The following is a 121,896-nucleotide window of genomic DNA, read 5'->3' on the forward strand; positions in this document are numbered from 1 at the left end:
CGACACATAGGGGCATATTTACTAAGGAACATAAGTTGAAATTTAGTTGAATATAAATTTTGGCCAATTATCAATACATTTTCATCAAGAAAAATCTCTCCAGATCTGTCATTATAAAGATAGAGCAGACACTTTTGCATCTTATTATCCACATTCTCCATGCTAATTGCCCATATACGTCCCTTCTATGTGGAATAAATTCACCAGGGAACTTTACCTACTACAATTATATGGGGAAACACAATGACCAATACTCATAGAAAGTGTTCTCAATTCTCTTTTTATTTTCTCTCAAAAATAGTTTATGATTTTTATTACATATGCTGGGAGAATTGAGGCGACCTTTGGTGAAATTAGACAAGGAGAAAATTCACAAATTAGTGTACAGTATATGTCCCATAATCCACAGAAATCTGGAAGCACAGGCATCTGCTATATTTTTGAAGGAACAATTTTTTTTGTAATCGCATAATCCCTGACATTCCTGAGGGAATAAATAATTGTTATGCCACATAATAATTAAAGTATTTCCGTAGACACATACGGGCAAATTTACTAAAGGGCGAAGTGACTAACGCTGGCAAAAATTCGCCAGTGTGACATCATTTCAGTAGTTCAGAACGGTCGCTGGAGTAACTTCGCTAGAGAAGGAGATAGACTCTTGCGGTACTTCACTCCCTAATGCCTGGCAAATTTGCACTCTGGCAAATGGACGGGACTACGCAAATTCACTAAGGATTTTACTGAACGTTACCTCTTGCGCCAGACTTCGCCACCTCAGACCAGGAGAAGTGCAATAGAGTAGATAGGACTTGCTCACAATTTAGTTGAAAAATTTGTTAAGTCCCAAAAAACGCTGGGTATTCCCATTTTTTCAGGGTGATGGGTTGCAAAAGATTAAGAAATTTTTGTGGGGTAATCCGCTTTCCCCCTACATTTCCTAACATATGGCACATAAACTATACACTGGGATCATGTGTAGGGCATTATAACAACTTTATTTTCTTTTATTAAGGTTCCCTGGACTTGTGTAGTGTAATGTATTTGCTGCAACATATACGTCCATTGAACTTTAACTTCCTGCCTTATGCAAATTAGCCTACGCTAGCGCAACTTCACTTTGCTTGGCGCAGTAATGCTAGCGCAACTTCGTCAGCGTTCGATGCCCTGGACGCAACTTCAGATTTTAGTGAATTAGCGTTGTCCTGGTGAAAATACGCCTGGTGAAGTGCGATGTGAGTGAAGCCGTCACTGGCGAATTTTCAGAGGTTAGTAAATTTGCCCCATAATCCCTAGTATTATTTACAAACCTTAAAGGAGAAGCAAGGGTGTTAATAAAGTCCAGTGCGCAACGATTGTCCCGGTTCTTGTCTCTCAAACCTCTGTAATGGTTTTCTGGAAGAAAAAAAAAAGCAACACTGTACCTGGAGTTCACAGGTGTATTTTAGTTTGCACAGACGTCATTCCTGTACACACTAAAGGGGTTGTTCACCTTCCAAACACTTCTTTCAGTTCAGATGGTTTCAGATTGTTCCCCAGAAATAAAGACTTTATTACTTTCCATTATTTATTTTTTTATAAACTGTTACAATTTTGTAACATTTAGTTGATACATTTCTCAGCAGCATCTCTGGAGTATTAGCAACTATTGTATCAATTCTAACAGCTGCCTGTAATGATACCCAGAGATTCTGCTCAGCAGGGAAAAAGATAAGAAATGTATCAAGTAAGTCCATGAGACAAAATCTACACTTCAGAAGTGGGCTAGTTACTCTATATCTTGGATGGGTAAGATAGCCTCTCTCAAGATGTCTATCCTCCCTAAATTTCTTTACCTCTTTGAGACCCTGCCCATCCCTGTCCCCCAGGCGATGTTAAAGGAGGTCCAGGCATTATTCCATGTCTTTATATGGGGAAAGAAAAGACACCGCATCAATAGACACACCTTAACAACCCCGGTTCAGATGGGTGGTATGGGGGTGCCCCGGCTTAGGCTTTACTATGAGGCAGCCCAACTCCGTCAGGTCTTGGCATGGTCCTCAGACATTGTTTGGGCTAATATTGAGACACACCACTTCCGACCCTATCACCCTAATGCATGGCTTTGGTCCAGCCCTGGCAAAGGTAGACCCCCAGTGCCGATGCTTAAGTCTACAGAGCTTACTTTGAAACTTTGGTGGAAGTTGAGATTTAAACATCGGCTGGCCTCCAATCCCTCCCTCTTACTTTCCCATTTGGGTAACCCTCAGTTCCAACCGGCTTTGACCCCACAATATTGCAACGCTGGAAAGATGCCCCTTTTTTTCACTCTACGGGATCTAACCTCACAAGCCATTGGCACCTTCCCTACGAGAGAGGCGATATTGGGTAGGGCGCCAGATCTCTCACTTTCATGGTATGAGTATTTCCAGTTGAGACACTACTGTACCCCATTACTGGTACCGCAGAGGGAAGAACAGCTCTCCTTCTTTGAACGTCTAGCAGTTCAGGGATTACCCCAAAAAGGTCTAATCTCTTCCATTTATAAGTTACTGATTAGCCCTTCCCCGGGTACGGAAAATAGGCACAGCTATATGCCCAAATGGGACGACTATGTAGGGCGGACGATTGATACCAAGGAATGGGAAGCGATTTGGGATAATACTAAACGTGGGATTACATGTGTCAGGCAACAAGAAAATATCTTTAAAATTTTGATGTTCTGGTACCACACACCGGTCAAGCTCCACCGGTTATTCCCGGATACTTCCCCTAACTGCTGGAGGGAATGCGGGCACAGGGGGACCTTGCCCCCACATTTTCTGGTTTTGTCCTCATATTTTGTCATTCTGGGATGACGTTTTACTCCTGTTGAATCAGGTGACCCGCCTTACCTTAGATAAATGCATACTGCATGTACTCTTGGGGAAACCTTATAAGCGTCTCCCGAAACACACTCAGAAATTGGCTAATCAGATACTTTCAGCGGCTCGCATTTCCATTGCGGCCAAATGGAGAACCTCCTCTATTCCCTCCATACAAGAAGTCAAAGGCCGGGTTAATACTATCAAGCAATATGAATATAACTTGGCTAGACTGCACAATAAAGTCCCTCTATATCTTAAGATCTGGTCTCCATGGGAACTATTCTCGAAATCCACTCTGCCTGGAACTTGACTCGCAAACAGTTTAGCAATATCACTTGCAATTAGCGAACTAGGACCCCCCCCCTCCCCCCTACTGGCCTCTGACCCTTTTCTCTAGTTGGTCTCTTTCTGTATTTTCTTCTTTTTCTTTCTACTGTATTGTTTTGTACAATTGCTTTACTGAATGTATCAAGTAAATGTATCAATTTAGAACAGTTTACAGGGTCGGCGACCCCCCTCCCAGAGCTGCTTAACAAGGTGAAAAAAGACACTTTACACTCATTATTTCTAGTGATCTATCTGAAAACAACTAGTTTGAAGGTAAACAACCCGTTTAAGCTGGTTCTGCACACGCACCATTTTACTGGTTTTACTGACCCACATGTCACCACAGAAATAGAAAACACAGCGGATGTGCAGTAAGTTTAACAACGATATTTTAATAAGGCCTTATAAACGCAGTTCACTGTTTTGTTTACATTTTCTTCTTGTTTAAACATTATTTGACATCACTTCCCTACACCTTAGGGTGTCAATTCTGCACTTGCACCATTTTACTGGTTTTGCCGACCCTCATGTCACCATTGAAACAAAACAAAAAAAAAAACAGCTCATACACAGTAAATTTTAAAAGGATATTTGAATAAGACCTTGGTAGCATGTCCTGCTGCTAAATATTAGACTTGTCTTAGAACGTTCCTCTTCCAAGCCCCACACAATTCTGATTTTTATCTACCACAGCCTTAATACCACTGACCCAAATCAAACCACTTGGACCCACTACCCACTACTACAGCACAAAAACTAGTATCCCTGGTTGCTGCACAGCTGGAAACATTCTCAAGGGGTGACCACCTAAATGGTGCCAGATCCCCATCAAGTGCTCCCTCCTCACCCATACCAGTAGTGTCTACCACTGAGTCCAAGCTCCAAGACATCCTACTGGAGATACGACCGTCAAAAGAATCCTAATCCACACTGATAAATACCAAGACTGATGAAATAAAGCTAGATAGCCAAATACAAGAAGTCCTCTGCACTCAACCCATTATCAATATATTTAGGACATTGAGAAATGTTGTGCCTTAAGCTACTAAAAATGCCTTACCCTTTAAACAAAACAGGGATTGTTTGTCCATATATTGCAATATATCTAAGCTGGCCAACGACGTCAAAGTCATCCCCGATATGGCCAGTCCTACACTCAACTTTTATCTGATTCATTTCAATTTGCTTCATTGTACATTTTACAAAGGGATTAAGTTTCACCAGCAACTTACTTACTGATTTCGAAGTAAAACTCCCAAACTTGGTTGCCCTTTTATTGGCAAAACCTATTTTTATAGAATTCAACAGTTAACGTTTCATACCACCGGCCACAGCGGGATAACTTTGCTTTAACATATTGTGCTCTTAGGCACAGGATTATCTACAAACCAAATGTTCATCTCCCAATGACTTGCCACATACAGACAGTATATGAGTAGGTGCACTGCCTGGTATCCTATGACTAAGTGTAGTGAGAACAAAAAACACTTATGGCTGTTACTGCCTCTTGTACTTCAGTTACCATGCTGGTTTTTACAAGTTTGTCTGGAGGACTGCTCTTTGAGTCCTTGCTCTACAAACTATATGGTGGTTACAGAACAATCTATGTGTAATCAATCTGAAAGGGTGCCACACATACCAAATGTTGATACACTCACCAATTTGAAACAGTGGTCCAGATGCACCATCCCCAGATTCAAAAACGGAATACCGGCAGCAATACGATAGAAGAGTGCTTCAGGCACACTATAAAATACACAGGCCACAAGATGAATTTAAAAAAAAATGGTTTATTAGTTTACACCAAGAACTAGGCACAGAATAATCTACGACCACCACATTACTGCTACTAATAAAGACAGAACAACTAATGCATCTGACAGCAATCTTGCTGTGAATGTCTAACTGTGGGCCCCAAGTGGAAGAGGTATAAGCCCAGACTCTTTAAATGGCATTTTATTGCTCATGGCCAAAACACTGGGTCCTGCTAAAGAGTCTCCACCCACAGGCCCGGATTTAGGGAAAGGCCCCCTAGGCACGGGCCTAGGGCGGCAAGATGTTAGGGGCGGCAAGAAGGCGCCCCCTAACATCTTGTGTAAGGCGGCTGCTCCTGATAGATCCGGCTGGCTTTAGGACCGCTCCTCCAGCCTATCTCCCGCTGTGGCTCCGCCCCCTCCCACTCCTCTCTGTGCTCGTGCTGCTGCTGCCTCTGCTGTGCTGCGTGTGTCCCAGCAAGCTGATCTGTTCCTTAGCTGGTATGTACAATTAACATTTCCCCTGCAGATCTGCTGTATATCGGCCATGTAGAGAAATATGTCATAGTCAACTTGCAGATTTGCTGGAGGTGCAGAATCACAAGTGATCTAAACCTGTTACAGATGTTTTTATGGCCCTTTCCTGCTTCCTACAAAATGAAAACCATTTCAGTTCTATTACACAATTAGTCTATTTTTAATATAGAACTTTTTATGCTTTAAGTTACTGCTACGATAATCAAGATGAAATAAATATTTATAAACAAACTAATAATATGAATTTAATGCTATAAATTAATGCCTACATATGAAATTTGATAAATGAATTTTGTACATGATTTTATATATATTGTGTGATGAAATTAAAAACCTCAATTAATTTAAATCCATTTACTCCATTTAATTAATTAATGATTATTATATTTCATTAAGAAGAAATTTACAAGAGTGCGACATAAGGGACCTTTTTCATTTCAACCTATTACAGAATTAGGTTTCCTTCCTTACACTTTTCCCTTGTTTACAAAATGTGATTGACTTGCATCTTAGCTGCAGGGTTCAGCAGAACATATTGGTTTTCTGTCATCTGACATACAGACTTGTGCAGCAGCAGATACGGCCAGAAACTGCTTCTTATAAGAACAGCTGCGCTGCAGTACCAAGTGCAACATCAGACACAGTTTGTTCTATTTGTAAATTATAAAACTGGAAACAGGGTACTCTGAGAATTACTCATGTATAATAAGAGATAATGTACCCCCTACTGTAAATGATAAGGATATTAGAAGTCACTGAGGGGTTCTATGGCCATATAAAGGCACAAGGCTGCAGGCTGAGTTATACAGGGAACTCTGAGTATCACTCATGTATTATAAGGGATAATGTCTGCTGAGAAATAGGACCTACAAAGATTATGCTGCTGCCAAGATTTGACTTTTTTATTTTATAATAAATATTTAACTGATGCTGCGGCTGCCCACTGGAGCACAATTGACAAACTTATCAAAACAAGGGACACATCTCTCTCTGAATCTATGTATAAAAAGATGTCTATATATAGAGAATATATATAGATATATCTCAAACAAGCCTAACTGCTAGTTGATCCATCTGATCCACTTTTGCACAGTAGCTGGGCCTAGGGGGGCAAGGAGGGTAAATCCGGCCCTGTCCACCCACATGCACCCTAATTTTGAACTAAGTTTAATTCTATCTATGTTTAAGGTAGAAGGGGAGGGATGTTGGGTATGCTTTGTTAATGTATTTTATGTTGAATGGCTTATGCTCAGGGTACATAGTAATGTACATAGTACATAAAGTGATATACATAATGGCAGACACAAGTGACACATATCCAATAGATAAGACATGAGTGTAAAAATCCTTAGCTGAAACACGATGGGGCTAAATTGCCCAATCAAAAGACTACTAGCCTTTGACTTTTTCAAACAGGAGACCCACGTGACTGGCAGTACACTGCTAGCATTGAAAAAGTTATGGGTGGGGTTGGCACATTATTCAACTTACTCCACCTACTCCTCTGGCGTGTCCATACTGAGCCACAAAAGCATTCCATTTAAACTAGGCAACATATAAACAGATGGCAAGGGAAGGTTTGTCTTTTTCCATGCAATATTAGCAATGAAATAATATTAGCCAACTTATATATCCTCCACCATATAAAATAGAGTGTGTGTTGTAGCAATATGTGGCTCAATTTCCCCACACACTGGTGTTGGTCATGAGAGACTACATTGCTACCCTAAATCTTGTATGAGACAGAATTCAAAGGAAAGGGGGAACCGCATCCCCTCCCCCTAATCACTTGTTATAGGTAACAACTGGACTGAGGTTGGTTAGTAAATCCAAATTGATGTTTATATATGTATGATGTGTTATGTATGTAATGTTCCTCTTGATTTAAAAACCACTAAGGGATAGAGAAAATCACAGTAGAAAATCGCATAAAAACATCCATAACAAATGGAACATGTCTTTGCATTTAGGACCTGGTGGCATCAGCCTGATGTAGCTGACTGAGTAACACCAAAATGTGCCAGGCTTACCATTGTATAGTGTAAAGCTCCCCATAGACGCTACGATTCTTCTTGCTGAACAACCGATTTTAGGGAAGTCCGACCAATCCTGCGAAATTCTCGTGCGGTTAGTGGGATTCGAACGATCGTACATCTTACGATTTTTCGGCCGACATCTGTCAGGAAATTGATCGGCCAGGTTAAAAAATCTTTGTCGGTCCCAGTGCAATCTATCTATGTTTGCAGGGCCAAGCAGGCAGCTCCCCTTTGTTTTCCTGGCAAATGTCTTTTTAGTTGATTGTCAATTCGTACGATCGTACAATCGTTCCGAGAAAATCGTGGTCTCACGATGAGGATCGGATCTTTTAAAAATCTCAACATCTATGGCCAGCTTTAATCAAGGTCCGTTCCTCTTGCGCCTCTGAAGATAGAATTAATCTCTGAGGATACCCTCCTGAGGCCCCACAACAGAAGATGGGTGTTCAGAATCTCAGATACAGACATCAGGATGTGGTTAAGGCTGCCAGAAGATCAGATTTGAAGTCAAAATTAGAAGAGATGAGAGCAGAAGTCAAGCAGGGAGGTGGCAAACTGTTCAAGGTCTGTAACAGAAGTCCAATTAGGAAAAGCAAATTAACAAGGTACTGGGGCTATAATGAAAATCAAGAAATTAATTACTTTCACCGGCAATGGGCACATGTTTGCACTATGCTCTGCCCCTCGCATCAAATTTTTAATTCTGAATATGAGGCAAAACACAGCAAGATCATGGATGCAAGTGCTTAGTGAATGAGCATTAAGGGGAGCAATTTTGAGACACTTAATAATCTAGTACTTGTTTCCAGGACCTTTGTAGTCTGTAGTCATTGTTACTGACTGTTATAAGGGCCAAGCTATAAGTTTGTACACTTGAACACACAGAAAAAGCTTGAGAACAACGACAGAGAGGGTGTTCCATTGCCTGTGCAAAAACATGCTCATGAGTGGGCAAAAAATGCCCAGAAATACCTCTCCCTTGAATAGCACTATCATTTCTATATCTCTGCCAGTGAACTTGTGTTACTGCTTATGCTCACTGCTGCAAAGATTGAACCAGCAATTATACATAGACTAATATGCTATTCAATAGAAAGGTATTGCTGGTTGTTTTGTAGTACACAGGGGGTATTTCAAGCAGGCAACTAGCTGTGCTATTGCCCTTACTCCTGCCATATGAGAACCTTCCTGGTAGTTATCTTTCTAGGAACTATCCACTGGAAATGATGGTGGAGCTTCACTGAAGTCATTTGCCAATGGCTGCAAGAAAAAAGAAACAAACTGAAAATACATTTATTATGGCCTAAATGATTAGGATCAATTGTGTAATACATACACCTGAAAACTCTGCTAACATCAACAGAAAAGGATTTTGGCTCATATGCACCTGTCCTTTATTAAATATGTACCTACAGGGATGTACAGATTCACCCAATCTGGAGTCTCCTATTGATTAGTGTAGATCATGTGGCTAACTTCCCTATGCCAAAGGAACTGATATGTATGGCAAGGAGAAAAAGTACAGACATAGAGGCTTAGCATTTCCAGTGGTTACAAGCATCGTTATTGCAGTGTGAGGAACTACCCGTGCCAACTTTATTCTGACTTTCATGGGACTGGCTGACATTGCTAGTGCAAGAGGTTATCTACCTGAAACTGAACTAAGTACATGAGACTTAAGTTGGCCCCCTAACTAATAGACTAAATTGGATATGTATTAGAATAAAGCAAACAAATTGTAATGATTAAAGCACTTCAGCCCTGTCCTATTTTATATCATGGCCATGTTTTATCTCTGTGCAACTGCAGCTGTACACAGCCCTCTAGTGTCACAAAACAAAACCTGCAACCACCTCAGGCTGAGACCAGCACCAAATACAGCACCACATTTTTCCTTTTTAACTGTAATTCTTATGCTGATGTTTATAAACCATTCCTTCTCATTTCCATTCACACTTACACACTCTTCACACCTGTCCAGACCAGTTCAAATCCTTAAAGAAGATTTTTGCCTGAAAAGTATTTTTTTGCAAAATAAAAAAAATGTTTCCAATAAACAGATATTTTTAAAGGTTTTAAAGGTTTAAATTGCTCCTGAAAATTGTATTTTTTTAGGGTACCCGGCTTCCCCCCTACATTTCCTACCATATGGCACATAAACTATACACTGGGCACATGTGTAGGGCAATATAACAACTCTATTTTATTTTATTAACGTTCCCTGGGCTTGTGTAGTGTAATGTATTTGCTGCAACATATACGTCTATTCAACTTTATCTTCCCGGCGTATGCAAATTAGCCAACGCTAGGGCTTTGCTTGCTGAATTAACGCTAGGGAAACTTCGCCATCGTTCAGTGCCATGGACGCACCTTCGCATTTTAGTGAATAAGCGTTGTCCTAGTGAATCTTTCCCTGGCAAAGTATGGCGATTTGAGCGAAGACATATGTGTGCCAAACCTAGAAATTTATACTTTATCCATCAAGATATTAACGTTGCTACTGCAAATTATACCCTCTTTGTTGGTTGAATTGGCACATGATATACATGTGAGCAGTAACGCCACGTCAAGGCTTCAACCACGTTACTGTCCATTCACACACCTATTGCAGCAAATGGCTCACCCCATGACTTGCTGCAATAGTTCCCTATCTGGCCAGATACTGGCTGATATAAGCCGCCATGGGAGAGGAGTAGGGAACTAACGTTCCCCATTGGGATTTTTGTACTAATAAACACACACACAATCTTTTAAATCCATACACTCACATTCATTCACACACTATTATCTATATTTCTATAGCTAACAGGTAGCTGGGAATTGAATCCTCTCCGCTTTGGATATAAACTATTTTCTAGGTAAAATTACATTAACAGGTTTGGATTCTATGACTGGATTAAGGACACTGTTATATATTAATTAAGGGTGAGCGTGTCCATCATATTAAATTTACCTAACTTCTAGATGATCCAGAGGAAGGCAAAAAACCCCATCTGTAGCAATTTGCTTTAGATGGGGGGAAAATTCCTTCCTGACTCCTTAACGGCAATCGGACGAATCCCTGGATCAACATTGTACTAAATCTAATCCAGTATCCTTTTATTATCTAAAAGGACTGGATAAGAGATTATTATGATTCTACTTTGTCATTAACTATTGGACTCTGGGTTGGGTGTGAAAGGAGGAGGGTGAGACTGAGCAGCATTTTGGGCCATACAGCTTTCCTAGTCTGTTAATATCACTTTATTCCTAAACCATAAACTTCCCTTAACCATTCACCAACACATTCATGGAACTAATGGGCTTATTGTTAAAAATGGGCCTATATATGCTGCATTATAACTTACTATTGGGTCTAACTAACAAAAAGGAAAGCAACCTCCTCATATAGGTTATTTTACATTTTAAAAGTGATTTCAAATTATTGTGCAGCCAACTACAAGGTGAACTGTGCTCATCTTGTAAATTGTTGCACTAGGGGTCCCCTATTTACATTCACACACATTTCCATTCATATTTATTGCAGAGAATCATACAGTAAGTAAACTGCAAATAATCTTTTACCTTCATATTTTACTATTATGATTTGCTGCAATACTCTCCTAGGATATGGCACATTTCTTAACCCACATTTCTAATTCTATGTCCTTTTAAGTACCCATATTCCATAATTTTAACTTAATACCCATTAACCCATCTTCAGTTTCCATATCTATTATTTTATCCCAAAGCCCACATCTCTACTCATTAATCTTTTGTGCCACATTATTGATCCCTATGTCCCTGTTTCCACATCCCTTACTGCCTTATTTATTACACCATTCCACTAGTCCTATATCCCTCATACCATATCCCATATCTCACATCCCTTATACCCCAAATCCCATATAACAGATCCATCATATTTTATTACATATCCCTTTCCCTTTAGTTTTTATATTTTCACATATTATCTTATATCCCATTTGCCATATTCCACATTACTTTCACCACATCCCCTATACCACATATTAAATGTGCTATTAAATTATTTAATATCCCACTGCTTTACCCATTTCCTATATATACCACATTTTTAAACTTGTATACATACATATCAATCAATCAACCAACCAACCAATCAGTCTATTTATCTATAATTTTATTTTAAACATAATCTACCCAAAATGTATTACCTATACCCCTAGTTATGGATAAATTAAACAAAATTTCTCCCATATATCCCACCCTCATCCCAAACACATAAGACTCTATATTGTACTGTATAATTATACTTATATATCCCACTCATACCCTAAATGTATACATTATATAAACTCTTATATGACTCTATACATCTATACATATATTTTGTAACATAATCTATAATATATTCTATATAATCTAATTTTTTTGTTTTTTTTTTTTTTTCTATATTAACTTATATATAGCTTCTATTACATGAATTGAGAAAAACTTTATAAACTTTCATAAACATTCAAAAACATATAAAATCCATAACACATTTAAAAAAAAACCCAGATTATACCTACCTGGCACCCTATAATCGGATGGGTGAAGCTGAATATAAAATTGGAGGATGGAGGGCCTTGTTGAGGTGGGGAACATACCTGTCTAAAGAATAAAAAAACAAAAGACAGGAGAGGTCAGATAGAAAAGTTGCTATTTTGCTGGACAAACAGGGCAATCTCTACACTAAGGAGCCTATTTATTATGCTGTTTAAAATTAAATTAGCAGAAAAAAGTATAAGGATCGAAAAAGGTGAATTAATCAACGTGTGCTTTATTTTATATCATGCGAATGCCAGTTTTGCCGCTGTTATTTGGCACTGCTCAAGTTCTGGCAGAAGTTGCTCAAAGAAAAAGACAGTTTTTTACATGGTGATGCCTGGCGATGTTATACTCTTTTACACCACATAATAAATCTACCCCTAAGTGGGTTGTGATTATTCCTTATAATCAATTTTTTGGATTACGATAAAACTGCATGTTGTACTCAGAATATAACCTAGAAGAATCTCGCTTATAAATGAAATTACTTACGAGATGTTATGGAGTTTTTAAAAGTTTAACATTCTAAAAAAGTCTTAAGGCATGTCGCTCTAAATTAAAGAAAGATCCCTTATCCAGAATATAATTTTATCATCTACTATTCTGTAAGTGCAATTAGGTTTAAAATTAAAAAAGTGTATTTCATTTATACAATATACCTTACCCATGCTATATATTTTATACAGACCATTTGTCTTTAATCCTTAAATAGCCTTAATCTGATCATATTTAATCCTAGATTTACTTTTTGGCTTTTATTTACTTTCACTTACCACTGTGCCTCCTGTTGTTTGAGGAGGTTACTGGTGGATACAATGGGCTGCAGCAGTAGGTGGTTGGACACTGTAGATTGTTGCAGATTTATAATGCAGGCAGACCTGATGTTAGGGGCTGAAGTTTGCCATAGATGGTATGTTGGCTTGGTCACTGGCTATCCAGGCAATACTGATGTTGTGTTACATGAGCACAGAAGAATGCATTACTCCTGCCAATGCCAGGTGGGGTCCACGTAGGACAGTTCTTCTACCCTCTCTCTCCTGGAGGTATCAACAGGGACTTCTGGTGAAATCTCATTAAAATCATCTGCTGATTTCTACAGACAAACAACAAAACATTTTGTTACTTTATAATATATTATGAGAATTTTAAAGATAAGAAATATACAAAAATATGGCACATTCACTTGTATATTTATTTGTGAAGCTGAATCCTGCATTTCTGCATGGCATGTTGCAGAAGAGGTCCAGGTCATATGGTATTGATTGGTGCAGTGGAGTCATGATTTGTTTCAACATCTACATTTCAACTTATCAGCTGCCATGTCCCAACCTCTGACTACTGACAATAAAATAGAGAATGTATGTGGCTGTAGAGTATTTAGCATACTGCATGAAGGCCAGGGATTATTATGAATCCCAGACCTGGTCACAGACACAGATATGGCTAGAGACAACCACCTTACAGCTAAACATGAAAGCCAATGATTTGTGAACAGAAGACAAACAGCTGCAGAGCATTAGAAATGTAAAACTGCCACTGACTAGAAATTTAAAGCTAATGCAGGACATTGGAACTGATTTACAAAATAGTTTATTATAATGATACAATGGATTAATGCTTTAAGTATTTATGCTCTTTCATCTTATCATTTAAAATAAAGGTCCGAACAAACAGGCAGTTGGTTTTTGGCATGTGTCCCATAACCAATTTACTGGCCACATATAGATGTGTGAATCTAGAAGAGGTCCCTTGTCTAATGTCACCAACAGCCTGATGGGTAAAAAAAGAACTAAAAGGCTCTGCCTCTGCAAACCTCAACTGCATATTGATATTCAGAGAAAATTTCCCATATAAAACCAGCCTATTTACCTTTACAAATAAAAATGTAACTTCCTTCATTTTTAGTGGAAAGTACACACTAATCTTAAAGGGAATAAAATATGGATCTCATGGAAGGATGGCAAAACCCACATGAAACAGGTCACCGAGTGGACTTTAAAAGGGTTATAAAGTCATAAACTTCCCCTACTCCTTTCCTTTTCCCAGAGAAACTTCTGTAAAACTGGCACACTCTCCATCCTAAGTCTGACTCTCCCTACTAATGCTGGATGAGTAAAAAGGATTAGTTATGACACTGATGTGTGAATGTGAGTGAAGTACCCTATTGCATGGCCATCCATATACTTACCATTTCTGGCTGAAAAGGGGGCATCATTCTTTTCTCTTCCAGTTCATTCCACTTGATTGTAGCGTAGAGGGGGTGCTCCCTGATTTTGCCTTTCACTCCTAAACGCTTCTTCTTGTTCTTCTCCAGAAGCTAAAAAAGAAATATTTTTAATATCAGAGATGTTATGTTAGGCACCTTCCAACAAGTGCTGGACCTGGATATGACTGTCTCAGTAATTCTAAAGGCTGGTTACAGTGGTTACATTAGTGTTCCAGCCTAAACTAATCATTACTAATAAACATTTTTAAATTATGTCACTCATTTATGTTTTAATCACAGAAACAGATGGGATGCTATTGACTGAGCCAAGACATTCTCATTGAGGTTAGCAGCATTAGTGGCATTTATATTGTGTCTGTGTTTGCACAAAGTTTTATTCTCCCTACTAACCCAGACAATGCCACTGATAGGGTGTAGGATGGGGTTAAAGGGCTTTAATTGGCAGATTTGTACTATGGTCAGAGACTCAACTATTATCATCCAAGTCACCATGTATGAAAACAAGGCAAAATATTAACAATAAGTCTGTCTGGGACACTCCAAACTGATACCCAAATTCAATAAATAGTGTAAGCAGATAACACCCCTTTTTAGTACAACAGACATTAAAGATATAAGTTGTGGAACATAACAAAGCTTTGAATGTAAAAGTATTCTTTCCATTTGTTTAATACTTCATACTGACCTTTGACAGGAGGTCCTGCATTTCCTTGCTCATGTAACTTGGATATTCGGGAGTCTTGATTAAGAAATACTCCCTCAAAGCACAGCCGGATGGGCTAAATGGCTGTTCACCTGTGGCTATTTCGTACATTATCACACCAAAGGACCACCAGTCAGCCCCTGCATTATACTCGTTCAGTAACAAAACCTACAGAAGAAACAGAAAACAAGTTATTAAACAAAAATAAATCCGTATATATACTCCTATAATATTTTCATGGCCCATGAATGACAAACGCTTAAATATGTAAGTGAGCAACATTTTAAATTATATTTGGCAAAGAACCAAATCTAGCCAAATGTATACCGGAGAACAAATAAAATTTCTCCCAAAATGTCCACCAAAATAACCTTCAAGCTGTATTTTCTGCTGACATGGCTTTCTGCCCCCAGAGGAGTAATCACAACAGTATTGCTAAAAACTAAATGCACCCAAGGCCTGTCCCTCCCTCACATGATTCCCAGTCATTCATTACGGCTGTCTCCTGCTCCTTAGTGATTCCCATAATATATTCTCCCCCTGGTCTATACAATACATTGATGCTAAGCATTACAGTATGTTCAAGAACTTAAAAGAGGCAGGCAGAGGAGGTACATGCCCAGTGCCCTCCCACCAGTCCACCATAGGCTTGTGCATCTTCTGCTTACTCCTATTTCAGGCCTTTGCCTTTATGTAAAGCATTCAGGTGTAGCAACAAGAAAGTGTAAGCATCCCGACAAATGTTCACCAAAGTAAATTTAAAGCTGGGCCTCCCCTGCAAGTTCTACATTCCCCTCCGATGAGAAATCCGCACAATCTGGAAACCATTATCTTAAAGAACATGGCATAGTTAAAGTGTATCTGAAAAAGGAGCAATGTTTACTTCTGGCTTTATACAGTGACTTGAGATAATCTCTCTCTCTCTGTATCCAATGAATATAAACAAAAATAAAATGTGACTGAACACTAATCAAGTATTTAAGTTAGAAGGTGCTCAAAGTCCCTAACACATTTTATTAATTTTATCAAAAAAGGAAATGACCCTGATTTTTAGCACATTCATTTATGTCCCCAGATCTGAGAGTGAGAATGTCAAAAAGTGTAATAGAAAGTTACCAAGTCTGTCTTTAGTTATTACTATCTTCCAGCTGTTCAACTGGGAAAGTTGATTTTATACATGCCTAGGTATTTACACATCCTTTATGAGCACAATCCCTTGCTAAATAGTTGATGCTATTATGTATACATTGTAAATGCATTAAGAAGAGTTCAGACCTCCGGGGCCCGGTAGCCAGGGGTTCCTGCCAATCCACAGATCATCTTTCTGCCGAACAGCCCTTCAGCGGATATGCCGAAATCACAGATTTTAATGTGTCCATCCTTATCCACCAAGATATTATCAGGCTTCAGATCACTACAAGATATGCAAAAGGGAGAATTAATATTGGTTATACCTGAATAAAGTTTTGAGAAGGGCAGGAGTTGCTTGAATAGTAAAGCACATGTTATTACCAGATCTGTCCTTTACATGTAGAACTTTAGGGGCAGATTTATCAAAATGTGAGTTTAGAGCTTAATAAATAAAAACTCACCCGCGTTCTATTCATTCCTAAGGGATTTTTCTAACTTTCACCCATTGATAAATACACTTCTCAAAATTACATGGGAATTAATAGAACATGAGTGAGTTTTTTTTTAATAAGCTCTAAACTCACATTTTGATAAATCTGCCGCTTAATGTATCAATACAGTGACTATTAGGGGCATAATTTATCAAGGGTCGAATTTTGAATTGAAAAAACATCGAAATTCAAATTCAAAAAGACCAACCGAAATTAAGTATTTTTGTCTTAAGTTTTTTTGGACGAATAGGTCCTTTTTTGACCGAGTAGGTCCGTATTCAGCTGAATTCGAATCATACGAATCAAAGTAATATCCCATTCGATCAAATTCGATTCTAAGTTTTTCCCCAAAAAAACTTTGATTTTTCAAAGTCCACCAATTGACTTCAAATAGGTCAGAGGAGGACCCCCATAGGCTAAAACAGCAATTCAGCAGGTTTTAGATGGCGAATGGTCGAAGTCGAATACATGATAAATGTCGATATTCAAATTTTTAAATTTTTTTCATATTGGAATAGAATTTGGACTATTCCCTAGTCAAAGTACACAATAAAAATATCATGAATATTTTTCATTAGAAAATTCACCTTGACCTTTGACAAATCTGTCCCTAAATGTAAGTCAGACATAACACAATATTGTAGAGAAAAGAACTGAGATTTTACTGACCGATGAACAATGCCATTCGAGTGGAGAAACTGGAGGCCAATCACAATCTCTGCAGTGTAGAACCTTTAAAACAAAATAAACACTATTTGACACACATCTCACACTTATTTAACATAATATCTGTAATGAAAAATCTTTAAACTGTATATTTAATAATACCTTCTTGGGACCAAGAGCTGACATTAAAGGACAAGGAAAGGTAATCGCTGGTGTGGTGGAGACTTTAATCATTAACCTCATGCCCTGGGCTCCTGATCATCTAAAATGACAACAGCCTGGGATAGCTTATGGCAGACAGACACCATGTTTCTAGGAATACTCATATGGTAGGCAGTAAGTAGGAGTAGGAAATGGGATGTCTATGTACCCACTCTGTCCGACCCTCATGAATAAAACACTTGCACTTTGCCTTAGGTGCAAAAGTGAAAAATATACTTTTTTACACCTTGTAAATTAGACCTAATGTGCTGCTAGACACAAAATTCACAGTCTCTATACTGTATGTCAGATGGCATCATACACTTTCCCTGTTACCTCATGATATTGTTCCTACTTAAAGGATATTAGGACTTACTTGATTCTCTCCACTGGTAGTTTTCCTTCTTTGCAAATCATGCTGTATAATGATCCCCCACTGGCATACTCAAGCACAAAGAAAGCTTCAACCTGTTTATAGTGATAAATAAAGAACAGATCAAACACAGAACAGCACAGCAGGAATTTAAGTATGAGAACTAATGACAGAATAGTTACTATTTTTGAGTGTCGCTAGGCTCTGCTCTTTCTACTATTTCTTTTCTCAAGTCACTTATAGTGGATTAAAGCCCAATATGGTTTAACAGGGCTCACCATAAACACACTGCATGTCTCACTTTCAGACTAGTGATGAACATGGCGCCCAAAAATAATATTAATCTAATGTTACATGATTCATTTTTACTGCAGAAATGTAGATGTCACCCCATGTGTGTAGTAGTAGTTGTGAATGTATTCTACCTGTTGATATGTACATGAGATACATGGTTCAAGGCATAGCTCCCATGTATCTGTGCAACCTTTACCTTGCACCATATATAGCAAAGATTGAAACCTGCATTTTAGTGAAAGGTCCTGATATGCAGCAGCCTGTTTAGATACTATTTTTTTCTAAACAGTGTGCTAATAGATTATGCTTTTCAATGAATTTGGGATAAGCTGCATAACTACTCCCCATCTAAATAGAAATATCCAGTTCAAAATGAATAGAATAGTAAAGAGTCACACGTAGGGTGCAAGTCTGCAAAAAATAAGGCTGTTTGCACCCTGCCCTGGACTTTATTAATAACTCCTTATATATCATGGAATGTGTAAGACTGAGCATTAAATGTATGTGTATTAGGCTGACTAAGGAAGAGAGAATTCTAATGAAACATTTAGTAGCAACATAAACAGTATTCTTTACCTCTGATTGGAAGGCTGCATATGGATGACATACAAAGGGGCAACTTCTGGCCATCTTCAAGATCCGAGCTTCTTTCCTGATGTTCTCGTAATTGCTCTCATTGATTTTTTTGGAAACCTTCTTAATTGCCACAAGTTGTTTGGTTGGTTTAAACGATGCTAACATCACCTAAAACAGAAAGAAAAACATTAAATATTACACGTCCCATTGAAAACTTCAAATGAAGTGGCGGGATGCTAATTCAAGTATATTGTATGGCCTTGAATGCTGCTAGCATGATGAATGACAAAGAGTACTATCCAGAAGGGGCCTTGTTTGTAGTTTAAGGAAGGGTTTACTAGGGGTATTGTATTTCATACAATTGTTTTTATCATCATTAATATTGTTAAAATTGTCTTTTTCAGACTATTTACATACATTGAGTATATTAATTAGAAGGTGAAATAGAAATCCCATGGTCGTATCTCAAGTCATATTTAACAAATGGTGTCAGTGAGAGTTCACCCGTAGATAAGTGGAACCAATAATAATCCCATGCAAGTGAAGAACATTTGGAAGAATATCTCTCAACCTGTGGTGAGCTGGTTTCCACCTCTTCATAAATATGCCCATGTAATATACCAATATACCTTGATTCTCTCTCAAATTTGCTGGAATTTTTTCTATTGCAATACAAATAGAATTTTTCCTAATGCAGACCCCCACTCACCTGGCCAAAGCTGCCTCTTCCTATTACTTTGTAGAATGTGTAGCTCTGTATATCCAGGGGGGCTGGTCTTTTGACATCCAGGTGGGCTGGTTCTCTGACCTCTAGGCAGGACTTCTTACCTCCACTTCCACCTTTTAGGATAAAATAAATGTAATCAATGGCTCAAAAATACACTAGACAGGGCACAATTTCATAAAGATATCTGTATATGCACATAAGAAAAGTAATGTTAGCTACGCTTTTAACACAAATTCATAGCATTTCTAAATAATCTTTTTGGTTACACATAAAATCTTTTATGCAGATTGCCTCTTTTAGTTGGACTATTGTCTCTTGTCAGAAAGAAGCAACCAGTTTCACATTGGGGTTATAGGGTAGTATTAGGATTTTAGGCATTTTTCCCAAATTTCATCTGAAGAATGTACATTTTATTTTTAGGTAAAAGTAAACATTTTATATTTTATTGGCAGTTTCCTACTTCCCCTAATACAATCTGACTGAGCCTAACAAGTAACTATAAGGCCCTTCTGGAAACCTTTACAAAAAGTAGTTTGGGATGTCTCATCACCCTGCAGTGAGAGAGTGCAAAGTGAAAATCCACACAACAGAAGCAAAGTTTGGAACATTATTTCCCATGCAAGATTTCCATGGAATGATCCATCACACAATTATAGCAAACAAGGTAGCTCAGAGAGAAAGTACAACTAGCCAGTGCATTTCTTACATCAAACAAGCAACACCTGGGGTAAAAAGCAAGCAACTGTATTCATTACCAAAATAACTGCCACCCACTAGTGAATTTTCCATTTAACAAACCAGAGTAATAGATTGGCATCTTGGGCAATATATTTACTATAAATAAACAGTAGGTAAAATAATTAAATATATGTCCCTTGCCTTCTAACGGATCTTCAGGGCTCCTTGGTCTTTTTTTGTTCCCCTTCTTATCCTCTTGCTCCTCACTCACTCCTCTCTGAAGACTTTCTTTATCTTCTAAATTCAGCTTCTTATTCGCGTCAGTGTTTTCATCACTGCGCTTCCTTTTCTTCTTTTCTTCATCGCTGGTCTTCTCCTCTACGTGGGATTTGCTTCTTACAAGCACCTCTTGACTCTCTTTCTTGATCTTATCCTTCTCCTCCTCCACGCAGCTTATATGTCGCTGAAGTTCTTTCTCCCGACTCCTTATTCTGCTCTCCTCCATGTTGAGCTCCTTCCTTGCAATTTTGCAACTTCTCGCTCTCAATTCGGCTCTTTTCTCAAAATTTGCTTTGTAACACTCTGTCACTCTGTCTCTCCTCCTCACTCTCCAAAAAGACAGTTGGACTGAACTATGAGTGACAGTTAAGAGTGGCCAGCTACAACCGGTTTACCTAGGGGCAGCATGTGACCATCAGCAATGAGACATATGGACATTATAATGTAAAGGGCATTACACTGGCTCCATAGCCCATCTTCATAGATTTCAAGTGGGCTCTTAACTTCACTATAGCATTTGGCATGATGTAGGCTTTGTTACTGTTATAGTAGTCTAACTACAGTAATTCTTAATTCTAGATAGGACAGAATCAATGGAATGCAAATAATAACAACATTACTGCCAGGTTGCTTATATTTTGTCCATTCACAATGTATCAACACAGTTCATTTTCATGAGAATTTGTCCCGATATGTAGAGAGTTATAAGGCTTGTCCTAAATGCAGATATATACATGGCTGTTGATGATAGGAGGTGGTGACAAATGTCTGTACCTCAATGCATTCTGAATAAATTATCTGAATACCATTGCCTAATTGCTTGTCAGAAAATCTTTGCCTAAAGCCATACATTCCGTGTCATAGAAGGTAATGTGGGGATTGCAGTATTAACCAGTGCCATAAGTATTATGTCAAAGTAACAAATGCCAATAATAACTTACATATAGTGATGAGTAAAATTTTTCACTGCGTTTCACCTCAAAAATGATGCCCATGGCCTTCAATGGGTGAAAACTATTGTTGTGACTTTTATGGATCTTGGTGAATTTTCATCGTTTTGAAAATTTTTGACGAATCGCAAATGGTCAGATTCACCCATCACTACTTACATACAGTATATATATTATTGAAAACCATTTAAATGTCCCACATAGCCACACCTTTTTTTTCGTTCAAATTGCAATTGTGTCCTTGGCACATAATGTACCATTTAGCCTACAACATTTTGCAGGGGGTTATATAGTATTGTCCTTCTATGTGCCAAGGTGCAGTTGTTAGTACTACTAGTTGATCAGAATTGCTTGTGCCAAATCTAACAGACTCAAAAAAGCACCACAGCAACTATTTCTGCCCCTTCTATATGTGTGTCTGTCTGGTATATGGAAAATGTGTTCTTTTTCTAACAGTGAAGAGAATTACAAAGTAATTAATCTAGGGTTCACTCACTCCTCATCTACTGGATGTTTGGGGGCAAGAAAAAAGATATATGGAAGGATGGAGTAAAGAAATTCCAACTTGCCATTTTCAGTGGTAATGATTAAACAAAAAAATTAATGGGTATCACAGTCGCTCCCGTTACACCCCTAACCACAATTTACTCTACAACACAACTTATCACCATTAATACTGTCTAGGGCTGATGATACCAATGGTAATACTCACAGCTTTAACCACATGCAGGTACAGTAAATACAAAGTATAAACTGCTCCTTGAATATGCTTTACAAATTAAGAATGTTTCTTTTGTAGCCAGTGCCGAGTAATCCCCAACCAGTGGCTTGTGAGTAACCTGTTGCTCACCGACTCCTTGGATGTTGCTTTCAGGCCTCAAAGCAGGTGCTTATTATTGAATTACAGGCCTGGAGGCAAATTTTGGCTGCATAATAACCACCAAACAGAACAACCTGTAGGCTGCCAGTCCACACAGAGGTTACCAAATAGCCAACCACAGCCTAATTTGGCACCCCAAGGACATTTTTTCATGCATGTGCTCCTCCCCAACTCCTTTTACTTTTGAGAGTGGCTCACAGATAAGAAATGTTGGGGACCCCTGTTCTAGAGTATCAGTTAGCTAGTCTTCTATAATTTGTGAATTTCAACGACCTTTGACAGAAATATTTTAATAGATATCTGAAGCATAGCCTTACAGCAAACTATAGCATATATATTTAATTCATAGTACTTTATTCCAGGGACTAGTCCAATTGCCCTCTAGGAAGCCAAGAAGTAATTTCCCCTTTGAAGCAACTTGGTGAGTCAGGTTTCATGTCAACTTAATAGTCAGATGGATGTCTTATCTCAACCTCATCTACTAGTTTACTATGTTATTTGTTAAAAATGCATTGTACGGTGCCAGCAAAGAAACAGCTGTGTGACATTAGCCGTAGCCTCTCCAAACAAATCGCCCTCCACCTATGCTACTGAAGATACTGCCCTAAGGGGTTAGTTAAAGATGGGTCCCTTATTAAGATTATATCACTAAAATAAAAATTTGATCAGACAGGAAAATCTACACATAAGGCCAATGTAATTTTACACATTGTCTCACAATCTAAAAGGGTGACAATAAAATCTCACAAAAGAAAAACACTTTAATATACAGGCTCCCAACATGGGTGTTAAAATGTAGATGACAACCAGCAATTACAGAAAGAAGAGACTACCCCTAGTTAACACCACTTTGTGCCAAGCTTTAAGGCTTATTCACTATTAATATGTGGGTCAGGATTTTCCTGACCCGGACTTCCCTCCCTTAGCCCTCGCCCGCCTGCATCTGACTTCCAGGTTCCTTTTATAGACCCACGCCGCCGCGTTGATGATGTTACAAAAGGGGTGGGGCGAGCAGGTGCACGGCTATAAAGCCGAAAGTTGGCATTTGAATGTGGCGGGCGGGGAGAGCAGGAAAAGAACTCATACATGCCCATATACGTCCCTTCTATGTGGAATAAATTCACCAGGGAACTTTACCTACTACAATTATATGGGGAAACACAATGACCAATACTCATTCTCAATTCTCTTTTTATTTTCTCTCAAAAACAGTTTATGATTTTTATAACATATGCTGGGAGAATTGAGGCGACCTTTGGTGAAATCAGACAAGGAGAAAATCCACAAATTAGTGTCCCATAATCCACAGAAATCTGGAAGCACAGGCATCTGCTATATTTTTGAAGGAACATTTTTTTTATAATCACATAATCCCTGACATTCCTGAGGGAATAAATAATTGTTATGCCACATAATAATTAAAGTATTTCTGTAGACACATACACGCAAATTTGCTAAAGGGCGAAGTGACTAACGATGGCAAAAATTCGCCAGTGTGACGTCATTTCAGTACTTCGGAATGGTCGCTGGCGTAACTTCGCTAGCGAAGTACTCTTGCGGTACTTCACTCCCTAATGCCTGGCAAATTTGCGCTCTGGCGAATGGACGGGACTACACAAATTCACTAAGATACGGATTTTACTTGCGCCAAACTTGCCTTCGCCACCTCAGACCAGGCGAAGTGCAATAGAGTAGATAAGACTTCCTCACAATTTAGTTGAAAAATTTGTTAAGTCCCAAAAACGCTGGGTATTTCCATATTCGGGTGATAGGGCTGCAAAAGATTAAGAAATTTTCTTGGGGGTAACCCCACTTACCCCCTACATTTCCTAACATATGGCACATAAACTATACGGTGGGCTCATGTGTAGGGCATTATAACAACTTTATTTTATTTTATTACGGTATCCTGGACTTGTGTAAGGTGTAAATGTATTTGCTGCAACATATACGTCCATTGTACTTTAACTTCCCGCCTTATGCAAATTAGCCAACGCTAGTGCAACTTCGTGCAGTGGCGCAGTAATGCTAGCGCAACTTCGTCAGCGTTCAACGCCCTGGACGCAACTTCAGATTTTAGTGAATTAGCGTTGTCCTGGTGAATCTACGTCTGGTGAAGTGTTGCGATATGAGTGAAGCCGTCACTGGGCGAATTTTCAGAGGTTAGTAAATTTGGCCCCATAATCCCTAGTATTATTTACAAACCTTAAAGGGGAAGGAAACTCCTCGCGCTAACCCCGGCCACCCCCCCTACCGTGTATTGGGCCCGCCCCTCCCTCCTCCCCTGGCCTCACCTCCCCCGCGGGGCAAATGCCCTAACTTATTACTTACCCTTCTGCGGCAGGTCCAGTCCCAGGGAGTTCACAGCCCGAATCTCTTCCAACGCGATCTTCCTTCCTCCTTTGACCGCGAGTGCGCATGCGCAGTAGGATCATTTCGGCCGGTACGATCTACTGCGCCATGCGCGTGACTTTTGCGCATGCGAGAAGATCCGTACCCAAGCGAAATGCTCCTACTGCGGCATGCGCCTAAAACGCGGCAAAAGGAGGAAGAAGATCGCGTGGAGAGATGTCGGCTGTGAACTCCCTGGACTGACCTGCGGCAGAGGGTAAGTAACAAAGTTAGGGGTTAAATTTGCCCCGGCGGGGAGGAGGGAGGGGGGGCAACAACGGGAGGGGGGGATGGGGGTTATGCGCCGGAGATGATGCCAGAGGAGGCAAAAAAACCCCAATCTGTAGCAAATTTGCTTTAGATGGGGGGTAAAATTCCTTCCAGTGACTCCTTAACGTCAATCGGGGACGAATTCCCTGGATCAACCATTGTACTAAATCTAATCCAGTATCCTTTTTATTATCTCAATGGAGCTGGAATAAGAGATTAAATTATGATTCTCTTTTGTCATTAACTATTGGACTCGTGGGTGGGTGTGAAAGGAGGAGGGTGAGACTGTAGCCAGCAATTTTGGGCCATACAGCTTTCCCTAGTCTGTTTAATTCACTTTATTCCTAAACATAAACTTCCCTTAACCATTCACCAACACATTCATGGAACTAATGGGCTTATTGTTAAAAATGGCCTATATATGCTGCATTATAAACTTAATATTGGGTCTAACTACAAAACAGGAAAGCAACCTCCTCATATAGGTTATTTTACATTTTTAAAAGTGACTAAATTATTGTGGCAGTCCAACTAACAAGGTGAACTGTGCTCATCTTGTAAATGTGTTGCACTAAGGGGTTCCCGCTATTTACATTCAAGCGTTCACACATTTCCATTCATATTTATTGCAGAGAATCATACAGTAAGTAAACTGGCAAATATCTTTTACCTTCACTATTTTACTATTATGATTGGCTGGCAATACTCTCCTAGGATATGGCATGCATTTCTTAACACCACATTTTCCTAATTCTAATGTCCTTCTTAAGTACCCATATTCCATAATTTTAACTTTATACCCCATTAAGTCCATCTTCAGTTTCCTCTATATCTATTATTTTATCCCAAAGCCCACATCTCTAACTCATATAATCCTTTTGTTGCCACATTATTGATCCGCTATGTCCCTGTTTCCACATCCCTTACCTGCCCTTATTTATTACACCATTCCAGCTAGTCCCTATATCCCTCATACTATCCCATATCTCAGCATCCCTTATACCCCAAAATCCCATAAATAACCGATCCATCATTATTTAATTACATAATCCCTTTCCCTTTAGTTTTTTATATTTTCAGGCATATTTATCTTATATCCCATTTGCCATATTCCACATTACTTTCACCACATCCCCTATACCCATATTAAATGTGCTATTAAATTATTTAATATCGCCACTGCTTTACCCATTCCTATAATAATACGGACATTTTTAAATTTGTATACATACATATCAATCAATTCAACCAACAAACCAATCCAGTCTATTTTCTATAATTTTATTTTTAAAGCATAATCTACCCAAAATGTATTACTATACCCCTAGTTATGGATAAATATTAAACAAAATTTCTCCCATATATCCCACCCTCATCCCAAACACATAAGACTCTATATTGTACTATATAATTAATACTTATATATTCCACTCATACGCCTAAATGTATACATTATATAAACTCTTATATGACGTCTATAACATCTATACAATATTTTTGTAATATAATCTAATTAATATATTCTATATAAACTAATTTTTTTGTGTTTTTTTGGGGTTTTTTCTAATATTAAGCTTATATATAGCTTCTAATTACATGATTAAGAAAAAAACTTTATAAACTTTCATTAAACCAAATTTCAACATATAAAATCTATAACACGACATTTAAAAACAGCACCCAGATTATACCTACCTGGCACCTAATAAATCGGATGGGTGAATCTGAATTATAAAATTGGAGGATGGAGGGCCTTGTTTGAGGTGGGGAACATACCTGTCCTAAAAGAATAAAAAAAGACAGGAAGTCAGATAGAAAAGTTGCTAAAATTTTGCTGGACCAAAACCAAGGTCAATCTCTACACTATAGGAGCCTATTTATATTATGCTGTTTAAAATTAAATTAGCAGAAAAAAGTATAAAGGATCGAAAAGGTTGAATTTATCAAGGTGTGGGCTTTATTTAATATCATGCGAATGCCAGTTTGCCCGGCTGTCATTTGGCAGCTTCTCAAGTTCTGGTAGAAGTTGCTCAATGAAAAAGACAGTTTTTTAAACATGGTGATGGCCTGGCGATGTATACTCTTTTACGACCAACATAATAAATCTAACCCCTAAGTGGGTTGTGATTATTCCTTAATAATGCAATTTTTTGGAATTAGCTTATAAAACTGATGTTGTACTCAGAATATAACCTAGATAGAATCTCAACTTATAATGAAATAACTTATGAGAAGTTATGGGTTTTTAAAAGTTTAACATTCTAAAAAAGTCTTAAGGCATGTTCGCTACTAAATTAAAGAAAGATCCCTTATCAGAATATAATTTTATGCATGCTAACTATTGCTGTAAGTTGCAATTAAGGTTTAAATAAAATTTAAAAAAAAGTTATTTCATTTATCACAATATCCCTCACCCCATGCTATATATTTTATAGCAGACCATTTGTCTTTTATCCTAAATACCTTAATCTGATCATATTTAATCCTAGATTTAGCTTTTTGGCTTTTAAATTTACTTTCACTTACCACTGTGCCTCCTGTTTGTTTGAGGAGGTTACTGGTGGACTACAATGGGCTGCAGGCAGTAGGTGTTGGAACTGTAGATTGTTGAGATTTATAATGCAGTGCAGGTACCTGATGTTAGGGCTGAAGTTGCCATAGATGGTAATGTTGGCTTGGTCCTGGCTATCCAGGCATACTGATGTTGTGTTACATGAGCACAGAAGAATGCATTACTCCTGCCAATGCGCAGGTGGGGTCCACGTAGGAGCCAGTTCTTCTACACCTCTCTCTCCTTGGAGGTATCAACAGTGACTCCTGGTGAAATCCTCATTAAAGTCATCTGTGAATTTCTACAGAACAAAACAACAAAACATGTTGTTAGCTTATAATATATTCTGTCAATCATAAAGATAAGAATATCCTAAAATATGGCACTTCATTTGTATATTTATTTGAGTAGGCTTGAATCATGTATTTCTGCATGGCAATGTTGGCAGAAGAGGTCCAGTTCAATATCGTAGTGATTGGTGTCAGTGTAAAAGGGAGTCAGTTTTGTTTCAAAATCTAGAATTTCATAGCTCATCAGCTGCGCATGTCCCAACCTTCGCCTATGACAATAAAATAAGAGAATTTCTGTGGCTGCAGAGTATTTTGCATACTGCATGAAGGTCAGGGCCTTATTTTGAAATCCCAGTCTAGACCTGGTCACGACAGCTGACTAGAAAATTTAAACGCTAAATGTGGGACATAGGAAACCTGATTTACCAAAGTAGCTTATTATAATGATACAATGGATTAGTGCTTTAAGTATTTATGCTATTTCATCTTTCATTTAATTTAAAAGTCCGAACAAAACGAGGCAGGTAGACTAGATAGGCATATGTTCCCATAAACCAATTACAGGGCCAGCATATATGATATGTGATTCTAGAAGAGGTTCGCCTTGTCTAATGTCACCTCAACAGCCTGATGGATAAAAAAAGAACTAAAAGGGCTCTTTCGCTCTGCAAACCTCAACTGCATATTGATAATTCATGGAGAAAATTTCCGCATATAAACCAGCCTATTTAACCTTTACAATAAAAATGTAACTTCTTATTTTTAGTGGAAAGTACACACTAATTCTTAAAGGGAATAAATATGGATCATCCATGGAGGATGGCTAAAACCACATGAAATAGGTCACCGGAGTGGACTTTAAAAGGGTTATAAATCATAAACTTCCCCTACTCCTTTCCTTTCCCAGAGAAACTTCCTGTAAAACTGGCAGCACTTCTCCATCCTAAGTCTGACTTCCTTCTAATGCTGGATGAGTAAAAAGGATTAGTTATTGACACTGATGTGCATGGGTGCTTCGCCAATGAGGCAGTTGAGGCTGTCACCTAGCGGCAACGCCCCACTAGGTAGCCAGGGGTCAGCTAAAAATGCTGGCTGCGCTGGTACTTTAAGAGTGAATTTCCGGGGGAAGGGGGGCAGCAGCAACTGGCTGCTGCCCTCAGGGCGGGCGGAGGGCCAGGATCGGCCTCCTGCTGATGTGGTGATGTGAAGTGTAAGTACCCTATTGCATGGCATCCATATAGCTTACCATTTCTGGCTGAAAAGAGGGTTTAAAAATTGTTTTCTTTTCCAGTTCATTCAACTTGATTGTAGCGTAGAGGGGGTGCTCCCTGATTTTGCCTTTCACTACTAAACGCTTCTTCTTGTTCTTCTCGACAGAAGCTAAAAGAAATATTTTTAATATCAGAGATGTTTATGTTAGGCACCTTCCAACAAGCAGAGCATTATCCAATGTGCTGGACCTGGATATGAACTGTCTCAGTAATTCTAAAGGGCTGGTTACAGTGGTACATTAGTGTTCCAGCCTAACTATATCATTACTAATGAAGCATTTTTATAATGATGTCACTCATGTTATTTTTAATCACAGAAAGAATGGGATGCTATTGACTGAGGGCCAAGACATTCTCATTGAGAGTTAGGCAAGCAATTAGTGGGCATTTATATTGTGTCTGTGTTTGCACAAGTTTTTCTCCCTACTAACACCAACAATGCCACTGATAGCGGTGTAGGATGGGGTTTAAAGGGCTTTAATTGGGCAATTTGTGACTATGGTCAGAGACTCATTTATTATCATCCAAGTACGCATGGTACTGAAAACAAGGCGGAATAATTAACATAAGTCTGTCTGGGATACTCGCAAACTGATACCAAATTCAAATAAATAGTGTAAGGCAGATAACCCCCCTTTTTAGTACAAGCAGACAATTAAAGATATAAGTTGTGGAATAAGCATAACAAAAGCTTTGAATGTAAAAGTATTCTTTTTCCTTTTGTTTAATACGTTCATACTGACCTTTGACAAGAAGGTCCTGCATTTCTTGCTCATGTAACTTGGATATCGGGAAGTCTTGATTAAGAATACTCACCCTCAAAACAGGCAGCCGGATGGGCTAAATGGGCTGTTCCCTGTGGCCATTTCGTACATTAATCAACCAAAAGGACCACCAGTCAGGCCCCTGCATTATACTCGTTCAGTACAAAACCTACAGAAGAAACAGAAAACAAGTTAATTAACAAAAATAATTCCGTATATATAACTCCTATAACATTTTTCTTGCCATGAATGACAAATCGCTTAAATATGTAAGTGAGCAACATTTTAAAGTATATTTGGCAAAGAACGCAAGTCTAGCCCGGCAATGTAGAAAGGAGAACAAATAAATATTTCTCCAAAATGTCCAGCCAAAAATACTTTCACAGCTGTGTTTTCCTGCTACCACAGCTTACGTGCCCCCAGAGGAGGTAATCCACAACAGATATTGCTAAAAACTAAATGCACCCAAGGCCTATTCCAGCCATTCACGATGACCTTCTCCTGCTCCTTAGTGATTCCCATAGTAAGAGTCTCCCCCAATGTCTATACCAATACATTGATACTAAGCATTACAGATAATGTTCAAGAACTTAAAAGAGGGCAGTCCCCGCCAAGAGGAGGTAACATGCCCAGTGCCCTCCACCGAGTCCCACCATAGCTTGTGGGCATCTTCTCTGCTTAGCTCCTATTTCAAGGCCTTTGCCTTTATGTAAAGCATTCAGGTGTATCAACAAGAAAGATGTAAGTAAAAACACAGTGTCCCCCAAATGGTTCACTCAAAGTAAATTTAAGCTGGGCTCCCATGCAAGTTCTACATGCCCCTCCATGGAGAAATCCGTCACAGTGTGGAAACCAATTGTCTTAAGAACATGGCATAGTTAAAGTGGGTTTGAAAAAGTGAGCATATGTTTAGCTTCTGGGCTTAAGCAGGACTTGAGTATAAACTCTCTCCTCTCTCTCTGTATCCAATGAAAATGTAAACAAAAATAATGTGACTGAACAATATCAAGTTTCTAAGTTAGACAGGTGCTCAAAGTCTAAAACAATTTTAATTAATTTATCAAAAAAGGAAATGTCCCTGATTTTTAGCAGCATTCATTTATGTCCCGCGATCTAAGAGTGGAGAATGTCAAAAAGTGTAATAGAAAGTATAGCCAAAGTCTGGCCTTTAAAGTTATTACTATCTTCCCAGCTTTCAAACTGGGAAAGTTGATTTTATACGATGGCCTAAGGTAATTTACAGCATCCTTTATGAGCAGGCAATCCCTTGCTAAGTAGTTGAATGCTATTAATGTATACTTGTAAATGCATTAAGAAGAGTTAAAGACCTCCGGGGCCCGGTAGCCAGGGGTTCCTGCAATCCACAGATCATCTTTCCTGCCGAACAGCACTTCAGCGGATATGCGAAGTCATAAACAGATTTTAATGTGTCCAATCCTTATCCACCAAGATATTATCAGGCTTAAGATCAACTACAAGATATGCAAAAGGGAAATTAATATTGGTTATATCCTGAATAAAGTTTCTGAGAAGGGCAGGAGTCGCTTGAATAGTAAAGCACATGTTATTAGCGCAGTATCTGTTCTTTAGCATGTACAATTTAGGGGCTGATTTGCAAAATGTGAAGTTTAGAGCTTAATATTAAAAACTCACGCGGTCTAATTCATTCCCTAAAGTGGATTTTTCTAACTTTCACCCATTGATAAATACACTTCTCAAAATTATCATGGAAATTTAATAGAAGCATGAGTGAGTTTTTTTTAATAAGCTCTAAATCAGCATTTTTGATAATCTGCCGGCTTATATGTATCTATACAGTGACTATTTAGGAGGCATAAATTTAATAAGGGTCGAATTTTGAATTGGAAAAAATGTCGAAATTCGAAATTCAAAAAGACCAACCGAAATAAGTATTTTTGTTCTTAGTTTTTTTGGACGAAATAGGTCCTATTTTTGAACACGAGTAGGTCCGTATTCAGCTGAAATTCGATTCATACGATACAAAGTAATATCCCATTTCGATCAAATTCGATTCTAAGTTTTTCCCAAAAAAAAACTTTGTATTTTTCAAAGTCCCCAATTGACTTCAAATAGGTCATAGGAGGTCTACATAGGCTAACAGCAAATTCAGCAGATTTAGAATGGCGAATGGTCGAAGTCGAATACATGATAAAATGTCGATATTCAAATTTTTTAATTTTTTTTCATATTGAAATAGAATTTGGACTAATTCCCTAAGTCAATGTACACAATAAAATATCATGAATATTTTTTCATTTAGAAAATGTAAATGTAAGTGCAGAGCATAACAAAATTGTAAAGAATAAAGAACTGGATTTTACTGACCGATGAACATGGCCATTCGAGGTGGAGAAACTGGAGGCCAATCACAATCTCTGCAGTGTTAGAACCTTTAAAAACAAAAAACACTAATTTGACACACATTCCACTTATTTAACATTAATTATCTGTAATGAAAAAATATTTAACTGTTATATTTAATAATCTTTTTTGATCAAGAGCTGATATTTAGAAGGACAAAGGAAAGGTAATCGTTTTTTGGTTCTGGTAGTGGTGGAGACTTTAATCTTAACCTCATGGCCTGGGCTGCCTGATCATTAAATGACAACAGCCTGGGGATAGGCTTATGGGCAGACAGACACCATGTTTTCTAAGGAATACTCATATGGTAGGCAGTTAAGTAGGAGTAGGAAAGGGATGTCTATGTACCCCACTCTGGTCCGACCCTCAATCGAATAAAGCACTTGCACTTTGCCTTAGGTGCAAAAGTAAAAATATATTTATTTTACACCTTGTATAATTGCCCTAAAATGCTGCCTGCTAGAACACAAAATTCACAAGTCTCTATATGTCAGATGGTGTCATACACCTTTCCCTGTTACCTCATATTGTTTCCTACTTAAAGGATATTAGGACTTACATTGATTCTCTCCACTGGGTAGTTTTCCTTTTCTTTTGGGGCAAATCATGCCTGTAGTAATGATCCAGCCCGCTGGCATAACTCAAGCACAAAGAAAGCTTCAACCTGGTTATAAGTGGATATAAGAAGCAGATGAAGAACATAGAAATGTAATGAACACAGAACAGCTACAGCAAGGAATTTAAGTAAGAGAACTAATGGACAGAATAGTTACTAATTTTTGAAGTGTCCGCTAAAGGCTGCTGCTCTTTCTATCGCATTTCTTTTCTCCAAGTCAACTTATAAGTGGAAAATTTTTTAAAGCCCAATATGGTTTAACAGGGCTCACCATAAACACAACTGCAATGTCTCCACTTTCAGAATAGTGAATGAAATTGGCGCCCAAAAATAATATTAATCCTATATGTTACATGATTCATTTTTACTGGCAGAATATGTAAGTCACCCCATAGTTGTGTAGTAGTAGTTTGTGAATGTATTCTAGCCTGTTGATATGCACATGGGAATAATGGTTCAAGGCATAGCTTCCCATGTATCTGTGCAACCTTTAACCTTGCACCATATTAGCAAAGATTGAACCTGCCATTTTACTGAAAGGTCCCTGATATAGCAGGCAGCCTGTTTAGATAGCTATTGTTTTTCTAAATAAGTGTGCTAAAGAATTATGCTTTTTGCAATGAATTTGGGATAAGCTGGCATAACTACTCCCATCTAAATAGAAATATCTAGTTCAAAATGAATAGAATGAAAAGAGTCAAGCACGTAAGGGTGGGCAAAGTCTGCAAAAAAAATAAGTCTGTTTGCAACCCTGCCCTGGACTTATTAAATAACTCCTTATATATCATGGAATGTGTAAGACTGAGCATTAAAATGTATGTGTATTTAGGCTGACTAAGGAAGAGAGAATTCTAATCGAAACATTTAAGTAGTAACATAAAGAGTATTCTCTTACCTCTGATTGGGAAGCTTGCATATGGATGACATACAAGGGGCCAACTTCTGGCCATCTTCCAGGATCCGAGCTTCTTTCCTGATTTCTCTAAATTGCTCTCGTTGATTTTTTTGGAAACCTTGCTAATTGCGCCACAAGTGTTTGTTGGTTAAACGTGCTACATCACCTTAAAACAGAAAGAAAAACATTAAATATTAACACGTCCCATTGAGAAAACTTCAGATGAAGTGCGGGATGCTTAATTCAAGTATTTCGTATGGCACCTTGAATGCTGCTAGCATGATGAATGAGCATATAGAAGTACTACCAGAAGGTAGCCTGTTTGTAGTTAAGGAAGGTTGTACTAGGGGTATTGTTTTCATAACAATTGTTTTTATCTGATCATTATATATTGTTTAAAAAGTTGTCTTTTTCAGACTATTTAGCATAACATTGAGTATATTAATTAGGTAAGGTGAAATAGAAATCCCATCGTCGTATCTCAAGGTCATATTTAACCAATTGGTGTCATGAGAGTTCACCCGTTAATAAGTGGAACCAAATAATATCCCATGCAAGTTTAGAACATTTGGAAGAATATTCTCTGCAAACCTGTGGTGAGCTGGTTCCAGCCTCTTCAAAAATATGCCCATGTAATATAAGCAATATACTTGATTCTCTCTCAAATTTGCTGGGAATTTTTTCTAATTCTAATTACAAATAGAAATTTTTCCTAAGGCAGACCCGCCACTCACCTGGCGCAAAGCAGCCTCTTTCCTATTAACTTTGTAGAATGTGGTAGCTCTTATATCCAGGGGGGTGGTCTTTTGACATCCAGGTGGCTGGTTCCTCTGACCGTCTAGGCAGGGACTTTCCTTCCTGCCACTTCCACACCTTTTAGGATAAATAAATGTAATCATGGCTCAAAAATTACACTAGACAGGGCACAATTTCATAAAGATATCTGTATATGCCACATAAGAAAAGTAATGTTAGGCTTTAACACATAAGCTAAAATATCTTTTTGGTTAGCACATAAAATCTTTTATGCAGATTGCCTCTTTTAGTTGCGACTATTGTCTCTTGTCAGAAAGAAGCAACGCAGTTTCAATTGGGGTTATAGGTAGTATTAGGATTTTAGGCATTTTTTCCCCAAATTCATCTGAAGAATGTAATTTATGTTTAGGATAAAGTAAACATTTTTATATTTTATGGCAGTTTCCTACTTCCCTAATTACAATCTGACAGAGCCTAACAAGGTAACATAAGCCCTTCTGGAAACCTTTACAAAAAGTAGTTTGGGATGTCTCAACCATCACCCTGCAGTGAGAGAGTGGCATACGTGGAAATCCACATCAACAAAGCAAAGTTGGAAGCATTATTCCCATGCAAGATTTCCATATGGAATGATCCATCCACACACAATTATAGCAAAACAAGGTAGCTCAGAGCAAGAAGTACACCTAGCCAGTGCATTTCTTACCATCAAAACAAGGCAACCCTGGGGTAAAAAGCAAGCAACTGTATTCATTACCAAAATAACTGCCACCCACTAAGTGAATTTTCCATTTAAACAAACCAGAGTATAGATTGGCATTCTTGGGCAATACATTTACTATAAATAAACAGTGAGGTAAAATAATTAAATATATGTCCCTTGCCTTTCAACGGGATCTTCAGGGCTCCTTGTCTTTTTTTGTTCCCCTTCCTTATCCTCTTGCTCTCACTCACTCCTCTCCTGAAGACTTTCTTTACTTCTAAATTCAGCTTCTTATTCGCGTCAGTGTTTTTCAATACTGCCGCTTCCTTTCTTTCTTTTCTCATCGTGGGCCTTCTCCTCTACGTGGGATTGCTTCTTACAAGCACCTTTCTTGACTCTCTTTCTTGATCTTATCCTTCTCCTCTCTCCACGCAGCTTATATTGTCCTGAATTCTTTCTTCCGCGACTCCTATTTCTGCTTCTCCTGCCATGTTGAGCTCCTTCCTTGGCAATTTGGACTTCTCGCCTCTCAATTCGGCTCTTTTCTCAAAATTTGCTTTGTAAACACTCTGTCACTCTGTCTCTCCTCCTCAACTCTCCAAAAAGACAGTTGGTGAACTATGAGTGACAGTTAAAGTAGCCAGCTACAACGGTTTAACCTAGGGGCAAAGCATTGTGGACCATCAGCAATGAGACATAATGGAACATTATAATGTAAAGGGCTTACACTGGCCTCGCATAGCCGGCATCTTCATAGATTTCAAGTGGGCTCCTTAACTTCACTATAGGCATTTGGCATGATGTAGGCTTTGTACTGTTATAGTAGTCTAACTACAGTAATTCTTAATTCTAGATAGGACAGAATCAATGGCAATGCAAATAATAACAAACATTACTGCAGGTTGCTTATATTTTGTCGCATTCACAATGTATCAACACAGTTCATTTTCATGAGAATTATGTCCGATATGTAGAGAGTCTATAAGCTTGTCCTAAATGCAGATATATACATGGCTGTTGATGATAGGAGGTGGTTGACAAATGTCTGTACCCCAATGCATTCTAATAAATTATCTGAATACCCATTGGCTAATTGCTTGTCAGAAAATCTTTGGCCTAAAGCCATACATTCGCGTGTCATAGTAAGGTAATTGGGGATTGCCAGTATTAACCAGCTGCCATAATATTAGTCAAAGTAACAAAATGCATAATAACTTAGCATATGAGTGATGAGTAAGAATTTTCACTGGGTTCAGGCCTCATAAATTGATGCCCATGGCCTTTCAAATGCGCGTGAAAACTATTGTTGTGCTTATGGATTTATGAATTTTCGTTGAAAATTTGACGGCCAAATGGGTCAGATTCACCCATCACTACTTACATACAGTATATATTATTATTGAAATACCGATTAAATGTCCCACATAGCCACACTTTCTTCTTTCAATTCAAATTGCCAAGTTGTGTCCTTGCGACATAATGGGCACCATTTTAGCCTAGCAAAACATTTTGCAAGGGGTAGTATAGTATTGCTCCTGGTCTAAATGTGCAAGGTGCAGTATGTTTAGAAATACTACTTAGTTGATCAGAAATTGCTTGTGCCAAATCGAATAACAGACTCAAAAAAGCACCACAGCAACTATTTCTGCCCCTTCTAATATGTGTCTGTCTGGTATATGGAAAATGTGTTTCTTTTCTAACAGTAGAAATTACAAGTAATTAAGATCTAGGGTTCACTCACTTCCTCATACTCCTGGATAGTTGTGGGGCAAGAAAAGAGTATATAGGAAGGATGGAGTAAAGAAATTCACAACTTGCCATTTTCAGTGGTAATATTATAAAGACTTGTAAAAGTTGACAGGTTCAGCAGACAGCTCCTCGTTACATTAGCCGTTAGCCTCCCCAATTACATAAAACAACTTACCTCCTACCGCATTTAATATTAGGCTGCTCATACCAAGGTACTCACGTTTAAAGATGTCACCTATACGTTAAAACTGCTCCTTAATATGCTTACTAAAGATTAAGAATGCTTTGATCAGCCAGTTGCGAAAATCCACACAGTTAGGCTAAAATGATGTATTACACGTTGTTCACCACATCCTAGTGAAATATTGCTTTCAGCCTCAAAAGCAGAACTGTTAATTGATTAGCAGGCTCAACTGGAGGAAAATTTGCTGATGAAGTAACAACCAGCAGATACGAAACCGATGCAGCACCACAGGCCAATAGAACACCCACCTAATTTGTGCACAAGCATTTTTCAATGTGTGCTCCTCCCAACTCTTACTTTGAGTGCTCACGATAGATGTTGGGGAACCTGTCTAGAGTTCTTAGCTACTCTTAGAGGAATTCCGACTTCAATATTAGCTTCCTACGCTAGGCCTGCACAATACATACTTTATCAAGTTACTTTATTCCAGGACGCCAACGCCGCCGCTGGAGATGCACAGAAGGGGTGGCAGATGTCCCTGAAGCAGGCTATAACCTTGAGTGGCATTTCATGTAATATAGTGCGGCGGGAGTCATCGAGACCATCAACTATCATATGTATTGCTCACCGCCAGGAAAGAAAGGTGTGAATAGCGTACCGCACCAAACCGTACCTAGCTACGAAGATACTGCCGCAGTTGGGTGTCTGAACAGCGGTCGCCTTATTGATATATCCTTAATTAGTTTGATTCGCGGAATCACATCAAGGCGCCATGTTTGCTACACATTTCCACGTATTAAAGGTGTCAAAACTAAAGAACAAACTTTACATACAGGTCAACAGGGTAAAAATGTAATGAAACGCTGAAATTCATCAACTAGAAGGCACCATTGCACAATCTATATTTAACCCCTTTGTGCAATTAATCTCGTATTCCGACATTCCACTACAGTATTGCTAGGGCATAGTTTTCTGGACCGGAATATGCCCATTTTACACCAATTCCGCAATGACATTCTAGAAAACTTCTCAGGATCTGTCATTATAGACCCACGCCAGCCAGCGACTGTTTCAAAGGTGGGCGAAGTCACGCTTAAACTTCATTCAATTCGGTGGCGCGAAGATCATAATGGCCCATGATAGTCCCTTCTATGTGGAATAAATTCACAGGGAACTTTACCTACTACAATTATATGGGGAAACACAATGACCAATACTCATTCTCAATTCTCTTTTTATTTCTCTCAAAAACAGTTTATGATTTTTATAAACATATGCTGGGAGAATTGAGGCGACCTTGGTGAATCAGACAAGGAGAAAATCACAAATTAGTGTCCCATAATCCACAGAAATCTGGAAGCACAGGCATCTGCTAATTTTTGAAAGGACATTTTTTTATAATCCATAATCCCTGACATTCCTGAGGGAATAAATAATTGTTATGCACATAATAATTAAAGTATTTCTGTAGACACATACACGCAAATTTGCTAAAGGGCGAAGTGACTAACGATGGCAAAAATTCGCCAGTGTGACGTCATTTCAGTATTCAGAACGGTCGCTCGGGTACTTCGCTAGGAAGGGATCACTCTGCGGTACTTCACTCCCTAATGCCTGGCAAATTTGGCTCTGGCGATGGACGGGACTACACAAATTCACTAAGATACGATTTACTGCTGCGCCAAAATTGCCTTCGCCACCTCAGACCAGGAGAAGTGCAATAGAGTAGATAAGACTTCTACAATTTAGTTGAAAAATTTGTTAAGTCCCAAAAACGCTGGGTATTCCATATTCGAGGTGATAGGCTTGCAAAAGATTAAGAAATTTTTGGGGTAAACCACTTACCCTACATTTCCTAACATATGGCACATAAACTATACTGGGGTCATGTGTAGGGCATTATAACAACTTTATTTTATTTTATTACGGTTCCGCTGGACTTGTGTAGTGTAATGTATTTGCTGCAACAGCGTCCATGACTAGCGTTGCAATTCGTCAACGATATGATGAAACCTAATGCTAGCGCAATTCTCATCCAGTGGGCAAACTTGTAGCCCTCCTTAACTACGCTGTCAAGCGCAATCCCGATTCCACAGAGATTTTGCGTTCTGGGCGTGCCAGTAATCATTTCGCCGTCCGTCGGCACTATCGGTTTCGCATCGTAGGCGTAGCCGTGCTCCGCGTATACGCAAAAACGCTGGACGGTCAACTTCAAGGAGAAATTAGAATTACGTGTCGCTGGTGAACATCGCCTGTGAAGTGCGACTGTGATAAGCCTAGGCGAATGTTTCAGAGTTAGAGTAAAATTTGCCCCAGTAACCCGAAGTATTATTTCCCCTTTAAAGGAGAACAAGGGTGTTAATAAAGTCCAGTGCGCAATGACTGTCCCGGTTCTTGTCTCTCAAACCTCTGTAATGGTTTTCTGGAAGAAAAAAAAAAAGCAACACTGTACCATGGAGTTCACAGGTGTATTTTAGTTGCACAGACGTCATTCTGTACACACTAAAGGGGTTGTTCACCTTCCAAACACTTCTTTCAGTTCAGATGGTTTCAGATTGTTCCCCAGAAATAAAGACTTTATTACTTTCATTATTTATTTTTTTATAAACTGTTACAATTTTGTTAACATTTTAGTTGATACATTTCTCAGCAGCATCTCTGGAGTATTAGCAACTATTGTATCAATTCTAACAGCTGCCTGTAATGATACCCAGAGATTCTGCTCAGCAGGGAAAAAGATAAGAAATGTATCAAGTAAATGTATCAATTTAGAACAGTTTACAGGGTTGGCGACCCCCCTCCCAGAGCTGCTTAACAAGGTGAAAAAAGACACTTTACACTCATTATTTCTAGTGATCTATCTGAAAACAACTAGTTTGAAGGTAAACAACCCGTTTAAGCTGGTTCTGCACACGCACCATTTTACTGGTTTTACTGACCCACATGTCACCACAGAAATAGAAAACACAGGCGGATGTGCAGTAAGTTTAACAACGATATTTTAATAAGGCCTTATAAATGCAGTTCACTGTTTTGTTTACATTTTCTTCTTGTTTAAACATTATTTGACATCACTTCCCTACACCTTATGTCAATTCTGCACTTGCACCATTTTACTGGTTTTGCCGACCCTCATGTCACCATTGAAACAAAACAAAAAAAAAAACAGCTCATACACAGTAAATTTTAAAAGGATATTTGAATAAGACCTTGGTAGCATGTCCTGCTGCTAAATATTAGACTTGTCTTAGAACGTTCCTCTTCCAAGCCCCACACAATTCTGATTTTTATCTACACAGCCTTAATACCACTGACCCAAATCAAACCACTTGGACCCACTACCCACTACTACAGCACAAAAACTAGTATCCTGGTTGCTGCACAGCTGGAAACATTCTCAAGGGGTGACACACTATAATGGTGCCAGATCCCCATCAAGTGCTCCCTCCTCACCCATACCAAGTAGTGTCTACCCTGAGTCCAAGCTCCAAGACATCCTACTGGAGATACGACCGTCAAAAGAATCCTAACTCACACTGATAAATACCAAGACTGATGAAATAAAGCTAGATAGCCAAAACAAGAAGTCCTCTGCACTCAACCCATTATCAATATATTTAGGACATTGAGAAAATGTTGTGCCTTAAAGCTCCTAAAAATGCCTTACCCTTTAAACAAAACAGGGATTGTTTGTCCATAATATTGCAATATATCTAAGCTGGCCAACGACGTCAAAGTCATCCCCGATATGGGCCAGTCCTACACTCAACTTTTATCTGATTCATTTCAATTTGCTTCATTGTACATTTTACAAAGGGATTAAGTTTCACCAGCAACTTACTTACTGATTTCGAAGTAAAACTCCCAAACTTGGTTGCCCTTTTATTGGCAAAACCTATTTTATAGAATTCAACAGTTAACGTTTCATACCACCGGCCACAGCGAATAACTTGTTTTAACATATTGTGCTCTTAGGCACAGGATTATCTACAAACCAAATGTTCATCTCCCAATGACTTGCCACATACAGACAGTATATGAGTAGGTGCACTGCCTGGTATCCTATGACTAAGTGTAGTGAGAACAAAAAACACTTATGGCTGTTACTGCCTCTTGTACTTCAGTTACCATGCTGGTTTTTACAAGTTTGCTCTGGAGGACTGCTCTTTGAGTCCTTGCTCTACAAACTATATGGTGGTTACAGAACAATCTATGTGTAATCAATCTGAAAGGGTGCCACACATACCAAATGTTATACACTCACCAATTTGAAAACAGTGGTCCAGATGCACCATCCCCAGATTCAAAAATGGAATACCGGCAGCAATACGATAGAAGAGTGCTTCAGGCACACTATAAATACACAGGCCACAAGATGAAATTTAAAAAAAAATGGTTTATTAGTTTACACCAAGAACTAGGCACAGAATAATCTACGACCACCACATTACTGCTATCTAATAGACAGAACAACTAATGCATCTGACAGAATCTTGCTGTGAATGTTAACTGTGGGCCCCAAGTGGAAGAGGTATAAGCCCAGACTCTTTAAATGGCATTTTATTGCTCATGGCCAAAACACTGGGTCCTGCTAAAGAGTCTCCACCCACAGGCCCGGATTTAGGGAAAGGCCCCCTAGGACGGGCCTAAGGGCGGCAAGATGTTAGGGGCGGCAAGAAGGCGCCCCTAACATCTTGTGTAAGCGGCTGCTCCTGATAGATCCGGCTGGCTTTAGGACCGCTCTTCCAGCCTATCTCCCGCTGTGGCTCCGCCCCCTCCCACTCCTCTCTGTGCTCGTGCTGCTGCTGCTCTGCTGTGCTGGCGTGTGTCCCAGCAAGCTGATCTGTTCCTTAGCTGGTATGTACAATTAACATTTCCCCTGCAGATCTGCTGTATATCGGCCATGTAGAGAAATATGTCATAGTCAACTTGCAGATTTGCTGGAGGTGCAGAATCACAAGTGATCTAAACCTGTTACAGATGTTTTTATGGCCTTTCCTGCTTCCTACAAAATGAAAACCATTTCAGTTCTATTACACAATTAGTCTATTTTTAATATAGAACTTTTATGCTTTAATTTACTGCTACGATAATCAAGATGAAATAAAATATTTATAAACAAACTAATAATATGAATTTAATGCTATAAATTAATGCCTACATATGAAATTTGATAAATGAATTTGTACATGATTTATATATATTGTGTGATGAAATTAAAACCTCAATTAATTTAAATCATTTACTCCATTTAATTAATTATAGATTATTATATTTTCATTAAGAAGAAATTTACAAGAGTGCGACATAAGGGACCTTTTTCATTTCAACCTATTACAGAATTAGGTTTCCTTCCTTACACTTTTCCCTTGTTTACAAAATGTGATTGACTTGCATCTTAGCTGCAGGGTTCAGCAGAACATATTGGTTTTCTGTCATCTGACATACAGACTTGTGCAGCAGCAGATACGGCCAGAAACTGCTTCTTATAAGAACAGCTGCGCTGCAGTACCAAGTGCAACATCAGACACAGTTTGTTCTATTTGTAAATATAAAACTGGAACAGGTACTCTGAGAATTACTCATGTATAATAAGAGATAATGTCCCCTACTGTAATATAGGATCTTACAGTCACTGAGGGTTCATGGGCCATATAAGGCACAGGCTGCAGCTGAGTATACAGGGAACTCTGAGTATCACTCATGTATATAAGGGATATTCTACTGTAAATGATAAGGATATTAGAAGTACTGAGGGTTCTATGGCCATTATAAAGCACAAGGCCTGCAGGCTGAGTTATACAGGGAACTGGAGTATCACTCATGTATTAATAGGGATAATGTCTGCTGAGAAATAGGACTACAAAGATTATGCTGCTCCAAGATGTTGACTTTTTTATTTTATAATAAAATTAACTGATGCTGCGCTGCCCCTGAGCACAATTGACAAACTTATCAAACACAGGACACATCTCTCTCTGAATCTATGATTAAAAAGATGTCTATATATAGAGAATATATATAGATATATCTCAAACAAGCCTAACTGCTAGTTGATCCTCTGATCCACTTTTGCATAAATGTCCTGATTGGAAAAGATTCACATCCGGAAAATGCGGCGGGGGGGGGGGGGGCACAGTAGCTGGGCCTAGGGGGGCAAGGAGGGTAAATCCGGCCCTTGTCCACCACATGCACCCTAATTTTGAACTAAGTTTAATTCTATCTATGTTTAAGGTAGAAGGGGAGGGATGTTGGGTATGCTTTGTTAATGTATTTTTATGTTGAATGGCTTATGCTCCAGGGTACATAGTAATGTACATAGTACATAAGAGTGATATACATAATGGCAGACACAAGTGACACATATCCAATAGATAAGACATGAGTGTAAAAATCCTTAGCTGAAAACACGATGGGGCTAAATTGCCCAATCAAAAGACTACTAGCCTTTGACTTTTTTCAAACAGGAGACGGCCACGTGACTGGCAGTACACTGCTAGCATTGAAAAGTTATGGGTGGGGTTGGCACATTATTCAACTTACTCCACCTACTCCTCTGGCGTGTCCATACTGAGCCACAAAAGCATTCCATTTAAACTAGGCAACATATAAACAGATGGCAAGGGAAGGTTTGTCTTTTTCCATGCAATATTAGCAATGAAATAATATTAGCCAACTTATATATCCTCCACCATATAAAATAGAGTGTGTGTTGTAGCAATATGTGGCTCAATTTCCCCACACACTGGTGTTGGTCATGAGAGACTACATTGCTACCCTAAATCTTGTATGAGACAGAATTCAAAGGAAAGGGGGAACCGCATCCCCTCCCCCTTATCACTTGTTATAAGGTAACACTGGACTGAGGTTGGTTAGTAAATCCAAATTGATGTTTATATATGTATGATGTGTTATGTATGTAATGTTCCTCTTGATTTAAAAACCACTAAGGGATAGAGAAAATCAGAGTAGAAAATCGCATAAAAACATCCATAACAAATGGAACATGTCTTTGCATTTAGGACCTGGTGGCATCAGCCTGATGTAGCTGACTGAGTAACACCAAAATGTGCCAGGCTTACCATTGTATAGGTGTAAAGCTCCCCATAGACGCTACGATTCTTCTTGCTGAACAACCGATTTTAGGGAAGTCCGACCAATCCTGCGAAATTCTCGTGCGGTTAGTGGGATTCGAACGATCGTACATCTTACGATTTTTCGGCCGACATCTGTCAGGAAATTGATCGGCCAGGTTAAAAAATCTTTGTCGGTCCCAGTGCAATCTATCTATGTTTGCAGGGCCAAGCAGGCAGCTCCCCTTTGTTTTCCTGGCAAATGTCTTTTTAGTTGATTGTCAATCGTACGATCGTAAAATCGTTCCGAGAAAATCGTGGTCTCACGATGAGGATGGATCTTTTAAAAATCTCAACATCTATGGCCAGCTTTAATCAAGGTCCGTTCCTCTTGCGCCTCTGAAGATAGAATTAATCTCTGAGGATACCCTCCTGAGGCCCCACAACAGAAGATGGGTGTTCAGAATCTCAGATACAGACATCAGGATGTGGTTAAGGCTGCCAGAAGATCAGATTTGAAGTCAAAATTAGAAGAGATGAGAGCAGAAGTAAAGCAGGGAGGTGGCAAACTGTTCAAGGTCTGTAACAGAAGTCCAATTAGGAAAAGCAAATTAACAAGGTACTGGGGCTATAATGAAAATCAAGAAATTAATTACTTTCACCGGCAATGGGCACATGTTTGCACTATGCTCTGCCCCTCGCATCAAATTTTTAATTCTGAATATGAGGCAAAACACAGCAAGATCATGGATGCAAGTGCTTAGTGAATGAGCATTAAGGGGAGAATTTTGAGACACTTAATAATCTAGTACTTGTTTCCAGGACCTTTGTAGTCTGTAGTCATTGTTACTGACTGTTATAAGGGCCAAGCTATAAGTTTGTACACTTGAACACACAAAAAAAAGCTTGAGAAACAACGACAGAGAGGGTGTTCCATTGCCTGTGCAAAAACATGCTCATGAGTGGGCAAAAAATGCCAGAAATACCTCTCCCTTGAATAGCACTATCATTTCTATATCTCTGCCAGTGAACTTGTGTTACTGCTTATGCTCACTGCTGCAAAGATTGAACCAGCAATTATACATAGACTAATATGCTATTCAATAGAAAGGTATTGCTGGTTGTTTTGTAGTACACAGGGGGTATTTCAAGCAGGCAACTAGCTGTGCTATTGCCCTTACTCCTGCCATATGAGAACCTTCCTGGTAGTTATCTTTCTAGGAACTATCCACTGGAAATGATGGTGGAGCTTCACTGAAGTCATTTGCCAATGGCTGCAAGAAAAAAGAAACAAACTGAAAATACATTTATTATGGTCTAAATGATTAGGATCAATTGTGTAAATACATACACCTGAAAACTCTGCTAACATCAACAGAAAAGGATTTTGGCTCATATGCACCTGTCCTTTATTAAATATGTACCTACAGGGATGTACAGATTCACCCAATCTGGAGTCTCCTATTGATTAGTGTAGATCATGTGGCTAACTTCCCTATGCCAAGGAACTGATATGTATGGCAAGGAGAAAAGTACAGACATAGAGGCTTAGCATTTCCAGTGGTTACAAGCATCGTTATTGCAGTGTGAGGAACTACCCGTGCCAACTTTATTCTGACTTTCATGGGACTGGCTGACATTGCTAGTGCAAGAGGTTATCTACCTGAAACTGAACTAAGTACATGAGACTTAAGTTGGCCCCCTAACTAATAGACTAAATTGGATATGTATTAGAATAAAGCAAACAAATTGTAATGATTAAAGCACTTCAGCCCTGTCCTATTTTATATCATGGCCATGTTTTATCTCTGGTGCAACTGCAGCTGTACAAGCCCTCTAGTGTCACAAAACAAAACCTGCAACCACCTCAGGGCTGAGACCAGCACCAAATACAGCACCACATTTTTTTCCTTTAACTGTAATTCTTATGATGATGTTTATAAAACATTCCTTCTCATTTCCATTCACACTTACACACTCTTCACACCTGTCCAGCCAGTTCAAATCCTTAAAGAAGATTTTTGCCTGAAAAGTATTTTTTGCAAAATAAAAAAAATGTTTCCAATAAACAGATATTTTTAAAGGTTTTAAAGTTTAAATTGCTCCTGAAAATTGTATTTTTTTAGGGTACCCGGCTTCCCCCCTACATTTCCTACCATATGGCACATAAACTATACACTGGGCACATGTGTAGGGCAATAATAACAACTCTATTTTATTTTATTAACGTTCCCTGGGCTTGTGTAGTGTAATGTATTTGCTGCAACATATACGTCTATTCAACTTTATCTTCCCGGCGTATGCAAATTAGCCAACGCTAGGGCTTTGCTTGCTGAATTAACGCTAGGGAAACTTCGCCATCGTTCAGTGCCATGGACGCACCTTCGCATTTTAGTGAATAAGCGTTGTCCTAGTGAATCTTTCCCTGGCAAAGTATGGCGATTTGAGCGAAGACATATGTGTGCCAAACCTAGAAATTTATACTTTATCCATCAAGATATTAACGTTGCTACTGCAAATTATACCCTCTTTGTTGGTTGAATTGGCACATGATATACATGTGAGCAGTAACGCCACGTCAAGGCTTCAACCACGTTACTGTCCATTCACACACCTATTGCAGCAAATGGCTCACCCCATGACTTGCTGCAATAGTTCCTATCTGGCCAGATACTGGCTGATATAAGCCGCCATGGGAGAGGAGTAGGGAACTAACGTTCCCCATTGGGATTTTTGTACTAATAAACACACACACAATCTTTTAAATCCATACACTCACATTCATTCACACACTATTATCTATATTTCTATAGCTAACAGGTAGCTGGGAATTGAATCCTCTCCGCTTTGGATATAAACTATTTTCTAGGTAAAATTACATTAACAGGTTTGGATTCTATGACTGGATTAAGGACACTGTTATATATTAATTAAGGGTGAGCGTGTCCATCATATTAAATTTACCTAACTTCTAGATGATCCAGAGGAAGGCAAAAAACCCCATCTGTAGCAATTTGCTTTAGATGGGGGGAAAATTCCTTCCTGACTCCTTAACGGCAATCGGGACGAATCCCTGGATCAACATTGTACTAAATCTAATCCAGTATCCTTTTATTATCTAAAAGGACTGGATAAGAGATTATTATGATTCTACTTTGTCATTAACTATTGGACTCTGGGTTGGGTGTGAAAGGAGGAGGGTGAGACTGAGCAGCATTTTTGGGCCATACAGCTTTCCTAGTCTGTTAATATTACTTTATCCTAAACCATAAACTTCCCTTAACCATTCACCAACACATTCATGGAACTAATGGGCTTATTGTTAAAAATGGGCCTATATATGCTGCATTATAACTTACTATTGGGTCTAACTAACAAAAAGGAAAGCAACCTCCTCATATAGGTTATTTTTACATTTTAAAAGTAAGTGATTTCAAATTATTGTGCAGCCAACTACAAGGTGAACTGTGCTCATCTTGTAAATTGTTGCACTAGGGGCCCCTATTTACATTCACACACATTTCCATTCATATTTATTGCAGAGAATCATACAGTAAGTAAACTGCAAATAATCTTTACCTTCCAATATTTTACTATTATGATTTGCTGCAATACTCTCCTAGGATATGGCACATTTCTTAACCCACATTTCTAATTCTATGTCCTTTTAAGTACCCATATTCCATAATTTTAACTTAATACCCATTAACCCATCTTCAGTTTCCATATCTATTATTTTATCCCAAAGCCCACATCTCTACTCATTAATCTTTTGTGCCACATTATTGATCCCTATGTCCCTGTTTCCACATCCCTTACTGCCTTATTTATTACCATTCCACTAGTCCTATATCCCTCATACCATATCCCATATCTCACATCCCTTATACCCCAAATCCCATATAACAGATCCATCATATTTTATTACATATCCCTTTCCCTTTAGTTTTTATATTTTCACATATTATCTTTATATCCATTTGCCATATTCCACATTACTTTCACCACATCCCCTATACCACATATTAAATGTGCAATTAAATTATTTAATATCCCACTGCTTTACCCATTTCCTATATATACCACATTTTTAAACTTGTGATACATACATATCAATCAATCAACCAACCAACCAATCAGTCTATTTATCTATAATTTTATTTTAAACATAATCTACCCAAAATGTATTACCTATACCCCTAGTTATGGATAAATTAAACAAAATTTCTCCCATATATCCCACCCTCATCCCAAACACATAAGACTCTATATTGTACTGTATAATTATACTTATATATCCCACTCATACCCTAAATGTATACATTATATAAACTCTTATATGACTCTATACATCTATACATATATTTTGTAACATAATCTATAATATATTCTATATAATCTAATTTTTTTGTGTTTTTTTTTTTTTTCTATATTAACTTATATATAGCTTCTATTACATGAATTGAGAAAAACTTTATAAACTTTCATAAACATTCAAAACATATAAAATCCATAACACATTTAAAAAAAACCCAGATTATACCTACCTGGCACCCTATAATCGGATGGGTGAAGCTGAATATAAAATTGGAGGATGGAGGGCCTTGTTGAGGTGGGGAACATACCTGTCTAAAGAATAAAAAAACAAAAGACAGGAGAGGTCAGATAGAAAAGTTGCTATTTTGCTGGACAAACAGGGCAATCTCTACACAAGGAGCCTATTTATTATGCTGTTTAAAATTAAATTAGCAGAAAAAAGTATAAGGATCGAAAAAGGTGAATTAATCAACGTGTGCTTTATTTTATATCATGCGAATGCCAGTTTTGTCGCTGTTATTTGGCACTGCTCAAGTTCTGGCAGAAGTTGCTCAAAGAAAAAGACAGTTTTTTACATGGTGATGCCTGGCGATGTTATACTCTTTTTTACACCACATAATAAATCTACCCCTAAGTGGGTTGTGATTATTCCTTATAATCAATTTTTTGGATTACGATAAAACTGCATGTTGTACTCAGAATATAACCTAGAAGAATCTCGCTTATAAATGAAATTACTTACGAGATGTTATGGAGTTTTTAAAAGTTTAACTCTAAAAAAGTCTTAAGGCATGTCGCTCTAAATTAAAGAAAGATCCCTTATCCAGAATATAATTTTATCATCTACTATTCTGTAAGTGCAATTAGGTTTAAAATTAAAAAGTGTATTTCATTTATACAATATACCTTACCCATGCTATATATTTTATACAGACCATTTGTCTTTAATCCTTAAATAGCCTTAATCTGATCATATTTAATCCTAGATTTACTTTTTGGCTTTTATTTACTTTCACTTACCACTGTGCCTCCTGTTGTTTGAGGAGGTTACTGGTGGATACAATGGGCTGCAGCAGTAGGTGGTTGGACACTGTAGATTGTTGCAGATTTATAATGCAGGCAGACCTGATGTTAGGGGCTGAAGTTTGCCATAGATGGTATGTTGGCTTGGTCACTGGCTATCCAGGCAATACTGATGTTGTGTTACATGAGCACAGAAGAATGCATTACTCCTGCAATGCCAGGTGGGGTCCACGTAGGACAGTTCTTCTACCCTCTCTCTCCTGGAGGTATCAACAGGGACTTCTGGTGAAATCTCATTAAAATCATCTGCTGATTTCTACAGACAAACAACAAAACATTTTGTTACTTTATAATATATTATGAGAATTTTAAAGATAAGAAATATCAAAATAATGGCACATTCACTTGTATATTTATTTGTGAAGCTGAATCCTGCATTTCTGCATGGCATGTTGCAGAAGAGGTCCAGGTCATATGGTATTGATTGGTGCAGTGGAGTCATGATTTGTTTCAACATCTACATTTCAACTTATCAGCTGCCATGTCCCAACCTCTGACTACTGACAATAAAATAGAGAATGTATGTGGCTGTAGAGTATTTGCATACTGCATGAAGGCCAGGGATTATTATGAATCCAGACGCTGGTCAGCAGCTAAAGCAGATATGCCTACCCACCTACACACAAGCAATATTTGAGCAGAAGACAGAAACAGCTGCCAGAAAGCATGAAAATCGTAAAACTGGCAACTGACTAGAAATTTTAAAGCTAATGAGGACCATTGGAACTGATTTACAAAAATAGTTTATACTTAATGAGTACAATGGATTAAATGCTTTAAGTATTTATGCTCTTTCATCTTTATCATTTAAATATAAGGTTTCCCAGAACAAACAGGCAGTGTGCGTTTTTGGCATGTGTCCCATAACCAATTACTGGCCACATAATGAGAAAATGGTTGTAATGTCACCAACAGGCATGATGCGGTAAAAAAGAAACTAAACGCCTCTGCCTCGGCAAACCTTGCAACGCATACTATGATATCTAGAGAAAATCTCCCATATAAAAACCAGCTATTTACCTTTACAGATAAAACTGTAACTTCCTTCATTTTTAGTGGAAAGTTAAGACACTAATCTTAAAAGGGAAAAATATGGATCTCATGGAAGATGCAAAACCCACAATGAAAGCGTCACCAGAGTTGCGACTTTAAAAGGGTTTAAAGTCATAAACTCCCCTACTCCTTTCCTTTCCCAGAGAAACTTCTGTAAAACTGACTCTCCATCCTAAGTCTGACTCTCCCTACTAATGCTGGATGGAGCTGAGTAAAAAGGATTAGTTATGACAACTCGATGTGTGAATGTGAGTCGAACGTACCTATTGCATGGCCATCCATATACTTACATTTCTGGCTGAAAAGGGGGCTGATCATTCTTTCTCTTCCAGTTCATTCCACTTATTGTAGCGTAGAGGGGGTGCTCCCTGAGTTTTGCTTTGTTCACTCCTAAATCGCTTCTTCTTGTTCTTCCCAGAAGCTAAAAAGAAGGAACATATTTAATATCAGCAGATGTTATGTTGGACCTTTCACACAAAGAGCATCCAGTCTGGACGCTGGATAATGACTGTCTCAGCCTAATTTCTAAAGGCTGGTACAGTGGTTACATAGTGTTCCAGCCTAAACTAATCATACAAATTAACAATTGTTTAAATGTATGTCACTCCATTTATGTTTTAATCGATAGAAACGAGATGTGATGCCTATTGACTGAGCCAGAAGAGCATTCTCATATGGAGTGTTAGCACATATAGTGAGCATTTATATTGTGTCTGTGTTTGCACAAAGTTTTTTCTCCATACTAACCCAGACCAATGCACTGATAGGGATGTAGGATGGGGTTAAAGGGCTTTAATTGGCAAGAATTATGAGCTATGGTCAGAGACCTCAATATATTCATCATCCAATCCCATATGTATGAAAACGGAAAATAAACATAGTCTGCTGCACTCAAACGTGATACCCCAACTTCATAATAGTGTAACGCAGATTAACGCCACCTCGCTTTTAGTACGAGCACTTAAAGATATATAAGTTGTGGAAAGCATAAAAAGCTTTGAATGCATAATATTCTTTCATTTTTGTTTAATAAATTAATACAGACCTGTGAGCAGAGTATGCACTTTCCTTGCTCAGTGTAACTTGGATATTCGGGACGTCTCTGACTTAAAGCAAAATATCCTCAAAAGCACAAGCCGGATGGGCCTAAATGGCTGTTTCACCTGTGGCTATTCGGTACAATTATCACAACCAAAGGACCAACCAGTCAGCCCCTGCATTATACTCGTTCAGTAACACAACCTACAGAAGAAACAGAAAACAAGTTATTAAACAAAAGTACAATCCGTATATATAGCTCCTATAACATATTTTCATGGCCATGAAAATGAATAACGCTTAAATATGTAAGTGAGCAACATTTTAAATTATATTTGGCAAAGAACCAAATCTAGCCAAATGTATACCGGAGAACAAATAAAATTTCTCCCAAATGTCCACCAAAAAACCTTCAAGCTGTGTTTTCTGCTTGACATGGCTTTCTGCCCCAGAGGAGTAATCACAAGCAGTCATTGCTAAAAAACAAAATGCACCCAAGGCCTGTCCTCCCTCACATGATCCAGTCATTCATACGGCTGTCTCCTGCTCCTTAGTGAATTCCCATAATATAATTCTCCCTCTGGTCTATATCAATACATTGATGCTAAGCATTACAGTATGTTCAAAGAACTTAAAAAAGAGCGACAGGCAGAGGAGGTACGATGCCCAGTGCACTCCAGCCAGTCCACGCATAGGCTTGTGCATCTTTCTGCTTACTCCTATTTCAGGCCTTTGCCTTTATGTAAGCATTCAGGTGTAGCAACAAGAAAGTGTAAGCATCCCGACAAATGTTACCAAAAGTAATATTAACGCTGGCCTCCCTGCAAGTTCTACATTCCCCTCCGATGAAAGAAATCCGTCACAATCTGGAAACCATTATCATTAAGACATGGCAATAGTTAAAGTGTATCTGAAAAACGGAGCAATGTTTACTCTCTTGGCTTTAATACAGTGACTTGAGATAATCTCTCTCTCTCTCTGTATCCAATCGAATATAAACAAAATATAAAATGTGACTGAACACTAATCAAAGTATTTAAGTTAGAAGGTGCTCAAAGTCCCTAACATTTTATTAAATTTATCAAAAAAGGAAATGACCTGATTTTTAGCACTTCATTTATGTCCCCAGGATCTAGAGTGATGAATGTCAAAAAAGTGTAATAGAAAGTTACCAAGTCTGTCTTTAGTTATTACTATCTTCCAGCTTTGTTCAACTGGGAAAGTTGCATTTTATACATGCCATAGGTATTTACACATCCTTTATGAGGCACAAATCCCTTGCTAAATAGTTGATGCTAATTAGTATACATTGTAAATGCATTAAGAAGAGTTCAAGACCTCCGGGGCCCGGTAGCCAGCGGGTTCCTGCCAATCCACAGATCATCTTTCTGCCGACAGCCCTTCAGCGGATATGCCGAAATCAACAGATTTTAATGTGTCCATCCTTATCCACCAAGATATTATCCAGGCATTCAGATCACTACAAGATATGCAAAAGGAGAATTAATATTGGTTATACCTGAATAAAGTTTTGAGAAGGGCAGGAGTTGCATTGAATAGTAAAGCACATGTTATTACCACGATGCTGTCCTTTACATGTAGAACTTTAGGGGCAAATTTGATTTATCAAAATGTGAGTTTAGAGCTTAATAAATAAAAACTCACCACCGCGTTCCTATTCCATTCCTAAGGGATTTTTTCTAACTTTCACCCATTGATATAATACACTTCTCAAAATTACATGGAATTAATAGAAACATGAGTGAGTTTTTTTTTAATAAGCTCTAAACTCACATTTGATAATCTGCCGCTTAATGTATCAATACAGTGACTATTAGGGGCATAATTTATCAAGGGTCGAAATTTTGAATTGAAAAAACATCGAAATTCAAAATTCAAAAAGACCACACGAAATTAAGTATTTTTGTCTTAAGTTTTTTTGGACGCAATAGGTCCTTTTCTTGACGGAGTAGGTCGTATTCAGCTAGAATTCGAATAGCATACGAATAAAGTAATATCCCATTCGATCAAATTCGATTCTAAGTTTTTCCAAAAAAACTTTTGATTTTTAAAAGTCCACCAATTGACTTCAAATAGGTCAGAGGAGGCCCCATAGGCTAAAACAGTGCAATTCAGCAGCGTTTTAGATGGCGAGATGGTCGAAGTCGAATACATGATAAATGTCGATATTCAAAATTTTTAAATTTTTTTCATATTGGAATAGAATTTGGACTATTCCTAGTCAATAAGTACACAATAAAAATATCATGAAATATTTTTCATTAGAAAATTCCGCTTGACCTTTGACAAATCTGTCCTAAATGTAAGTCAGACATAAACACATAATTGTAGAAAAAGATGAAGATTTTACTGACCGATGACAAATGCCATTTCCGAGTGGAGAAAACTGGAGGCCAATCACAATCTCTGCAGTGGTAGAACCTTTAATAACAAAAATAAACACTATTATGACACACATCTCACACTTATTTAAACACATAATATCTGTAATCGAAAAATACTTTAAACTGAATATTTAATATACCTTCTTGGAACAAAGTGCTTAAACAGGTCGATGTGTGTGAGACCTATTAATCATTACCTCATGCCCCTGGGCTCCTGATCATGTAAAATGACAAACAGCCTGGGATAGCTTATGGCAGACAGACACCATGTTTCAGGAATACTCATATGGTAGCAGTAAGTAGGAGTAGGAAATGGGATGTCTAATGTACCGCACTCTGTCCGACCCTTTCATGAATAAAACACTTGCACTTTGCCTTAGGTGCAAAAGTGAAAATATACTTTTTATACACCTTGTAAATTAGACCTAATGTGCTGGCTAGGACACAAAATTCACAGTCCTCTATACTGTAATGTCAGATGGCATCATACACTTTCCCTGTTACCTCATGATATTGTTCCTACTTAAAGGATATTAGGACTTTACTTGATTCTCTCCAACTGGTAGTTTTCCTCTCTTTGCAATCATGGCTGTATAATGATCCCCCACTGGCATACTCAAGCACAAAGAAAGCTTCAACCTGTTTATAGTGATAAATAAGAACAGATCAAAACACAGAACAGCAGCAGCAGGAATTTAAGTATGAGAACTAATGACAGAATAGTTACTATTTTTGAGTGTCGCTAGCTTCTGCCTCTTTCTACTATTTCTTTTCTCAAGTCACTTATAGTGGATTAAAGCCCAATATGGTTTAACAGGGCTCACCATAAACACACTGCAATGTCTCACTTTCAGACTAGTGAGATGAACATGGCGCCCAAAAATAATATTAATCTATGTTATCAACATGATTCATTTTTACTGCAGAAATGTAGTGTCACCCCATGTGTTGTAGTTAGTAGTTGTGAATGTATTCATAGATTCTACGCTGTTGATATGTACATAGAGGATACATGGTTCAAGGCATAAGCTCCTATGTATCTGTGCAACCTTTACCTTGCACCATATATAGGGCAAGATTGAAACCTGCATCTTTTAGTGAAGGTCCTGATATGGCAGGCAGCCTGTTTAGATACTATTTTTTTTCTAAACAGTGTGCAATAGATTATGCTTTTCAAATGATTTGGGATAAGCTGCATAACTACTCCCGCATCTAAATAGAAATATCCAGTTCAATGAATAGAAATAGTAAAGAGTCACACGTAGGGTGCAAGTCTGCAAAAAATAAGGCTGTTTGCACCCTGCCCTGGACTTTATTAATAACTCCTTTATATATCATGGAATGTGTAAGACTGAGATATAATGTATGTGTATTAGGCTGGCTAAGGAAGAGAGATTCTATATGAAACCATTTAGTAAGCAACATAAACAGTAATTCTTTACCTCTGACTGTGGAAGGCTGCATATGGATGACATACAAAGGGGCAACTTCTGCGCATCTTCAAGATCCGAGGCTTCTTTCCTGATGTTCTCGTAATTGCTCTCATTTGATTTTTTTGGAAACCTTCTTAATTGCCAGCAAGTTGTTTGGTTGGTTTAAACGATGCTACACAATCACCTAAAACAGAAAGAAAAACATTAAATATTACACGTCCATTGAAAACTTCAAATGAGTGGCGGGATGCTAATTCAAGTATATTGTATGGCCTTGAATGGCTGCTAGCATGATGAATGAACAAGAGTACTATCCAGAAGGGGCCTTGTTTGTAGTTTAAGGAAGGGTTTACTAGGGGTATTGTATTTCATACAATTGTTTTATCATCATTAATATTGTTAAAATTGTCTTTTTCAGACTATTTACATACATTGAGTATATTAATTAGAAGGTGAAATAGAAATCCCATGGTCGTTCTTCAAGTCATATTTAACAAATGGTGTCAGTGAGAGTTTCACCCGTAGATAAAGTGGAACCAATAATAATCCATGCAAGTGAAGAACATTTGGAAGAATATCTCTCAACCTGTGGTGAGCTGGTTTCCACCTCTTCATAAATATGGCATGTAATATACCAACATATACCTTGATTCTCTCATCAAATTTGCTGGAATTTTTTTCTATTGGCAATATCAAATAGAATTTTTCCTAATGCAGACCCACACTCACCTGGCCAAAGCTGCCTCTTCCTATTACTTATGTAGAATGTGTAGCTCTGTATATCCAGGGGGGCTGGTCTTTTGACATCCAGGTTGGGCTGGTTCTCTGACCTCTAGGCAGGACTTCTTACCTCCACTTCCACCTTTTAAGGATAAAATAATGTAATCAATGGCTCAAAAATAACTAGACAGGGACAATTTCATAAAGATATCTGTATAATGCACATAAGAAAAAGTAATGTTAGCTACGCTTTTAACACAAATCATAGCATTTCTAAATAATCTTTTGGTTACACATAAAATCTTTTTATGCAGATTGCACTCTTTTAAGTTGGACTTTGTCTCTTGTCAGAAAGAAGCAACCAGTTTCACTATGGGGTTATAGGGTAGTATTAGGATTTTAGGGCATTTTTTCCCAAATTTCATCTGAAGAAATGTACATTTTATTTTTAGGTAAAAGTAACATTTATTATTTTATTGGCAGTTTCCTACTTCCCCTAAATAAATCTGACTGAGCCTAACAAGTAACAATAAAAAAAAAAAAAAAAAAAAAAAAAAAAAAAAAAAAAAAAAAAAAATAAATTATAAGGCCCTTCTGGAAACCTTTACAAAAAGTGTTTGGGATGTCTCATCACCCTGCAGTGAGAGAGTGCAAAGTGAAAATCCACACAAGCAGAGCAAAGTTTGGAACATTATTTCCCATGCAAGATTTCCATGGATGATCCATCACACAATTATAAGCAAACAAGGTAGCTCAGAGAGAAAGTACAACTAGCCAGTGCATTTCTACATCAAACAAGCAAACACCTGGGGTAAAAAGCAAAGAAAGCAACTGTATTCATTACCAAATAACTGGCCACCCACTAGTGAAATTTTTCCATTTAACAACACAACAGACAAGTAAGCAGATATGATTGGCATCTTGGGGCAATATATTTACTATAAATAACAGTAAGGTAAATAATTAATATATGTCCCTTGCCTTCTAACGGATCTTCAGGGCTCCTTGGTCTTTTTTTGTTCCCCTTCTTATCCTCTTGCTCCTCACTCACTCCTCTCTGAAGACTTTCTTTATCTTCTAATTCAGCTTCTTATTCGCGTCAGTGTTTTCATCACTGCGCTTCCTTTTCTTCTTTTCTTCATCGCTGGTCTTCTCCTCTACGTGGGATTGCTTTCTTAACAAGCACCTCTTGACCTCTTTCTTGATCTTATCCTTCTCCTCCCACGCAGGCTTAATATGTCGCTGAAGTTCTTTCTCCCGACTCCTTATTCTGCTCTCTACCTCCATGTTGAGCATCCTTCCCTTGCATTTTGCAAAACTTCTCGCTCTCAATTCGGCTCTTTTCTCAAAATTTGCTTTGTAACACTCTGTCAGTCTCTGTCTCTTCCTCCTCACTCTACCAAAAAGACATTTGGACTGAAACTATGAGTGACAGTTAAGAGTGGCCAGCTACAACCGGTTTACCTAGGGCAGCATGTGACCATCAGCAATGAGACATATGGACATTAGATAATGTAAAGGGCATTACACTGGCTCGATAGCCCATCTTCATAGATTTCAAAGTGGGCTCTTAACTTCACTATAGCATTTGGCATGATGTAAGGCTTTGTTACGTTATCAGTGTCTAACTACACAGTAATTCTTAATTCTAGATAGGACAGAATCAATGGAATGCAAATAATAACAACATTACTGCCAGGTTGCTTATATTTTGTCCATTCAGCATTGATATCAACACAGTTCATTTTCATGAGAATTTGTCCCGATATGTAGAGAGTTATACAGGCTTGTCCTAATGCAGATATATACATGGGCTGTTGATGATAGGAGGTGGTGACAAATGTCTGTACCTCAATGCACATTCTGAATAAATAATCTGATACTCATTGCCTAATTGCTTGTCAGAAAATCTTTGCCTAAAGCCATACATTCCGTGTCATAGAAGGTAATGTGGGGATTGCAGTATTAACCAGTGCCATAAGTCATTATGTCAAAGTAACAAATGCCAATAATAACTTACATATAGTGATGAGTAAAATTTTTCACTGCTTTCACCTCAAAAATGATGCCTCATGGCCTTCAATGGGTGAAACTATTGTTGTGACTTTTATGGATCTTGGTGAATTTTTTCATTCGTTTGAAAATTTTTGACGAATCGCAATGGTCAGATTCACCCATCACTACTTACATACAGTATATATATTATTGAAAACCATTTAAATGTCCACAATAGCACACCTTTTTTTTCGTTCAATTGGCAAATTGTGTCCTTGGCACATAATGTAACCATTTAGCCTACAACATTTTTTGGGCAGGGGTTTATATAGTATTGTCTTCTATGTGCCAGGTGCAGTTTGTTAGTACTACTAGTTTGATCAGAAATTGGCTTTGGCCAAATCATAACAGACTCACAAAAAGGCACCACAGCAAACATATTTCTGCCCCTTCTATATGTGTGTCTGTCTTGGTATATGGAAAATGTGTTCTTTTTCTCTAACAGTTGAAGAGAATTAACAAAGTAATTAATCTAGGGTTCACTCACTCCTCATCTACTGGATGTTGGGGCAAGAAAAAAGATATATGGAAGGATGGAGTAAAGAAATTCCAACTTGCCGATTTTCAGTGGTAATGATTAAAACAAAAAAATTAATGGGTATTCACAGTCGCTCCCGTTACCCCCTAACACAATTTACTCTTACAACACAACTTATCAACCATTAATACTGTCTAAGGGCCTATGATACCAATGGTAATACCTCACAGGCTTTAACCACATGCAGGTACAGTAATACAAGATATAAACTGCTCCTTGAATATGCTTTACAAATTAAGAATGTTTCTTTTGTAGCCCAGTGCCGAGTATCCCCAACCAGTGGCTTGTGAGTAACCTGTTGCTCCACCGACTCCTTGGATGTTGCTTTCAGCATCAAAGCAGGTGCTTATTATTGAATTACAGGCGCTGGAGGCAAATTTTGGCTGCATCAATAACCACCAACAGAACAACCTGTAGGCTGCCAGTCCACACAGAGGTTACCAAATAGCCACCACACAGCCTAATTTTGGGCACCTACGCAAGGACATTTTTTTCAATGCATGTGATCCTCCAACTCCTTTTACCTTTTGAGACGTGGTCACAGATAAGAAATGTTGGGGACCCCTGTTCCTGAGTAATCATCAGGATGTGGTTAAGGCTGCCAGAAGATCAGATTTGAAGTCAAAATTAGAAGAGATGAGAGCAGAAGTCAAGCAGGGAGGTGGCAAACTGTTCAAGGTCTGTAACAGAAGTCCAATTAGGAAAAGCAAATTAACAAGGTACTGGGGCTATAATGAAAATCAAGAAATTAATTACTTTCACCGGCAATGGGCACATGTTTGCACTATGCTCTGCCCCTCGCATCAAATTTTAATTCTGAATATGAGGCAAAACACAGCAAGATCATGGATGCAAGTGCTTAGTGAATGAGCATTAAGGGGAGCAATTTTGAGACACTTAATAATCTAGTACTTGTTTCCAGGACCTTTGTAGTCTGTAGTCATTGTTACTGACTGTTATAAGGGCCAAGCTATAAGTTTGTACACTTGAACACACAGAAAAAGCTTGAGAACAACGACAGAGAGGGTGTTCCATTGCCTGTGCAAAAACATGCTCATGAGTGGGCAAAAAATGCCCAGAAATACCTCTCCCTTGAATAGCACTATCATTTCTATATCTCTGCCAGTGAACTTGTGTTACTGCTTATGCTCACTGCTGCAAAGATTGAACCAGCAATTATACATAGACTAATATGCTATTCAATAGAAAGGTATTGCTGGTTGTTTTGTAGTACACAGGGGGTATTTCAAGCAGGCAACTAGCTGTGCTATTGCCCTTACTCCTGCCATATGAGAACCTTCCTGGTAGTTATCTTTCTAGGAACTATCCACTGGAAATGATGGTGGAGCTTCACTGAAGTCATTTGCCAATGGCTGCAAGAAAAAAGAAACAAACTGAAAATACATTTATTATGGTCTAAATGATTAGGATCAATTGTGTAATACATACACCTGAAAACTCTGCTAACATCAACAGAAAAGGATTTTGGCTCATATGCACCTGTCCTTTATTAAATATGTACCTACAGGGATGTACAGATTCACCCAATCTGGAGTCTCCTATTGATTAGTGTAGATCATGTGGCTAACTTCCCTATGCCAAAGGAACTGATATGTATGGCAAGGAGAAAAAGTACAGACATAGAGGCTTAGCATTTCCAGTGGTTACAAGCATCGTTATTGCAGTGTGAGGAACTACCCGTGCCAACTTTATTCTGACTTTCATGGGACTGGCTGACATTGCTAGTGCAAGAGGTTATCTACCTGAAACTGAACTAAGTACATGAGACTTAAGTTGGCCCCCTAACTAATAGACTAAATTGGATATGTATTAGAATAAAGCAAACAAATTGTAATGATTAAAGCACTTCAGCCCTGTCCTATTTTATATCATGGCCATGTTTTATCTCTGTGCAACTGCAGCTGTACACAGCCCTCTAGTGTCACAAAACAAAACCTGCAACCACCTCAGGCTGAGACCAGCACCAAATACAGCACCACATTTTTCCTTTTTAACTGTAATTCTTATGATGATGTTTATAAACCATTCCTTCTCATTTCCATTCACACTTACACACTCTTCACACCTGTCCAGACCAGTTCAAATCCTTAAAGAAGATTTTTGCCTGAAAAGTATTTTTTTGCAAAATAAAAAAATGTTTCCAATAAACAGATATTTTTAAAGGTTTTAAAGGTTTAAATTGCTCCTGAAAATTGTATTTTTTTAGGGTACCCGGCTTCCCCCTACATTTCCTACCATATGGCACATAAACTATACACTGGGCACATGTGTAGGGCAATATAACAACTCTATTTTATTTTATTAACGTTCCCTGGGCTTGTGTAGTGTAATGTATTTGCTGCAACATATACGTCTATTCAACTTTATCTTCCCGGCGTATGCAAATTAGCCAACGCTAGGGCTTTGCTTGCTGAATTAACGCTAGGGAAACTTCGCCATCGTTCAGTGCCATGGACGCACCTTCGCATTTTAGTGAATAAGCGTTGTCCTAGTGAATCTTTCCCTGGCAAAGTATGGCGATTTGAGCGAAGACATATGTGTGCCAAACCTAGAAATTTATACTTTATCCATCAAGATATTAACGTTGCTACTGCAAATTATACCCTCTTTGTTGGTTGAATTGGCACATGATATACATGTGAGCAGTAACGCCACGTCAAGGCTTCAACCACGTTACTGTCCATTCACACACCTATTGCAGCAAATGGCTCACCCCATGACTTGCTGCAATAGTTCCCTATCTGGCCAGATACTGGCTGATATAAGCCGCCATGGGAGAGGAGTAGGGAACTAACGTTCCCCATTGGGATTTTTGTACTAATAAACACACACACAATCTTTTAAATCCATACACTCACATTCATTCACACACTATTATCTATATTTCTATAGCTAACAGGTAGCTGGGAATTGAATCCTCTCCGCTTTGGATATAAACTATTTTCTAGGTAAAATTACATTAACAGGTTTGGATTCTATGACTGGATTAAGGACACTGTTATATATTAATTAAGGGTGAGCGTGTCCATCATATTAAATTTACCTAACTTCTAGATGATCCAGAGGAAGGCAAAAAACCCCATCTGTAGCAATTTGCTTTAGATGGGGGGAAAATTCCTTCCTGACTCCTTAACGGCAATCGGACGAATCCCTGGATCAACATTGTACTAAATCTAATCCAGTATCCTTTTATTATCTAAAAGGACTGGATAAGAGATTATTATGATTCTACTTTGTCATTAACTATTGGACTCTGGGTTGGGTGTGAAAGGAGGAGGGTGAGACTGAGCAGCATTTTGGGCCATACAGCTTTCCTAGTCTGTTAATATTACTTTATTCCTAAACCATAAACTTCCCTTAACCATTCACCAACACATTCATGGAACTAATGGGCTTATTGTTAAAAATGGGCCTATATATGCTGCATTATAACTTACTATTGGGTCTAACTAACAAAAAGGAAAGCAACCTCCTCATATAGGTTATTTTACATTTTAAAAGTGATTTCAAATTATTGTGCAGCCAACTACAAGGTGAACTGTGCTCATCTTGTAAATTGTTGCACTAGGGGTCCCCTATTTACATTCACACACATTTCCATTCATATTTATTGCAGAGAATCATACAGTAAGTAAACTGCAAATAATCTTTTACCTTCATATTTTACTATTATGATTTGCTGCAATACTCTCCTAGGATATGGCACATTTCTTAACCCACATTTCTAATTCTATGTCCTTTTAAGTACCCATATTCCATAATTTTAACTTAATACCCATTAACCCATCTTCAGTTTCCATATCTATTATTTTATCCCAAAGCCCACATCTCTACTCATTAATCTTTTGTGCCACATTATTGATCCCTATGTCCCTGTTTCCACATCCCTTACTGCCTTATTTATTACACCATTCCACTAGTCCTATATCCCTCATACCATATCCCATATCTCACATCCCTTATACCCCAAATCCCATATAACAGATCCATCATATTTTATTACATATCCCTTTCCCTTTAGTTTTTATATTTTCACATATTATCTTATATCCCATTTGCCATATTCCACATTACTTTCACCACATCCCCTATACCACATATTAAATGTGCAATTAAATTATTTAATATCCCACTGCTTTACCCATTTCCTATATATACCACATTTTTAAACTTGTATACATACATATCAATCAATCAACCAACCAACCAATCAGTCTATTTATCTATAATTTTATTTTAAACATAATCTACCCAAAATGTATTACCTATACCCCTAGTTATGGATAAATTAAACAAAATTTCTCCCATATATCCCACCCTCATCCCAAACACATAAGACTCTATATTGTACTGTATAATTATACTTATATATCCCACTCATACCCTAAATGTATACATTATATAAACTCTTATATGACTCTATACATCTATACATATATTTTGTAACATAATCTATAATATATTCTATATAATCTAATTTTTTTGTGTTTTTTTTTTTTTTCTATATTAACTTATATATAGCTTCTATTACATGAATTGAGAAAAACTTTATAAACTTTCATAAACATTCAAAAACATATAAAATCCATAACACATTTAAAAAAAACCCAGATTATACCTACCTGGCACCCTATAATCGGATGGGTGAAGCTGAATATAAAATTGGAGGATGGAGGGCCTTGTTGAGGTGGGGAACATACCTGTCTAAAGAATAAAAAAACAAAAGACAGGAGAGGTCAGATAGAAAAGTTGCTATTTTGCTGGACAAACAGGGCAATCTCTACACTAAGGAGCCTATTTATTATGCTGTTTAAAATTAAATTAGCAGAAAAAAGTATAAGGATCGAAAAAGGTGAATTAATCAACGTGTGCTTTATTTTATATCATGCGAATGCCAGTTTTGTCGCTGTTATTTGGCACTGCTCAAGTTCTGGCAGAAGTTGCTCAAAGAAAAAGACAGTTTTTTACATGGTGATGCCTGGCGATGTTATACTCTTTTACACCACATAATAAATCTACCCCTAAGTGGGTTGTGATTATTCCTTATAATCAATTTTTGGATTACGATAAAACTGCATGTTGTACTCAGAATATAACCTAGAAGAATCTCGCTTATAAATGAAATTACTTACGAGATGTTATGGAGTTTTTAAAAGTTTCTAAAAAAAGTCTTAAGGCATGTCGCTCTAAATTAAAGAAAGATCCCTTATCCAGAATATAATTTTATCATCTACTATTCTGTAAGTGCAATTAGGTTTAAAATTAAAAAAGTGTATTTCATTTATACAATATACCTTACCCATGCTATATATTTTATACAGACCATTTGTCTTTAATCCTTAAATAGCCTTAATCTGATCATATTTAATCCTAGATTTACTTTTTGGCTTTTATTTACTTTCACTTACCACTGTGCCTCCTGTTGTTTGAGGAGGTTACTGGTGGATACAATGGGCTGCAGCAGTAGGTGGTTGGACACTGTAGATTGTTGCAGATTTATAATGCAGGCAGACCTGATGTTAGGGGCTGAAGTTTGCCATAGATGGTATGTTGGCTTGGTCACTGGCTATCCAGGCAATACTGATGTTGTGTTACATGAGCACAGAAGAATGCATTACTCCTGCCAATGCCAGGTGGGGTCCACGTAGGACAGTTCTTCTACCCTCTCTCTCCTGGAGGTATCAACAGGGACTTCTGGTGAAATCTCATTAAAATCATCTGCTGATTTCTACAGACAAACAACAAAACATTTTGTTACTTTATAATATATTATGAGAATTTTAAAGATAAGAAATATCCAAAAATATGGCACATTCACTTGTATATTTATTTGTGAAGCTGAATCCTGCATTTCTGCATGGCATGTTGCAGAAGAGGTCCAGGTCATATGGTATTGATTGGTGCAGTGGAGTCATGATTTGTTTCAACATCTACATTTCAACTTATCAGCTGCCATGTCCCAACCTCTGACTACTGACAATAAAATAGAGAATGTATGTGGCTGTAGAGTATTTAGCATACTGCATGAAGGCCAGGGATTATTATGAATCCACTAAGATACGGATTTTACTTGCGCCAAACTTGCCTTCGCCACCTCAGACCAGGCGAAGTGCAATAGAGTAGATAAGACTTCCTCACAATTTAGTTGAAAAATTTGTTAAGTCCCAAAAAAGGCTGGGTATTTCCATATTCAGGGTGATAGGCTGCAAAAGATTAAGAAATTTTCTGGGGTAACCCACTTACCCCCTACATTTCCTAACATATGGCACATAAACTATACGGTGGGCTCATGTGTAGGGCATTATAACAACTTTATTTTATTTTATTACGGTATCCTGGACTTGTGTAGTGTAATGTATTTGCTGCAACATATACGTCCATTGTACTTTAACTTCCCGCCTTATGCAAATTAGCCAACGCTAGTGCAACTTCGTGCAGTGGCGCAGAAATGGTAGCGCAACTTCGTCAGCGTTCAACGCCCTGGACGCAACTTCAGATTTTAGTGAATTAGCGTTGTCCTGGTGAATCTACGTCTGGTGAAGTGTTGCGATATGAGTGAAGCCGTCACTGGCGAATTTTCAGAGGTTAGTAAATTTGCCCCATAATCCCTAGTATTATTTACAAACCTTAAAGGGGAAGGAAACCTCCTCGGCGCTAACCCCCCACCCCCCCTCCCGTGTATTGCCCCCCCTCCCTCCTCCCCCCTGGCCTACACCTCCCGCGGGGCAAATGCCCCTAACTTATTACTTACCCTTCTGCGCAGGTCCAGTCCAGGGAGTTCACAGCCGACATCTTCTTCCACGCGATCTTCTTCCTCCTTTGACCGGCGCATGCGCAGTAGGATCATTTCGCCGGTACGATCTACTGCGCATGCGCGTGACTTTTGGCGCATGCGCAGAAGATCCGTACCAGCGAAATGCTCCTACTGCGCATGCGCCAAAACGCCGGTCAAAGGAGGAAGAAGATCGCGTGGAAGAAGATGTCGGCTGTGAACTCCCTGGACTGGACCTGCGCAGAAGGGTAAGTAACAAGTTAGGGGCATTTGCCCCGCGGGGAGGAGGGAGGGGGGGCAACACACGGGAGGGGGGGAAGCGCCGACGAGGTTTCCTTCCCCTTTAAAGGAGAAGCAAGGGTGTTAATAAAGTCCAGTGCCCAATGACTGTCCCGGTTCTTGTCTCTCAAACCTCTGTAATGGTTTTCTGGAAGAAAAAAAAATCAACACTGTACCTGGAGTTCACAGGTATATTTTAGTTTGCACAGACGTCATTCCTGTACACTTTAAAGGGGTTGTTCACCTTCCAAACACTTCTTTCAGTTCAGATGGTTTCAGATTGTTTACCAGAAATAAAGACTTTTTTTTCCATTTACTTTCCATTATTCATTTTTTATAGTATTTCCAAAATCTAAGTTTAAAGTTGAATGTTCGTGTGGTGTTTTAGTCTGACAGCTCAGTAATTCAGCTGCAGACTCTAAACTGTTACAATTTTACATTTAGTTGATACATTTCTCAGCGGCATCTCTGGAGTATTAGCAACTATTGTATCAATTCTAACAGCTGCCTGTAATGAAACCCAGAGATTCTGCTCAGCAGGGGAAAAGATAAGAAATGTATCAACTAAATGTATCAGTTTAGAAACAGTTTACAGGGTCTGCAACTTCCCCCTCCCAGAGCTGCTTAACAAGGTGAAAAAAAGACATTTTACACTCATTTCTAGTGATCTCTCTGAAAACAACTAGTTTGAAGGTAAACAACCCGTTTAAGCTGGTTCTGCACACGCACCATTTTACTGGTTTTACTGACCAACATGTCACCACAGAAATAGAAAACACAGCGGATGTGCAGTAAGTTTAACAAGGATATTTTAATAAGGCCTTATAAACGCAGTTCACTGTTTTGTTTACATTTACAAAAAAAATAAACCAGCTCATGCACAGTAAATTTTAAAAGGATATATAAGACCTTGGTAGCATGGCCTGCTGCTAAATATTAGACTTGTCTCAGAACGTTCCTCTTCCAAGCCCCACATAATTCTGATTTTTATCTACCACAGCCTTAATACCACTGACCCAAATCAAACCACTTGGACCCACTACCCACTACTACGGCACAAAAACTAGTATCCCTGGTTGCTGCACAGCTGGAAACATTCTCAAGGGGTGACCACCTAAATGGTGCCAGATCCCTATCAAGTGCTCCGTCCTCACCCATACCAGTAGTGTCTACCACTGAGTCCAAGCTCAAAGACATCCTACTGGAGATACGACCATCAAAAGAATCCTAATCCACACTGATAAATACCAAGACTGATGAAATAAAGTTAGATAGCCAAAAACAAGAAGTCCTCTGCACTCAACCCATTATCAATATATTTAGGACATTGAGAAATCTCAATCCGCTGCCACAATATTGGCTTTCCAGAGCACTCTGAAGAAAACAGAGTTACCATGCTTGTTTTTACAAGTTTGCCTGGAGGACTGCTCTTTGAGTTCTTGCTCTACAAACTATATGGTGGTTACAGAACAATCTATGTGTTATCAATCTGAAAGGGTGCCACATATAACAAATGTTGATACACTCACCAAGTTGAAACAGTGGTCCAGATGCACCATCCCCAGACTCTCAGCTCAGGAACGGAATACCGACAGCAATACGATAGAAGGGTGCTTCAGGCACACTATAAAATACACGGGCCACAAGATAAAGTAAAAAGAAACTGGTTTATTAGTTTACACTAAGAACTAGGCACAGAATAATCTACGACCACAACATTACTGCTACTACTAAAGACAGAACAACTAATGCATCTGACAGTAATCTTGCTGTGAATGTCTAACTGTGGGCCCCAAATGGAAGAGGTATAAGCCCAGACTCTTTAAATGGCATTTTATTGCCCATGGCCAAAACACTGGGCCCTGCTAAAGAGTCTCCACCCACATGCACCCTAAGATTGAATTAAGTTTAATTCTACCTATGTTGAAGGTAGAAGTGGAGGGATGTTGGGTATGTTTTGTTAATGTATTTTATGTTGAATGGCTTATGCTCAGGGTACATAGTAATGTACATAGTACATAGAGTGATATACATAATGGCAGACACAAGTGACACATATCCAATAGATAAGACATAAGTGTAAAAATCCTTAGCTGCAACACAATGGGGCTAAATTGCCCAATCAAAAGATTACTAGCCTTTGACTTTTTCAAACAGAAAGCAGTTAAGATTGCACTCCTACAGGAGACCCACGTAACTGGCAGTACACTGCTAGCATTGAAAAAGCTATGGGTGGGAACTTACTCCACCTACTCCTCTGGCGTGTCCATACTGAGCCACAAAAGCATTCCATTTAAACTAGGCAACATATAAACAGATGGCAAGGGAAGGGTTATTATTATTAACATGTATTTATATAGCGCCAACATATTGCGTAGCACTGTAAAGTAACTGTGATTATACAACTATATCACATGAATTACATACATAGAATATATGGAGTAACAAACATCACAATCAATACAGGTACAAAAAGGTGAGGAAGGCCCTATGCATACAGTCTAAAGGGAAGGGAGTAATACACAAGGTGTGGGAGTGGGCAAGATCGAATTAAGTGGGTGAGAAATGTGGTATTGTATGTGGTGTTGCGTTTGGTAGTTAAGGGTTGTCTTTTTCCATGCAATATTAGCAATGAAATAATATTAGCCAACTTATATATCCTCCACCATATAAACCAGTGTGAGTGTGTGTTGTAGCAATATGTGGCTCAATTTCCCCACACACTGGTGTTGGCCATGGGAGACTACATTGCTACCCTAAATCTTGCATGAGACAGAATTCAAAGGAAAGGGGGAACCGAATCCCCTCCCCCTAATCACTTGTTATAGGTAACAACTGGACTGGGGTTGGTTAGTAAGTCCAAATTGATGTTTATATATGTATGATGTGTTATGTATGTAATGTTCCTCTTGATTTAAAAAACACTAAGGGGATAGAGAAAATCACAGTAAAAAAATTGTATAAAAACATCCATAACAAATGGAACATGTCTTTGCATTTAGGACCTGGTGGCATCAGCCTGATGTAGCTGACTGAGTAACACCAAAACTTGCCAGGCTTACCATTGTATAGTGTAAATCAAGGTCAGCTCCTCTTGCGCCTCTGAAGATAGAATTAATCTTTGAGGATACCCTCCTGAGGCCCCACAACAGAAGATGGGTGTTCAGAATCTCAGATACAGACATCAGGATGTGGTTAAGGCTGCCAGAAGATCAGATTTGAAGTCAAAATTAGAAGAGACGAGAGCAGAAGTCAAGCAGGGAGGTGGCAAACTGTTCAAGGCCTGTAACAGAAGTCCAATTAGGAAAAGCAAATTAACAAGGTACTGGGGCTATAATGAAAATCAAGAAATTAATTACTTTCACCGGCAATGGGCACATGTTTGCACTATGCTCTGCCCCTTGCATCAAATTATTAATTTTGAATATGAGGCAGAACACAGCAAGATCATGGATGCAAGTGCTTAGTGAATGAGCATTAAGGGGAGCAATTTTGAGACTCTTATTAATCTAGTACTTGTTTCCAGGACCTTTGTTGTCTGCCATAGATGGTATATTATCATTGTTACTGGCTGTTATAAGGGCCAAGCTATAAGTTTGTACACTTGAACACACAGAAAAAGCTTGAGAACAACGACAGAGAAGGTGTTCCATTGCCTGTGCAAAAACATGCTCATGAGTGGGCAACAAATGTGTTACTGCTTGAATATGCTCACTGCTGCAAAGAGTGAACCAGCAATTATACATAGACTAATATATTATTCAATAGAAAGGTATTGCTGGTTGTTTTGTAGTACACAGGGGGTATTTCAAGCAGGCAACTAAATTTCTGCTGTGCTATTGCCCTTACTGCCATATGAGAACCTTCCTGGTAGTTATCTTTCTAGGAACTATCCACTGGAAATGATGGTGGAGCTTCACTGAAGTCATTTGCCAATGGCTGCAAGAAAAAAGAAACAAAATGAAAATACATTTATTATGGCCTCAATGATCAGGATCAATTCTGTAATACATACACCTGAAAATTAGTGTAGATCATGTGGCTAACCTCCCTATGCCTAAGGAACTGATATGGATGGCAAGGAGAAAAAGTACAGACATAGAGGCTTAGCATTTCCAGGGGTTACAAACATCGTTATTGCAGTGTGAGGAACTACCCGTGCCAACTTTATTCTGACTTTCATGGGACTGGCTGACATTGCTAGTGCAAGAGGTTATCTACCTGAAACTGAACTAAGTACATGAGACTTAATTTGGCCCCCTAACTAATAGACTAAATTGGATATGTATTAGAATAAAGCAAACAAATTGTAATGATTAAAGCACTTCAGCCCTGTCCTATTTTATATCATGGCCATGTTTTATCTCTGTGCAACTGCAGCTGTACACAGCCCTCTAGTGTCACAAAACAAAACCTGCAACCACCTCAGGCTGAGACCAGCACCAAATACAGCACCACATTTTTCCTTTTCAACTGTAATTCTTATGCTGATGTTTATAAACCATTCCTTCTCATTTCCATGCACACTTACACACTGTTGTTTATATCTACCTTCATCTGCAGCAGTTGCATTCAGCCTGAAACCTGCTCAGGTCAGTTCAAATCCTTAAAGAAGATTTTTGCCTGAAAAGTGTTTTTTTGCATAATAAAAAAACATATTTCCAATAAACAGATATTTTTAAAGGTTTAAATTGCTCCTGAAATTTGTATTTGTTTATTCCTTTCTGACTTCTGTTTCTTACATCTGAACCATTAGTCGGTAATACTCCAATGGGGTAATGTAATTAAAGGCACTAAGGGGTAAATTTACTAACTCTGGCAATTTACAAACGGTCGTTGGCGTTACTTTGCTAGTGAAGGAGATAGACTCTAATGTTACCTTGCACTCTAACGCCAGAAGGATTTTCTCTCTGGCGAATGGACATTTTACTGAACATTACCTCTTGCGCCAGACTTCCCTTCACCACCTCAGACCAGGCAAAGTGCAATAGAGTAGATAGGACTTCCTCAAAAAAAATGTGAACATTTTTCTAAGTCCCAAAAAACTTTTCAGTTTTTTTTTTAGGGTACCCGGCTTCCCCCCTACATTGATTAACATATGGCACATAAACTATACACTGGGCACATGTGTAGGGCAATATAACAACTTTATTTTATTTTATTAAGGAGGTTCCCTGGGCTTGTGTAGTGTAATGTATTTGCTGCAACATATACGTCCATTCAACTTTATCTTCCCGGCGTATGCAAGTTAGCCAACACTAGGGCTTCGCTTGCCGAATTTACGGTAGCGAAACTTCGCCATCGTTCAGTGCCCTGGACGCACCTTCGTATTTTAGTGAATTAGTGTTGTCCTGGCGAATTTTTGCCTGGCGAAGTGTGGAGATATGAGCGAAGCCATACGTGTGCCAAACCTAGAAATGTATGATTTATCCATCAAGATATTAACGTTGCTACTGCAAATTATACCCTCTTTGTTGGTTGAATTGGCACATGAAATACATGTGAGCAGTAACGCCACGTCAAGGCTTCAACCACGTTACTGTCCATTCACACACCTATTGCAGCAAATGGCTCACCCCATGACTTGCTGCAATAGTTCCCTAACTGGCCAGATACCGGCTGACATAAGCCGCCATGGGAGAGGAGTAGGGAACTAACGTTCCCCATTGGGATTTTTGTACTAATAAACACACACAATTTTTTAAATCCATACACTCGCATTCATTCACACACTATTATCTATATTTCTATAGCTAACAAGTAGCTTGGAATTTAATCCTCTCCGCTTTGGATATAATCTATTTTCTATATAAAATTACATTAACAGGTTTGGATCCTATGACTGGATTAAGGACACTGTTATATATTAATTAAGGGTGAGCGTGTCCATCATATTAAATTTACCTAACTTCTAGATGATCCAGAGGAAGGCAAAAAACCCCATCTGTAGCAATTTGCTTTAGATGGGGGAAAAATTCCTTCCTGACTCCTTAACGGCAATCGGACGAATCCCTGGATCAATATTGTACTACATCTATTCCAGTATCCTTTTATTATCTAAAAGGACTGGATAAGAGATTATTATGATTCTACTTTGTCACTAACTATTGGACTCTGTGTTGGGTGTGAAAGGAGGAGGGTGAGACTGAGCAGCATTTTGGGCCATACAGCTTTCCTAGTCTGTTAATATTACTTTATTCCTCAACCATAAACTTACCTAAACCATTCACCAACACATTAATGGAACTAATGGGCTTATTGTTAAAAATAGGCATTTATATACGGCATTATAACTTACTAATGGGTCTAACTAACAAAAAGGAAAGCAACCTCCTCATATAGGTTATTTTACATTTTAAAAGTGATTCACAATTATTGTGCAGCCAACTACAAGGTGAACTGTGCTCATCTTGTAAATTGTTGCACTAGGGGACCTCTATTTACATTCACACACATTTCCATTCATATTTATTGCAAAGAATCATACAGTAAGTAAGCACCAAATAATAATCTTTTACCTTCACATTTTACTGTTATGATTTGCTGCAATACTCTCCTAGGATATGGCAAATTTCTTAACCCACATCTCTAATTCTATGTCCTTTAAAGTACCAATATCCCATAATTTTTAATCTTTTATGCCGCATTATTGATCCCGATGTACCTGTTTCCACATCCCTTACTGCCTTATTTCTTACCTCATTACTGTAGTCCTATATCCCTCATGCCATATCCCACATCTCACATCACTTAAACCCCTAATCCCATATAACAGATCCATCATATTTTATTACATATCCCTTTCCCTTTAGTGTTCATGTTACATATTACCTTATATCCCATTTGCCATATTCCACATTACTTTCACCACATCCCCTATACCACATATTAAATGTGCTATTTAATTATTTAATATCCCACTGTTTTACCCATTTCCTATATATACCACATTTTTAAACTTGTATACATACATATCAATCAATCAACCAACAAACCAATCAGTCTATGTATCTATAATTTTATTTTAAACATACTCTACCCATAATTTATTACCCATACCCGTAGTTATGGATAAATTAAACAAAATTTATCCCATATATCCCACCCTCATCCCAAACACATAAGACTATATTTTACTGTATAATTATACTTATATATCCCACTCATACCCTAAATATATACATTATATAAACTCAATGACTATACATCTATACATATTATATTTTGTAATATACTCTATAATATATTCTATATAATCTAATATTCTATGATTTTTTTGTTTTTTTTTGTTTTTTTTCTATATTAACTTATCTATATCTTATACTATATAAATTCAGAAAAACTTTATGAACTTTCATAAACATTCATAAACATGTAAAATCCAAAACAGATTATACCTACCTGGCACCCTATAATCAGATGGGTGAAACTGAATATAAATTGGAGGATGGAGGGCCTTGTTGAGGTGGGGAACATACCTGTCTAAAGAATAAAAAAAAATCAGGAGAGGTCAATCTCTACACTAAGGAGCCTGTTTATTATGCTGTTTAAAATTATATTAGCAGAAAAAAGTACAAAAATCGAAAAAGGTGAATTTATCAAGGTGTGCTTTATATTATATCATGCGAATGCCAGTTTTGCCGCTGTTATTTGGTACTGCTCAAGTTCTGGTAGAAGTTGCTCAAAGAAAAAGTACGTAAAAATAGATGCCATTTTTACACTGTTTTTACATGGTGATGCCTGGCGATTTTATACTCTTTTACACCACATAATAAATCTACCCCTAAGTGAGTTGTGATTATTCCTTATAATCATTTTTTTGGATTACGATAAAACTGCATGTTGTACTCAGAATATAACCTAGAAGAATCTCGCTTATAAATGAAATTACTTATGAGATGTTATGGGGTTTTTAAAAGTTTAACATTCTAAAACAGTCTTAAGGCATGGCGCTCTAAATTAAAGAAAGATCCCTTATCCAGAATATAATTTTATCATCTACTATCCTGTAAGTGCAATTAGGTTTAAAATGAAAAAAGTGTATTTCATTTATACAATATCCCTCACCCATGCTATATATTTTATACAGACCATTTGTCTTTAATTCTTAAATAGCCTTAATCTGATCATATTTAATCCTAGATTTACTTTTTGGTTTTATTTACTTTCACTTACCAATGTGCCTCCTGTTGTTTGAGGAGGTTACTGGTGGATACAATGGGCTGCAGCAGTAGGTGGTTGGACACTGTAGATTGTTGCAGATTTATAATGCAGGCAGACCTGATGTTAGGGCTGAAGTTTGCCATAGATGGTATGTTGGCTTGGTCACTGGCTATCCAGGCAATACTGATGTTGGGTTACATGAGCACAGAAGAATGCATTACTCCTGCCAATGCCAGGTGGGGTCCACGTAGGACAGTTCTTCTACCCTCTCTCTCCTGGAGGTATCAACAGGGACTCCTGGTGAAATCTCATTAAAGTCATCTGCTGATTTCTACAGAAAAAAAGCAAAACATTTTGTTACTTTATAATCTATTCTGTCAATCATAAAGATAAGAAATATCCAAAAATATGGCACATTCACTTGTATATTTATTTGTGAAGCTGTATCGTGTATTTCTGCATGGCATTTTGCAGAAGAGGTCCAGGTCATATGGTATTGATTGGTGCAGTGGAGTCATGTTTTGTTTCAACATCTAGATTTCAACTCATCAGCTGCCATGTCCCAACCTCTGACTACTGACAATAAAATAGAGAATTTATGTGGCTGTAGAGTATTTAGCATACTGCATGAAGGCCAGGGATTATTTTGAATCCCAGACCTGGTCACAGGTGCAGATATGACAACCAATTTACAGCTAAACATGAAAGCCTGCAGAGCACTGGAAATGTAAAACTGGCACTGACTAGAAATTTAAAGCTAATGCAGGACATTGGAACTGATTTACAAAATAGTTTATTATAATGATACAATGGATTAATACTTTAAGTATTTATGCTCTTTCATCTTTTCATCTAATATAAAGGTCCGAACAAACAGGCAGTTGGTTTTTGGCATGTGTCCCATAACCAATTTACTGGCCACAAATAGATGTGTGTCTAATGTCACCAACAGCATGATGGGTAAAAAAAGAACTAAACGTCTCTGCAAACCTCAACCGCATATTGATATTCAGAGAAAATCTCCCATATAAAACCAGCCTATTTACCTTTACAGATAAAAATGTAACTTCCTTCATTTTTAGTGGAAAGTACACACTAATCTTAAAGGGAATAAAATATGGATCTCATGGAAGGATGGCAAAACCCACATGAAACAGGTCACCGAGTGGACTTTAAAAGGGTTATAAAGTCATAAACTTCCCCTACTCCTTTCCTTTTCCCAGAGAAACTTCTGTAAAACACTCTCCATCCTAAGTCTGACTCTCCCTACTAATGCTGGATGAGTAAAAAGGATTAGTTATGACACTGATGTGTGAATGTGAGTGAAGTACCCTATTGCATGGCCATCCATATACTTACCATTTCTGGCTGAAAAGGGGGCTTCATTCTTTTCTCTTCCAGTTCATTCCACTTGATTGTAGCGTAGAGGGGGTGCTCCCTGATTTTGCCTTTCACTCCTAAACGCTTCTTCTTGTTCTTCTCCAGAAGCTAAAAAAGAAACATTTTTAATATCAGAGATGTTATGTTAGGTACCTTCCAACAACAGAGCATTATCCAAGTGCTGGACCTGGATATGACTGTCTCAGTAATTCTAAAGGCTGGTTACAGTGGTTACATTAGTGTTCCAGCCTAAACTAATCATTACTAATAAACATTTTTAAATGATGTCACTCATTTATGTTTTAATCACAGAAAAAGATGGGATGCTATTGACTGAGCCAAGACATTCTCATTGAGGTTAGCATCATAAGTGACATTTATATTGTGTCTGTGTTTGCACAAAGTTTTATTCTCCATACTAACCCAGACAATGCCACTGATAGGGTGTAGGATGGGGTTAAAGGGCTTTAATTGGCAGATTTATACTATGGTCAGAGACTCAATTATTATCATCCAAGTCACCATGTATGAAAACACACTCCAAACTGATACCCAAACTCAATAGAGTGTAAGCAGATAACACCCCCTTTATAGGCACTAAAGATATAAGTTGTGGAACATAAAAGCTTTGAATGCAAAAGTATTCTTTCATTTACCTCTGTTTAATAATTTATACAGACCTTTGACAGGAGGTCCTGCATTTCCTTGCTCATGTAACTTGGATATTCGGGAGTCTTGATTAAGAAATACTCCCTCAAAGCACAGCCGGATGGGCTAAATGGTTGTTCACCTGTGGCTATTTCGTACATTATCACGCCAAAGGACCACCAGTCAGCCCCTGCATTATACTCGTTTAGTAACAAAACCTACAGAAGAAACAGAAAACAAGTTATTAAACAAAAATAAATCCACATATATACCCCTATAATATTTTCATGGCCCATGAATGACATACGCTTAAATATGTAAGTGAGCAACATTTTAAATTATATTTGGCAAAGAACCAAACGTAGCCAAATGTATACCGGAGAACAAATAAAATTTCTCCCAAAATGTCCACCAAAATAACCTTCAAGCTGTGTTTTCTGCTGCCACGGCTTTCTGCCCCCAGAGGAGTAATCACAACAGTATTGCTAAAAACTAAATGCACCCAAGGCCTGTCCCTCCCATTCATCACGGCCTTCTCCTGCTCCTTAGTGATTCCCATAATATATTCTCCCCCTGGTCTATACAATACATTGATACTAAGCATTACAGTATGTTCAAGAACTTAAAAGAGGCAGGCAGAGGAGGTACATGCCCAGTGCCCTCCCACCAGTCCCCCATAGGCTTGTGCATCTTCTGCTTACTCCTATTTCAGGCCTTTGCCTTTATGTAAAGCATTCAGGTGTATCAACAAGAAAGTGTAAGCATCCCGACAAATGTTCGCCAAAGTAAATTTAAAGCTGGGTCTCCCCTGCAAGTGCTACATGAGATGAGGAATCCTCACAGTCTGGAAACCATTATCTTAAAGAACATGGCATAGTTGAAGTGTATCTGAAAAAGGAGCAATGTTTACTTCTGGCTTTACAGTGACTTGAGATAAACTCTCTCTCTCTCTCTCTCTCTCTCTCTCTCTCTCTCTCTCTCTCTCTCTCTCTCTCTCTGTATCCAATGAATGTAAACAAAAATAAAATGTGACTGAACACTAATCAAGTATTTAAGTTAGAAGGTGCTCAAAGTCCCTAACACGTTTTATTAATTTTATCAAAAAAGGAAATGTCCCTGATTTTTAGCATATTCATTTATGTCCCCAGATCTAAGAGTGAGAATGTCAAAAAGTGTAATAGAAAGTTACCAAGTCTGGCTTTAGTTATTACAATCTTCCAGCTGTTCAACTGGGAAAGTTGATTTTATACATGCCTAGGTATTTACACATCCTTTATGAGCACAATCCCTTGCTAAATAGTTGATGCTATTATGTATACATTGTAAATGCATTAAGAAGAGTTCAGACCTCCGGGGCCCGGTAGCCAGGGGTTCCTGCCAATCCAGAGATCATCTTTCTGCCGAACAGCCCTTCAGCGGATATGCCGAAATCACAGATTTTAATGTGTCCATCCTTATCCACCAAGATATTATCAGGCTTCAGATCACTACAAGATATGCAAAAGGGAGAATTAATATTGGTTATACCTGAATAAAGTTTTGAGAAGGGCAGGAGTCGCTTGAATAGTAAACCACATGTTATTACCAGATCTGTCCTTTACATGTACAACTTTAGGGGCAGATTTATCAAAATGTGAGTTTAGAGCTTAATAAATAAAAACTCACCCGCGTTCTATTCATTCCTAAGGGATTTTTCTAACTTTCACCCATTGATAAATACACTTCTCAAAATTACATGGGAATTAATAGAACATGAGTGAGTTTTTTTTAATAAGCTCTAAACTCACATTTTGATAAATCTGCCGCTTAATGTATTTATACAGTGACTATTAGGGGCATAATTTATCAAGGGTCGAATTCAAAAAGACCAACCGAAATTAAGTATTTTTGTCTTAAGTTTTTTGGACGAATAGATCCTTTTTTGACCGAGTAGTAGCTGAATTCGAATAGTACGAATCAAAGTAATATCCCATTCGATCAAATTTGATTCTAAGTTTTTCCCCAAAAAAACTTTGATTTTTCAAAGTCCACCAATTGACTTCAAATAGGTCAGAGGAGGTCCCCCATAGGCTAAAACAGCAATTCAGCAGGTTTTAGATGGCGAATGGTCGAAGTTGAATACATGATAAATGTCGATATTCAAATTTTTTAATTTTTTTCATATTGGAATAGAATTTGGACTATTGCCTAGTCAAAGTACACAATAAAAATATCATGAATATTTTTCATTAGAAAATTCACCTTGACCTTTGACATATCTGCCCCTTAATGTAAGTCAGACATAACACAATATTGTAGAGAAAAGAACTGAGATTTTACTGACCGATGAACAATGCCATTTGAGTGGAGAAACTGGAGGCCAATCACAATCTCTGCAGTGTAGAACCTTTAAAAAAAAATAAACACTATTTGACACACATCTCACACTTATTTAACATAATATCTGTAATGAAAAATATTTAAACTGTATATTTAATAATACCTTCTTGGGACCAAGAGCTGACATTAAAGGACAAGGAAAGGTAATCGCTGGTGTGGTGGAGACTTTAACCTCATGCCCTGGGCTCCTGATCATCTAAAATGACAACAGCCTGGGATAGCTTATGGCAGACAGACACCAACTTTCTAGGAATACTCATATGGTAGGCAGTTAGTAGGAGCAGGGAAAGGGGATGTCTATATACCCACTCTGTCCGACCCTCATGAATAAAGCACTTGCACTTTGCCTTAGGTGCAAAATATACTTTTTTACACCTTGTAAATTGGCCCTACTGTGCTGCCAGACACAAAATGCACAGTCTCTATATGTCAGATGGCATCATACACTTTCCCTGTTACCTCATATTGTCAGGGGTGCTTCGCCAATAAGGCGAGTTGAGGCTGTCACCTCAGACGGCAGCGCCCCACTAGGTACCAGGGGCAGCAAAAATGCTGCTCCTGGTACTTTAAGAGCGAATTTTTGCTGCTGCCTCAGGCAGCAGAGGGGCCAGAATCGCCCCTGCATATTGTTCCTACTTAAAGGATATTAGGACTTACTTGATTCTCTCCACTGGTAGTTTTCCTTCTTTGCAAATCATGCTGTATAATGATCCCCCGCTGGCATACTCAAGCACAAAGAAAGCTTCAACCTGGTTATAGTGATAAATAAAGAACAGATGAGACATAGGAATGTATGACACAGAACTGCACAGCAGGAATTTAAGTATGAGAACTAATGACAGAATAGTTACTATTTTTGAGTGTCGCTAGGCTCTGCTCTTTCTACTATTTCTTTTCTCAAGTCACTTATAGTAGATTAAAGCCCAATATGGTTTAACAGGGCTCACCATAAACACACTGCATGTCTCACTTTCAGACTAGTGATGAACATGGCGCCCAAAAATAATATTAATCTAATGTTACATGATTCATTTTTACTGCAGAAATATGTAGATGTCACCCCATGTGTGTAGTAATAGTTGTGAATGTATTCTACCTGCTGATATGCACATGGGACAAATGGCTCAAGGCATAGCTCCCATGTATCTGTGCAACCTTTACCTTGCACCATATATAGCAAAGATTGAAACCTGCATTTTAGTGAAAGGTCCTGATATACAGCAGCCTTTTTAGACACTATTTTTTCTAAACAGTGTGCTAATAGATAATGCTTTTCAATGAATTTGGGTTAAACTGCATAACTACTCCCCATCTAAATAGAAATATCTAGTTCAAAATGAATAGACTAGAAAAGAGTCACACGTAGGGTGCAAGTCTGCAAAAAAATAAGTCTGTTTGCACCCTGCCCTGGACTGTATTAATAAATCCTTATATATCATGGAATGTGTAAGACTGAGCATTAAATGTATGTGTATTAGGCTGACTAAGGAAGAGAGAATTCTAATGAAACATTTAGGGGCACATTTACAAAGCTCGAGTGAAGGATTCGAATTAAAAAAACTTCGAATTTCGAAGTGTTTTTTTGGCTACTTCGACCATCGAATTGGCTACTTCGACATTCGACTACGACTTCGACTACGAATCGAACGATTCGAACTAAAAATCGTTCGACTATTCGACCATTCGATAATCGAAGTACTGTCTCTTTAAGAAAAACTTCGACCCCCTAGTTCGGCAGCTAAAAGCTACCGAACTCAATGTTAGCCTATGGGGAAGGTCCCCATAGGCTTGCCTGCGTTTTTTTGATCGAAGGATATTCCTTCGATCGTTGGATTAAAATCCTTCGAATCGTTCGATTCAAAGGATTTAATCGTTCGATCGAACGAATAATCCTTCGATCGTTCGATCGCAGGATTTGCGCTAAATCGTTCGACTTCGATATTCAAAGTCGAACGATTTTAGTTCCTGGTTGAATATCGAGGGTTAATTAACCCTCGTTATTCGACCCTTAGTAAATCTGCCCCTTAGTAGCAACATAGACAGTATTCTCTACCTCTGATTGGAAGGCTGCATATGGATGACATACAAAGGGGCAACTTCTGGCCATCTTCAAGATCCGAGCTTCTTTCCTGATGTTCTCGTAATTGCTCTCGTTGATTTTTTTGGAAACCTTCTTAATTGCCACAAGTTGTTTGTTTGGTTTAAACGATGCTAACATCACCTAAAACAGAAAGAAAAACATTAAATATTACACGTTCCGTTGAAAACTTCCGATGAAGTGGCGGGATGCTAATTCAAGTATATTGTATGGCCTTGAATGCTGCTAGCATGATGAATGACATAAAGAGTACTATCCAGAAGGGGCCTTGTTTGTAGTTTAAGGAAGGGTGTACTAGGGGTATTGTATTTCATACAATTGTTTTTATCATCATTAATATTGTTAAAATTGTCTTTTTCAGACTATTTACATACATTGAGTATATTAATTAGAAGGTGAAATAGAAATCCCATGGTCGTATCTCAGGTCACCCGTTGATAAGTGGAACCACTAATAATCCCATGCAAGTGAAGAACATTTGGAAGAATATCTCTCAACCTGTGGTGAGCTTGTTTCCACCTCTTCATAAATATGCCCATGTAATAATATACCAATATACCTTGATTCTCTCTCAAATTTGCTGGAATTTTTTCTATTGCAATACAAATAGAAATTGTCTTTTTCAGACTATTTACATACATTGAGTATATTAATTAGAAGGTGAAATAGAAATCCCATGGTCGTATCTCAGGTCATATTTAACAAATGGTGTCAGTGAGAGTTCACCCGTAGATAAGTGGAACCAATAATAATCCCATGCAAGTGAAGAACATTTGGAAGAATATCTCTCAACCTGTGGTGAGCTGGTTTCCACTTCTTCATAAATATGCCCATATAATATACCAATATACCTTGATTCTCTCTCAAATTTGCTGGAATTTTTTCTATTGCAATACAAATAGAATTTTTCCTAATGGAGACCCCCACTCACCTGGCCAAAGCTGCCTCTTCCTATTACTTTGTAGAATGTGTAGCTCTGTATATCCAGGGGGGCTGGTCTTTTGACATCCAGGTGGGCTGGTTCTCTGACCTCTAGGCAGGACTTCTTACCTCCACTTCCACCTTTTAGGATAAAATAAATGTAATCAATGGCTCAAAAATACACTAGACAGGGCACACTTTCATAAAGATATCTGTATATGCACATAAGCAAAGTAATGTTAGCTACGCTTTTAACACAAATTCATAGCATTTCTAAATAATCTTTTTGGTTACACATAAAATCTTTTATGCAGATTACATCTTTTAGTTGGACTATTGTCTCTTGTCAGAAAGAAGCAACCAGTTTCACATTGGGGTTATAGGGTAGTATTAGGATTTTAGGCATTTTTCCCAAATTTCATCTGAAGAATGTACATTTTATGTTTAGGTAAAAGTAAACATTTTATATTTTATTGGCAGTTTCCTACTTCCCCTAATACAATCTGACTGAGCCTAACAAGTAAATATAAGGCCCTTCTGGAAACCTTTACAAAAAGTAGTTTGGGATGTCTCATCACCCTGCAGTGAGAGTGCAAAGTGGAAATCCACACAACAGAAGCAAAGTTTGGAACATTATTTCCCATGCAAGATTTCCATGGAATGATCCATCACACAATTATAGCAAACAAGGTAGCTCAGAGAGAAAGTACCCCTAGCCAGTGCATTTCTTACATCAACCAAGCAACCCCTGGGGTAAAAAGCAAGCAACTGTATTCATTACCAAAATAACTGCCACCCACTAGTGAATTTTCCATTTAACAAACCAGAGTAATAGATTGGCATCTTGGGCAATATATTTACTATAAATAAACAGTAGGTAAAATAATTAAATATATGTCCCTTGCCTTCTAACGGATCTTCTGGGCTCCTTGGTCTTTTTTTGTTCCCCTTCTTATCCTCTTGCTCCTCACTCACTCCTCTCTGAAGACTTTCTTTATCTTCTAAATTCAGCTTCTTATTTGCGACAGTGTTTTCATCACTGCGCTTCCTTTTCTTCTTTTCTTCATCGCTGGTCTTCTCTTCTACGTGGGATTTGCTTCTTACAAGCACCTCTTGACTCTCTTTCTTGATCTTATCCTTCTCCTCCTCCACGCAGCTTATATGTCGCTGAAGTTCTTTCTCCCGACTCCTTATTCTGCTCTCCTCCATGTTGAGCTCCTTCCTTGCAATTTTGCAACTTCTCGCTCTCAATTCGGCTCTTTTCTCAATATTCGCTTTGTAACACTCTGTCACTCTGTCTCTCCTCCTCACTCTCCAAAAAGACAGTTGGACTGAACTATGAGTGACAGTTAAGAGTAGCCAGCTACAACCGGTTTACCTAGGGGCAGCATGTGACCATCAGCAATGAGACATATGGACATTATAATGTAAAGGGCATTACACTGGCTCCATAGCCCATCTTCATAGATTTCAAGTGGGCTCTTAACTTCACTATAGCATTTGGCATGATGTAGGCTTTGTTACTGTTATAGTAGTCTAACTACAGTAATTCTTAATTCTAGATAGGACAGAATCAATGGAATGCAAATAATAACAACATTACTGCCAGGTTGCTTATATTTTGTCCATTCACAATGTATCAACACAGTTCATTTTCATGAGAATTTGTCCTGATATGTAGAGAGTTATAAGGCTTGTCCTAAATGCAGATGTATACATGGCTGTTGATGATAGGAGGTGGTGACAAATGTCTGTACCCCAATGCCTTCTAAGTAAATTATCTGAATACCATTGCCTAATTGCTTGTCAGAAAATCTTTGCCTAAAGCCATACATTCCGTGTCATAGAAGGTAATGTGGGGATTGCAGTATTAACCAGTGCCATAAGTATTATGTCAAAGTAACAAATGCCAATAATAACTTACATATAGTGATGAGTAAAAATCTTCACTGCGTTTCGCCTCAAAAATGATGCCCATGGCCTTCAATGGGTGAAAACTATTGTTGTGACTTTTATGGATCTTGGTGAATTTTCATAATTTTGCAAATTTTGGTCGAATCGCAAAGGGTCAGATTCACCCATCACTACTTACATACAGTATATATATTACTGAAAGCCATTTAAATGTCACACATAGCCACACTTGTTTTTCGTTCAAATTGCAATTGTGTCCTTGGCACATAATGCACCATTTATATATGTTATTGTGAGTCTATGTGCCAGGGTGTAGTTGTTAGTACTACTAGTTGATCAGGATTGCTTGTGCCAAATCTAACAGACTCAAAACAGCACCACAGCAACTATTTCTGCCCCTTCTATATGTGTCTGTCTGGTATATGGAAAATGTGTTCTTTTTCTAACAGTGAAGAGAATTACAAAGTAATTAATCTAGGGTTCACTCACTCCTCATCTACTGGATGTTTGGGGGCAAGAAAAAAGATATATGGAAGGATGGAGTAAAGAAATTCCAACTTGCCATTTTCAGTGGTAATGATTAAACAAAAAAATTAATTGGTATCACAGTCCCTCCCGTTACACCCCTAACCACAATTTAATCTACAACAAAACTTATCACCATAAATACTGTCTAGGGCTGATGATACCAATGGTAATACTCACAGCTTTAACAAAATGTAGGTACAGTAAATGCAAAGTATAAACTGCTCCTTGAATATGCTTTACAAATTAAGAATGTTTCTTTTGTAGCCAGTGCCGACTGGCTTGTGAGTAACCTGTTGCTCACCGACTCCTTGGATGTTGCTTTCAGGCCTCAAAGCAGGGGCTTATTTTTGAATTACAGGCCTGGAGGCAAATTTTGGCTGCATAATAACCACCAAACAGAACAACCTGTAGGCTGCCAGTCCACACAGAGGCTACCAAATAGCCAACCACAGCCTAATTTGGCACCCCAAGGACATTTTTTCATGCATGTGCTCCTCCCCAACTCCTTTTACTTTTGAGTGTGACTCACGGATAAGAAATGTTGGGGACCCCTGTTCTAGAGTATCAGTTAGCTAGTCTTCTATAATTTGTGAATTTCTCCGACCTTTGACAGAAATATTGTAATAAATATCTGAAGCATAGCCTTACAGCAATAGTACAAACTATAGCATATACATTTAATTCATAGTACTTTATTCCAGGGACTAGTCCAATTGCCCTCTAGGAAGCCAAGAAGTAATTTCCCCTTTGAAACAACTTTGTAAGGCAGGTTTCATGTCAACTTAATAGTTAGATGGATGTCTTATCTCAACCTCATCTACTAGTACACTATGTTACTTGTTAAAAATGCATTGTACAGTGCCAGCAAAGAAACAGCTGTGTGTGACATTAGCCGTAGCCTCTCCAAACAAACAAATCACCCTCCCCCTATGCTACTGAAGATACTGCACTAAGGGGTTAGTTAAAGATGGGTCCCTTATTAAGATTATATCATCAAAATAAAAATTCGAGCAGACAGGAAAATCCTACACATAAGGCCAATGTAATTTTCCATATTGTCCCAAGGGTGACAATAAAATCTCACAAAGGAAAAACACTTTAAATGGGTGGTTCACCTTTTTTTTTTTTTTTAAAGGTAAGTTTTATTTCTCATTTTTAAACACATACAACAATCATACGTACAACAATAAGTACACTCGCAGACTAGACTGTACAATTTAGGCAGGAAGAAAATATGGCACATGCTATCACCAAGCATAACACAATACAGTTATTGAGCAGTTGAGATGGACACTATCAAACTCAGGGGGACTATACATCTGACGGTTAGGTTGGGACCCTCGAGGATACGAAGGATAGCAAACCATGCGGGGTGTCACAGTAGGAGATGGACTCGGCTATGACCTACTATAGAGGGGTCGGGGCAATGTCATTCCACAAGCCCCAAATTTTATCGAATTTTGTTGGTGTTCCCCTAATTTCGTAGGTGAGCTTATATAGGGGTACTGCTTTGTTAATCAGTCGTATCCACGCATTGAGAGAGGGTGAGAGGTTACCCATCCAGTGAAGGGCTACAGTTTTTTTTGCATAAAAGAGTAGGATACGGAAAGAGATTCGAGTATATTTAGCTGGGACTATCTCTTCTAGAACCCCCAAAAGGCAAACTGCAGGTGAAATTATTCTTGGGAAGTCAAGATTATCTGATAGATAGTTTACAACTTGTGTCCAAAAGCTCAGTATGTAATGGCATTCCCAGATTAGATGGAAGAAATCCGCAGCTTGTTGGTGACACCTGGGACAGGAGTCGCAAGGGATCGGAGTCGCAAGGGATCTGGCCCATCAGTTTGGGGTGGTTCACCTTTAAGGTAACTTTTATTATGTTCTAGAATGGCCAATTCTAAGCAACTTTTCTATGGGGTTTCATGATTAATTTTAATAGTTTTCTAGTTATTTGTCTTTTTCTTCTGACTCTTTGCAGATTTCAATTGGGCATTACTGACTCCCTTCTAAAAAACAAATGCTCAGTAAGGCTACAAATGTATTGCTATTACAGATACAATGCGCCGAGGGAAAACTTGAAGAAGTAGGGAGCGAGGATCCTCCTGTGAGCCACCCGCAGACAAATCCACTCTGGTCATGTGGTGCAAACTTCAACTCCTTAAAGACACACTAACGTACTGCTGTAGTGACTGGATCCAAAAAGCTTCAATGTTTAAAACTTGAAATTTTATTAGGAACTTGTTGTTAAAAAGCAAAATCTGAACATATGGATGTTGTGGGCGGGGGGGGGAGAGCATGTATTGCTATTGTTACTCTTTATTACTGATCCTTCTATTCAGGCCCTCTCCTATTCATATTCCAGTCTCTTATTCAAATCAATACATGGTTGCTAGGGTAATTTGAACCCTAGTTACCAGATTGGTTAAGTTGAGGAGCTGCTGAATAAAACGCTAAATAACTCAAAAACCTTCAATAATAAAAAATGAAAACAAATTGCAAATTGTCTCAGAATATCATTCTCTACATCATACTAATAGTTATCTCAAAGGTGAACAACCCCTTTAATATACAGACTCTCAGTGTGGTTGTTAAAATGTAGGTGACAACCAGCAATTACAGAAAGAGACTACTACTAGTTAACACCACTTTGTGCCAAGCTATAAGGCTTATTCATATATTTTAAAGGTGAAACCAAGACATAAAGGTTTGAAAACTCTCATCACCAGGCCACATTTGCACAGATTCCTCAGTATTTGTTTTGGCACATAATCCTCAGTATTCCTGCGGGCACATTCAACACATAAGGGCATATTTACTAAGGAACGTAAATTGAAATTTAGTTGAATTAAAATTTTGGCCAATTATCTCTGTATTGTTCAAAACAAGAATGAATTTTCGTCAAAATAAATTTCTCCAGATCTGTCATTATAAAGATAGAGCAGCCACTTTTGCATCTTATGATCCACATTCTCCATGCTAATTGCCCATATTCGTCACTTATATGTGGAATAAATTCACCAGAGAATTGCGGTGACCTTTGGTGAAATTGGACGAGGACAAAATTCACAAATTAGTGTACAGTATATGTCCCATATTTCACAGAAATCTGGAAGTACAGGCATCTGCTATATTTTTGAAGACAAATTGGCACAATTTTTTGTAATCACATAATCCCTGGCATTCCTGACGGAATAAATAATTATTATGCCACCTAATAATTAAAGTATTTCTGTAGACACATAATCTCCAGTATTATTTACATACCTTAAAGGAGAAGCAAGGGTATTAATAAAGTCCAGTGCCCAATGATTGTCCCGGTTCTTGTCTCTCAAACCTCTGTAATGGTTTTCTGGAAAAAAAAGCTACACTGTACACGGAGTTCCCAGGTATATTTTAGTTTGCACAGACATCATTCCCGTACACCTTAAGATGGTTCTGCACACGCGCCATTTTACTGGTTTACATGTCACCACTGAAATAGAAAAAACAGTGGATGTACAGTAAGTTCAACAAGGCTATTTAAATAAGGCCTTATAAATGCAGTTCACTTTTTTTGTTTACATTTAATTCTTGTTTAAACATTATTTGACATCACTTTCATACACCCTATGTCACTTCTGGTAGCATGGCCTGCTGCTAAATATTAGACTTGTCTCAGAACGTTCCTCTTCCAGCCCCCACAAAATTCTACAATGGTGTGGTGATTGGATTGGTGCACTTGTTTAAATATTTGAGGCATGGTTCTGAAAAGTTAGCCTATGATAAAGGGGCAGCTTTATCAAGGGTCAAAAAAATAACTTCGAAATTCGACCATCGAATTTAAATACTTCGAATTCGAATATCGAATTCAACATTTTTTCATCGAATTTGGGTATTATGCAGTCAAAGTAAAATCGTTCGATCGAACGATTAAATCCTTTGAATCAAACGATTTTATCACACGATCGAACAAATCTGCCCCTTAGTGTTTATGACACGAAACGTGTAAGGCTGTGGACACAATAAACTTTCTTCACTTTTAACTATTGGCCTGGTGGAAGTTTGCCTTCTTTGAGTACCTGCTCTCAAATGGTTTTTCAATATTCATCTCATTGGCTTTCCAGAGCACTCTGAAGAAAGCAAGTCAGAGCACTTTGTGGAGGCCTAGATAAAGGAGATATGCATCTATGCTATGTATTCCTCCTTGCTTGCAATTGAAGGGTCTCACCACATCTCCACTACAGACTCCTCTCCGGGAGCTCCACTGTGGCCATTGATCGCCAGGCTCCTAAATGCAAGGCACCAGAACACCATATTCTTTCTGGCCAGGCACAAAAGCAACCTCCATTTCCAAGCTACAAGGATATCAGTATCTAAGTACAAAGGCAGAGAGACAAATTTCATGAATGTAAAAATCGCTTAAGAGTATCCAAACTGGAGTACACAATGTTATAGCCTGCATTGCTTGAGTCACAGCAGACTGCAAAACCTATTTTTATAGAATTCAACAGTTAACGTTTCATACCGCCGGCCACAGCGGGATAACTTTGCTTTAACATATTGTGCTCTTAGGCACAAGATTATCTACAAACCAAAAATGGTCATCTCCCAATGACTTGCCACATACAGACAGTATATGAGTAGGTGCACTGCCTGGTATTCTATGTAGTGTAGTCAGAACACAAAACACGTATGGCTGTTACTGCCTCTTGTACTTCAGTTACCATGCTTGTTTTTACAATTCTGCCTGGAGGACTGCTCTTTGAGTCCTTGCTCTACAAACTATATGGTGGTTACAGAACAATCAAACTGAAAGGGTGCCACACATACCAAATGTTCATACACTCACCAAGTTGAAACGGTGGTCCAGATGCACCATCCCCAGACTCTCAGCTCAGGAACGGAATACCGCACTGCTGCAAAGAGTGAACCAGCAATTATACATAGACTCAGGACCGCCATCAGAAATCGCAGGGCCCCATACAACAATTTCCTGGGCCCCCTATTGGTGGTCAGGGCCCCCCATAAAAACATTTGTGGCCAGGCCTCCCCATTTAAAAATATAGTGGAAAAAATTGGTGGCCAGGCCCCCCCCCCACATTATAAGAAAATTGGTGGCCAGGGCCCCTTAAACGTCCATGCCTTCCCGAAGTCAGCAGCTCTCAGAAAGATGGGGGGCTCGGCTAATCAAGTAAGTGTGGCGTGGCCGGCCCCCCTTACCCTCGGGCCCCCTACAACTCTCCACCCTGTTCCCCCCCTTATGGCGGCCCAGCATAGACTAATATGCTATTCAATAAAAAGGTATTGTTGGTTGTTTTGTAGTACACAATGGTTATTTCAAGCAGGCAACTAAATTCCTGCTGTGCTATTGCCCTTACTCCTGCCATATGAGAACCTTCCTGGTAGTTTCCTTTTTAGGAACTATCTGCTGGAAATGCTGGTGGATCTTCACTGAAGTCATTTGCCAATGGCTCCAAGAAAAAAGAAACTAAATGAAAATACATTGATTTTTGAGACCTGGAATGTCCCTGAACTACCAGTCAAGGTACTTACACCAACCCCCTGCCACCCAATTATTAGTCTGACACGATCATTCCAAAGCACATGCACAGCCGGAAGTGATGTCACCACACACAGGAAGTGTCATCATTCCAGCAATTGATCAGTGCCATAACTAGGGTTGCCAACTTTTCTGGAAAAAAATACCGGCCTTCCTATATATTTATAATTTTTCCCTATTAATAACATTGGGATTGTGCCTGACTATTAGAAAAAGGTGCCAGTAGATTGAGTGCAGAAGTCTGGGATTCAAACATTCTCTGCCCAAAACCCAGCTGTTTTGTGGGTATTCCTGGGTACCCAAGCTGATGCAGTACTCACAACAGAAAGTGTAAAGTGATAACAGGATGATCAGAAGAAAACAGAAGGTTTGGTAAAGTGGTAAAGGGAAAGTTATCAGAAATCGCACATACAGTACATATGTGTTAAAAAAAGTTTCTTGAACTTGATTGATGTGCGTCTTTTTTCAACCTAACTTACTATGTTAGTATCAGGGGCGTTTAGGGGGTCTTTACTGCCCTGAAGTGGCCTTTGTGATGCCGCCCCCCTCACACACAGTGCATACCATTTCGAGCTTTGGAGTGGGTGTGGGAAGGCTGCATCACTAGTGCAGAGAGTGTATCAGAACTAGCAGAGCAGAAAATTCGGATTTAAAAATTATTTTGGCTCTTAAAATTACCAGGAGCTTTTTGCAGGCTGCTGCTGCCTGAGGTGATCATGGCAGCAGCATTACAGATTACTATGTTAGGTTGTAGGTTAGGTTTCTAGTAGAAAGGATAAGACAATCCTTCTGAATAACATGTCCCAAACTTGCAATATTCACTCTCCTTTGTACAAACACACAGAGCTGACTGAAATCTATTAAAACTTGTGTTCCCATTCTTTGCTGTTTACTTGTTTTATACAGTAGCACAAATGTTAAATGGTTTTCATTTAAACAATAGATGGAAGTTTGCACTGGGTGGGAGTGGTGGGTAGCAAAAGAGGGGCCCTGATTTTCTCAGGGTGACTTAAGCAGCTTTTTTTTGTAAAGGGGCATATGTGTGGAAAATGTCTGACCAAAACCTAATTGCCCTACAACTTATTCTAGTGAACTAGTACATCAAATCTGCATTATATTCTCAGGAAAATTAATGTAAAAATGTGAGCCGCAAATCCCAGGGATTCTTGTAGAAGCAATGTTAATTGTGAAAATGCAGCCTGAGTGCACATTAAGTACAGATAACTTTCACTTCTCTTCTAAATGGCTCTTTTAGGCTGGGAATGCCCTTGCTACCCCAAAATATATTTTGTAGCAAAGCATTGGAAGGACAAATAAAGACAAGAGCAAACTCCAGAGATGACAGCATTCCTCAAACATGGATATGAGCGGCTTGCATTCAATTAAAATACTAATTTTTCAACCCCCGATTCCTTCTCTAAACTTATTATGCCATAAAAACAAGCTTTTCTTGCTTCTAAGTATAGCACGCTGCAAGGGGGTAAAGTTAAAATGCCTTCAAACTGCTGCTTCTCTCACGCGACCTCAAAAAGTGGTACAAACAGGCACAACTCCCAAAATCTAGTGTGCAGATTGTTTGACACAAACACATAGCGGTTAAGCACAATTATAGTTTCTGTATATTATCCATTTTTACACTACTGCGCATAGGCAAGTATCATTCTTTGTGAGGGAGCACCAGGTAGGGAATAAGTACGTTTAAATCACTGAGAAGTACCTAATGTTTTGCTAGTGAATGTTTGTTTTTGCCCCTGCCAGTAAATTAGCATTTGCTTGTTTTTTGATTTCCTAAAGTTTTTGGTCAGCTGCAGCTCCTTATGCTATGGATATGCCATCCCCCAAAAGTCATAAACAGATTCAATGTTGTTATTTTCAGCAGAACCTAGTACCACAGGGTGCCCAGAAATACCCACATTACTCCTCTCAGTCTGCTCCCATTTCATCCTATCCATTCACTCATGGGCGTGTGGAGGGTTGCATTATTGGGGGGGTGGGATTTTTTTTTACCAAATATATATCAGGTGCTGCTCTACACCCACCCCTTCTCCTGTCCAGCTGGCGCATGAGAAATTGTCTATGCGAATGCTCTGACTAGACAAGAGAAGGATACCAACCCTTAGCTCTGCCACTGAATTTCACTGCATGTATCTGGTGGTGGGCAGAGGGCGTAAATTGAGAAAAATATTTTAAATTTCTAAATATATATATATAGGCACAAGAAAGCTGCCACCATAAGCACATGCCCTCAGTAGAAAATACAAGCCTGTCAATAGAAGTAATGCAAGGGTGATATAAAAGGATGTTTGGAGCCCAATGGAAAATATAGTTTTTACAAGATGCTGCAAGGAACTTGTAACATTTCACCTGCAGCATCTTGTTCCTATTGGGAACTGGTCAAGAGGTAGAGAGAGAGTAGGGGAACAGTAATCTGTGAGTTACCAGATTTAGGTCCTTCACATACAACATCATGTTATACTGATATCTATGGGCCAAATTTCTTTGACGTTTGTTGGATAATAAAACAGAAATTGATTTTAAAAACCAAAACCTCAGCATCTTATTTAATCTAGCCCCCGTGATGCCATGCAACCGTCTTTAATAAGATAACGCAATACACCAACTCTATCTGCAGGGAATTTTTTGGAATTGAAGTAATGCCAGGGCTGAGAGCAGGATTGCCACATGGAAAATATGAAGCTAGATGCCAATGTTATTTATAGGGCATTAACATAAAAAAATTGCAGATATTTCCGATATTAACTGGTACTGGTATTAAAGTGTAGCAAGCAGTCACAAGTAGCCTTGCCTCCCTTACTGCACATACACATAAGAAGCCAATGATTGAAATAGTTACGTGCTTTTAAAGGCTTACTTAAATTCTAAGTATGCTATACGATGTATAATTTCTAAGCCACTTTTCAGTTAATCTATTTTTTTCTTTTTATGGTTTTATAAATTATTAGCTATTATTTCTGGTTCTTTCTGGCCAATGCCCCCAACCAAAAACAGAGAGGCTTTAATTGTAGCATAATTAGTAACTGCTGTAGCTTATATTTAGTTCATTTCTAGAGTTGGTATTATTACATATGGCACATCCCAGCTGTAGAAATTTACAAACATAAGGAAAATTATATTGATGCATTTGTTTGCTCAGCATGATAAGTATTATAAAATAGATTGTGATTTTGAAAATATTTTGCATCTTGCATTAATAAAAAAATTACTGTGGTTGTTTTTTCTACCTTTCTACTATTTTTCTGCTCTAATGGTAAGAGCCATGTCCAGCTAAATACTCAGTCATCATTAAATGTCAAATTGCACAAAGTGTGAGAACTAAGCCTATCCTTTTAATAACAAACTCGTCCCTCTACCTGTATGCTCCCCATGCTATGCTGCCAAATAAATCATGCTCCTTATTACAGAGGCATATGCCCAGAGGAACTACCAATGGCCCAGTAAGTGCACTCAAGTCTCCTTTAAGTTCTAGAAATCCAATTATAGGCAGTAATAACAGGGCTGAGCTGGGCATCCTGGTGCTGCTTTCTGCACAGAGAGCTGGATTTTTTTTATTTTATGCTTAGGCAGAGGGACACAAATAGCAAATGAGAACTAAGGGATGTGCTATTGCAGACCGTAGTGCTCTTACACTTTTGCTCCATGGGTCTTACATGCCCCTTTTTTATTTGTGTTCCCCATGCAGAGCCATTGGTCAACAATTGCTCAAAACTCAATTTACTTTGATTTGCTTTGGGAACTAAACATGCTCTGGGTCTGTACCTCTTAATAAATTCTAAAGTCAGTTCTGATTTTCAGGGGCGATCCTGGCCCCTCTACCATGGCTTGCTGCTGCTCCCCATTTGCAATTTTGGAGCAGGAGGGGGTCCATGTTGTTAGTGTAGATAAGCACAATTGCGATCTCTGTGCTAGAAAAGCTGGATTACTGGTTTGAAAACTGGAAATTTGTCCCTTAAAGTTACCAGAAGCTGCATTTTTGCCGCCCCTGGTAACCAATGGTGCGCTCCTGCCTAAGGCGAGTTTCTCAACTCACCTCAGTGGTGCAGTGCCTTTGCTGACTTTGTGGAATGAGCCCAAACATTACCCACACAAATGAAACATACTAAGTCACTGCTTAAATGGGTCAAATAGGAACAAAAATCCCTCCCAGCTGCTAAACAAGGTCATTTTGGCTTTTTTTTTATACACTTCATATGTATGCCCTTTCAGACCTAATACGAGTAATAAAATGCAATGCTGACCACAGAAAATATGAATGTGTAACAACAATTTCCACTCGGCCTATGAATAAATCAAACAGCAGATGTCACTGTAAGAATACAGATCAATGCCTGCGCCTCACAAACACGAATCTGCTTTACATAGAAATGAAAACTGCACAAAGCAATAATAATTAATTTAACATGAAATGGGAGTCACCCATTTGAAATCTCTTTGGCAACATCCTTCATTTCTTACATGGACTTACCATCTGGAGTCTGTGGGTGGGTGCGGTGTGCTAAGGTTCCATTAATGACAAGGGAAGATGCTGTAATCATTGCAGCAGGTCTGTGTATGTAATATAAAACATACATAAGAAAATAAGGAAGATGGAACACTTTTAAGCAGCATACTCAAAGACAAGAGAATATAGCGTACCGGGACATGTATTGTATCGATATCGCAAAAGGTGATAGTGGGAGATGTAACCTCATGGGAAGTGTCACTAAACAGGGAATATGTTCTCTGTTCACAAAATATTGTTACTGATTCCTGCACGCTGGAGCGTTTTTGAAGGAACATGCAGATGCTCCATTCCAGTGGCCAGTGCTGCAACAAGAGGTCTAAGACAAGAGATACCTCACAACATGTTCTAAATACATTCTATTCTACCATTCTAAATGCTTGGAATTCTTTAAATGGTAGTTTAAATGTTATAGAATGTTTAATTTTCATTTTCAATTGTTCTTCATGTTTCAGCCTCTTTCCAGCACTCAAATGATCACTGACCCTAGCATCCCAAAAGATATTGTTCCGTAAGGCTACAAGCCTTACTATATGTTTTTATTCAGGCCCTCTGCTATTAATTTTCCAGTCTCTCATTCAAACCACTTCCTGGTTTCTAGGGTAAATTGGACCCTAGCAACCGGATAACTGCTGAAATACCCAACCAAGGAGCTGCTGAACAAAAAACATAAATAATTCAAAACCCATAAAAAAAATTTAAATAATGTCTCAAACTATCACTCTCTGTATCATACTTCACTTCACTAAAGGTGAACAGCCCTTCAACCAATCTGAATTGAGTGCACAGTGCGTTTAGAATGTGGTGCTTTAAAGTGAGGCCCACCAAAACTGTACTCATGCAGATGCTTGTAATTTCCAAAAGGAATTCAGCATGTTGTGTTCCACTTGAGTATGGTGCTTACATGTGCCTGTGTGAGTACGGGCCCTTTAAAGTGAATACGTTCTTTCCTGTGCTCCCATGCGGCTGAACTGTTTAAAAGTTAATGCAGGGGGTAGCAGGCAAAACTGCTCGTGTGTACGAGCCCTTGATCAAGTCGCTTTTGGGCTAAGATACACAATATTAGGATAACATTAAAGTGACTTCTCCACCTGTGTGGATGGCAAGAATTTTTGGTAGATTCAGGACAGAAGCAAAACCTACTAATTTCTATGTCATTGTCAAACTGTATCCATTGGTGTTGACAGCAAAAATACTTTCTGTTATTTGAACTACTTTGGGTTTTGCTGAAAGGTTTTAGAACTAGTTTTCAGAGTTTTCTCCACAGGCTTCTAAATATACAGGGTCGATGAATGCCCTGCAGCACAGAAACACAGCATTTCTAGTCAAGGAAGAATCTGGATAAAAAAAAATTGCCAATATGCTAAATGTACTTAATCCTATTTTAGGTTTTTATTTATGTATTTATAACATAAAGAAAAAAAAGAAAAAACATTAAACAATACAACAGTGGTTTTAAATCCCAAAATATCTCAGATACAGTGATTTCGTTGAAGATTAAGAGTTAACACATGACGTCATCAGGGATCTGGAGTACCAGGGGGTGGGTTCAGTTTACCTATTTAGTCACAGGGAGGAGGGCAACAAGATGTTGTTAGTTTATAGCTTCCACCCAATCACCCCAAACCTTATCATATTTATGCGGGCACCCTCTTGCCATGTAAGTAAGCTGTATCAGTGGGAGATGCGCTCTCACTAGATTGAGCCAACTGGTGAGTGTTGGAGAAGAGTGGGCCATCCACTGTAGAAGGATGGACTTCCTGGCATAGAAAAGCAAGGTTCTAAACAGAGTACGAGCTGCCGAGTCTAAACCAATATCATCTATGATACCAAAAAGGCAAGTCTTGGGTGCTAGTATTTTCGGCAGGGATGTTGTGTTCTGGATGAAGTTCAAAATTTGTTCCCAAAAGTGATAAATTTGTGGGCATAGCCATACTAGATGAAGGTAGTCAGCCCCAGAGGCATTGCATTTAGGGCAACGGGAGGAGTCCCGAATCCCCATACGATGTAAGCGTTGAGGGGTCAGGTGGAGTCGATGGATAATTTTGAATTGGATCAGCTTGTCTCTTGTAGAGATCAAGTAATCATATGCTTTACCTGTTGCCTCCTCCCAGTCCTCATTGTCTAATTCTGGCAGGTCCTGGTGCCATATCGTGTAAGCTGTGGAAAAGGGGGACTGGAGTGTGGAGAGAAGCATAGAATAAAGCGTGGTGACCAGCTTTGTGGAAGAGGGGTTTCGGAGAGTGGTTTCAATGTTGGTGAGTGCAAAAGGCACTATAGTTCTCTGGAATTGCTACCGAAATGTCTGCTGAAGTTGTAAGTATGAGAACCAGGGGAGCAGCTCTCCAGTTCTAGTGTGCTTAATTTGATCTCTGGGCAGCAATGCCCCAGCGTTGGTCACCTCTCCTAGGGTGCGAATGCCCCACTGAGGCGACACACGGTATTGTACAATTTGTTGGAAATCGGGTAGATAGGAATTTCCCCATAGTGGCAGGCCTGGAGAAAGAATTGGTGGCTTCAGCTTGTACAATTGCATTATCTTCTGCAATGCTTTACAGGGTGTCACAATAATTGGATGATCCGTTAGAATATCGGATATCTTGCGGAACGGTAAGTATTTCAGTGACTCAATTGAGGTAGCTAGGGTTGCCTGTAGTGGAACGTTAGGATTAATGGGATCAGGGGCGAACCACCACTGAACATAGTACACCTGTGCTGCTAAGAAGTAAAATTGCCAGTGTGGGAGGCCTAGACCTCCCTCTGTAATTGGTGCCTTGAGCTTGGCTCTAGCAAACCTAGGGGGTTTATTGGCCCAGAGGAATGCGGCCTGCATTTTATCCAAAGTGGTAAAGAATTGCTGTGGAATGAAGATTGATGAATTGTGGAAGATGTAAAGAAATTTAGGGAGGAAGATCATTTAGGGTAGTTAGGGTATTGGAAGGGGTCTGGGCTTTAGAGAGATACGCCAGGATCTTCCCATTTTTTCCCCCCTGGTCGAATGTTCTCTGTGTAGCATAGAGTAACCTTTTCTGTGTCAGTTTGACTCTGGTTCCCTCTAGTTCAGTTTGTGCCGCCTTGAGCTTTTGTAGGGTGTCTGGGCTTGTGTGGGTGGTGTACTCTTTCTCTGCCTCTATCTTTCTGTTTTCTTTCTCCTCTAATTCCTCCTTTGCCTTTTTCCTGACCCCTTTGATTGCTGAAGTGAGGACACCCCTAAGAGTGGCTTTCCCTGCCTCCCACACCATCCCAGGAGGAGCAGTTCCGGGGTTGATCTCCCAAAATTTGTCGTTAACTTCCCTGACCTAGTCATGTGTAAGCCACAAGGGGCTAAGACGCCATAATGCTTTTTTTGCAACCTGTTGGGTATCCAAGTGTATCATAATTGGGGAGTGGTCGGAGATTGCCCTGGGTAGGTATTCAACAGAGGTTACCTGGGGGAGGAGGTCAGAGTATACAAAAGCAATATCAATACGGGAAAGGGTGTTATATGTGGCAGAGAAGCATGAGAAGGCCTTCTGGTCTGGATATTTCCAGCGCCATAAATAAGTAAGATTCATTGCTTGCATCCACGCCGGGAATTTGGGTGTGGGTTGAGGACCGGGGATTAATTTGTCCATGTTAGAGTCTAAGATCACATTGTAATCTCCCATGAGTAACATGGGAGCTGGTGGGAGGGTCATCAGTATACCCATAATGGTATCTAGTAGGTCAACATTAAATGGTGGGGGTATATATATATATATGCTGGCCAAGGTAAGGGGCTGATTAGATAGGGTACATGCAAGCAGTACAAACCGCCCATAATGATCGGTGATCACATCTTCTACCTCTAATGGAATACCTTTACGGGTTAGAAAAGATACACCTCTGGCATGGGAGGAGAAAGTAGCATGATAGGAGCGGGCCACCCATGGTCTCCGGAGCACCATCAATCTTTGACCTATCAGATGGGTTTCCTGCAACATTAGGAGGTCCGGGGTATATTTTTTAACATAGTCAAATATCAGTGCCCGTTTAACCTTGGAGTTCAGTCCCCTGATGTTCCAGGAGAGTATTTTAAGTGTGCCCTCCATATTGTGTAGTGAATATTAGGCTTACAGGGTAATGTGTAACCGCTATGTGTGGCAATAGAATGTCATATGGTCTTACGTCATTGAACCATAACATACAACAATTAACAACAACATAAATGAAGCTGACCCAATAAAAAACCATCCCTCCCAACCTGACCTAGAACTTGGCACGTATTAATCCCTTAATTAAAGTAAGTAGAGACGTGCTCGTGGGGTGCACATGGCTAACTTCTGAGCATAGTGTGTGGCACAAAAATACGCTGTGCCGATGTTCTCAAGTCCAGGACGCCTACTAGTGTAGTTCTTTGCCACTGGTAGTAAGGTAGTTAGATAACTGCGTCCATTGTGTATGTCCTGTATGTGGGTTTCCAGTGGCATTAAACAGGGGTATATGGTCCTGGGGTACTAAGAATAGGTAGTCTCACCTGTCATGACGGTAAATGTCCTTCTCAACCTTTGCGTGTTTCCTAATTTTGTCTGTTGGGGCTGACCCTTGGGGATGGAGTGCCCCGGGAGTCCAACCAGTCACTGGCCTCTTATGGTGTCTGGAAGAAGAGGGCCCTGTCCCCAGCTTGGACCCGCAGCTTAGCCGGGTATAGCATTCCATACTTGAAATTGGCCTTGCAAAGTCGTCGTTTGACTGCTGTAAAAGTTCCCCTTTGGCGCTGCAGTTCGGCCGAGAAGTCCGGGTACACAGAGACCTTCCTGCCACCCATCATGATATCTGGATTCTGACGGTCTGCCTGCAGAATCGCATCTCGGTCTCTGAAGTTGAGGAGCCGGATTAAAAAAGGTCGAGGAGGGCTGCCCCACGGGGGGTTCTTGCCTGGTACTCGGTGGGCTCTCTCAACCGCAAAGAATGGTGAGAATGAGGCCGTTGGAAAGGAGTCTCGGAGCCAGCATTCGGCAAAGGCTACCGGGTCTGCTCCCTCCACTCTCTCCGGGAGACCCACCAGTCGAACATTGTTGCGCCTCTGCCTGTTCTCATAGTCATCTAGTTTATCCAGACAGGTTTTGAATTTTGTGTCTAGGCAGGTCAATGTAGCAGGTAGGGGGTTGCAAGTATTCTCTAAGGTGGATATTCTGTTCTCATTTTCCCGTACCCGTTCCCTCATGTTTTGCATGTCTGCCCTCAGCAGAGAGAGGTCTGTTTTTACCTCTTCTAATTTAGTAGACAGCGATGTCCGGCAATCTGCAATTGCATCTAGCAGCATCCGGCTGTGGCGTCAGCGAGGGGGAAGAGTTACTGGGTTCAGGGTGGGTGCCGCTCGAAGTTGCACCATTCTGAGGAGAGTGTCTTATAAATTGTTCCAATTTGGAAGCTGCATCAGCCTTTGTTTTCTGTGTTTTAGTGCTGCGCATTGTCTGTTGCGGGTATATTATACGCTTAGGTAGGTTGAGGGTAAGTTGTTGGAGACTATAGAGTGCCGGGCACGCGGATTTTGTTTCAGTTCAACTAGTCAGCATGCCAACCTGGTCTCAGTACCAGGTGTAGAGTTTGCATATGGTAGAGTGAGGGGTCAAAACACAGTGTGTCCACCCTGAATCTTGGTCTATAGGCTGGGGTCCTGCGTGTAGCAGAGGCAAGAGGCAGTATGATCAAGCCTGCAGGATACGCCCTGGGAATAGATCACAGGCTGACAGGGGGTTGGCTGCTCAGCTCAGGTTTTGGAAAGTGCATGTATCGCTGTTACTGCCAATGCTGTGAGGATTATTTGCAGAAGAACAGCAGCCCCGTCACGCTCAGCGACAAGCGCAGATACAGCGATAGAAAAGTGTATTTTCTATGCCAGATATGATGGCCAATGCTGCGCTCCATTACTATCATGAACACCCCCCTCTGGCACATAGGGACAGGCGCCATTAGAGAAGCGCACGGGTCTCAGGCTGGAGACGCTGGCAGGGTGGCAGATCTAAATACCGGCACGGAAGCTCCCATACAAACGTGTGGGGGGGGGGGCTTTGCGCGACAACACATTATCTTACAAGTCAGGGTCACGCGCTCAGGCAATCCCCGAATTTCACGGAGCGACCCAGCCCCACTCTTCAACGCAGACTCGCTCAGTTCCGCCGAGATGCTAGGTACAGCGCAACTCAAATTTCCGTACTAGGTTGTAGTGACATAGTGACAAAGAGCACAGCATTGCCCATCATATCTGGCATAGAAAATACACTTTCCATGTATCGCTGTTACTGCCAATGCTGTGAGGATTATTTGCAGAAGAACAGCGGCCCCATCACGCTCCATCCTCTTCTCTCTTCAATGCAGAATACAGCCAGGGAGGAGAAATCGAGCACCGCTGGATTAATGGTCGCCTTTTCGCCGTTTCTGAAGAGGACAGGAAGTGGAGTTTCAGTAAGTTATTTCTTAATAAAGGCTTTGCAATTTAAAAGTTTTATTTGTCTTGGTGTTTATTTTTCGTTGTATACTAACTAATTTTTTTAAATTTTTTTTTGATGTTACTGGTCCTTTAAAGCAAAGCTAAGCAAATAAGGGGTCCTTTATAAATTGACATCCCCCAATGGTTAACCATTATCCCTCTCTTTTAAAGTAACATAGTAGATGGATATGTATCTGTTTTCAGTCTAATCAGGTTCAGCCTTTTTGTCTAAATGCAACCTGATCCAAGTATAGGAGAAGGAAGAGGAACTCCAGCAGTATTACTGCAAACAACTTTTTATTCCAGGCAGTGGAAAACACAACATGTTTCGGGTTCAATAGCCTTTATCAAATGAAACCTGAACATCTGTATTTAAAAGTGACGTGTACCAATTGGGCCAAATTTGTTGCAAATAAGGGGGACTGAATCAGTGAAAGGCTGAGCAACCTTCCTGTGGTTGTGCACTACCAATATGTTGTTTTTGATTTAGCAACAAGAAGTCTTATTTTTAAATACCAATGTGACATTTAGCAAAGAATGCTTGTTGGTAAGAGCAAATGAATGTGTGCCTTAAGGTGGCCATAGACGTAACAAATACGATCGTTCTTGGAAAAGATCTTTCCAAGAAAGATCGTTCGTTTCAATACACACGTGTAGAGCTGAATCGTCAGATATACAGGTAGATATACGCGAAGAAACAATAGAATTCTACCTGTATCTGACGATTCAGCACTAACAATGGCTGATATATGGGTCCCTTCAAAGGCACCGGATCAAAATTTTCCGTCTAGCCCGATCGACAAGCCTCTTTTTCCACAATACACGCACCGAATATCGGACGAAAATTCGTTTTGTACGATATTATCTGTGCGTCTATGGCCACCTTTAGTTTTTTAGTGTGCTTTGTGTTATCAGGTTACCAGAGCTGCTACCAAGATCCTGAGAGCACTCTTCCCTAAAGCATGTAACTAATAGTTACACTAGCACTGCAAAACCCATCCCTTTACTGGTGTGTGTAGGAATGAACCAAATTAGCAGGATCAATATAAAGTTATGTGACTTAACAGCTCTGGACAACTGAAAGCAACATTGTTTTGTATGGTACATTTTTTTTTAAATAATATGTAAATATTGGTTTGGATTTGGTTGGGTCAATTCTGTTGCGGGTATTTGGCCAGATCTAGACATTATTATACATCATTATATTAATATGAGTCTTTGGCAAAAAGTAAACATGCAATGTCTTGCCTGTCTAAAACCAGAAAGGGTGCAGGAGCATTTCTTCTAAATAAAAATAAACAATTCACATTATTTCTATTATAAATTATCAGTCATTATACAGTATGTTCCTTGTGAATTTCTAACAAGTAGGAGAGATTTATAAAATGTATGCGAGCCTGTCGACCTCAAAATTACTATGGTATCAAGTCTACTGTCTTGTCAAAAATGATACCTGTAATCATTAATAATGTGCTCCTCTTCCTTAATTGCTTATAACAAGTATGATGAAGAAAAAGTATAAAGTATTTGTTACATGATCACTTTGGCTTCCATCAGAAATCTTGGAAGCAAAAAGGAGAGGGACTGGCCTGGGGTCCATGTGCTGCTGCTGCTGCAAAAAAAAAAGAGAGTAACTGTCAGTCCCCCTATAGCAGTCCACAGCCCTGCTCCTAAATTCAAATATCTCTGCAATACGTAGTGTATCCTGTTTCAGATACTGGATTCCAAATGAACAGGAAATTCGATTTTAATTATCAGTATAGATCTTGCTGTAATGCAACCTCAATGAACACTATACCTGTTGAGACTGAGAAGTATTTCTTCAATTTTTTTGCAGACAGAAAAGGGAGGTAGTTGAGCACAAGGACAGTGAATGAAAACATATAACAAAATCAGCATGCCCACACAGAAAAATGGATGATCGTTATCAATAACAGCAAAAGAATGAAACAAAGCAGTTTTCAAACCTCAAGCTTAAGGGTTGGTTACCCCCAAAACGTTGCCTTTTTTTTTTTAAATAAATAACTTTGCTTTCAACAGACATTTTCTGTATCATTATCTGAGTCATTTCTAGTTGCAAGTGCAGAGTGCTTATGCAAGATGGTACTGTACAGTATTTGCTTTAGCAGCCACTGTGTGACACTGCCGAGAGTTACACAGTTTGCTATCCACAAAAATCAAATCCTGAAGTACATAACCTTGCATATATATTAACACATTTAACCAGAACTAGGGGTAGGCAGAAGAGGCACCTGCCTAGGGCGCAACGATAGGGGGACACTAGGCAGGTACCCTTTAAATTGTCTTCTGCCTACCCCTATTCTGTTTTTGCAGCCCTCTGTTTTTCGCCTCTGCACCTCTCTCCCCCCTCCCCTCCGTCTTTCTTCCCCCTCCGCTCTGTCGCTTTCCCCTGTCACTCCAACTCCCCTCCATCGTTTTCCTTTTGTCACTCCCACCTCCCCTCTTTCAATCCCACCTCTGTCCCCTGTCCTACCGGCTCGATATGAAGTTGCGGTCTAGCGTGCGGGAGGGGGAGCTGGAGCAGTGTGGCCTGCCGGGTTGCCTAGGGCACCCAGCCGGCTTGGTCCGGCCCTGAATGGATGTTTTTAAACTGAAAAGTACCAACTTCTGTATTTCCTATTTAATTTTGTAGGCGCTACAGGGGGCAATCAGGAGCGTTTGAAATGTGCCAGTGGACAAGGGTTGTGTATGCCTTTACCCCAAACATATAAAAAATATTTCTTAGTAATGAAAATGTTATACAAAGTAATTCTGAATTCATGCTTAATTCATTTTAATTAGATGGCACTGAACTATCTACCTTTAAATGTGGTTTAACTAATTAATTCAATACAGGAAACGCTAAATTAATTGTACATAGATGAATTTATATTAATTGATTTTTCATCACATGAACTACTTAAATTCATGAGGTAAAGGTGAACTTAAACTAATTTGGTGTTCATTTATAACTTAATATTAAATGGTATATTAGATTGATCTATTTCCATATTGGGTAAAGGTGATTGGCAGAAATGATATTGTTTAAATAAAATTTAGTGGATTTTTTAAAGCATCTTCTGAGTGCATTGTGAGACTCTTTCTTTTTTTGTATATACAATCTCTTCAATATATCCTTACCTTTCCTAAGGGCTTTAGCACACGGGCAGATTCAGGGAGATTTAGTCGCCTGTCGACTTATCGCCTTTTCTTCAGTGCGGAAGTCTCCCCAAAACTGCCTTCCCCCTGCTAAAATGAAAAATAGATGCGACAATGCACTCGCGGCGCTTCGATTCCTGAAGTCACCTGAAGTTGCCTCACAAGTAAACTTCGGGCGACTTTGGAAATCTAAGCGCCACAAGTGCATTGCAGCAGACGATTTTTCATTTTAGCAGGCGGAAGGCAGGGGGAAGGTAGTTCAGGAAGATTGTTGCCCCGAAGAAGAGGCGATTAGTCGACAGGCGACTAAATCTCCCAGAATCTGCCCCTGTTCTAAACGCCTAAGAGAAAACATATCAAATTCACACTCCACACAGTAGTTTTTTTTTTAAATTGCCACCTGCCCCGGAAGGGAGATCCCGAGGTAAGCGGTCATGTTGGTCAGAGCGAATTACACGTTTCTGACGTCAAATAAGTAAGATGAGGCCCCAACCTGAGCGCATGCTCTATTAGCCTGCACCTTTGGTTGGGGATAATATTTTTTGACAATAGGTACCCTTTTTAAAGAGCTGAGTTTAAAAGCAGGCTTTAATTTGCAGAACCACAACAGATATATCACCTTCACTAGTTACATTCATCTCTTCCGTGTGGAAGATTTCTTGGAAATATTCACCATAATGGGGTAATGTGAAATGGAAATGTCAATTACTGTTGCAGTTAACTAGTCAAAAAAGAGGAGTGCAAAGCACTGACATGTTTGTATAGGATAGTATAAAAGTCAAGCAATGTAGGTAACAATACATCAAATATACCATTTATTATCAAGCAGTTTCCTTGTCATAATAAATCAGGCAGAATATAAAAGATTCTGGCATTGTTTCTTCCATGTCTTACTTAAATGCAGCATTTAAGATGCTCTTTTTAGTTTTCCGTCTACTGATTGCTACCCACCATCACTGGGCACAAAAAAATGTGTTTAATATACATACTCCCACTGACAAAGAAAGAAACAGCTTGTTCTTTAGCCATCTTATGCAGCTGAGCACTCAGCTACTGCTACATGAATAGTTTCCTAGCTCCTAAGCAGAAGTATAATCACAAGGGGTGATGTGGTCATGACTGCCTAATGGCCCAAAGTCCTGAAAGGAGCCCTTGGCAATAAATTTTTTTATTTTTTACCAAAGAATAAATTAAAACTACGTACAATGTCATTTATGTGGATCAAAAGATAGACAGAGGGGGGTTGATAAAGAAACTGCTTACTACTATGGCTATGAGTTTTTAAGGTGTTAAGGAGTTAATGGCATGCCATAAAAACATTATTTGACATTATAGTAGTACTGTATCTCCCTTTTTTATGTTTTTTCAGGGGACCAGAAAAAATGGTGTAAGATCCGGGGGAAATGTAATGTCAGGGAAATACATTATGCATTATACATTGGCGTTACCACAAAACTATGGTGGTGTAAAATGCGAGGGAACTTCTCAGGTTTATATATACATATATATACATATATATATATAGATATATATATATATATAGATATATATTCACCGAAAATCTGCACTCACCACAGTAATGGCCTGGTGCTAACCAAATGTAATGTAATCCAACAGTAGAAACTAAAAAGCACACACGGCACACGATTTTCATAAAAACGTGAACAACTTTTATTCAATCTCCATATTGTAACACAGATTCAGTGGGTGTTTTATATGACACACCGATGATTTTTAGGCGTTTGTTTTAACTAGTTATGTCCTGTAGTATTAAATGATATATGTGCACTTTAATAGTAATAAGTATGCTAATCATATTGGCACCATATGTGTAATAATGGATATAAGCGAAGAAATTAGTACAGCACCCACTGTTTAGAATAAAACGGCCTTTATTGGACCAAGGGCATTACAGCAACGTTTCAGACCAACTGGTCTTTTATCAAGCTAACCAACATGTGATTCAATAGTGCTATTTATACTCTCACACACCATCTAGTGGACATTTTGTATCAACTAATATATATAAAACATGGACCAATCAATAAATCATTGTTTTTCATGTGCTAACATATAGTTATAGCAATACACAACACCAGTGAACAATAATAATTTGAAGACGACCAAATTTGTAATGTGAAATTATCTGTAAGACATAAGAAGTAATAAAAAAGATAAAAATCAGTATAAAAACATATCAGAGTAATATTAAAATCATCGGAAGATAGGACTCAAATCATACTCTTTATTTAAGCCCCCCGGTTCCAGGGTTTCCAATTTTCTAATCCAGTAGGCCTCCTTATACAATAGCTCCTTTAGCCTATCTCCTCCCCAGCGCTTAGGCTCAATAGTTTCTATAATCTGAAATTTTAACTGATTAATTCTATGAGCATGCTCAATAAAATGGGAGATATCCAATCCAGTTAACACCTTCTGTAGTGACTCTTTAGATCTTAAACCCCTTAGTTCATTTATGCCTAAGTGTGACAACATCTTTGTAGAAACGTATATTAAGCATGTTTCCAGGGAAATTCAACAACTGGAAGAAAAATACCGGAAGGGGGATATACATCTGTTACCTAATAATTTGAATAAAGATGAATATCAGGCATTGCAAAATCTGGTAGATTCACCAGAGATCATTATCAAGGCGGCCGATAAGGGAGGTGCATTGGTGTTGCTGGATAGAGAGGACTACGTTGCTGAGATATTACGCCAACTTAGCGATGATACAACGTATCACAAATTAAATAAAAATCCAATAACCGAAATAGAACAAAAAATTAAGTTATTACTTAATGAAGCATTGGAGATAAAAATAATTGATGGGAAATTGGCAGCATTCTTACAGCAACGTAGTCCTCTTACTCCAGTATTCTATGTCCTCCCTAAGATACACAAAAATTTAGAACATCCCCCAGGGAGACCTATTGTGTCCTGTGTGGATTCAATTCTTTCCCCCATTGCAATTTTTGTTGACAAAGTCATTAGACCATATGTAGTGGCTCATCAGTCATACATTAGAGATACTAGTGATTTTTTGACTACATTAACAAGTGTTTCACAAGATACCGAAGGTATCTGGTTGGTGACTCTGGATGTTGAGAGTCTCTACACCTCCATCCCACATGATGGGGGTGTGGAAGGCTGTTGCATCCGAGCTCCTAAAGGATGACTCTATGGATGGTTCACAAAAAAAGTTTGTTTTACAATGTTTGGAATTACTTTTGCATAACAATTATTTCCAATTCGAGAATGATTTCTATATGCAAATAAGAGGCACGGCAATGGGGTCCAATGTGGCCCCCGCATACGCAAACATTTTCATGAATCAATTCGAAATAAAGTTCGTATATGGCAATGAATTGTTTAAAACATACTGCAAAAAATGGTTGCGTTATATAGATGACGTGTTTGGGTTGTGGGCGGGGCCATATTGGACCCTTGAGAGGTTTGTACAGGAAATAAATAATTCCCTACCTTTTATAAAATTTTCCCTTAATGCCCATCTGGAGGAGATCCCATTTTTGGACACTAGGGTGTATAAACAAAATGGATGCCTAATGACAGATTTGTATGTAAAATCCACAGATCGAAATTTATTACTACACTATCGATCCTTTCATCCACCACAATTAAAGAGAGCATTACCCAAATCCCAACTAAGTAGGGTGAAGCGAATAGTTACCTCAAGCGAGATAGAAGAGAAGAGACTGACAGAAATGTGTAACAAGTTTCGTGAGAGGGAATATCCAGATAATCTCCTAAATAAACAATTAGAGGTAATAAAGAATCAGGAAAGAACAGAGATGCTAAAAGGAAAAGAAAAGAATAGGGAAAATCATGTCACATTTGTAACGGAATACAACACCCTGAGTAAACAGGTTGCTAATATTCTAAGACGACACTGGCCACTAGTTAAGGATAACTTACCCCAAGTAACGGCATTTGACAGACCCCCAGTTATAGCCTATAAGAAAGCGAGGTCACTTGGTTCAATGCTAGTGCATTCAGATATTGGAAGAGATAGTAAACAAAAGAATATGGAAATTAGGGGAAAAATAGGATCCTATCCGTGCCTTAATTGCAACTGTTGCTCTAATGTACAAATAGGGGAAAATGTTTTTCACCCCAGAAGGGGTAACCCCATAAAAATTAGAGGACGTTATTCTTGTAGTTCCACGTATGCAGTATATGTCATCAAATGTCCATGTGGACTAGCATACGTGGGACAAACCAAGAGAACGGTCCATGAACGGATACGTGAGCATAAATCTGTGATTAGGACGGGAAAAAAAGATCAAGCAGTGGCTGGGCATTTTATTGAGCATGCTCATAGAATTAATCAGTTAAAATTTCAGATTATAGAAACTATTGAGCCTAAGCGCCGGGGAGGAGATAGGCTGAAGGAGCTATTGTATAAGGAGGCCTACTGGATTAGAAAATTGGAAACCCTGGAACCGGGGGGCTTAAATAAAGAGTATGATTTGAGTCCTATCTTCCGATGATTTTAATATTACTCTGATATGTTTTTATACTGATTTTTATCTTTTTTATTACTTCTTATGTCTTACAGATAATTTCACATTACAAATTTGGTCGTCTTCAAATTATTATTGTTCACTGGTGTTGTGTATTGCTATAACTATATGTTAGCACATGAAAAACAATGATTTATTGATTGGTCCATGTTTTATATATATTAGTTGATACAAAATGTCCACTAGATGGTGTGTGAGAGTATAAATAGCACTATTGAATCACATGTTGGTTAGCTTGATAAAAGACCAGTTGGTTGCTGTAATGCCCTTGGTCCAATAAAGGCCGTTTTATTCTAAACAGTGGGTGCTGTACTAATTTCTTCGCCAGTATTGCCAGTGGAAGGTGGCCATTGGAGGACGTGCACCCAGCCAAAGAAGAGAGTTACAGTTGTGCTGACTACTAATCTGCTATAATAATGGATATAATGCACTGATTGGTTAATAGGGGTATAAAAAGTGTGTTTTACTTCCTGTTCACTATGCTGATGATGGTCCCGTGTGGACCGAAATGTGTCGATATGGAGATTGAATAAACGTTGTTCACGTTTTTATGAGAATCGTGTGCCGTGAGTGCTTTCTACCATTGGAAAATATATTATATATATAAGTTATATATATATATATATATATATATATATATATATATATATATATATACGCATACTGTATATGAGGTTTCATTGTACTTTAAAGGAGCAGTAACATAAAAAAAGAAAGCGTTTGAATATAAAGTGCTATTCCCTGCACTTTTCAAAATTGTGTGTGCTTCAGAAACAATTTTCTATAGATGAGCTGCTGTGTATCCATAGGGGCAGCCATACAGGTTGAATAAGGATAAAGGACACAGGTTAAATAGAAAATAACAGGTGTGCTGAATAGAACACAAAGGTTTCAGTTCAAGAAAATCAAGAGTCAAATGCTATTCAAGTTTGACACAGGACATAAGTATTAAAAACCCACTTAGTAAATAGGTCAGTTGTTATATTATCATAAAACATAGAATACCACTATACCACTTAAAGGTGAACTACCCCTTTAAAGCGTTTTCCACCCAAAAATAATTTTTCTGAAATTTTAATAATTTAAATAATTAATTTATATGCATTGTAAAGTTGCTTATACAATGTAATAACATTTTCATTCATTATGCAAAAAAACGTTTTAGGGGTAAACTTCACATGTAAGAGTATATTCTGAAATCCATTTTAGTTCACTATAAGTGCAGGCCCAGCTAGAATTTAATGAAAGAGCAGGCCCGGATTTATCAACGGGACCCCAAGGCCAATGCCCTCTCTGTATGATACACTCGCCACGCCTACTCAATTGCATACCTTCCAACTGTCCTGCATTACGTGGGACAGTCCCGATTTTTGATGCCTGTCCCGTTGTCCCAGATAGCTGCAGAGATGTCCTGCGGTGTCCCGATCTTCGGATCTGCCCAGCTTCTTCCGGAAATCTTCTCTTCAGGTCTTCTCAGCTCTTTCCGATGTGTGGTTGGCTTTGGATCTTTCCGGTGCACTTGTTTGGCTCATTCCCGTGCTTCGGGTCATCTTGGCTCCTTCCAACAAGCTTTCCGAACTGAAATCTCACGTGATTAGAATTTTCAAAGAAGTTAGAAGATCATATGCCTGCAAGTTGTTCTCCTGCTGCTGGTGAAGTGATAAATAACTCAATATCATTAGCATATCAGATATTTCTGTATATAGCAGTAGTTTATTGCTTGTTTAATTTATGTATGAATAGGTACCAACAAGCAAGCATTAGCGCCTGACAATAGCACTACATCTCAATACAAGAACTTTATTTTCAAGGTATATAGTATTTTTTTAATTCAACAAGCAGCAGTTTGAGGAACAATTAGGGAACAAATGAAAGCACTGCTTGGGAAAAAGAAGAGAGAAACGAAAGACATCTTGCAGGGTCAGCAGGAGAAAAAGCCATGAAGCACAAAGTGATGAAGAGACCTGTGATCCGCAGTACATCTGTTCACTACAGAAATGTGGAAAAAAAGGTACATTACTGACATCACACAGTGGGACATTCACTAAGATTCGTAGTTGCGCCAGGCGTAACTTCGCCGCACTTTGCCAGGCGTAGTTTCGCCAGCGCTCCGCAAATTCACTAAAATCCGAAGTTGCGCTCAGGGGTAGCGTAAGGTTGTGAAGTTGCGCTAGCGTTGATTCGCTAAGCGAAGCAAAGTTACACTAGCGATGGTTGATTTGCATTCGGCGCCAAATACGATCAATCACTACAAATGCCTGGGAAACCTTCAAAACATCAAATAAAACTTTTATTTTGCACTACACATGTGCCCACTGTATAGTTAAGTTGCCATGAGTTAGGAAATGTACGGGGGGAAGGAGGGGAGCCCCAAAACATTTTTCAATCTTTTTCAGCCTATCACCCATAATATAGAAAAAACGCCAGCGTTTTTTGGGACTTAGAAAAAATTTGAACTTTTTTTAAAGCAATCCCTATCTACTCTATTGCGCTTCGCCTGGTCTGAGGTGGAGAAGGAAGTCTAGCGTAAAAGGTAGCGTTCAGTACAATGCGCGCGTTAGTGAATTTGCGTAGTTACGTCCAATCCGCCAGGCGTAAGGGTGCGAAGTAACACTAGCGAATTTACGCCAGCGTTCCTTAGTGATTTTGCGAAGTAACGAAAATGCCCAACGCTAGCGAATTGACGCTAGCTTTAGGCACTTCGGCGCATAGTGAATTTGCCCCACAGTGTCTTGGATGGATGGATTTTAATCCATCGATCAAAGGATTTTCCGTCGATCAAAAAAAGCTTAGAAAGCTTATGGGGAAAGTCCCCATAGGCTAACATTGTAGCTCTGTAGGTTTAAAATGCCGAATTAGGTAGTCAAAGTTTTTTTAAAGAGACAGTAATTCGACTATCGAATGGTTGAAAAGTCAAACGATTTTTTGTTCGAATCGTTCGATTCGAAGTCAAAGTCGTAGTCGAAGGTCGAAGTAGCCTATTCGAAGGTCGAAGCACCCACAAAAAAAAACTTTGAAATTCAAAGTTTTTTTTACTTCGAATCCTTCACTCGAGCTTAGTAAATGTGCCCTCTAATGTAAACTTTTTACAAAGCTCACCTCCCCAAGCATCACTTCTTTTGGGTCAGGTGCTGTACTGGGGGACCCACTCCTGTCACCGGGTCACATCAATATCTAAAAAATACCAGCAGCACATTGAATTGGGTTGCAACAGTGTACAAACAAGAATAATTTACTAAGCCCACATACAAAAGGCAACATTTCGGGCCTACCAGGCCCCAACATTTCGAGCCTACCAGGCCCTTAAGCTGTAAGGCATGTAATATACAGTAGCCAGGTTTCTGATAGATAATAATTGAGGAAGCAATCTTCCATAGACTCCATTTTAATAAAATAATTTTTAAATTTTAAAATTGTAATCATGTATTTGATCCCAACTAAGATAATAATTAATCCTTACTAGAGGCAAAACAAACCTATTTTTGAGTATGGAGATCTAAATTACAGAAAACCCCAGGTCCCAAGCATTCTGGATAATAAGTCCCATACCTGTGTATCTTAACAGCTGTCATTTCTATGCATAAAATCTATTTACAATGCAAAATTCGGATGTTTTGGAGGTTCAACTTTGAATTAACTTTTAGTATGATGTAAAGAGTGATATTCTGAGACAGTTTGAGATATTTAGCATGTTTCTCAGCAGCTCTCCAGTTTACAGTTTCAGCAATCTGGTTGCTAGGGTCCAAATCACCCTAGCAACCATGCATTGATTTGAATAAGGCACTTGAATATGAATAGGAGGTTCACCTTTGAATTAACTTTTAGTATGATGTAAAGAGTGATATTCTGAGACAGTTTGAGTTATTTAGCATGTTTCTCAGCAGCTCTCCAGTTTACAGTTTCAGCAATCTGGTTGCTAGGGTCCAAATCACCCTAGCAACCATGCATTGATTTGAATAAGGCACTTGAATATGAATAGGAGAGGCCACTGAGAGCAACAACCAAGGGGTTGGAGAGCAACATGTTGCTCATGAACTACTACTGGTTGGGGATCACTGGCCTATAACATACTAAGTTACATTAAAGGTGAACCATACCTTTAATATACTGACTGATATTCTGGGACCAGCTTGAGACTGCAGAGAAAGTGATAGTAAAAACATATAGAGAGTGGTGGAGAACTGGATTGTTTTTTGGCAAGCACATTAGTTTCCATTTAAAGTCTTCAAAAATAAACTTGATATTGCCACCAGGGCCAGAACTATGAATTGCCAGGGAGATCTGTGCCTACAACAATCATTGTGGAGAATGGGGATGGGTCAGCTGCAGAAAACCTATTGTGGTTTTTTGTTTATTAACTAACATATTAAATAACATTGCCACACTTTCAAAAACCCTCTACTACAGCATCCGTGTTCTAAAAACGTATTGGCCCAGCTCTGTCACTGAAGGAATTACGTATTTCCTCATTAAATTACCACCAAAAGTGCTTTAATAAATGATGATCTAGAGCATTGCCTTTTTGGTTCTAAACCAATGAAATTCAGTATAGAACAATTTAACTTTACATTCTTATTTTTGTTTCTTCAACACCATGGGCAAAACATCTGAATTTTGCATTGTAAATAGATTTTATGCATAGAAATGACAGCTGTTAAGATACACAGGTATGGGACTTATTATCCAGAATGCTTGGGACCTGGGGTTTTCTGTAATTTAGATCTCCATACTCAAAAATAGGTTTGTTTTGCCTCTAGTAAGGATTAATTAAATCTTAGTTGGGATCAAATACATGATTACAATTTTAAAATTATTTTATTAAAATGGAGTCTATGGAAGATTGCTTCCTATATTTTGGAGCTTTCTGGATAATGGATTCCAGATAACAGATCCTATACCTGTACTTTAATGTTAGGTTGCTATAGGTTATTAGGCCTAGCTCAGACCTTGTGATATTTACTACATTACCCTCTATTACCTACAATGCCATTTTGGAGCAGACCTGATGCTATCCCCACTAACCCACCATCCAGAAAGCTCCCAATTACAGAAAGGCTGTCTCCCATAGACTCTATTTTATCCAAATAATCAAATTTTTTAAAAATCATTTCCTTTGTCTCTGTGATAAATAAAACAGTACCTTGTACTTGATCCCAACTAACTTGTATTTGATCCAAACTAAGATGTACTTAATCCTTACTGAAAGCAAAACAAGCCGATTGGGTTTATTTAGTGTTTACATGATTTTCTAGTAGACTTATAGTATGAAGATCCAAATTATGGAAACATCCATTATCTGGAAACCCCCAGGTACCGAGCAATCTGGATAACAGGTCCTAAAGCTGTATAAAAAATGTTTTCCCCTTCCCACCCCTAATTTGCATTTGCAAATTAGGATTTGGTTAGGTATCGCGAAGGATTCATGGGTTCCGACAAGTCCAAAATAGTGGATTTGGTGCATCCCTAATTTCAATTCAGCTTGAATGGATGCCCCTGGTAAGGTACCACCTGAAATGCCACTAAAATGGTACTGTCTGTCCAGCCACTCATTCAGCATTCTTTTCTCTCACTACATAATATCATTTTGGTGTTTCTACTGGAGTACCACAGAGCTCTCTCTCTCTCTCTCTCTCTCAAATAACCCTTGATAGTAGACCTTACTATTGTTAAAAAAAAATTAATATCAATAAATAAAAATATATTGTTTTTAGAGAACTAAAAACAATTCCGGACTAGTGAAGCCGTTAAAGATGAGAACTGATATTATGGTCTAATTGAAGATGCAATAACTAATGAAAACGATCTAATGCTAATGCAACATGGGGCATCAGTGTTATCATGCAACTGCACTCGGATCCACTGTATCAAACTTGGTGCGGCACACCATTTCAGTGCCAAAATCATTTGTTCTGTGTGTCACAAGAGAAGGCTGATGCTTGTGGAGGGACTGATTCTTGGCCTTGCATTTATCTACAGGCTAAGAGACCACTGACTGAAGTAGAAGACTGCTATGGGGAATAAAGAAACCTTTACTGCTGGACAAAGTTTTAAAGGAGAAGGAAAGCTAACAAGGCATTTTATTGCCAATAGCTGCAATAGTGCAAGCTAGAATGCTATATTTATTCTGTAAAATGTTTTACCATACCTGAGTAAAAAGCTCTAGAAGCTCTCTGTTTGATTAGGATAGCAGCTGCAGTATTAGCTTTGTGTGACATCACTTCCTGTCTGAGTCTTTCCCTGCTGACTGAGCATGCTCACGCCTGGGGCAAGGAGGTTTAAGCTGAAGGCAGGAAGTCTGATACAGAAGCCCATGTGTACACAATAGAAGGAAAGAAATGCAGTGTTTCTTTTGACAGGGGACTTAGAGCAGCATTACTTTGAGGGTTTACTGGTATATTTATATAGACCTTTCTGATAAAGTTCACTTAGTTTTAACCTTTCCTTCTTCTTTAAGGTTTAATGCAGATTGGGCCTATACAGGAAAAGCCTTTTCTAAAAACCATTTTAATAATATAAGTAAGAGTAAGGTTTATGTGTATGACTGCATGTGAAAAAGTATGTGCGCCAACTTCCACTACAGTTGGTTAAATTATTACATGATTAAAAATAAGAAAAAATAAAATCTTGTTTTGTTTCTCTCCTGAAAACCTAACTCTGGTGGGATTTGGATAAAAGCTGAAATATGATGATCCCTAGGCATTAAAGAGGCCTGCTAATATTCTGTAAAAAGATGTTAAAGCAATAAAACCATAAGAATATTTACTTTTGCAGCTTGTTTTGTATAAAGGAAAAGATAATGGGTCCAATAAGACTCCATGTTATACAGACCTTGGATTGTGTCCACAGGAATAGAGCAGAGGCTGAAAAGAAAATACACAACAGGTTCTAGTTTCTAATGGCTTGGGCCAAGAATAACGATGGAGGTTCTGGATCTGTAAATGTCACTTTGGTTTAAAGAATTGTATATAATGCTACATTTAAAATGCTAGTATCATTAGAATAAACCACATTACAGCATTAACTAAGCCACTAAAAATGCACTGCTTTTACTTAGTAAATGTGGAACCAGTGCTGTAGGTTAATTTGATTATACGTTTATTAGAATAATAAATATATAGTAGCATACAATAAAACTCATTTACAACCAATACCACCATTTTGGTGGCAATTGCTGGAAATGAAATTCAAAGTCAAAGTATTCTAACATCACCCAGCACAATGTTCAGCCCAATAGTGGGACATGCATGATAGCCCACATTTTAACACCCACAATTGTGCCAGGGGCCACCTTGCAGCCAGAGTTACACTGAAATTGTGTGAAAAAATGTTGGATTGTGGGTAAAAAAACATGCCTACTTGCACCCAAACTTGAACTTTGCACACGGAGCTTGTAATTGAGCCCTAATGTATTTTGTAGAAATTATTAGTTATCAGCACAGAAACATTTCCTTCCTATCCGCACTGTTCCCACATAATCTATGTTATTCCTATGGGCAGCCCTGTGCTGGATTCAGGAATAGCATCCTTCTATTACTCCAGTTTCCTCCTCAAATGCCCACCTCTGTGACCTTAGACTGTAAGCTCCAATGGAGGAGGGACTGATGTGGATAATGTATAATCCCTGTATAGTGCTGCAGAATATGTTAACAATATATAAATAAAGGATAAAAATAATACAGCTGCATTCAGCACCCAAAATATGAGGCCTGGTTCTCTGAACGGAGTATAAGTTTCTCTTGTTCTTTAGTAAGACTGCTAATTTTTGGAGAGTTAGACTCATATCATATCGCCCCATAAAACCTCCCCTTAAATAAAACATATCACCTGCCTGTCCCAACCTAGACAAGTCTCTGTTCTCAGAGTAAGACTGGGCCGATGGGACACCAGGAAAAAAAAAGACAGGTGGGCCTCTGCTCTTTTTTGGCCCAGCCGATCCAGGCATGCTTTCCAGTAAGAATTTTGGCCACTCCAAAGTCCCCCAACTAGAGTCCTGCGCGGGTCTATTTTTTGGATCCCGTATCCGCAACCTGCAATCAGCAACCCGGACACGCAACCTGCATTCTTACCCGATTGGACTGGCTACCCGACCCACAAGTACCTTATCCACAACCCGGACCCGCTGACCATCAAGAATCAGGAAGTGCTGTTATTGTAAACCGGAAGTGACATCATCGGAAGTAGGCATGATCAGAAAAAAGGAGTAAAAACCGCTATTGAGAAGTCCCGCGGCCCGCAGACCCGTGTCTATACTCGCACCCGGAACTTCTACCTGCAACCTGCAGGGTACCGCAGGTTTTCGCGGGTACCCGGCCCGTTGCAGGACTCTACCCCCAACTGCTGCATCTATGAGTACAAGTAAAGGTACAGTTTGCGCACACAGAGGGGCAGGAAGGTTAAGGCTGTTGGCCTAATTGAAGAATTTCTGACTGGGGTGGGGGAACCAGGCACTGTTAAGTTTGGCATCTCAACACTTTCTCTCTTGGTTCTAGTCTGATGTACAGAGGGGAGCATCAAAAGTCCTAAAATCCTTCCATTTAAAGGTAAATTTGGTTAATAAAGTTTAAAGATAAAATCACTATAAAACAAAGGATTTGAATTGGTTATGAGTTCTCTACATTAAATTTGGCCAAACTCAAGCAAACTATGATCATTTAACAATAGTGTAACAATAGGTATAAATGAAGTCTGCTGCCTCAAGATCTCTTTATTTTGCCTTTCATTAAAGGGGTGGTTCACCTTTAAGTTAACTTTTAGTATGCTATAGAGCTGCAAATTATAAGCAACTTTTCAATTGGTCTTCATTATTTATTTTGTATAGTTTATTTAATTATTTTATTTCTTCTTCAGACTGTTTCCAGCTTTCAAATGGGGGTCACGGACCCCATCTAAAACAAATGCTCTGTAAAGCTACAAATGTATTCTTATTGCTACTTTTTATTACTCATCTTTCTATTCAGGCCTCTCTTATATTCTAGGCTATTGTTTAAATCAATGCATGGTTGCTAGGGCAATTTGGACCCTAGCAACCAGATGGCTGAAACTGCAAACTGGAGAGCTGCTGAATTAAAATGTTCAGAAATAAAAAAAAAAACATGTTTCCTATAATACAAACATAAATATCAGAAACATAGTTTATTTAATGCACGAGAACACAGCAGATTTGGAAAGTTCTATATCTCCTGAACGCCAATACCAAATATATACGTTTTATAGAGAATTCTAACTTGTATAGGTCCAAATTTCCAAAGCACCAAAACGGCATACTTCTGGTTTCAAGGCTAAACATTCCACTTACTGTAGGTTTACCCTAGAAAATTACACATTTATGGAAAGAACAGATTGTGAATAATTCAATTTGGGTAAATATATCTTCTACTACAAACTACCAAGTTGCAATTTTATCCAAACAAATATAATTTTTTATAAAAATTTGTGAAAGTTTTGAAAAGTTACCTCAACGTTTCCAGAATCTTATCTCAAACATATCATTCGGTACACAGATAAAACAACCTAAATATGAAGGTAAATTTTTTGAAACTTCTCTTTATTTTTCACGGTAAATCTCCATACAAAATAAAGGCATATATCGTACATTACAGCCATATCGGCACAGCACAAAATGTCAGAAGATACAGCAGCATCACATTGAAGGTAAATTTTTGAATGAAAAAAATTAGAATTTTGAGCTATTTTTTGTGTACTTAGACTAGGGAACAGTCCAAATTCGAATATCGAAATTGAATTCGCCACCTAAAACCTGCCGAATTGCTGTTTTAGCCGGGGGACCTCCTAGAACCTATTTAGAGTCAATTATGGACTTTGAAAAGTTTTTTTGGGGAAAAGCTTCGAATCGAATTCGATCGAATGCACTATTCCTTCGATTCGAATTCGGCCGAATACGGACCTTATTCGATCGAAAACAGACCTATTCAACCAAAAATTTCAGTTGGTCTTTTTGAATTCGAATGTCAAAGTTTTTTCAATTCGAAATTCGATCCTTGATAAATATGCGCCTATTTGTACATCCCGTTAATATTTAAGGCATATTTTGAATCTCCCTTATATATTGGCCTTGATATTTCATTGTGCAAATACTTCAGATTGTTTAGACCCATTGCAACCCTGATCTAACAGATACAATTAGAAATCTAGATTTTTTATCTAGAAATAGGCATTTTACCAGCCTATATGTACAGCAGTCCTATAATTCCAATCGTTATTTGACTCCAACTTTACCAACAGTACTGGTCAGTTTTTTTGTGATCAATGACCAATTTTACTGTATATAAAATTCCCACCTGTACTTTCTTTTGTCCACTATTCATGTTACTTTGATTCCCTGACTGCCTGGCTGTAATAACCATATGCCAACATATTGAATGATAGGGATAAAGGGTGGGTTTGTCCCCCTGAAACATTAAAATCACATTAAAGTCAGCCTGTGACTTAAATAAGCCATGATTGACTGCAGGCAACTAATCTCCACGTATTCTAAATTGCTGTGATAGTGGCTGAAATTCCTCTGAGATTACAACCACTGAGGGCAGTCTCTGCCAGATAACTGAACTCACCAGACACTTGGAATGCACAAAGGTTCTCTTTTACAGAGTGGATGGAGAAACGTGGTGGTCAAAAGGAATATTTTCCTCCCTAAGATCTGCAGCAGCTCATCAGACATGGAAAGCAGGAGCAGGAACAGGAAAGGAAAAATGGGAGGAACTTACATCACACACGCAGACATGGAATAGGAGGGTTTACAGACAAGGAAATAAACACCCTGTCATATCACTTTGGTCGCTTGGTGGCAACATAACAATATATATACATTTAAATAATTAATCGTATGAATTGTAAACATAAAGGTGGCCATACATGGTAAAAACTGATTTTAGAACAATGAGAAAAACTGTCCGCTTATTGTTAAAGGAGAACTAAAGCCTAACTAAAGAAGTAGGTAGAAATGTTGTATATTATGTTTTGGGCTTCTGTACCAGCCCAAGGCAACCACAGTAAAGATCTGTGTCTCCAAAGATGCCCCAGTAGCTCCCCATCTTCTTTTCTGCTGATTCACTGCACATGCTCTGTCACTTACTGAGTTTAGCGACCCACTCATAATATACAGTACACATAGAATATAAATGCCACAATAGAAGGCTGATTAGTAATTAATACAGATAATTACTACATGGCAGCACAGAAACTGTGCAATTAGCATCAAAATTTAATAATCAGCCCTGTAGCATCAGCTTATATTACAGGCCAACCTCATTTTTCCTTGATTATTTGTGATGACCCCTAAGCTTAGCTTCTCAACAGCTTCTCAGAGCCCACTGAGCATGTGAGTGAGACACTTTCCAAGATGGTGACCCCCTGTGACAAGTTTGAAGTCCTGGATCATTGCTGTTATTGAGAAGCTGAAACTTTAAACTGGTGCAATAAGTTCAGTATATAAAATATGACATTTTTAGCCACCTTCATTTTTAGGGTTTAGTTCTCCTTTAAAGATCCAATAATTTGGATCTTCATACCTTAAGGGGCCCAATTAGTTAGATCAAGTACAAAGTTATTACAGAGAAAAAGGTAATCATTTTCAAAAATCTGGATTATTTGGATAAAATGTAGTCTATGAAAGAAGGCCGTCCCGTAATTCAGCAGTTTCTGGATAACGGATTTCCGGATTATTGATATGGTCAGTTGTGCATAAAAAAAGCTATTTAAAGGTGATACCTATATTTGCAAACTGGACACATAATCGGAGTTAATGGGCCAAATTGAAACATCACTAACGGGTCTATTAATTATTTTTAGGCATGCTTTACAGAATACTTAGCGCTTATAATAAAAGATTGCAGGGTTATTGATTGGTGTACTATCCATGTCTGCCCTTATGGCTATCTTAAGTCAACAGAGTTGAAGGCTTTGAGCCATATATGTAAGAATTATGAATCAGCATCACAGAGTTAGTTAGTAGATATTAAAGAACGGCTAAAGCAGTTATAAACAAATTATTGTTACTGTGGCAATAAACACATTTCTAAAATTATCTTGACTGCTGTACATGGAAGAAAAAGAAGATGCGGAAAAATGTAATATCTTCTAATTCAAATCATTTTGTTTGTCCTGAGGTAGTACAAGTATATTCTATTATATAGAATTTTCGGAAACTGGGGTTTTCCGGATAACTGATCTTTCTGTAATTTGGGTCTTTAAGTCTACTAGAAAACCATGTAAACATTAAATAAACCCAATAGGTTGGTTTTGCCTCCAATAAGGATTAATCATATCTTAGTTTGGATCAAGTACATGGTACTGTTTTATTATTACAGAGAAAAAGGAAATCGTCTTTAAAAATTTGGATTATTTAGGAGTCTATGGGAGACAACTTTTCCATAATTTGGAGCTTTCTGGATAACAGGTTTCAGGATAACGGATCCCATGCCTGTAAAAGAAAAATATGTAGCTACCTTTACTGTATAATTAAACTACCTTTACTGTAAAATGAAACTGCTCTGCCATTGAAAGAAAATCTGCACTACATGCACTCACTGCTGCCAAAAAAACAAAAAAACAAGAAAAATAGCATGTGGGCTGTTGTGTAGGAAAAAAATAAATGTATTATTATCCACCCCTCTCTGCCAGGATAGGGTGATGCATATGCTACTGCAGAGCTACAACTGCCTTAACCCCAATGTAAATGATGCATTTGCTACTTAGTGATATATTCATATCTCCCCCTACAATCTATATTGCTGTAAATTTCATATCTGTTTTGTCAGTTCTTGCTGCAAAAGCTTTAATTTTCTGCTGTGAAATCTAATTTCCTCTTACATCAGTGAATCTCAAGACTTAAAAGTAATACGATCCAATACAGCAAATTAATTTTTACTGGTAACTATTTACTTTTTTCTCTATGCACTTTCTATTTTACAGTTACAGAAAATTACAGGAATACAAGAACAAATTGCCCTTGCAATAAGTTTAAATGAATTGAATTGAAGAATTTCATTAAAGCAACTGACTTTAATTATCATTAATACTAAGCAGTGCAGACACGGACAGACAGGTGTTCTTAGAGACAGACATATGGACTGAACATTTCCTATTTACACATAATTGTATCCTTACAATAAAATTGATTTCAGCTTTAAAACTTTGAGGTGTAAATTGTTTTTGTTAGTCTTGGTTGCCATACATGTACAAATGTGTTTGGGCAGACCATGCTTCTGTCCTATCAAATCTGCCAGTAGAAATAAGGCAATCATTTTGAGAAATAGGGTTTGACTAGGGCTTTTGTTTCCTTCACAGACCCCCACGCAACATGCTTTAATTTTGGTAGAGGGAAGAGCGTACCTTTACTAAAGATGTCAGGTTGGAGGTATATGCTCATTGAGATTGTATATAGTTCACCCATGCAAGTAAGGAATGAACTGCCTCGCTATTAAAGGGGTTGTTCGTCTTTAAATTAACTTGTAGATATTCTGAGACAGTCTGCCATTGGTATTCATTTTGTATTATTTGTGGTTTAATTTTGTATTATTTGAGTTATTCAAAAGCTCTCCAGTTTGCAATTTCAGCATTCTGGTTGCTAAGGTCCAAATTACCCTAGCAACCATGCATTGATTTGAATAAGGTCAGTGACTCCATCTGAAAGCTGCAGAGATTTTAAAGAAAACTGCAAATAACTAATGAAGGCCAATTGAAAAGTTACTTAGAATTAGCCATCCTATAACATAATAAAAATAAACCAAAATGTGAACCACCCTTTAAAGGAATTGTGCACCCAATTTTATTGGTAATACTTTTAGAGGGTTGAATGTTGC

General features: G+C 38.6%; 2 protein-coding genes and 1 long non-coding RNA gene across 6 annotated transcripts; all 3 read right to left on the minus strand.

The window, feature by feature from the left end:
* Positions 1 to 11,892: 11,892 nt before the first annotated feature.
* On the minus strand, positions 11,893 to 20,623 carry LOC108709093 (protein kinase C theta type-like). The gene is made up of 10 exons (XM_041584712.1): positions 20,320 to 20,623; positions 19,423 to 19,583; positions 18,714 to 18,881; positions 17,847 to 17,938; positions 17,273 to 17,335; positions 16,257 to 16,395; positions 14,964 to 15,149; positions 14,240 to 14,368; positions 12,825 to 13,144; positions 11,893 to 12,114 (listed from the first exon to the last, which is right to left on the minus strand). Exons 1-9 carry the CDS (start codon positions 20,621 to 20,623, stop codon positions 13,031 to 13,033), a joined length of 1,356 nt encoding a protein of 451 aa, XP_041440646.1. The 3' UTR covers positions 11,893 to 12,114; positions 12,825 to 13,030.
* Positions 20,624 to 61,464: 40,841 nt separating this feature from the next.
* Positions 61,465 to 99,389, minus strand: LOC121393110 (protein kinase C delta type-like). Of its 4 annotated transcripts, none has more exons than XM_041583675.1 (13): positions 98,421 to 99,389; positions 93,890 to 93,969; positions 88,696 to 88,762; positions 87,132 to 87,216; positions 81,436 to 81,566; positions 80,460 to 80,627; positions 79,064 to 79,155; positions 78,351 to 78,413; positions 77,376 to 77,514; positions 76,060 to 76,245; positions 75,359 to 75,487; positions 64,194 to 64,513; positions 61,465 to 63,489 (listed from the first exon to the last, which is right to left on the minus strand). In XM_041583675.1, the coding sequence occupies exons 6-12, from the start codon at positions 80,622 to 80,624 to the stop codon at positions 64,400 to 64,402; spliced, it is 888 nt and encodes a 295-aa protein (XP_041439609.1). In that variant the 5' UTR covers positions 80,625 to 80,627; positions 81,436 to 81,566; positions 87,132 to 87,216; positions 88,696 to 88,762; positions 93,890 to 93,969; positions 98,421 to 99,389; the 3' UTR covers positions 61,465 to 63,489; positions 64,194 to 64,399. The 4 variants fall into 4 exon arrangements, with proteins under 4 accessions (XP_041439609.1, XP_041439608.1, XP_041439610.1 ...); XM_041583674.1 differs by having other exon boundaries at positions 87,132 to 87,339; XM_041583673.1 differs by lacking the exons at positions 61,465 to 63,489; positions 64,194 to 64,513 and adding exons at positions 73,128 to 73,318; positions 74,012 to 74,330 and having other exon boundaries at positions 87,132 to 87,339.
* A 63-nt stretch (positions 99,390 to 99,452) lies between these two features.
* On the minus strand, positions 99,453 to 118,952 carry LOC121400493. Its single transcript, XR_005965776.1, has 4 exons — positions 118,648 to 118,952; positions 109,408 to 109,722; positions 101,830 to 101,988; positions 99,453 to 100,324 (listed from the first exon to the last, which is right to left on the minus strand). It is a non-coding gene; the product is annotated as an uncharacterized LOC121400493 (long non-coding RNA).
* Between the last annotated feature and the right edge of the window lie 2,944 nt (positions 118,953 to 121,896).

This window comes from Xenopus laevis, chromosome 2S, assembly GCF_017654675.1.
Source record: "Xenopus laevis strain J_2021 chromosome 2S, Xenopus_laevis_v10.1, whole genome shotgun sequence".
In the NCBI taxonomy this organism is placed as follows: domain Eukaryota; kingdom Metazoa; phylum Chordata; class Amphibia; order Anura; family Pipidae; genus Xenopus; species Xenopus laevis.

What these genes read in the sequence shown, in the direction of transcription:
- LOC121393110 (XM_041583675.1), bottom strand. Translation starts at nt 80,624, where the DNA reads ATGTTAGCATCGTTTAAACCAAACAAACAACTTGTGGCAATTAAGAAG. An exon ending in ATGCAGCCTTCCAATCAGAG is followed by an intron (nt 79,156 to 80,459) that starts GTAGAGAATACT and finishes CACTATAACCAG; the next exon opens with GTTGAAGCTTTCTTTGTGCT. An exon ending in TCAAATGGCATTGTTCATCG is followed by an intron (nt 77,515 to 78,350) that starts GTCAGTAAAATC and finishes CATATCTTGTAG; the next exon opens with TGATCTGAAGCCTGATAATA.
- LOC108709093 (XM_041584712.1), bottom strand. Translation starts at nt 20,623, where the DNA reads ATGGAGGAGAGCAGAATAAGGAGTCGGGAGAAAGAACTTCAGCGACAT. An exon ending in TCGAATGGCATTGTTCATCG is followed by an intron (nt 16,396 to 17,272) that starts GTCAGTAAAATC and finishes CATATCTTGTAG; the next exon opens with TGATCTGAAGCCTGATAATA. An exon ending in CCCCTTTTCAGCCAGAAATG is followed by an intron (nt 13,145 to 14,239) that starts GTAAGTATATGG and finishes GTTTGTCTGTAG; the next exon opens with AAATCAGCAGATGATTTTAA.